Source organism: Protopterus annectens, chromosome 4.part0, assembly GCF_019279795.1.
Source record: "Protopterus annectens isolate FY-2018-M chromosome 4.part0, PAN1.0, whole genome shotgun sequence".
NCBI classification, from domain to species: Eukaryota; Metazoa; Chordata; order Ceratodontiformes; family Protopteridae; genus Protopterus; species Protopterus annectens.
In genome coordinates, this window is record NC_056733.1 from 301,553,942 (window position 1) to 301,698,120 (window position 144,179).

A 144,179-nucleotide genomic window follows, 5' to 3' on the forward strand; every position below is an offset into this window, starting at 1 on the left:
TCATGGCATCTATGGTTCTCATGACATCCCTGGACAGACTCCACATGAGAATGAAGAAATAGTATCCAAAGTCTTAGTCCAAGCATCAACACTCACTATCTTTTCAAATCCCAATTCTAGGATTCTTAGATTGGAAGGGGTCTTCCAAGATTTGATCTGTCTGTAGGGAAGTTCCTCAAGTAGACCTTTTTTGCCTATTCCCTGAACAATCAGCTGGCAAAATTCTGTTCCAGGACTCCATACTAGAAGGCCTTTTCATTTCCTTTGTCAAGAACATTCTTGTATGCTTTTCCACCATTTTCACTGATATCCAGGGTACCACTGAAGATTCAGAGGGAATCACCCAAGATTTTTTTGGTGATTCCCTTCTGGCTCAGGCAATAGTGGTTCAGCCTTCTTTTGGAAACTGCCAGGGTCAATTACCATAAGCTTCCTCACAGAAAGTTTCTACTCACACTAGAACAGGGGTGTTTAATAGACCCCAACCCCAAACAACTTCATCTGACTGCCTGGATGATAGGATTTTAATTCTCTGTAAGCACCCATTTACTGAGGACATGCAGTAGGTACTAATGGAGGCAAGAAAGCCAGCTACTATAAAATCATAAATTAGCAAATGGAAAAGCTTTCCAACTGGAGCCAACAACAGAAACAGCATCCATTCTGGGCTAGTCAAGCTATGTTTTTTTATAATATCTGTGTGAGTTACTGTCCTTTTTTTGTTTCTTACTCTTCCATCAGGGTTCATTTATTAGTCATTTCAGCATGCCTGTCCCTAGATCCTCCTCTTTTAATGCATTCTCATGTGAACATATTTTTGAATTGGATTTTGCATAAGAGACCTCCAAGAAAACCAACGGATTCTCCTTGAGATATAATTTTTTTTAGACAAGCTAACACTTGGTCCATTTTAATTAGCTCATCCGGCTGATTTGAACATGGAAAACAGCTTTATTGATTGCCCTGTCATATGCAAGAAGAGTATCTGCACTGCAAGCTGTTATGGCGAGTCAACCTTATCTCACTTTCTACAGAGACAAGCGTTTCTTTGAGAACTACTCCTTTTATGCCTAAAGGGGTATCCTAGTTTACCTTAAGCCTCTCCTTAACTTTTCTTTTATGCCTAAAGGGGTATTCTAGTTTACCTTAAGCCTCTCCTTAACTCTTCTCTTCTCTTTCCCCTTCTCAAATGTTGTAAGCTAGGGTAATCTACCCATATAGCAAAGGCTACTGCAGCAGTGATCAATATGATGAACATAGTACAGTTGTGTAAGTTCATCTTACTATAACAGTAGATGTTCAGAGGATCACTGCTCCAGTAGCCACTCCGACTCCATCCCTCCATCTCTCTTAGATCTTGAATTTGCCAGTGTGTGTGTGTGTGTGTGTGTGTGTGTGTGTGTGTGTGTGTGTGTGTGTGTGTGTGTGTGTGTGTGTGTGTGTGTGTGTGTGTATACATACACACACACACACACACATATACATATATATATATATATATATATATATATATATATATATATATATATAAATATATATATATTTTTTTTGTTTTTTACTGCTAGCTCTGTCCTGTCACGGCTCAGCATCCCTCTCTTTGTTGGTATGAAAACTCTGAGCAGCTTGGCTCTTAAACTTGAGTTTTTAAACAACTCAGCTCAAGCTGTCTAATGGATCGAGTGTATGGAAGGTGTCCTGAAGCTTTGAAAGCTGGTTGACTATTATATCTTTGGGAGATATAACCCATACATCTAAGGCTACTGCACCAGTGATCATTCAAATATCTACTGTTATGGTAAGTTTACTTGCCCAACTGTACTTTCTTTCTGGTAGTGCTGTCCAGTGGATATTAGCAATCAGGCTCTAAGTGAATGCTTGCATATATAAGTAAATGATTCTATTAATTTAAAAATAAAATATTTGCATGGATTATGCTCATTTTTCAACAATCAGGGTAAAACAAGTGAAGTAAATGTACTCTGATTTTCTTTCTCAGTTTTGATTCCAAGCTGAACAAGAAAATCATGTTATGAATTCAGAGTAACTTCTCCTTATTTATATTATAGACAAGTTTATTTAAAACCACTTCCCGTAACATTTGAGGGACATGGGTTTGTGCTATTGAAGATTATACTACAGTGTGTTATGAATAACTGTTTAATTTCCCTACACTAGCCAAAACTGACATCAGGCCAGGTGTTTCATTATGTTTATCAGTGTATTCGGGAAGTTCAATGTCCAATTATACTTAAATTGTTAATACTTTAACCACATTCCAAAATGTATTGAACATATTTCTGCTACAGAATATCTGTAGTTAATAAAATCAGACAAAATATTGTTTCTTATTATTCAGATATTGCACACTATTTAGTTTAGTATTTTCATGTGAAATATCTGGACATTCTATCAGGTCTGATCGTCAAAAGATGCTCATGACTAAATAGCTGCAGTAGCCATGTGGAAGTGGGGTCTATATTACATTATCGAAAAACCTAGTCAGCGAATGTCTGTTTGCCGACCAATAAACAACGAACTCTCACTTCTTCGAATGGCCACTTTAGTGAATTTTTTCCTAGGGGAAAAAATCTCTTGACCAATCAAAAATGGGATGCTAATTCAAACCCTTCAAAGTGGGGGGCTGTGCCCCCACACCTTCCCTAACGAAATATACCAACTCCAACATCACACTGCAGTGGGAAAGGGCAAATTCCTGACGATGGCCAACTGCTTTTCCCCTAGGAAAAAAAATTGCTGATATGGCCATTTGAAGAAGTCAGTTTTCACAGTTTATTGGTCAGCAAACAAGCATTTACTGACTAGGTTTTTCGACAATGAAATATAGACCCCAGAAGTGTATCTAAACTTACAACAATCTGCTTCTGACAACAAGAATATAAAGAAGCATTTTAGTATACAAATTATGAAGTGTTGTGTATGCTCTATACTCCCAAATTTCTGATATTATTCTACCGTAACTATATAGTTAGTTGCAACAAGTGATAAACAGATCACCTTACACCACCTGCAGAATCACCTGCAGAATCAAGCTTCAGTTTCTCCAGCAGTTTACAAAAAATGCAGTCTAGAAATTAAGATTCCAGTTTTCTATTTAACTGTTGCATGTCAGACTTGTCTACAGCAATCTTCTTCTTCTTTCAGCTTTTCCTGGTTAGGGGTCGCCACAACGGATCACCTGATGATTGGCAGTGGAGTTTTACAGTGTCGAGTTGCCAGCCCGGTGCCCAAACTTCCACAGAAGGCACACACACGCACACACTCATGCCTAGGGCCAATTTAGAGTGTCCAATCCACCTACAGCATGTCTTTGGGATGTGGGAGGAAACCGGAGCACCCAGAGGAAACCCACACAACCACAGGGAGGACATGCAGACTCCGCACAGAAGGCACCCCAGCCAAGAATCAAACCGGAGAACCTCTTGCTGTGAGGTGGCAATGCTAATCACTGCACCACAGCAATATCGTTAAGGTAATCATAGAGTTTTGGTTTGAGTAGTGTAATAGTAGAGTCAGTATATTGGACAGCAGAAATCGATATTCTGTCTTAAATGCATGTTCAGTGTAATAAAATGTACAATACTGCTTTACTTTCATGCTTAAAATACTTGCTTCCCTCAGGTAACTCATTTTGTCCAGAAAATGCAGGAATCTCCTTGAGAGAAGAGGAGTTCCAACAACTGTCAATGTTTTTAATCATAAAAGCAGCCAGTAATGTTGCAGGTAATTTTAATTATGGATTAGCATCTTCAGCAAACCATCATGGCTTTCCCTAATTCTCAATATTATTCAAGTCAACATCTTATTTTCACAGGAAGTATTGAGGCTTGTGAAAATGCAGTGAACCATATATAGATATCCATATCAGTATATACTTATTTGACTATGGAAGTTTGTTGTCTTGTCAAAATCATAGCTTGTCACATCATGTCCTAACTACTACATAACTACCTTCTTCCTGTTACTTGCTGAAACACACTTTGTTCCATGCCAATTTTTTTTTTGTATTTTAATTTATCATGTGCCAAGGTTATTGCCCTGCACATGCATTGACGTGTCAACATTTGTATTGTTGACATTTTGCATTCAGTGTTAGAGACTTCAACATTTTGGTCTTTTGATTATTTTAAGTCAACCCATATTATATGTATGGCAATATACATACACACACACACACACACGCACACACACACATACACATATATATATATATATATATATATATATATATATATATATATATATATATATATATATATATATATATATATATCTCCTTTATAAACGCATTCTATGAACACCTTCAGGAATGCATGGATCATGCGATCCCGAATAAAACCAAGACCCAATCCTCCAAAGGCAGACGTCCTGTCTGGTGGACCCCAGCCATAAACAAACTATACAATAGAAGGAGGAAGCTACTAAATGACAGAGCAAAATCCCAAAAAGGGAAGGCATCACTGATCAGTATTAGCAAAAAACTACGGGCACTCATAAAATTGTCTAAGGCCAGCTTCGAGAGCAAAATTGCACAGGACACTAAGGATAATCACAAGGCTTTCTTTAGTTATGTTAGGAACCTGGGTGGTAATTCCCAGATATGCTCAGAATTAGTCCGAAATGACAAAAAATACACTGAACCCACAGACATTGCCAACATCCTAGCTGACAGGTTCAGCACAAACTTCTCCCACCAAAAGGGCAAATATCTATCCCAGCAGAGTGCTGCCCCCCTGACATCTCAGATGCTCAGGTAAGAGCCGGCCTCTCCAAAGCAAAAAACACAGCATCAATGGGACCAGATGGTGTCCCGGGCTGCATCCTACATGAACTCCAAGAAGAGTTAAACCCAAACATAAAACTACTGTTCAATTTCAACCTTACTACAGGATATGTGCCCAAAGAGTGGCGTACAGCAACAGTGGTCCCTCTCCATAAAGGTGGTGCCTCAACGGATCCTGGAAACTATCGCCCCATAAACCTGACTAGCTTAGTCTGCAAAGCTATGGAAAGGATCATCATGGACCTCATAAATAAAGATATTGGGGACCTACAGACAATGGATCCTACCCAGTTCAGCTTTGTTAAGGGCAGATCCTGCCTTTTAAACCTGGTTGATTTCTTTGAAACAGTCACCAAGGCGATTGACGAGGGGAAGGTGGTCCACACAGCCTACCTGGACTTCGCTAAAGCCTTCGATACAATACCCCACTTGGGCATTATAGATAAGCTCACCAGCTTAAATATAAACCCCTATGTCACTAGATGGATTGCAAACTGGCTCAAGGACAGAACCCACATGGTTAGAATTGCTGGAGCCATGTCAGACTCCAAACCAGTTACAAGTGGTGTCCCACAAGGCTTAGTCCTGGGACCTCTCTTGTTCGGTATATATTTCTCGGAGGTACAGGCCAACACGGAAGGACTGTGGCTGACCAAGTTCGCAGATGACTGCAAACTGGGCGCCATAATCGACTCTCCAGCCGACACAAGCATCCTCCAAAAGGGCCTCATAGAAAGAGACAAGTGGTGCCAGAGCCATGGCCTCAAGCTAAATGCCAAAAAGTGTATAGTCATCCCCTTTGGCAAAAACAAAGTGCCCACAAATTACCACATAGGTGGTAATCCATTAAGTACAGAAGAAGTAATTAGGGACCTGGGGACCCAAGTTGATAGCAATCTCTCATTTGACAACCACGTGGCCAAAGTGGTTAGAAAAACATTTTATATAGCCCACCTAATCATGAAGGGATTCACATCTAGATCAGGGGAGGTCATCGTGCCTCTTTACTCATCCCTCATCAGGCCCATAATTGAGTACAATGCCCCTTTTGGGATGTACCTTACCAGACACCTGCAGCAACTGGAAAGACCCCAAAAGTACCTCACCAAGAGGATCAAAGGGCTCAAACAGATGCCATATGCTGCCCGGTTAAAGAAACTCCAGCTCTACTCAGTGGCATGCCGCCTGTTCAGAGGCAATCTGTGCCTGACGTATAAAGCCACGTCCAACCCGGAATTAATAGACATGCTGCACCTCAGAAAATCCAAATCCCATCGAGCTACACGCTCGAGAGACTTGAACCTCAGCACTGAAATAAATAGGACATGCTGGAGGGACAGATTCATAACCCAGAGGCTCCCTTCACTCTGGAATAAAATCCCAGTCCAGGTTAGGCAGAGTCCCTCATTGACTCTCTTCAGGAGGAATCTTGATGAGTGGATGGGAGATCGTAGGTTTACCCCGGGTATCACTTCTGTGTCACTGTTAGACAGAGGCACAGTATACTAACCTCGAAAAAGGGCATAGCAAAATAAATTTAAAATGGGTGGCGAAAGCCAAACACATTCTGGCTAGGCTTATAAATGCCCTAGGGCAGATAGCCTAGTATGAACCTATGAACCTATATATACATAGACACAGACACATGCACACACACACAGACACACACACACACACACACACGCACACATACACATATATACTCATTTACCCTTGAGCATAAATAACAATGAAAACTGCATAAATATGTATAAAAATCTCCTATATACGAAATAAAAATGAATTATAATGATAAAAAGATTACACAATAATGAAAAAACATGTTTCCTTTTTTTGCAAACTATTTGACAAACTGTTGTTCCCAAATAGTCTGCCATCCAAATAGCATCCATGGCACCATTAATTTAATGTGGCCATAAAATAATGTTAACAAAAACGGTTTAAAATGCGTAGCCACCATTTACATGTTATATCTTAGTTACCCTCAACATCAAAACACAGGCAGTAGAGATGTCACCATTGATGTCAGAGCACTGAGATGCATTCATTAGTATTTGCCAAATTAGTTATTGGCATTCTCATGTATTCTTCCAACTCCCTCCCCTAGGAAAAATGTCAACTTAAAATAAAAATCTTTTTAAATTATCACATTTAGAGGAATGTTTATAAACAATGGGGCATTTTCTTTGTATACAGTGTCACTTTACTACTATTTTTATCTTTATACATTCACTTAAATAGTTATTGTCTGTTTGTATGGGGCCAGTATTTAAACAACTTTTTCTCTACCTAATCAATTTGTTTAGTTACAGTGTCATGTGTAATTACTACACTGTCTGGAAAGTAAAAGGCTGATTTTAACCAAGAGTGCAAGTGTTCAACACAGTCACAAGTAATATTAGCATTGTTTTTGACAAGTGGTTAAATTCCAGATTTAGCATGTATAAATCCCTGCTTTCAGTTCAGGTCTGCACAGTCATTTGTTCTTTAAAAGAACTGATGTCCTTCTATAACTGATAAATATTCTGTGCCAGCTGTTGAATAAGTAATGTTAAAGCCACTTGGGTGTTCTCCCAGGATAGTGAGTTAGGAGATAACATTAGAATATAAGTAACTAAGGTAGCAGCAACTAATGTGTGTAACTCAGCCTGCTGGCATTAACGATGCCATCTCTTTTACTAGTTCCAAAGCTGAAGACAGCTAAATATATGTAGCTAGCAAGTGTCTACATGTTTTAAACCACTTTAGTTAACATTATATTATGATTACATTACCTTAGAGGTGCCTGACCTTCTTTGATTCTGGGAGCTAAGCAGCATTAAGTACGGGTACTGTTCTGATTAGATAGGAGACCATATAGAAATACCAGTTTGTTATATAGCCACAAGTAAAATGTTTGCATACATACTTTTTCATTATCATATAATCTTTTTATTACATCATTTATAAGAGATTTGTAGACACATGTTTTACTGTTATTTATGTGCACTTGTGAATGAGTGTATATATATATATATATATATATATATATATATATATATATATATATATATATATATATGTATATATGTATATATATATATATATATATATATATATATATATATATGTGTATATATATATATATATATATATATATATATATATATATAGTGAGAGAGAGAGAAAGAAGAGTCATCTGTCATGTGATCATTTGAATCCCTTTAAATAGAGCACTTAGTGCTGTTTTTAATGGATTTTGATGAAATCTGATTGATTTAAATTCTGTACAGATGAACATGTTCAATCTAAATAAAATGTGGTATTACTTGGATTATCTTGAAAATCTCATTTTATCAGCATGGTTGTTTTAGCTTTTAGTTCCTGGTTAGCATGCCAAGTAGTGGAATGAACATGTTCATGTTAAAATGAAAGATAAAACCTTTTTATTTGTGCTAGGCAGTACCATAAATCTCAAGCTATAGAGGTTAGTAATGTTCTAAGAATGGTGAAGGTTCACCTCATTGATGGCACTATAAAAAATAAACTTCACTGAAGACTCCACAAAATATTATATATATTTACAGGTCACAGCTTTTCATGAATTATTTCTTACTACTAGTTAGTGAATTACTTTAAAAATGATCCAGAGTGTTTCACAGGGCATGTATGTTGTCCAAAATAATAAATCTTAAGACTCTGAATAAATGGAATAGCAGAAAGACACATCTGTCTTTAGTTTGTATCTGTTAGAAATCAGAAGACAGTTCTTGACATTGGTAGGCAATACAGACATAAGCATTTTATTTATTAGAAAATCTGGCATCTCTCCATCAGCTGTTATGAATTGAAAATCACTCCTAGTTCTCAACTTTCTGTCTCCAAAATGTGGAACACTGCATCTCATAATGTTTATTTATTTATTTATTGACATTTGTTGACCAGGAAAGTCCACTGGGTCAGGAACCCATTTTCAGCGGAGGCCCGGGGAGAAAAGCTCCACTATTAAAAGATGTACATAGTTAAGGGCATTAAACAATTTTAATAAAGCAAATTATACAGGTTAGGTAGTACGAGAAGTGTTAATAAAATTGACAGAGTTATTATATGCATATATATATGTCAACAACTGACAGCGTTGCTATATACATATAATACCTATGCTAGGCACAAAGTGCCAAAAAATATCATAAGATTTATCAAAGGTGTGTCCAGAATAACTTTTGAATTGATAATGTAGATAGGAACAGTTGAATTGTAAAGGTTTGAGAGCAGGATGCGGGAGGTAAAAGTGCGACAGTAAATAGGAAAAAGAAGGTAAGGGATATTAAGGCATTTAGGTATTAGACATCAAAGGTAAGAGGAGGTTAAAAAAATAAAAATAAAAATAAAATGGAAATGTAGTGTGGAAGAAAAAAGCTATATTAGCATAGTGGCCGAGGAGTGAAGAGAGAAAGAGAGCAAGTATATTGTTTAGTGATGAGGTTGGTAAGAAGACAGGGAAAAGAAAAATAGGGGGATAGGAAAGAAAAAGAAACATATATGATAACTTATGGTGGCCTATAATTTTGGGCACAGGAACAGATCTGATTGTTGAAGAAGTATTTCTTCAGATAGTTTGAATGTTTTTAATGAGTCTAGGAGGGTGGTATCTGGGGGAAGGGCATTACATTTCCTAGCAGTGGTATAAGAATAAAGGTTCTGATCAACCCTTTTTGCTAGGTTTGATAATGGTTAAAAGCTGTTTATTAGTGGATCACAGATTACGGGATGGAGAATATGGTTGTAGGATGTGCTGTAAGGCAGGGCAGCTATCTGGTTTGTAAACTATTTTATGAGCTACAGTTAGTTGGATGGAATCTAGGTAGTGTTGGAATTCAAGCCAATTTAATTCTTTAAGGGCTTGATAGTGGTGTGGAAGAAACAACCAAAGTGTGAAACACTGCATCTCATAATGTGGAACAAACAACCAAAATGTGGAACATGTACTAACATTATAAATTAGACACTCATCCCAAGATTAAACTCTGTTATTTCAAGCTTACAAAATTCTATTGATGAATTAATATGACTGAATATTATTTACCATAGATATTTGTGTAAAAAATTCTTAATAGTGAATGTGTGAAAGACCTATTCAATGTGAAACAGCTGGAAACATGGAATTTTTAAGAGACTAAAGGAGGAACATACTTCATAAAGAGGCACAAATGAGATGTATGAGAGAACTTACTAGCTAGAGTATTGCAAATAAAAAGCAGGAAACCAAAGCAATATGTAATCTAGTCAAGCACAGCCTACTCTTCTTAACTTTTATAGTGAGCTAGAATTACATACAACGACGAATCAGTGGCAGGGCTAGCCACCCTGCAGTGTAAACCTCGGCTCTAAATGATTGTCACTGTTGAAGTGACACCCAAACTCCATGAACAAAAATGGGAAAATGGGGTTGTGGATGGATGGATGGATATATAATGATTAGTGTTGATGTCCCTAATAAACACCAATAGGCTTTAAGCTCCTTTACATGAGGATTGTCCAGAATCTTTGTCATGCACTAATTATAGCTTGATGCAGATAGAATCCATGATTGTGTCATGCATGTGGCATTTTTTTTCTTCACCTTGTCATATAACTGTTACAAGGCTGAAATGCCATGCATTTTGAACATAGCACAATCTTGTTCAAGAGTAATTCTATCAATGTAGAGATGCATTCCTTAACGGTACAAAATGTATCAAAAGGAGCGATCTTATGCAACACATTCAGTTACATGTTGAAGAATGCCTACTATTAGCAATATTAACGTGGTTCCTAACTGCAGCAGATTATTCTAGTTAAAAAAGAATATAAAAATCCAATTAAGAGACAGATATAAATGAAAAATGTATATGAGTTAAATAGACTACGAGTGTTTAAACAAGCCTAGTTTTTCATCATTCTTTCTCTTTGATTTGTAAAGCTAGAAATGGAAAGTGGAACATCAAGGCCACAGTGTATTACATTTTATTTTGTAAAATGATTCACTATTATTTTAGAAATACAGTTTTGAATATTTGTTGAAGTTCTTATAGAAATAAATAACAGAATGTACTAGACAGCAAAATATCTTATTACAATACACCATCACATCTACAATCATGAATTTTAGTGATTTTAATCTTTCTGTACTTCTGAAAGCCTGAAACATCATCCACACCTCTCAAATGTCCACATTTTTGCACAATGTCCACATTTTTCCCTCATATTTTTGGTCCGTTCCTCATAAAAGTTTGGTTTTCCGAGAAATTGACAAATTATTGAGAACTGAAGACAGAAAATAATGAGATGCACTTGTGTTTCAAACTTCATACCCTTCAGAAAATTCATGATAATATAAACATTTCATTTTATCAACTATATACGTTTGTAAGAGCAGTATTTAAAAACTGTCCCTGTTTTGAGCCTTTGTCCCCCTGTTATTTGTGGCTTTTTCCAGATTTCTTTCAATAAGAGGTTATGAGGTATGATATCATCACATTCAGAGTAGAAGTGGGGGAAAGGGACATAGACCATAACTTAAAAGCTAAGGGACAATACTTCTATATGACATTATATAGTTAGTATGTTATAAAGTAATAGCCTGTGTTTGAAGGCAATTTATGCTCTTTGAAAATGGTGCAACAGGTTGTAACCATTGTGTGAATGTTTTTGAACTCTGTGCAGTATCTTCCTTTGGATTTAAATAGTTTTGAAATTCAGGAGATAATGCTGTGTGACAAGCTTTATTCCCTGTACATGGGCCTGTTTCTCAACACCTACAGCTCAGCTCAAAACAATTTAAAATGAAACCTTTAATTACATGGTGATATTTTTGGCTCTAGGTGATTTGGTCACATTGACTAATATTGCTGTGCTCTTTATTCCATGCAAAATGGGAAAAGGGAGTTGATGGTGATTTAGCATATTGACATTATTTTGTAGTACTGCAGTTTTCTTTGTACAGTATGGTTTACAGTCTTTTATATTTCATATTCATCACATGCAGTGAATTTACATACAGACATGTGAGGTATTCCAGCATGACGGCTTACCCCAGGATAACAATGTGATAATAACTATAAAGCTGCGCAACAATTTAGCTGAGCACAGTCATGCTCTGAGTGAGATAATTCTTTTCACTTGGACTAAGTTACTGCACAAATAATAAATATTACCACTTAAATGAACAGAATACAATCTTAATATAGGCCTAATGCAGAGATTAAGAACTCACTTGTGATGTGTTTTGCCTATATATGGAGAATCAATAGCATATACCACTGATTCATAAAAAGGAGCATCAGTCTTAAATAAAAAGAACAATAACCATTTTCTATACTGAAATGGCATTTATACATGAACATACAACATATTTGATAAGCATTTCAGAGACTATCAGCAATGGAAATTATGAGAAAACATTTACTATTACTGGATTTTTACAGATATTTTAAACAATGTAAGAAACACAAATCATTTGGTTAAACTTACAGCTTATTTAATTATTAAACTATGATATGAGTGAGGTGAAATTTGACTGGCTGGTTTACACTTGGCTAAACTGCTTCACCATCAACAAGAAGACTTTTTCACCTGTGCAAAATAAACTAATTTGACCATGTCACAATTATCTTTTCAACAGCAGCCACAGAAAAATAAACAGATTCCCTCCAAAAAAATAAAAGAAATGAAAGAAGGAAAATAAACAGATAAATAAATAAAACCATATAAATAATATTAGCTATGCAATCACAAGGACCATAGGATGCCTCCCTTTTCAAGCACTTAATAGTGTCCATCACCAAAACTGAGCAGGACAGTACATGATATCTCTGGTGAAGATTTCCATCCATTCAGAAAAACTAGCCTTAGAAGTTGTCAAGGTAATATCTGTCCTGAACTGATAACTTATTATATAGAGTGGGAATAAACTGAGTTAGAAACCTCTTTCTCCAGTGAGCGTTTATTTGTTGTTGTCAGTTTAGGTCCTTAGAGTGGGTGTTTGTAGAGATGATAGTTTTACAAAGAAATAGGAGGTCAGATAGGACTGGGTCTTTCATGGCTCAAAATGTGACATAAAGGTCAAGTCACTTTGGAGCAAGCTGTAAGCTGCTGAGTATATACAATTTGTGCTAATCTGTTTGGGTAGTGGAAGGATTTAAGACCTTTCATTTTCTTGGTAAGGTATCTATAGGGCCTTTATAGTTGAACAATATGCTTTGATTAATACCTACCATGGGGTCACTGTATTCAATGATGGGAATGATAAGGTTAGATTACAGTAGCAGGATGATGTCCTTGGATCTTGAAGATGGAAATTAACATGGGCAAATAGGAAGATTTCCATACTATATTGGAAGTATGATGACTGAATAAAAAAGATTAGAAACTGCTGATAGACCACCAAGTGATGTCCTGCAAGGCATCCTCTGACCCATTACTGATGTTTTTACTGTATATCAGCAAGTCAAATGACATGAGAAATACTCAGTCTAGGAATCTAAACTTCTTCTGCAACATCAGCTGATTGGTTTGAAGATACAGGTATACCTTGCAGAGGATACTGTTGCTATGGACCAGACTCCTCATCCACATAAAACAAAGTTCATCCCTGTCCATATTCAAGCTTAACTTAGATCTAAGGAGGATGGGAAACGCAAAATGTATCCCAGGACTGTCCCCTGTACTATTAAAGGAAAGATCCAGCTCCTAAATGCTATATCCCATACATAGGTCACTCAGATTATCATTGGCATGATCCCAATTATTCTCATTCGGGGTAATATATATTTGTCGACCATTGGATGAGTAAGGCCAATCTGTACTCAGGAGTGATTGGTTATTATGAGCACAAAAAAAGGAAACTAGATATGCTTAAAACAGCCTAAAAGTGCAGCTATAATAATTGTCAACATATGTAACCAGGTCTCTTATGATCTTGCCTGTGTAAAGAGGAGTACTTTTATAACATATGAGGTGGGAACAGCTTCTTTTATGAATATTACTCTGATGCACTTTTTGTATTTAACTTAAGACCGACTTTAGTACACCTGGTATATGTATATTCTAGCCCTTGCTAGAGCTATTTAATATAACTGGATGAGTGGATAACAGTAGCCAGATTGCAGTCAGCAGCAAACTTGATCAACTACACTTCTGGTATATTGGGCAGGTTGCCTTCAAAATAAATTCAGGGTAGGGTCCAATACTGATCCCTGTGTTACTCCACCGGTTACAATTTTATCTTTAGATAGGTACCAGCAACTTTTATAACACTGAATCTGTTGGATAGCCAATTTGCAATCCAGTAAATAACACAGGGATTTAAATGAAGTTTGTCTATTTTTAACAATCCCACATAACAGTTTCAAACGTATTTGCCAGATCACAGTAAGGAATGTGCATTGTATGACCTCTGTTCACAGCTTCCATAACCTTTTCGAAGAAGCTCACTAGGTTCAGAAGACAGGATCCTGCCCTCCCCCCAAGCCAAACCGAGTGGTATCTAGATCAGTTAAATGGCCTCTGTCTGCATAAATGAGGTATGCTATATGGCTTGTGGCTTTGCATATTATGCTGGTGAGGCTGATGGGCCTTTAATTTCCTGAATCTGTACAGGGACCACCCTTGAGTAGAGGAGTCAAAGTGGTCATTCTCCAGTTTTGGATCATAAACCTTGTGGATGGTCTGAGGATAAAGAGATGAAACATAGATTCAGATATTACATACTGGACAATAAAAAATGTAGTCTGGTGCCATGGAAATACTATTTATTTTTCTTTGTTTCAGAATTATTTCAGGGAAAACTACATTTTCAGGGATACTTGGACAACAATCTGGGTGGGTAGGTGGGATAATGTTTGCATCAACTTTGTCAGCTATGTTACCTATATCCTTGGGATAAAAATACGTGATATTATTATAGATGACCTCACTGCACTGCTGGACATTACTCCTTAATTTTCTGGCACAAATAAAGAGGGAGTTTTGATTTCCATTGATTTCTGCAGAGACTTTAAGCTGATATTCTGTTTTACATTTTATAGTACTCCTTTAAGTTCCTTTATGACATGTTTCAGTGTGGTCCTGAAATAAGGGGATGGGAATTTCTTAAAGCTTTTCAACATTTGTATATTTTTATTGTATAGTTTATTAAGATGGGAGTTTGAAATCGAGGCTTTATTTGTAATTCTGCAATTATCTTAAGGGTGGATGGATTCAGAGTTTTTTTTATTTTTATACAGCTGTCTGGGTACTGGAAAAAGTCAGGGGTGAATGCAGAAGCCCTCTCATTTGGGTCCATTTGCTGATGATTGTTAAGAATTTTGTATATGTCTTCTACAAGTTGAAGTAAGTATCCTCTGGTGAAGTCCTGAAATATAGTGGGGTGGTGCCACTTGACCTAACAGAGAAGATTACTGCCTTGTGACCATATTTAACTAGGGATGACAAGATTAGGGGTGCAGTACAGGCAGTAGATAAATTGGTAAGGACCAGGTCAAGGATTCTTAGAGCTTCTAGACAATCTGTTCTAGAGCATTGACATTAATGTCTTGGAAGAGCTAAGCATATCCAATTTATAGGTGTAAGTGTGCCAGTTAATGCTTTGGGTAATCAAAAACACCTAGCAGTAAAGAATTTTTATTTGATATTTAACTCCACAATAGTGTTAACAAATTGTTTATAATCTTTGGGATTCACTGATGGGGATTTCCGGCTAGCAATAAAGTAATAGTTGGATTTGTTAACAAGGATTTAGATCTCTACTTTAGGCTTGTGGATAATATGACATGAAATTATGGTATTTCTGACAAATACAGATACTCCCCCATAGTTATTAAAAGGCCTGAAGACATGAAAGCAATAATCCCTGGTACAGAGGAAATGCTGGTCCTACACTGAAATTATGTCTCAGTAACAACACAAATATGGCTACATGTGAGTTGCAGGAATGCCTTAAGTTGTTCAAATCTGAATTTGAGTTTGCTATGTAGCAATAACTAGTAGGGGGACTCTGCCTAAAAAGACATTGTTGTGGCAATAAAGGTTTTAGCCAATATGTGTAAGCCCTGGTATGACAAGGTGTATACCATCTCTCATGATACAGGAAATCTCATGTACCATCTCATCACAGGGTGACAAATATCCGATCCCCTTAGATTGGTACAAATTACTAAGCAAACTGGTAAAACCATTTATCTTAATTTGGCATCTAGACATCATTCTTTTTAAATGTAAGATGCAGATACTATTCAGGACTAGTGTCTTTCCTGCTTCTAGTATGTTACTAGTATGTTCAGTCATGTCTCTCTGCATGTCCCTCTGAGTGCAACATCTCAGGTCATTCCCTCCCACATGGGCAACCACAAGGCCATTGTTATATTTGTCTGATTTAAAGACCCACAGGGCCTTTCTGACATCATGGATCTTGGCAAAAAATTAAATTTTAAGAGAAGGACGTGCATATCCATATTTTGCTGATCAAAGCAAAAGTGTTAAGCAAACAACATATGTAAGGAATAATTTTAGTAATAGTTGGCCTATAGCTGCTATTTATTATACACAAGATGTTAATGAGGTTAAAAGTGCTTATATGAAATACTGGGACCTCTTACTAGTTGACCCAACAATTTCAGAGGTAGTAGGAGATATACCTAAATTTATTTATAAGAACAAGTTAAATTTATATAGAATGCTCTGTAGTTCTAATAGAGTTGATTCTACACCACGGATGAGTGATATTATTACTAATACCCGACCATGTGGGAAATGTAACTTTTGTCATATAATAGATCAATCAGCAAGCTTTATACATCCAGTAACACAGCAAGTTTTTAAATTCTATTGTAATGCAACTTGTGAGACCATGCATGTGGTGTATTTAGCAACCTGTCAGTCTTGCCCAGCATTTTATGTGGGCAAGACGGATAGACGGCTAAAGGAAAGGATCAGAGAGCATTATTATAATATTAGGATAGGGTCAGATAAGAATGCATTGGCCAAACACATAATTAATAATTCAATGGAATATAAATTTAAATTTATGGCGATGTATGTTAACATTCCTACGGTTAGGAGAGGACCAATACATAATATAACTGAACAGTATGAGAGTAAATGGATTATTAGGCTGAGGGCCCATCGGGATCCAGGCCTTAATGATAGAATTCCTATAAAACCTATGCTAAGAGCTAGGAATTTAAAAGTCAATAAATATTAAGATTTGTGACCTATATTGATTGTGATATACATATCATGTTATAATAGATGTTTTACATCTAATCATAGGTGTAAGTATATATTTTATTATTATTAAGTACACAAATATATAATACATATTGTTGTTAGGGATTTGTTTGAGTTTTTTAGCTATATTTATTGAATAAGTTATTTATAGTTATACATTGTATATTTATCATATTTATTGCATTCACTATAATTATCATTTTGCATTTTTGATATAATTTATATCAAGTGCACAGATAATTATATTGTATTATCGTGCTTATACACTGCCGTGTATTGAATGAGATTTTTTACATGGCTGAGTATGGAATTGTATTTATTTGATGTAGTAAAATATGAAATGTTTAGTCTTAAACTATATATTTTAAGTTATATTGTTATTATTAGTAGAATGAATTATATATTTTTATACACTGTATAGTGCCTCTAATGAGTGCACAGGTTATTGTTTTTTATATGTATATTTTAATATATGGTTTAGCGCATTTTTTATATGTATTATTATAGGAGAAAGTATATAAAATGTCACATGATGGTTCAAATTATGCATATATAGTAAAATGCATACTTTTGAATGCTGGTATAATAAGGATTTCTTGCTTATTTTATGAAATGTTTTATGATTGTCATGTTATTCAAGCGCTACTTGCTTATAAAGATAGTAATCAACATCAGGAAGTGATGTCATCATTAATAAATGTATCTGAAGGTATATAAGTGATTTAAATGTTTAATTACCTATGGCCTGATGAAGCCTACGGGTGAAAGCGCATGCCGTTTTTCTTGTTTTTGAATAAATTTCAGTTTTATATATTTACGTGGTCGATCCGTTTCTTTATATGAATAGTTGGTGAAGTGAATACTGCCGGAAAGTTGGAATATATGCGTTTCTACATTGAATTTATGCATAACTATCGAGTGGATTTATTGACCACAGCGTGGACTCGAGATATCTGTTAATATACTGAGAGTACCAACTTATCATTTGGTATATAGTAGCTTTTATGTGCTACTTTTACGTACATACTGCATCTATAGTGGATATACTGCCTTACCGCTCTCCCATTTTAATATCTTACAAAAAATAAAATTAGCTTACAGTCACTCTGTTCTTGTCAAGTCTGCTGTGTGTAGAGTCTGTATCACTAACTATAACATCAACTATAACTAATAAATTTCTTTGTGCATAAAGAGATTCAATGGACCTCATGCACTTTGGTCTGCTTTCCTGGTGAATCTTGGATTAGCTGTGTGAATGCTGTAGTTGTGCATGTCTTGTGTGCGGGAGGCTGAGATATTTTACAGTATGCACTAGGAAGTTTTGGAAAAATTTCTTTACAGCTTCAGCATAAGTTATGGGCCTGCTGGTAAATTTTGATTGATGTGTTGTGGTGGATGTATGATGCTTACTAGATGTGTGTTGGTGCAAGTGGTTTGCCTCCATGTTTCTTAAATGTTTACATTTGTTTCTGGTTATACTATCAACTAGCAGAAGCAGTGAACATTCCATAAGCATAAAGCAATGGCTGCCCTACCTTAAAGGCCTAATGTAACCAGAATCACTACAGGTGGAGTGAGAAGAAGCTATTGCATAAACTTTGATTTTTATTACAGTTTGTTTTATTTCAAAATTTTGTGGAGGATAAGAGATCACCACAAAGCTCAATAGATGGAGGAAGAATATAACAACAAAGCCTGGAAATTTATCAGTAAAGTGTTTAGGGTGCTATGTTAAAAGTTAGGTTAGATGGAAACAAATCTGGCAGTACTTTTAAAAACACAGAAATATGTTTGCCATTAATGATGAATAGTGGTGACTGACCTACACACTACTACCCCGATATTAATGCCGGTCTCACCGTAGATGTATACAATTAGGAATCAGTGACCTTTTGTGCCTTTTCTCACCAGAAGCAAAACAATAGCAATACTCCCTCTGTGGATCTAGAGGAGTAGTAGTACTGTCCCAGATGTTAATGGGGTCAGGACACTCGCCATAGGGTATTGACCCCATTTGTATACTTGTCATAGTCTTCTTTTTGTACCTGCCCTATACAGAGCAAATAACAGCTTAGGACAACAAAAAGCCAAGCTGCACAAAGGCCTAAAATTAAATCCCAAACAGCAGCCAGAGCAATCAGGGAAGCCCTGTGCACACTGACCAATCAGAGTTTGTCAGAATCAATATCTTTCTCCTTATCTTCCCAATAACAAAGTAGTAGCATTAGTCTAAATTTGGCTTCTAAGTAGTACTCGTCAGACTTTCTAGTGATTTGTATTCTTCAGGAAGATGTGGAAGGAATGTCCCTCTGTGTTTCCTGTCATTAGGAGTAAAACAGAAGTTGGTTCCTGAGAAATGATTTACGGATGCTCCAGTGATTAGTGGTTTTGTCCCGGATGTTACAGACTGTGTAAATAACATGGAAAAATTGCTAATGTGCTATGTACTGAAGTTTGCATCAGGTGAGTGAAAAGATATGAAATAGGGAATAACTTAAATTTTAACAGTCTAAGGGGATCGTTTTCTCAAATTGATTTTGTAGTGCCCAGTAATATGCACATGTCCTTGCATTCCAGAACATTTTCTGAAAAACAGCTTGAAAAAGCATAGTATAATCAAGGCTTTTCTACTGCAGGACATCCTAGATAACAATCTTACTGACATTTTTATTAATAATCCTTGACCTTTCTAATTCTGCCTATTATAAGCTACTAAGTCACTTAGTTAAAAAGTCATACCAAAGTAAGGGCTGGCCACCATAAGGAGTGATGGATGTTAAATGGACAAATACAAAAAGGGTCTATAGGCTTGAAAGAGTTAAAGTTCGTATAGGCAACTCAAAAGACAATGGGTTTATAAGTACAAGAGGGATTCAATGGGTGGATAGGAAGAATAACAGATAACAGCAGTAGTCTCAGGGCACTTGCAGCTGCCAGTGATTAAACCCTTTCCTAATCTGCTTACCATAAATAAGGCATCCTACTTCTCAGCTACTCCCAAAAATAAATTAACTAGATTTAATTCCTCTGCAGTCACTGAAGGGAAAGTAAACAGTTTCCAGTTGTCCACGGACAATAACATTTAAAAAAACACACACAGACATGCAGACAAAATACTCTTTAAAGTAAAACAAAATTTTGAAGTAAATCAAACTGTAATAAAGATCAAGCAGAGTTTAAGCAATTCACTGAATAGTTGCTTGCCAACTGCACTGAAAGCTTTGGAAGAATTGTGACACAGTACTAATATAAAATGATCATTGTTCAACACACTCTGAGTTAACACAGTAAGCTGGATACAATCTACACTGGAGTTTTACAAACAAAATAACTGTTACTGATGCATATGGTAAGTTATTAAAGGAATATTTTTAAAGGAGTTTTGAAACTAGGAAGAAATGTATAACTGGTCTACAGTTCCTAAGAAAATCATATAATGCCAGTCTTGCTTTGTATGATGGACAAAGCTGAAGCTGACATATGTGTGTATGTGTGTGTCCTCACACCTAACTTCTTTTAACACAAATAGCATATCTTCAAAATCAAGCAAAATACAAATGCACTTAGACAGGAAATAAAATACATTATACAGTAACCCCCCCATTAATATTCCAAAATGTGCACATTGATTGGTCAGCGTGCCCGTTGTAAATCCGACTTATACTAATGGAAAAGGTCCAGTCACCCGGACTTTTTCCATTAGTATAAGTCTTGATTTTTTTGTGTTTTTGATAGCAATGGAGAACGGGAGAGCTCCGTTGCTGTAATCTCGCTATGTTAAACGAGTTTAACATAGCGAGATATCTTAAAAAAAAACAACGAAGATCTTCCTTTCTCTGTTGCTTTTTTTAAAGATATCTCTCTATGCTAAACTTGTTTAACATAGCGAGACAGCTTTAAAAAAGGGAACGGAGATTTTCCTTTCTCCGTTGCTTTTTTTAAAGCTATCTCGCTAAGTTAAACTCTTTTAACATAGCGAGACACCTTTTAAAAAGCAATGGAGATCTTCCTTTCTCGGTTGCTTCCACACACAGCTCTGATGTACTGCATAAGCATACACATGTGCAGTACATCAGAACTGCCACAGAATACTGGACAGCTGTGGAAGGGTAGCACGGAGGCATTATACAATTCCATTATTTAAGAAAAGTATTTTTTTTCTTAAATAATGTCATTGTATAATAGCAATAACCCACTTCTGGGTGTGGGTAATGCTGGATTTACCCATGGTTGTCTTTGTTTGGCCACTTGGGCTTCACCCTCGTGACCCAACCACACCAACTATGGGTAAATCCAGCATTACCCACACCCAAGCATGGGTTATTGCTTAAATAATCAATGTCCTCTTCAGCATTTATCACAGTCTAATTATTTAGCTTCATTATCATTTCCTCTATGAAATCTATTTTAAATGTTGGTCTCCTGCTTTAACAAATACTTATTTTTAATAACTCACACACAGCTTTAATGTTTATATTGTGTGTGTGTGTGTGTGTGTGTGTGTGTGTGTGTGTGTGTGTGTGTGTGTGTGTGTGTGTGTGTGTGTGTGTGTGTGTGTGTGAGTGTGTGTTTGTGTGTTTCTATATGTTGATTTCTCACCTTACCACAAATGTCAACTGCTTTTAACATTGTCTATTTTCTATTCTTATCTGGGCTGACACCATAGCTCTTAAAACTCTTAGCCCAAGAATTCAGGACAAAGTCAGATATTATGGAAGGACAATGGCTCAAATTCAGGGACAGATTTTAAATATTGTTCTTATATACTTCAAAAGTTGCTAGAATAACAGGTGTTGCATTATCATGCATTTTCTGAAAGATGGGATGTCTGGAACTCATGTGTCTATCACTGTTGAGTGACTACAGTCCTTGATCTTCCAGAAATTATGAGGAACAGACCAAACATGTGAGGGAAAAGTCTAGACATTATGCAAACACTAGACAGTTGAGAGTTATGGCTGAGACTGAAGTTGGTCTGCTGTGGTACATGTTGTAATTAGCTAAAAAATTCAGGAAAATATAATAAATTAAAGATATAGACACATGGATATATAGCTATGCATTATAACATGTTAAGTGAAGTTAATGCCTGAAAAGTTATTAGAGAATACTAGACAATTACATATATATTAAATAGCAATGAGGTACTACTTAATGCTCATTAATGGAGAATAAAAAATGTTCACCTATTTAGGAAGGTAGTTCCTCATCTGAAAGCTCAACTAGGGGTGAGCAGGAACTCATATTTACATACTAGAGCCATTGAGGTGACAGCTCAGTCAGAAATAATAATGGAGATGGACTTATAGTCTGAATGAGCCCTATAAACTGAACTTTTGCTTGAAAGTAGCCTATTACTAAAAAGGACTATGTTGATTGTAAATATTTTGTTGGAGGAAAAATCTAAAGCTATTATTTGTTTGCTTTAAATGCCAACTGTTTTCCATGTACCTTTGTAAACTATTCATAAGTATATATATATTAGCCTGACAAGCCTGATCAGCAAGGCCATGGAACGTATCATCATGGAACTCATAAACAAAGACATTGGTAACCTCCAAACTCTGGATACCACCCAGTTTGGGTTTTTGAAAGGCAGATCATGCCGCCTGAACCTGATCGACTTCTTTGAGGCAGTCACCAAAGCCGTGGATGAGGGTAAGGTGGTTCACACAGCCTATCTTGACCTCGCCAAGGCTTTCAACACCATCCCCCATTCTGGAATTATAGCTAAACTCACTAAACTAGGTATAAATCCCTACATCACAAGATGGCTTGCCAACTGGCTCACTGACAGTACCCACACTGTAAAAGTTGCAGACTCCAAATCTGACCTCAAAGCAGTGACAAGTGGAGTACCACAGGGTTCCGTCCTGGGACCTCTCCTGTTTGGTATCTACTTCTCTGAAGTACAGGCTAACACAGAAGGCCTCTTGTTAATGAAGTTTGCAGATGACTGCAAACTAGGAGCCGTAGTCAAGTCCCCAAATGATGTGGACATCCTACAGAAGGGCCTCACTGAGACAGATGCCTGGTGTCAGAGCCATGGCCTCAAGCTCAATGCCAAAAAGTGCAGTGTCATCCCCTTTGGTAAAATCTCTGTACCCATGAACTACCACATACGCAGCAATCTACTTAACACTGAATGCGTGATAAGAGACCTTGGGACCCAGGTGGACAGTAGTCTCTCCTTTGATAGTCACATCACCACAGTAGTCAGGAAGTCCTTCTACATGGCACACCTCATCATAAAAGGGTTCTCATCTAGGAAAAAAGAGGTCATTGTTCCCCTCTACTCATCACTCATTAGACCCATTATAGAGTACAATGCCCCTTTTGAAATGTACCTCACAAGACATCTGCAGCAGCTGGAAAGGCCATAGAAGTACCTCACAAAGAGGATTACTGGCCTTAACAAATGTCCTACACTGACCGCCTCAAAAAACTCCAGCTTTACTCCGTAGCATATCGCCTACTCCGAGGTGATCTCTGCCTAACATATAAAGCAATGTCAAACCCAGAGCTGTTGGACATGCTACATCTAAAGAAATCCCAATCCCTCCGAGCTACATGCTCTAGGGACCTAAACCTTGTCACCACAATAAACAGGACACGCTGGAGGGATAGATTCCTGTCCCAGAGACTTCCTATACTCTGGAACAAGCTACCCATCTATGTCAGGCAAAGTTCTTCATTAGTACTCTTCAAGAAAAATCTTGATGAGTGGATGGGAAATAGGAAATACACCCCGGGGATCACTTCTGGGTCTCTGCTGGACAGTGGCACAGGAAAATATCTTTCTTGGGTGGCGTAAGCTATAGAACCTTGCTGGCTAAGCTTACATAGGCCCTTGGGCCGATAGCCTAGTACCTACCTATGAACCTATATATATATTCACTTCATAAGCTTGAAATACTGAAATCTCGAATTTCAGTATCTCGAGACTATGAAGCTGAAAATCCATAAAGCTGAAACCCCAGAAGCACGAAATCTAAAATCGCGACTTCTATACAAAATATACCACACACACAGACACAAACATACACCTCCCTACACATACACAAACACAAACACATACCCAACATACAAGCAGGGGGGTGAGCCCCCTCTGCACCCCCCACATCCCCCATACTTAAATATACTCTGAGGTCGCACTAAACAGACAAACACACAAAACACGACTACACAAGCTACGTTCCCCTCGTGCATACACATCACACTAACAAAACACATGGACACACACTAAAGCCCCTACCCAAATCCCGTAAAACACAAATACTTACCTACATCTCCAACCATCCACTCACACACCACAACACCAGAACCGCTAATTCAAAATCTCCAAACTTTGGGATTTTGAATTTCGCACTTCTGGGGTTTTGGTATTCTGCACTTTTGCCCTTCTGGTCTTGGGCTACTGAAATTCTGGATTTCAGTAGTTTGAGATTCTGAAGGGAACCTACATATATATATATATATATATATATATATATATATATATATATATATAAAATCTATTTTCTTTTTTTTTTCTATTTGCTGGCTGTACTGTGTAGGAAACTGCAGTACGGTGAGGTGTGGGAATTTGCCCTTTCCCCATGTTGTGTGATCTCAAACATTGTATATATAATTAGCAGGGGTTTGCCACCATTTGTATTTTATTATTTTATTATTCAATCATAACAGATTGGCCTTTTATTTGTTTATTCTTCTGAGCATTTGTTGTTTCATTAGGATATTGCAGATATAGATAGTTAGATAGATGGATGGATAGATATTATATATTCTTGTTAATATGCTGTCTCTGACATTTTGTTTTACTTTATACTGGTGGTGTGTTCATGGGCTGTTGACCTGTTAAACAGGGACTTGTGACTTACTGTTCCTTGTAATACCTCTGCTGCTAAGTGCAATAACCTATTGGGCTTTCATTTCCCATAAATAGTGTTCCTTTCATTCCCCTGAGGTGCTGCTACTGGATTAGTGTGTTTACTACCATTTATTTTTACCTGTATTGCTACCACTACTGGTATAACCCTAACTATGGAGAAGTTGCTGAAAATCTTTCTAGGCTCAACTGCACAAATTATCAGCAAGTGCGACTAAAGAAACAACCACCTGTACTTGCTGCTGTAGCTGCCAACCCTAAAACTGTTTGTTATCAAGAAACTAACCAAGTATGATGATTTACAACCCTCCATAACAGCTCTTTAGTGCTATGTTATCACAAGGAAATGAGGCAGTCAAGGCAAAACTCCTGCCAGCTCAGTTGATAGAAGAGGCACTGAATATGTATATGGACAGAGGAAATGATTACATAGACAATGACAAACTGAAAAAAATTAACTTTTAGCTACTGCTGGGATAACTCCTGAAGTACAAGTAATAACACTTTATAACTTGCCTTTTAATGCTTACAGAACATTAGAACACATAGTCATGACTTAAAGCGCATTTTAAAACTTGGCTAGAAGTTGATAATAATAAACTGAAACTACTAGAACATTAAGCAGTTGCTGTTTAGCAATTTAGTTAAATTAATCTCTTTACGTCCTCAAGAACTTTAACCTTCCAAGCCTGAGTATTAACAACTGTTTCTTTAAGCTTCTGCAAGCAAATATTTGTTAGTCTCCCTCCACCTTAGCCACTGCCACCTTCTTCTTATTTTGACTTCCATCTTTCCTAGCATCAGTGTTCTCTCTAAAAAATAGATCATACAACAGTGGGGAAAAGGACACATTCCCTTGCCTTACTGTTAACCTGATCTTGGCAAAATGCTGTAAGCACCACTCAGCAGTAAGTGAAATGTATGGGCACTTCATTCCCAGTTATGCTGACATCTTGTTGACAGGATGCCCTATCAGTGAAACCTTCGCAGCATAAAACAGATGGATTACAGTCTGACACACTCCAGCCTAACCGAAATACACACACACACACACACACACACACACACACACACACACACACACACGCACACACACTATAAATTAAAGCTATGCATTTATGAAATACCATGCTTTCATATAGATTATCTTTTTGATCTACAGTATTGGATTATTCTATTTTCATTTATATGTATTTATATTTGTTGGTTAAAACTGAAAAAAGTATATTTCAAGCTTTTCATTTCCAGATTATAATCATTTTTGACAAATAAGAATGACACACTTCTCAGTTTGTTTATATTCTCAGCTGAAAGTTTAAAGCATTCCTCTGTCATTTAGTTTTAGATATACGAAAGTGAAGATGGTGCTTGTGTACAGACAGTTTTATTTCTGTTTCAGAGGCTGGCCTCATTTGTTTTACAAACTTCACACTGAACTAAAATTGAATGAAACCATGACAGTCCTCCACAAAGAAGTGACATTTGCTTCTGAATGTCTCACCAGCCTGAGAAAAATGCCTTAAAAGGTTTTCTTAGTGGGTTGGTGGCTAAGCATTTGAGTCACTGCCTGTCACATTCTGCAGTGCACATATCCAGTTAGAGATAACCTACTGTTAGACTGTTTTCTGTGGTCACTACTTGTTCATAAGCCAATTCATTCATTTTTAGATGACCAATAACTGGAATAAGTCATTTCAAATCTACTGAAAATAATTATTTCCATTCAAGTTAATAAATGAATACACAGTGGAACTATACATTTACACCCAAACAGACAGACAGACACAAACATCTGCACCACATCATATATAAAAATATATTCCAAATATTCCAAAAATTCCAAATATATTACCATTTATTCATGGATTCTTATTTAGCCTCAGACACTGTTGCAAGAGAACTAAAATGTACTACAGAATGCAAGATCCTGGTATCCATTCTATCACAGATACACACACATGTACTCAGTCACAGGCTATATGTGTATGTATACATATATCTATAAATAAATAAATTTATATGTGTGGATGTATCTATATCTATACATATATATATATATATATATATATATATATATATATATATATATATATATACACATACATATATTTACATATATATACCACAGGGAAAACTGGTACTCGTGAGCAACAAAACTGGTGGCTGAGAATCCTAAAAAATCAGGAAAAAAGAACATGCACTGTAGACAAGCTCAGTTAACAGTAATCAATTGATTCTAACTTGTTTAGAAATCAAAACTTCTTTATTGAACAACAGATACATGAGTGCTTTTACCCTTAAATTTGCTTTGTCAGATTTAAATCCAATTTGCATAACATGCAGTATTTATCCACTTTAACACAAAGATCATTGTTAAGTCACTCAAGCTGGAGTCATAAGTATATGTCACAGGCTGTTTATCTAAGCTACAATAGGGTAAGTCTCATCTTTCATGCCTGTTCTGCATATCTACTCTTATTGTTCACTAATACGTTATAGCTTATGAGCTGCAGTACTATCCTATGTGGCTATTGTCTAATTGATGCTAACACTTTATATAAAACATGTCCCTGGCTATGTATAACTGTTAGTATATCATTGTAACTGTGATGTGATAAGTAGATGCTATCTGTCATCTTTAGATTGGGCAACAAGTCTTAAAAAATATGTCACAACCAGTCAAATTCAAATCCTAAAATATTATACTGTATTAATTTGAGCATTCTGCATAGACAAGACCATCAATGCCCTAAAGGTAAGGGTTGAATGACATCTATCTATTTAGTTAGTTAGTTAGTTAGTTAGTTAGTTAGTTAGTTAGTTAGTTTTAGTTAGTTAGTTAGTTAGTTACTGACATTTGTTTACCATGAAAGTCTGACTGGGTAGCAAGATTCCATGTTCAGTGGAGGCCTGAGGAGAAAACCTCCAAGTAAAAGAGAAATTAAAAAAAAAATCAAATACAGTACATACGAAACAGTTGAAAATCGTACATTTCAAAATTAATCAATAATATTGTAAGGCATAGAGATATACTAAACATATGTTACAAAGAGACCAAAGACAAGAAGCAAATTAAAACACTATATACAATTTTGGAGAGTGTCCTTTTAGTAATTCACAGCAGTAATAAGTAAAAGTCATGAGTTTAGTTCAATTGTAAATATAAAGATGGAGAGAGATTAGGATAGATTAGCGGTTCAGAGAAATTGCAGGCTGGAGGACCCCTTTATAAAGGAAATATTTTGATGGATCCCTATATTTTGGATTGTGTTTTTAGCTTGATATTAATTAATAATTAATATAAATAAAGCCACATTTGGATTTTAACATTTATAAACAGTATCAGCAGTCCATGTACATGCTGTGTGAGTAGAACCCACAGCCTTCTGCATCAGAGCACAAGCATACTACCTATTATGCTACTAACACTGCTTTAAGGTTGGATGCCACAACAGTGATATTATTTGCTAAACAAAACAGTTGCACATTGTAAACAGACTTAGAATGAGCTGCAGTAAACATCTCTTCCCTTGAAGCTCACAATTCATTTTAAATGCAAGTAAAACTAAATTCCTTGAAAAATGCACCTGAAACTCATTTCCTTGAAAAATGCAACTTGGTAGTTGAGGTGGGATTCATGCTCTTGTTTCCTGTAGCTAAGGTACAGGGTTTGAGCCTAAGAAAATTGCAGCCTCTTAGTGCAAGAAATCTGGACAAAGCCTAAATAAGAATAAGACCACAATAAGCCACAGCAAATAGACTGCAGGATGAAAATTTTAATGCTTCTGGTACCTCAGCTTGATTAAAGTGTAGCTATCATTTCTAAGTTTTTGGATTAAGCACTTGGGCTTCAGACCAGTTGTTTTACATTAGGAAGGTTTGTGGCCTGCACTGTGGTGGCAGGACAGGTAGCTTACATCCTTCTAAGTTGGAAACTGCTGACTGAGAGCTCAGTGTCTGTTATTCTAAAAGTGTATTAGTTCTGGTTTAAGCACTTGGGCTTCAGGCCAGTTATTTTACGTTAAGAAGGATTGCACTGTGGTGGCAGGACAGGTAGCTTACATCCTTCTAAGTTGGAAACTGCTGACTGAGAGCTCAGTGTCTGTTATTCTAAAAGTGTATTAGTTCTGGTTTAAGCACTTGGGCTTCAGGCTAGTTATTTTACGTTAAGAAGGATTGCGGTCTGCACTCTTGTGGGAGGAGAGGCTGGACTCTGCCCTTCTGAGCAGGGAATTTCTGGTTAAAGGCTTATAGTGCCTGCATAACTGTTTCTTACTGAAATTGGTACACCTTGTTTGCTGTAGCATAGACTAGATCCAGGCCTGCTGAATCTAGCTTTGTTTGTATGCTTGTTGTTTGTTTATTTCCCTGAAACGCTAATTCCACCTAAAACGCGGCCTTTTAGCACTTCTGTGGATCCCTAGTGATATCCGCATTGCTTACTGTACTTATTTCCTTGTTTCACTTGAAAGAACAGTCAGGAAATCCTTCTATGTGGCACACCTCATCACGAAGGGCTTTTCATCCAGAAAAAAGGAGGTCATTGTCCCACTGTACTCATCCCTCATTAGACCCATTATAGAATACAACGCCCCATTTAGTATGTACCTCTCAAGACATCTGCAACAACTGGAAAGGCCTCAGAAATACCTCACTAAAAGAATCACAGGCCTAAAGCAGATGCCCTACGCTGACCGCCTTAAAAAACTCCAGCTATACTCTGTCGCATATCGTCTACTCAGAGGCGATCTCTGCTTAACATACAAGGCCATGTCAAATCCAGAGCTGTTGGACATGCTACACTTAAAGAAATCCCAATCCCTCAGAGCTACACGCTCCAGGGATCTAAACCTTGTCATCACAATAAACAATACATGTTGGAGGGATAGGTTCCTGACCCAGAGACTCCCCAGACTCTGGAATAGATTGCCCATACATGTCAAGCAGAGTGCCTCTTTGGACCTCTTCAAGAGGAACCTTGACGATTGGATGGGAGAAAGGAAATTCACCCCAGGGATCACGTCAGTCACCCTGCTAGACAGGGGTCCAGGAAAGTAAATAATGTGGGAAGAAATAGCCAGGAAATTGTTATGGCTAGGCTTGTATAGGCCCTAGGGCTGATAGCCTAGTACCAACCTATGAACCAACCTATGAACCTATAAGAAAGTTACTGTTTGTCGTTTTTGCATTTAAGTTACCTGTAACACATTGCATTTAAGTTACCTGGCACTTGCTCACTAAAGCAATTATATAAGTCAGCTCTAAAAGATTAAAAGCACTACACCCTCACAAACTCCCCTTGAGTACCTTGTTCCACATTGGCCCTTTTTTTCAATTATAAAGGAATTCCCAATACTATTCTAGCATGTCCAAAGGTCAGTTGTCAATCTCCTCTCCGGTCCAGCTGGTGAATCTGGGAATCTTGAGGCAATGTTACAACTGCCTCATGTACACAGACAACCCTCTCCTCCTCCCAACAAATTCCAACACATGTGAGAGATGCAACCATATAGCCAAACTGGAGGCTAAGCTCTCTCAACTTAGTACTGGCGTAACCAGTCAGGAGGAGAAGGAAACCACACTCACTACAATTCCAGTCTCACATAGACCTACCACGACAACAAACCAAACACATAAACAGACAAAAACATACTCGGAGGCTCTAAATAAAAATCTGCCTAAGCAGCAGAGACCTCCAAAGCAGACACCCAAGCAACCGCTACCCCAAAACAAAACACGTGCAACACATAGCTCACAAAGCCAGAGTGCCGAACAGTCACATCCCTTAAGGCTAAACAACACACCTGATACACTTGTAATAGGTGACTCTATCGTCAGGCACACTGACGTCCTGCTCACCAGGCTGAACAAGGAGAAGGTCACGGTGAGCTGCCTGTCGGGCGCTAGGATCCGCCACATAACACAAGCACTCAGGTCACTCCAAGGCAAGTATAAATATGACTCAGTTATTGTCCATGCTGGTGTGAATGACCTGAGACATACCTCCCTGGACTACATGAAAAGAGACATAGAGGAGCTCTCTGAGCATGTAGCCCAGGCCGGTATGACCCTGACCTTGAGTAGCATCTTACCCTCACCAAGAATGATGCCACAATATGAAGACAAGATGATCAATTTCAAAAATTGGCTTAAGTGTTGGTGTCATTCAAAGGGGATCCAATGTCTGTCAGCCTGGGATGGCATGCTCAACAAGCCACGATGCTTCACTAGGGACGGCTTGCACCTGTCACCCCTGGGCTTTCGGATATTGGCAAAGGCTCTTGCTACCCCCATAGTGCCTTTTTTAGGCAAGGCTCAAAAGACAAACCCACCTCCATAGGTATCACAAGGGATAAGAAACTAAGAGTAATGCTACTCAACGCCAGAAGTCTAAACCTCAAGATGCACGCACTCGAAACTCTCCTTAGCATGGAGAACATCGATATCTGTGCAGTAACAGAAACCTGGTTCAAGGCTCCCGAGAGCACCCCAGCACTACCAGGTTATACCTCATACCATGCTTTTCGGCCCCAAAACTTGGACCGAACCACAAACGGAGGGGGAGTATCAATATTCGTCAAAGATACCCACACCTCCAGGTTGGTGGCACAGCACGAAGCATCAGAGACTATCCATGTGCAACTAACTGTGGGTTAAACTGCCTTCCAGTTTTGTTATACTCTGTTAAAAGGCTTATGCCGAGGCGCTGGAGAACATCAATTGTTGGTACTATAAAATAAATTCTTTGGATATACTGGCTGAGTCGTTTCTTGGACTATTTTTCCTTCTTGGTGGTTTAATATGCCTTCCAGTTTATAGCCTGCTACAGACCACCCTCCCAAACACAGGAACCCCACTCGGCCTTCCTGAGAATACTGGAAAATACGAAGGTCTCTCCAAACACCATTATATTGGGTGACTTCAACTACCCAAACATAGACTGGGAGCATTACTCTAGCTCCAACACCCTAGCCCAAAGGTTCCTAGAATTTATAAACTCAAATGCTATGGAACAACTTGTTACCACTCCCACAAGAGGGGAAAACATACTGGACCTGATCATCACCAACATGGGGACACTATGCTCCAGACCAGAAGTGTATCCCTCACTGGTAAGATCAGACCATAAACTAATCTCACTGGATATTCACATCCCGACCCCACCCCCTGCCCAGAAAACCACAGTGAAAAACTTCTCTAAAGCAAATTTCACATGCCTCAAAACCGAGGCGAAATCCTTCAAAGACCCCGGGCCTGTGGAAAATATGGCCCAGACCGCAGAATCCTTTATAAACGCATTCTATGAACACCTTCAGGAATGCATGGATCATGCAATCCCAAATAAAACCAAGACCCAATCCTCCAAAGGCAGACGTCCTGTCTGATGGACCCCAGCCATAAACAAACTACACAATAGAAGGAGGAAGCTACTACGTGATAGAGCAAAATCCCAAAAAGGGAAGGCATCTCTGATCAGTATTAGCAAAAAACTATGGGCACTCATAAAATCGTCTAAGGCCAGCTTCGAGAGAAAAATTGCACAGGACACTAAGGATAATCACAAGGCTTTCTTTAGTTATGTTAGGAACCTGGGTGGGAATTCCCAGATATGCTCAGAATTAGTCCAAAATGACAAAAAATACACCGAGTCCACAGACATTGCCAACATCCTAGCTGACAGGTTCAGTGCAAACTTCTCCCCCCACTCCCCACCAAAAGGGCAAATATCCATCCCAACAGAGTGCTGCCCCCCTGACATCTCAGATGCTCAGGTAAGAGCCACCCTCTCCAAAGCAAAGAACACAGCATCAATGGGACCAGATGGTGTCCCAGGCTGCGTCCTACATGAACTCCAAGAAGAGCTAAACCCAAACATAAAACTACTGTTCAATCTTATCCTTACTACAGGATATGTACCCAAAGAGTGGCGTACAGCAACAGTGGTCACTCTCCACAAAGGTGGTGCCTCAACGGATCCTGGAAACTATCGCCTCATAAGCCTGACTAGCTTGGTCTGCAAAGCTATGGAAAGGATCATCATGGACCTCATAAATAAAGATATTGGGGACCTACAGACACTGGATCCTACCCAGTTTGGCTTTGTTAAGGGCAGATCCTGCCTCTTAAACCTGGTCGATTTCTTTGAAACAGTCACCAAGGTCATTGACGAGGGGAAAGTGGTCCATACAGCCTACCTGGACCTCGCAAAAGCCTTCGATACAATACCCCACTCGGGCATTATAGATAAGCTCACCAGCTTAAATATAAACCCCTATGTCACTAGATGGGTTGCAAACTGGCTCAAGGACAGAACCCACATGGTTAGAATTGCTGGAGCCATGTCAGACTCCAAACCAGTTACAAGTGGCGTCCCACAAGGCTCAGTCCTGGGACCTCTCTTGTTCGGTATATATTTCTCGATGGTACAGGCCAACACGGAAGGACTGTGGCTGACCAAGTTCGCAGATGACTGCAAACTGGGCGCTATAATCAACTCTCCAGCTGACACAAGCATCCTCCAAAAGGGCCTCATAGAAACAGACAACTGGTGCCAGAGCCATGGCCTCAAGCTAAATGCCAAAAAGTGTATAGTCATCCCCTTTGGCAAAAACAAAGTGCCCACAAATTACCACATAGGTGGTAATCCATTAAGTACAGAAGAAGTCATTAGGGACCTGGGGACCCAAGTTGATAGCAATCTCTCATTTGACAACCACATGGCCAAAGTGGTTAGAAAAACATTTTGTATAGCCCACCTAATCATGAAGGGATTCACATCTAGATCAGGGGAGGTCATCGTGCCTCTTTACTCATCCCTCATCAGGCCCATAATTGAGTACAATGCCCCTTTTGGGATGTACCTTACCAGACACCTGCAGCAACTGGAAAGACCCCAAAAGTACCTCACCAAGAGGATCAAAGGGCTCAAACAGATGCCATATGCTGCCCGGTTAAAGAAACACCAGCTCTACTCAGTGGCATACCTCCTGCTCAGAGGCGATCTGTGCCTGACGTATAAAGCCATGTCCAACCCGGAATTAATGGACATGCTGCACCTCAGAAAATCCAAATCCCATCGAGCTATGCGCTCGAGAGACTTGAACCTCAGCACTGAAATAAATAGGACATGCTGGAGGGACAGATTCATAACCCAGAGGCTCCCTTCACTCTGGAATAAAATCCCAGTCCAGGTTAGGCAGAGTCCCACATTGACTCTCTTCAAGAGGAATCTTGATGAGTGGATGGGAGATCGTAGGTTTACCCCGGCTATCACTTCTGTGTCACTGTTAGACAGAGGCACAGTATACTAACCTCAAAAAAAGGCATAGCAAAATTAATTTAAAATGGGTGGCGAAAGCCAAACACACTCTGGCTAGGCTTATAAATGCCCTAGGGCAGATAGCCTAGTATGAACCTATGAATCTATGAGCTAACGCCTTCAAAGAATACTTTACAAATAGAGACAGATTATAAATATTGCTCTCATGAACTCAGAAAATTGCTAGAATAACAGGATTTGTGTTAGTGTGCAATTTTCTAAGGATATGAAGTCTAAAACTCAAATGTCTGACATTATTTAGCAACTTCAATCCTTTTTATGAGGAACAGACAAAAAATGTGGGGCAAAAATCTGAACATTCTTCAAAAACCTGGACAGTCGATGGGTATGTTACCTACCTCTTACACAAACACACACACACACACTGGACCATTGAGAAGATACTGCTTTGGAGGGATTTATTCAAGTCTTGCTTAACAAAAAAAAATAAATAAATAACTTCAGGGTCTTTTCACATTGTGTTTTGTTCTTGCTCCTCAATTGCTGGAACAAAAAATCTTCAGGATCAGCACTACAGGACCAGCTTTGCTATGCAAGGGTGAGGTGCCTACCCTAAAGCCACCACTGTAACTTGCAGTCTGTAAGTGTCTCTGGTAAGCCATGGTGGGAACAGACCAGTTTGTTTAAATTTCCTTCCAAGTTCCAACTACCAGGCAGAAAACACAGGGCAAGCAAGTAACTGCTCAGCCTCAGCCTGAAACGCAGCAGCTATTAGTTCTTCTTCCTTTTTTAACTCAGGGCAAGCAGCTGATTATTCATGAATGCAGAAGTCTCTTTGTTTTTTTGTTTTTTTTTACTGAGGGTGAGTTGGGTAGCCGTAACTGAAAATTATTATTATTGTAGTGGTGCTGCGGTAGCGTTGTTGCCTCACAGTAAGACGTTGTCCTGTTCGATTCTCAGCTAGAGCGTCTTCTGTGTGGAGACATGCATGAATGGGTGTACCTTCGTTGAAGGTTGTGCGTCAGAGCTGGCAACTCGGCACGTAAAAATCTACTGCCAATCATTAGCGGACCGGAGTTCTGCTGTGGCGTCCCCTAACTGGGAAAAGCCGAAAGACACAACAACATTTATTTATTTATTTTACTACAGCAAGGTCAGTCATCAGGATGTGAAATCCAGGTGGATGCAATGACCATGCAGACCCCCTAGAAATTATCATACGGACCCCCAGGGATCCATGGATCAGAGTTTCAGAATCACTGGGATATATTAATATAAATTAGGATGAGGTGATAGGAAAAGGTTGTGTAAAGTGGTAGAGAGGGTAGGATAGCAAGATGAAGATGAGGAAGTGGAGCGGGTAGAGAATCCATACAGACAGGGTTGGAGAAAAGTAGACTAGATTTATGTTCATCCATGGTTATAGCATCAGCAGAGCCATGAGTTTGATAGGTGGCCTTTCAGAAGATGCTTGAAGGAAGGATGATAGGTTACAGTTCTAATAGCCTGCAGGATAGAATTCCATTTTCAGCAACAGAGTAGCAGTAAAGGCTATTTCCAATTGCTTTTTGAAGTTTATAGATGGTGAGAAGTTGGCTATCATTAGAATGAAGGGGTCTCTTTGGGTGATAAGAAGAAAGAATAGAATTTAGTGCGGGGCAGGCATGGGGTTTATAAATGATGTTGTGGGCAGTAGCAAGTGCTACAAAGTCCTGGTAGTGGGGTAGTTCAAGCCAGTTCAGGGACCTTGCAGTGATGTGCATAGTATTCTTTATTGGCAACAAATTTAGCAACTTTGATGTAGCATATTTCATGTGCAAGTTGGTAAGGATAGGAGAACCATATAAGAGGGAGGGAAGGAGGTAAGTGGTTGCTAGGGTGGTTTTAGCAGAATTTGTAAGAAAATGTTTATGCCTATAAAACATGCCACGTTTCTGGTGATTTTTTTAAATATTATTTTGAATGTAGAGTTCAGATCTGAGGTTGTCATCAATTGTCACAATAAGCAGTTTTGTATGGGATATAATTTCTATATCTGTATTGTTAATTGATTTGTCATTCAGGTGTGCTTTGAGGATGAATAATAGTAATTTTTTTGTGGTTGAGTGATAATTGGACATTGTGAAGTTGTCTTCAACAATGGTGAAGGCTTCTTGTGTGACATCAAGAAGGTGCACTAGAGTGTCAGATGAGCATATTAGTGCTGGATCATCAGATTACTGTGTAACTGATGCTTGGCTAGAAGAGATATATTAATGAAAATGTTAAAGAGAAGTAGACGAAGAATTGACCCTTGGGTTACACCAGTGGTAATGCAGAAGTAAGGAGACAAAAGGATGTTGACATCTAATAGTTTGCTGTCCGTCAGATAGTAGCTTTTAAACCACTAAACTGAAGGAGGCAATAGGCCAACATGATGCAGTTGTTGAAGGAGTTTGCTATATGAAAGAGTATCAAAGGCTTTGGACAGATCCATAAATATGACAGAGATAAGTTGCCAGAGTCCCTTTTCTTGTTTATATTATCTAAAAAGGATAATAGTGCAGTAGTTGTATTATGGCTAGGATGGAATCCATGCTGAGTACTAGTTAAGAGCGGCTCTGAGAGGAGACTGTGAAGATGCAGAATGTGAATACATTTTTCTTGGATTTTTGAGATGGGGAGAAAATAACAATGGGACAAAAGTTAGAGACTTAAGTAGAATTTCCTCCCTTGTGAAGTGGGATGACATAAAATCTTTTCCAAGAGGTGGACATAAGATTCATGTATAGATCTATTGATTAAGATTGCTATTGGGTAAGATATGGCTTCTGCTGCCATCTTGAGGTATTCAAGTGGGAGGCTGTTGGCAGCTCTTGAGCAAGGATTAAGTTTAAGTAGCAGTTTTTGTATAAGATATTGTTACATTTTTTAAGGTAAAGTTAGCATTTGTAGCTAAGAATTGCTTGTATTCATATTTTTCAGAAGTTAATGTGGCAGTGGTAGGTGTTGGTTGGTTATATGTTATGGGTTTGTGTAGGTGGTGATGTGCTGTTGGTGAGGGCAGCAATGCTCTCTATAAAATATTTATTAAAAGTAGTCACTGTTTTGAGGGGATAACAGAATTGAGAGAGATATGGCTCTTTTTTAAGCTAGGATTGGATAGTATCTAAATAGAGGACCAGTGGGTTTTTTTTTTATATTTTTTATGATTAAGTTGCAACTGGTCATAGTATTGCTTCTTCTCTTTGTATATTTGTTTTTAGCTTGATTATAATATTCTATGCATCACAGAACATTTTTTCTTATTATTTTTTTAGCCACATCCTCCAAGCCTTGTCTCTGATATGCATAATGTTTTTGGTAAGGCTGGATCACCAGAGGAATTGTTTTACTTTTATTATTTTTATACATAGAGGATGAGGTTATTTAGGGTGTTTAAAAATATAATAAAAGTTCTAACTATGTCATCTAGTTGGAGAGGTTTTAGTATCAGCAAATTGAAGTACCTTATCGTACTGTTAAATAAATATTTGTCAAATTTTGTGAGATTCCTGGTTGGTTTTGGTTGGTGGGTATCGGGGAGATGAGTGGTAAGTCTGTGTGTGTATACAGGGATATCTTCTCTTAGGGAGTTAAGACAAGTTCCACTGATAGTATATTTACTCTAGTCTGAGACTAAAATCCAATCAAGAAGTGTGCACTTATTACTTTTTGTTGTATCTTGTAGGTGCTTTGATTAATTGAGTCAGACAAAATAGAATTATGAAGGTTGAGGGACTGTCATTTTGCCAGTCAATATTGACATCACCTAGAATGATTTTTTTTTCAAAAGTAATAGTACTAGATACCTAAGAAAGATAAATTTTTCATGTATGGGTATATTGTTATCAGGGGGGATATAAATTATAATAATGCAAAGTGTTTTTTTAGAGTTTAGCTTTAAAAGTATTATCAGTATTTTGACTGAGTAAAATTGTGGGATGAAGTTGGAATGGGAGTAGATGTTATAGCAGTTGGGATACAGTAGGGTGATTCCTCCTACTTTTTTGTGTTTTAGGTCAATCCTCATAATATTCTAGCTTGGAAGTAGTATTCCTGTATCATTCTTATTTGATTTAAGCCATGTTTCAGTAATGGCTAGGATATCTGGGGAATAGAGTGATATCCAGGCAAGTAGATCTTTCATTTTGTTGCGAATAGTATGAAGATTTAATGTTATCAGGCATAGTTTTTTTGGCTGGACGTGTGCTTGATGGAATGGGAGATTAGTATGCCTGTAACTGGGAAATAGATTGGGTAGAAAATATCTCTGTATAAGAAGTAAAGAATGCATTAGAGAAGGGATCACTTGTAACTGAAGGAAGGAGTTATTTGGGCTGTTATGTTGCTTGCATGAACAGGTGGTATTGAGATTTATGTTTTGATTAGTAGGGCCAGGGTTTGGGCGCATGTCACCTGAATCTCTGAGATCCAAAGCAAAATTTGGAATGACTCTTAAGGGTAGGTATTAGTGGATGTTTTGTTTTGAATGAGGGGTGATCACAGTGAAGTATTCTGTATTTAGGATAGACAGCAGTGGAGAGTTTGAAGAGACAAGGTGATAGAATAGTTATTATAATTGTCTAGGTTAAGTAGGAGGCTGGAATTCCGGGTTATGAAAGTGTAGTTTATGTGAAAGTGATAGTATGTTAGGTGGGAGGTCAGTACTAAAATATGAGGGAATAATATAAGAAGCATAATTTTGTATACAGGGGTTACTAATTGGGGAGAGGTAGTAGAGGGCTCAAATTTAGAAAAAAGTCTTTTAGATGGAAAAGTAGATGGAAATGTGAAGGATTGGGATAATGTAAAAGGAAGGTTGTTGTCTGGGTTATACGGAAAGAGGATGAGATGATTCTGAGATTAGTTAATATATTGTGAGGAGGAGTTTTTAACTTTCTTGCCACTGAGTGGTCAAACCGGGTAGGGTTTGGATAGCATGGATCTGAGAAAAGCTGAGAAGATTAAGAGATTAGGTAATTATATTGTGGGGGAGAGTTTTGAACTATCCTAATGCTGACTAGTAAAATCTGTTAGGGGTAGCGTATGGTGCAGAATAATTATAGAGTAAGGAGGAGGGTGGGAATTGGGGGTAGGGGAGGGGAGTGGAGTGAACTCAAGTGAAGCATGGGTGAATGGAGCAGGATACACCTGCGGAGAATGTTTGCAGATCCCAAAAATAAACAATCAGTGGATTATACTCATAGCAGGTCAGAACTTCAACCCAGCTATTGTACAAAGCTATAATGATATAAAATATATAAGATTTGAAAGCAAAACAGATTGAAAGGGTATAGTGAATAATACTGTAGTGTAATATTCTTAGCTAGTGTTTTTTCCTTTGAGTTAAGGATGTTGAACTTTCCCTTTGAGTGTAATGTGTAAGGCAGATGGTGAGGGGGACTTAACGATCAAATGGCAGTGATTAAAATGTGTGGTGCTTAACAGTATTGTATAATATTGGTAGCCAGAGTTTGTTCCTTTGAGTTAAGGATGTTTAAACTATCCCTTTGAATGTGAGGGGAAAGACAGAGGGAGTGGGGAAAAAGCTGAAAGATCAAATGGCAGCTATTTAAACTTTATTTAGCAATTACAGGTTATTATTCTTATGCTACATTAGGGTGAATGATTAGTGGTACATTAATACAACACTACTGGACAGGCCTTTATGGGATAATAGGTAGAGCAATTCTGGCTGTGTCTTCTGTACATTTACATTCCATTTACATTTAAGAAGACGCATATATATATATATATATATATATATATATATATATATATATATACAATTGTGTATCTGGTAATAGTGCCTAAGCATCTATTTTAGTAATAACATACTCAGCCAGATAGTGTAGGCTGTCCTTGCCTAGTTTCTGTCAGGAAATCCCTGTGGTCATACTGTTAGTTAGCAGGTGTGTGCTGAGTTCAAAGATGCAGTTATGTAGGTCTGGAAAAGTGACACTAGGGATGAGTTCATAAACAGAGATGTTGTCAGGGCGAGGTCTCCATCAATATATCACAGTTTTACCTTCTCTGGTGTACACACTGTATTGAGGACATGACAGGGAGGCAAGTCTAACTACTCAGCATTGAAAAAAGTTATCAGACATCTCACTAAAAGATCTTAATCCACTAACCAGACATGATCTACATTGCAGAAACTTCGAGAAATGTGTTTTCCACATAGTGGAGAGCGTAACAACTAGCCCACTTGAAGGCAACTCAGAAGCTGTACTTGAGAAAAAGGAATTAGAGCGGCAAATTCTCTTAAAAGCTTACTGGCACCCAGGACTAAAAACAAACTGCTACATCAATTCTGCACTTGAACTTAGAAAACTGGACCATAATAGTCTTTGCTAACAGTTAGATACTGTATTATTCCTTTGTTGTATTTTTAATTAGCATTATATTTACATTGGTTGACTACTTCAGGACCACATAGGAACAAATTAGGTAAGTTAACATCATAGGCTTAGAAGCACTTTTATATTTGTATGTAACACTGCCTTCTAAAACAGAGATCTCTTTGAAATTTCAGTGCATTTGTCAGGAATAGTAATACTAATATGCATTACGTGCTAAAACTTTCCTGCATTAAGCTATGCAAGATTTTAAACTAAATCTGTTTTTGTTTTTCTGCTCTGTCATGTATACATATTTACTATTTAGTGGAGTTAACCATATGAATGCACTTAATGCCATTGTACTGTACTACACTGATCTGATGTAGCCTCACCTACTTATTGGTAGTTAGGCAGAAGTGCTTTAGACACCTGAGTTTATTATTTTGTTCTTTTTCCTTAATTGCATTACTTTCAATATCTGCAGTAAACTGATGTTTCTCAAGGCCAAAATATACCTTTTACTTCATCTCAGCATAGTCATCCTACCATAATCGTATCTCTAACTTTATGTAATAAACCTCCACACCCTGAGTTTATGTGGCCTGAGGCAATGGTGCCTTCCTGCCTACCCTGATTATATTCACCACTTCCTATTAATTACCTCTAACTTCACATATTTAGTTTAAGTCTCTTTTCAACAAAGATTCACACATTTGTGATATCCTTCCCCATCATAGACTCACCTTGTGCTAGTTTACAAACAGCAACATCTGCACTGTTTTAGTATGTAAGACTATTGGCAGTGGACATATCTTTACATTATACCTAATGTTTCTTTGCATTGTATTAATCATCTATGAATTATTTTCTACTTGTTTCAATTATAGGTGGATTAATATCTTATTTATATTTAATTATCAAGTAAATTCAGTATACTATCAAGGACTAGACAGTCTGGATAGTTACATATTTTTCCACTCTCCCCTTTACATCCCTGCAAAGGATTATTACAACAGGCACTGGTACAAGACACACTTACTGGAGGCTCACTAATTCCCATTGTAGGGACTACATTTCACTGTTTTATAGGGATTACTACTGTGGCAACTAGGGCTGATAACATTTTATAATGCACCTGTTTTGAGATGGAACAAATTAGAAATAGAAATCGGTAATCTCTATCTTCATTTAACCATGTTTGGTTCAACTATCATAGAATGCTATAGTTTATCTTAGACCTAGCACATTCAGAGTCCTTGCTTTTCTCTCTGAACAGACTTATAATTGATATTTCACTAGAAAGTTGAATTAATTCTAGTATGGAAAGGATGCTATACTACTGACATAAAGATACAACATAGGTACTCCCATTCACAGGTTCAGCCAGATTATCCTGACTAGCTGCAGTTACTATATGCAATGCTATATATAATTACTATAGTATAATACTTTAGGATTTTAATTTGACTGATTGTCACATATATTTTAGTACTTGATGTCACATATAAACATGACAAATGGCACTACATATCATATTACATGACATACTAATAGTTATACATAGCCAGGAACAAGTTTTATATAAAGTGTTTGTATCAATTAGGCACTAGCCATATAGGATAGGAATACAGCACATAAGCTGTAGCCAGATAGCTACCAATAGGAGTAGATATGCAGAACAGGTATGAAATATGAGACTTATCCCATTGCAGCTTCTATGAACAGCCTATGACGCATTTTTGATCCCAGCTCGACTTAATTAGCAATGATCTTTGTGTTAAAGCTGATAAATGCTGCATGTCATGTAAACTGGATTTAGAGTTGATGAAGCTCATTTAAGTGTGAAAGTACTCATCTATGTGTTTTTCAATAAAGAAGTTTTGATTTCTAAACAAGTTGCTTGATTACTCCGAAGTCTCAGCTGAGCTTGTCTACAGTGCATGGTTCTTTTTTCTTGATTTTTAGGATTCTCAGCCAGCAGCTTTGTTGCTCATGTCACTTGTCTTGTGTATATTCAATAAAATGATGAGGCTGCATGTTCATTTAAGTAGTTTATTACAAACACATCAGGATGGAGAAGAGTAACATTAAACTTAAAAGAACTGACAGACTACTACACACATGCATGCGTGCACCTTGGTTGTTCACTACAAAATTGCACTGTTGCTTGCACATGCTCAGTACTTTTATACACATGCTCACTGATTGGAATAGCAAATAATAGTGAAAGAGGGAGGATGTAGAGCTTAAAGGAACATAAGCACTCTAATCTACATCCTCCCTCTTTCACTAGTTTGTCATGCAAATAAACAATGACAGTCATATGAGCATGCAAATTATACAGATATATGCAAATAATCATGTCCAGTTGCCATGTATTTGAGACTAGGTCTTGTGATACAACCTCACCTCATAATATAATAACTAAAACTGGGTTTAGCAACAGTGACAGTCACTGGGGAATGTTCTTCTTGAGGATTTTCAGGGATAGTTTCAGGAACAGGCAATGAAATATTCTCTGGAATAGGAACATTGGACAAATCACACTGAGAATTAGAGTAGTTGTTATAAGCAAAATGTAGCAAGTGGCTCAGACACCAGTAATAAATGTTTCCAATACCACCTGAATTCCATGCCTTGCAACTCAATGATGTACGATCTTGGTTCTTCACACAAATGATTCACAAGTCCTATTTAGTCAAATCCTTTTGCTGTCTGCATCCTCACTCTCTCTACTTCTTTCAATGGATTCAGAAGCTTGCTGGTTTATCACAGTAGGACTTTTGGGACAAATGCTTCTTTAGGAGTTGAGCTTTTGCTGCTTTGTTGTTCTTAGCACTTGGAACCAACAAACTCTAACTGATTGGCAGTGTGGTTTTGGTTTGTCTCAACATTAACCTCTGGGCAGGTAAACCAAGAAGACTGCCAAGAGGTATGTCTCTGAGATTAAGCAGAATTAGAAGAACATCAGTATCATCACATTTAGCCTTTTCCAACAGCTGTTTTGCACTTTGTACTGCATGTTCTGCCAAGCCATTTGATTTTGGGTAATCAGGACTACTCATAACATGAAGAAATTCCCACATTTCAGCAAATCTTTTGAACTGCTGACTTGTAAACTGTGCACCATTGCCAGAAATTACTATGTGCAGACTACCATAGACATAAAAATGTCTCCTCAACTTAGTAATGACAGTACTGGACCTTTCATGATGATACCATCTTCCATCAAAATCTCGTCTCTATAAGGAAAATACTGCTGCACATCTGGTGGTAAACAAGATTGCTTTTGCTTTGATGGCCATCCTCAGCTGATAAAGTGGTTGAGCTTCTGGAGAATTGGATTTGAAGCTGTGTGAGTTCTAAGCTCATCAAGACATGCGGAAGAAAAATTTCTCACTTCCATGACTTCAAAATCAGGTTTCTCATTTTCATGCTATTCAATGTTTTTTCTGGATGCTCCAGATAAATTATTAGGAAGATAAAGAAGATGGTGTTTTGCGTGAATCAAGTGAAAATTATACTTTTACAAGTTTAACATCATGCTTTGCAATATTGCAGGAGCTGTGTGTGTAGGCTTTTTCAAAATAGTGAACAAAGGCTGGTGGTCTTTTTCAATTTGAATAAGTCGGCCATAAACATAATCATGGAACATTGAACATGCAAATACAATTGACAAGAGCTCTTTCTCTATTTGAGCATACTGCATCTCAGTCTTGGTTGGGGTTCTGGACACATAGGCTACTAGTCTACCCTCTTGAAGAATGACTGTATGAAGACCAAACTTTGAAGCATCACAGAAAAGAGTTACAGGATTGTGAAAATCATAACATCTTAAGGTGGGCAGACAGGCAATTCTCTGTTTCAGGATGTCAAATGCTCTTTGGTGTTGTTCTGACCAGGATCAAGTCAAATATTTACATATCCGCTCTCTAAGCAGTGCTAAAAGCTTACTCAGATCTGGAATGAACTTGCTCAAATAGTTGACGTTGACCATGCCAAGAAAACTTTGTAAGGAGGTTACATTGTCTGGCATCTCAAGAATTGCAGATTGTTCGGAAGGAACTGGTTGTAAGCCTAAACTAGTAAACACATGACCAACATAAGTAACTTCTTGTAGCCTGAATTTGCATTTCTGAGGATTCAGCTTAAGACTCACCTCATGAGCACGTTCCAAAACTTTCCTGAGGTTTCTATCATGTTTGACTTCACCATTGCCTCCTACAAGAATATCATCTACTATAATAACACACGAATAGCCAGAAAAAAAATTGTTCCAACTTACACTGAAAGACTTCACTGGCAGAATTTATCCCAAATGGCATTCTCAAAAATCTGTAGCTCCCAAATAGTGTACTGAAAGTGGTTAACAATGGAGGTTTTCAGTCAAGCAAAATTTTCCAAAATGAACTTTTCAGATCTAAAATAGAAAAAAAAACCCAGCATTTGGCATAATAGCAGCAACTTCTTCAACTGTACATAATGGATGATGATGTCATTTTAGTGCTTTGCTCAAGTCTCTTGGATCAATACATATTCTAATATCATCTGAGCTTTTCTTATGAGCAGCCACCATAGAGGATACCCATTCAGTTAGTTATTCTACTGGACAAATTACTCCTAAATGCACCATTCTGTCTAGCTCAGCTTTAACTTTGCCTTGCAAGACTACTGGAAGTTTCTGTGCTGGTCTGATAACTGGGCTTGCTTCATGCTCTAACTTCATGGATTGCACAACTGGGAGTTTGCCTAACTTGTCTTCGAAAGGATCAGCATAGTCAGAAAAAATAGTCTGTGTGAAATTTACGTTGTTACATGTGCTTACATGGTGGACTTCTGCGTTAAATGAAAGGAGTCCCATCTTCAAACTCTCTTTGAGGCCTAACAATGACTGTATGTGCCTCTTGACTACATAAAATTGCAAGTCATAGCTATTCCCAGCAGAATAACATGAAAGCACTACAGAGCCTTTAGTTTGAATGTCTTCACCACCATAAGCAACAAGCATTGCACAATTTTCCAGATCAAGCTTCTCACCAGCACTTACTTTGCCAAACATTTCTGCTGACATAACATTGCACTTTAAACCAATATCAACTTTGAGTTCTACAGGTCTCCCATTAATCAGAACAGTACAAAATACTTCATTCTTTGCCCACAAACCTACTGCACTGACTGTTTCACCAAGCAATGACACACAATCAACATAAAAAGTAGGGTCGCAGCTTTCTAGCTGATCAACTTGCCTCTTTGAATGTTCTCTTTTAATAAAAGAATGTGCCCCTTTTGATTTGCAGAACCTTTTAAAATGAGTCTACCTTTTACATATGTTGCACTGCTGACCAAAAGCTAAGCACTTTTATCTTTTGGGCTCATGGCTACCTCCACAATTATGATAGTTGACTATGAGGCTTGCCACAGGTTTTGCTGACTCACTCCTCTGCTTCACTGAGCATGGTCTACATTTTACTGGAGCTGTCCTGGAACTTGCTAGAAAGGCTCAGGTTTTCACTGAAGCAGCCACAGATTTTGCTAGAGAGACCCAGGGTATGGGCACACCCATAGGCCTGTATCTTTTAAACACATGCTGCATACTATCAGCATTAGCACACATTTCTCATTTGTAAGCATATTCATGTGCTTTTCTATGAGCTCATATATTTGACAAATCTCTATGGCCTTATTCAAAGTCAACTCACTGTCTTCAAGCAAAATGTTTCTCACTGCATCATCTTTAATACCACACACAAGCATATCTTTTATCAGCTCATCTCTTAAATCACCAGATCTGCATGTTTTTCTCAAGTCAGTTATATATGTCGCAAAAGTTTCACTAGGCTTTTGATCTCTTGTGTAAAATATGTGCCTTAACATTGTAATAATTCATTTTGGGGTTACACATTTCTCTAAATTTACATTTTAAGCACTCAGGATCTTTCTGGGTTTCAGCTGGTACAACTATATGGCGGTCTTTCCCCTCCCCTGCATACACAGCTTGGGCATACACAAATTAATGCTCTCTTTCAATGGCTTCTGAACCAGCTAAATTAAGTAGAGTAAATGCCTTTGTACATGCAACTTTGTCAGAAAATGCATCCCGTATGAAAATATCTTACTCTTGCTCAAACACTCTCCAATTTTCAGCCACATTATTATCAAACACAAGTGGAGCTGGTCTGTGAAATCCTTCTGCCTTGCCAACAAATTGCTCTTGTAATTATAGTCAAATACACACACACACACACACACACACACACACACACACACACACACACACACACACACACACACACACACACACACATATATATATATATATATATATATATATATATATATATATATATATATATATCTACCAGGTACTTGAAAAAAAATTCAACTATACCATAAACTGTTTGAAATGACTGTATTTTGTGAAATAACTGTACTCTAATACTGCACAAGCTTGCAAACACTTTGTACACCTTGGATACCTTTAGTTAATATGAAAAAGAAGCACATAGTTAAAAATACAGTCTTTTCTTCGTTTTTTATACATTTTATGCAATTTGGAAGTTTATTCAAGCCCTTTCATAAGCATTTTGAGTATTTGTATCAACATATCATAGTTTTGAACAGTTTGTTTAATTAGAAAATCATTTTGAATGGTTTTAATGCTTCATTTTATATTCATTGAGTAAATCATTTAAATGAGTTTTAGTACCTGGATTTGTCTTTCTGACCTGTTTGCAAGTTATTTGAACATAGGATGATCCACTCCTGTATATTCCTTCAACCATAACTGCTTGCCTCATGGTGTTGAAGAAGTTTTACTTTGCATCCCATTCTGACACCATGCCACTTGTCTTGTATATATTCAATAAGACAATGAGGATGGCTGTTCCTTTAAGTAGTTTATTGCACACAAACACATCAGAATGGAGAACGTAACATTAAACTTAAACAAACTAACTGACTGACTACTACACACATGCATGTTTACACCTCATAACTTATATGCACATGCTCACTGACTGGAATAGCTCATAAACGAACATACACACTCTGATCTAAAGCTCATAAACATCAATTTTTCTTGTGGTCTGTTGTTTTTCTTATGGGAGGAATACATCTTACCCCCCCCCCCTCCCCCCCAAGGCTGAAAAACTATTGTGTCTCAACACAAGGATCTGGGCTATATTGATAGATAGATAGATAGATAGATAGATAGATAGATAGATAGATAGATAGATAGATAGATAGATAGATATGTGTGTGTGTATGTGTAGTGACTAAGATCAAAACATCCACATACTGATGTCAATCACACTGACCACAAACAGTCTGCAATGCAATCATTGACAGTACAGCATGCACGCATGAGGAAAATCCTTTCCATATGCAAAGCAATAGCTAGAAAAGGACACAAAAACACTCCCTGCTAATTATATAGACACTAACTCCAAGATCTCACAGTCCCCATGGAAGGGGCATATTCCCCAACCTCAGGGACTATCAATCATCTGCTTGTCAACCAGTTTGTCAAGAAAATAAGTGTCAACATTTGGGAGTTTTGACCAAAGTCAATTCCTGTATTTTAAAACTATCTATCTATCTATCTATCTATCTATCTATCTATCTATCTATCTATGTATCTATCTATCATATGTATTTTGCAATGGAAGAAAACCTGAAGGCACACAATGAAACCTGAAGTGGACATAAGGATAACTTCCATACAGATAGATAGATAAATATATGCTATGTAGATGTACATTTTATATATATATATATATATATATATATATATATATATATATATATATATGTATATATCGGTTCGTCATGTTCTGTTGAATGCCATTTCTTTGACAAGGTGTGGTTTAATGTCGATGGTAGGGATAGCCAAGTGGTGGAATTGTCGATGGTGTATACTGGGAAGTGGGGTTGGATGGGTGAGAGTGTTTGTGCATGTGTATGTGAGTTAGAGTTAGGGTCAATGGTGAATGAAGGATAGGTATTGTATGTCTGTGTGCGACATTGTGTATTTTAGGGTTAGAATCTAGGTTAGGTTAGGAGATAGATATAGTATTGTTTGTGTGTGTTTGTACACCCCACCTTCTTTAATAATGGGTGCTAACTCTAACCCTAATACTGTCCCTTCCCTCAACCCTAACCCACACCTTACATTCATAAACCCCCTCTCATAACACTGCCACTATTTAGACAAATTTGAGGCTAGTGTTACGGGGGGGGGGGGGATTAATATCAGGTGAGTAGTTTTCCTTTCTTGATATTATTTAATCCGATATTTGTTGTTTTCGGTGTTGTGTATGTTTGAATTTTTTTGTTGATGCTTTCATTTCAACATTAAAGTAGCTTGATCATACGCAACAGAACCCTACACAAACACATTTATATATATATATATATATATATATATATATATATATATATATATATATATATATATATGGATCCCTATCAAATGATAGAAAACTCATTTGATGGAAAATCATTTGGCTGAAACCAAAACATAGACAGCTCAAAACACTGAAAACACATTTGACTGAAACTCAAAACACTGAAAATGCTATATGCCCTTTTCTCCACGGTAGTGCGATCCTGGAGTTAGTATATATAGTTGGGGGGTGTGGGGGGCACAGCCCCTTACAATGGGGGGTGTGGGGGGCGTAGCCCCCCACATACTTCATCCTTTTTAAACCCTACACATGGATACTTATAACTACAATGAATAACTGTTTGGAGAAAACAGGATTTACATAAACTATGTGGGGGGCTATGCCCCCCACACCCCCAATTGTGGGGGGGCAGTGCCCACCCCCCAACTATATATACTAACTCCAGGATTGCACTACCATGGATCTACACTCTTGGATCAGCCTGGAAGGAAGTGCCATATCTGACACATAGTTTAGGATTTATGTGTACTATCTGATAAGGTCAGTCATAATGTAGTTTCTGGATTAGTTGGCTAGGTTATATCCCATTTCCATATATTTATAAAGATTTTTTGAATACATTAAGATAATTACTTCTCCTAATCTCTAGAGGTGACCTCACCCCACAATATAAAAATGAGGGATATGTGGCACAATGAAGGGGAGAGTTAGGGAGAGACATGGAGGAACATTGGCGACCAGAACTTGAGCTAGAGAAATACATAGGCTGGTGGCCTGTTAAAAGATGTGTACCGCTGGGAAGAGAGAAACAGAGACTAAAACTCTTGGAAAGAGTCATATACAGAGATAAAATGTAAGTAGAAAACCTTGTATTTAGATAAAAATACTGTTGACTAGAGATACATTTATTTTCTTTTAATGGCACAGATTGTCCTGAGGAGACTAAGCTGAACCTATGAGAGTCTGAATACTAAAATATTATTTTTTTCAGAATAGACTGTGCTGGACTTTGCTTATGCATAAGTTGAGGCATAATAATAATGTATGTTACTAAAAGCTAAAGTAGGAATTACTGTCTTATTTTACAAGTATAATCTCTGTGTATTATGACTTTGGGAAATGTATCACAAAGGCTTGAGACACTGAGTTAGAATGGCGCTTGGAGAGAGAAGCATGCCTTCTGAATGTGCTAATAATTTCCCATTTTGCTAATTATATATGTGTTTGTGTGTGTGTGTGTGTGTGTGTGTGTGTGTGTGTGTGTGTGTGTGTGTGTGTGTGTGTGTGTGTGTGTGTGTTTGTGTGTATGTGTATTTATATCTATCTATATATATACATATATATATATATATATATATATATATATATATATATATATATATATATATATATATATATATATATCTAGAGAGAGAGAGAGAGATATTATAAATGTATGGTACAGTCTGGAAAGTCAAACAGCAGGGTGGGGATTTTAGAAAGTAGAACATTGGGATTAGGGGATTTTAAATGATCACCTTACAATCTTATGATATCATGTGTGAAACGGCTGCAATATTCATTCAGTTGCACATCATTGTTGAGTGGTTATGTTAAAAGAAGTAGGCACAAAGCACATTTGCAGACCAGTTTTTTCAAGGCATGCCTAAAGGTGATGCTTGGTTGCCCATTCCAATTCACAACCCTTTTCCATGGCATTTCTGGCATATGTATTATGATATCCTAGGAAAGAGACCACTTAAGTTAACATTACCACAGCAAGTACCAGAGCAAATGTAAATAATTTTTGTAAGTATATAATGATCTATGTGAAACCAGTAAAGTTCAGTTCATTAAAAATAATATAGCAAGATATGGTTATATAGAACTACATGTTATAAAAAAGTCACAAAAAGCAAATGCTTAGTTTACATATATGCAAAGCAACAAATGTCATCGTTTGTAACTTTCACAGAGGACTGTAACACAAAATTTAATTTTAATGCCATGCAATATCAAATGCAAACCAGGGGGCACAGACTTTTGGATGAATCAGCAAAGATTTTATTTAATTTCTGCAACAATAACTAAAACAAAAGGCTTTCCTCAGCAGAGTATAAAATGAAGTTTTACTGTTCACTGTGCTTTCTTCAGATTTAAGCAGAATTTACATTTTCTTACAAGTCTCTAAATAAAAAAAAAGTTTTACTGCATTGTCTCCTTGTACTAACAAGTCTTAGAAAAGTAGGGGAACTGCTTGCCTTCAATAATTCAGAAATGCCAATGCTGGCTGTTTGCCTTATTTCTCAAGTTTAAGAACACGGAGATCCAAAACTGTTTTTTGTAACTTCAAAATTATGATATTATGGCCACACTCATATATTTCAAGCTGTTACTGTCATAAATCTATACAGCACATCACCTCATTCCTTACCTCAAAAAGACAGCCATCTACTTCAATCCCTTCTGATGTCAGATTGGGATAAAAGTGAACAAACAAAATGCCACAGAGACTTATTTCAGCTTGACACTGACTATCTACATAGTATGCCCCCTGATCACATCCACAAAAGATAAAATGAAAAAAAAAAAATATTCCCTGGATTCAATAAACTCCATGTAGGTTCCACCCAGATTCGATACAGAATGTTTTCACTTACACAATTCTGCCCATCATGTGGCATTGTGCTATGCATATTAATGATGCGTGGCGCACTTAAACAAGGATTCATGGCTTGCACCAGTGTTGTTGGTTGTGAAACCTGTAATATGAATGCGGATCATATCTTCCAACTTGTTAGTGCAAGAAATCTGGAAAAAGACTAAAATAATGGGTGGACAAAGGGCCAAAACTAGGAACAGATTTACCATATTGTTCCTATAAATGTAAGAAAGTAGGTAGAATAATGGGATTAGTGCTAGCATGCATTTTCTGAAGAATATGAAGTACAAAACTGAAACGTATGTTATTATGGATTGACTTCAATCTTCAGTAAAGTTTACAAGGAACAGCCCAAAATATGATGCTAACATCTGGACATTCTATAAAATTCTAGACTGTTAGGAGGTATGATGCAGATACCATTTCCATGTAAGGTTGCTGGCCATGAAAGTGGATTGTAGGACAGCATGGCAATTGCTTTTTACTTACTTGAGGTTTCTTCATTAAAATTTGTTTGTTTGTGGTACTGCCATAGATTGTTTGACTTTAGTTTAACTATGTCTGCAATTCTTTTTTTTTTTTTTTTTTTTTGAGAACAATGTGTGCCCAATGCACCACTTAGCACAAATGTGTTTGGCTGTGCTCACCTGGTTTGCATGAAGTGCAGCAATGTACAAAATGTAGGAATGGACCACCCAGGTTGGAGACAGGACCCAGATAGCCACAAATATAAACTGGATGCATTAAATTAATACTACTGGCCAGTGCACAGACATGGTAAGCTCCATTGCACTGCAATTAACAGCGAGAAGTTTACAATGAATACTAAGATAGGACATATCATGTCACTAATGTTGTGGTAGCTGATGTTAAGTGCAGGGATGGAATGCAGATTGTGCGGTGCCGGTGTTCTAGTACAGGGTGTGCAAATTTTTCTTTTACTGTTGTGAGATTGCAGATTATTGTAATGAAGTGCAACATACAAAACTGTTTTCTCAACCTTCTTGTGGCAATAGCTATAAGTGTAGAAGAACTATAGGCATGGTCCATTTGACTAGCACATTTACACAAGTGCTTGTATACCAAATAATCATGAAATTGCAATGCTTGCCATTGTTGCACATTGTTATGGTGTTTAGCAGTGCGTATCCTTGCCTACCATGTTTGCGCAATGGTAAGCAATACATAACATTTCAAATAATGCAAGACCAAAATGTGCTCAATCTCAGTACATGTGAGCTGTGCAACTGGTGGGAAAACATCAGCATACAAAATATAGTTGGTGGGAAATGCACATTCTGCATTGAGCTTGAACTATGGTAGACATGCTTGGTGTTGCTGGTGAAGGAGTGCACTTTCGGGTGCAGGGGTGGGATGTTCAGTAGTTCAAGGTCTTTACTGGACTCTTACTTAAGCAGCATGGTCCCTGGTTGCTGCAGCTGGACTATTCAGGCTCAGAATACAAATATGAAGCCTGAAATAGTACTGCCAGGGCTTTGACCAGTGCTACAGGTGTCCCCCGAACTGGGAGCAATGCAGATATCACTTTGATGACCTCCAGAGAAGGAAGAGGGATACCCTTGATCATTGGATCAGGGAATTTAGTACAGGGGACACCACACAGATGATGAAGCATCCATTTCAGTGAGTAATTGTAAGAGTTAAAAGCTGAATATAGTCAAGACTGGAATTCATAATGGTATGCTGTTCTTTTCTCTTTTTTCCTCAGCTGCCATGGAGCAAGTCTGAAATGTCAGGTCCCATGCCATGAGCTTGTTACGGATATGAAAAGTATGTGGTATGTGGTATGTATGCATCAGAACAGTACTTTTCTAAATAAGGATTTAATAATAATAATAATAATAATAATAAGTTTTATAGCAATTTAGTAGCATTAAAAGTTAAGGACAGCTTAGTTGGTATTTAATGGAACTTACTTGTTCTGGTATAAGATCCAGCCCTCCATTGCCCTGTGCTTTGCTTGGGCTCACTCTGCTCCCCTACCCTACTACCATTCCCACCCATCATCTCTTCCAATATATTTATACTTCCTGTAGACCCTCCCCGTAATCTAAATCAACCACTGCACTTCCTCATAGCAGTAACATATCCTCCCCTGTTCCCTCCTCTTATTTCCTCTAAATCCAAATCAACCACTAACCTCCCACAAAACAGTAACATTATCCTCCCCTGCTCCCTCCTACTTTTCCTCAACATACTAGAACCTTCCACCACTTGCCCAATCCCTGAGTAACACCTAACTCCTACCTCTTATCTCAATATCTCCTCAATACATAATATGACCTATACCATACAGCTTATATTCCTCTTAATTTCCCTTACTGCCCCTCTGCTCATATTAACCATTGCCACCTCCCTCCACACTTTCTTAGCCATATCTCCAAAATCTCCAACCCTATGTCATCACAATTACTCTGACATCTCATCCTCCTTATTTAAATGCAGCAACATATACCTAAATAAAGCAAAACACTCCCCTGCTAATTCCAAACTTAAGTTAACTCCATTTATTCTATTTAGATCTCCTTGAAAAGCTCACCTCCTACTTCAGACTTCAAAATTTATTTACAGAACAACACAGAAATCAAACTAGTGAAGACAGCAAAATTATTAGGTATAACTATTGATGACAAACACCTTTGAGCAACATATTCTCAATACAAAAAAAAAACACTTCAAGCTTGGCAAACTTTATAGACATAAACTATATTTGTATAAGCCAATCAAAATAAAATCTGCAAACATTCTACTTATCCCTTCCCTCCTCCATGGAAGTCCCATCTTCACCAACCTTCACACATCTTTCATTAATAAACTGCAATCATGCTATACTATAAAATAACAAGATTTGCCTCTGGGATGTCAAACCGGACACACTATTGCCAGGCCATTTCATAATTGAATTAGTTTGAATTTCCCCACTACCTACACTATACTCAACTTGCCCACAAACTGATATATAAACCTAACGACTGCCCTCCACTTCATTCTATCCTACATTCATATATCCCAAACCGGAATATTCGGTCAACTAAAAACAACTTTTAAGCATAATCAAACCCAACAAAAGAGCTGGACAAAACCTATATTCCTATACTATTGCCATATTATGAAATGCCCTGCCTTTCTCTATCACTCAGCTAGACTGATTAAAACCTTTCAAATATGTATTACAATGCCTCTACCTCAATAATCATATCTGTTCATGTGCACAAAAGTGTAAGCCACCCTAATTAAATACAATTTTCCTTATCCATTCTTTTTCCTTGCTTCCATTAAGTATCTCCTTTCAACCTGCATAAGAACTTTCTCCATATCCACTAACATATTCTAATCTCTCTATCTTCTCCCAGGCAATGGCTAGGACCTCCTAAGTAGTTAAAGAGCTGTTTACCTTGAAGCAAACTACAATCTTTATTTGAAGACTTTTTTATTCTTAAAGTACTGTATGTAATTGTTACAAAACCTATGTTTATTGTCATTTTACAAAGCCTATATTCATTGTCTATTTTATCTTTAAAAAGCACTCTATGTTGAGCTTTTTTCCTTGGACCTCCACTGAAAATGGATTTCTGACCCAGTGGACTTTCCAGGTCAACAAATGTCAATCAATAAATAAATAATGCAGTTGTGTGAAATTGAGCATGCATATCTCAAATGTAAAACAACGTATGCATGCCTTAGTCTGTAGCACAGAACAACAGTTCCATATTCTCAAATAATAGTGAGCATGCATCTCTAAACTGTAAAAGAAAAGTATGCATGCAGTAGTCTGTAGGACAAAATAACAGAACAGTATTAGAGAGTATTCAGCAGTTGTGGGTTCAAAAACTACACTTTCCAAATTTACAATATTGTTAGGTTTTCATCCTTATTGCAATGTAACTTCAGACCTCTATAGCTGAGACACAAATAGCCTTCTGTAAACTGTAATCAGTATAAATGGAGCACACATATGTGCAATATATGCACACATATCAAGGATTGGTGGCTGCAATCTGTACTATAGTGTGCCTCTGTTATGAACTGAGCAGTCTTAAAAGTAATGAAGAAATTTGTTAGGAGTTTGTAGTGTCAAAAGTGAAGGTAAAAGAATAGAGTCAAATAACTGTATAAATGCTTTGTATGTCACATATGAAGTTACTAATGTTTTCCCCCTTTTTCTCTCACCCCAACCTTATCTTCTCTCTTTTTTTGTGAAACAACAGGAAAAAACCAACCAGCGTAGACAAAAGAAGTAGGCAAACCAAAAAAAACTCCAGTTGCAAAGAAAGGTTAACGTATATTTAATAATAACGTTTTCGCTCCTAGAAAACCAAGAGCTTCTTCAGACATTAAAAAAAGGCGCCAAATGACTTTTATATACAAAAACACATGATGTCATTTCCTGTACAATTCCGAATAAAACATTCTTTCTTTAACCCAATTTTTTAAAAATATATATAATAAAAAAATATATATATATATATCATATGTATATTTGTATTAAAAAGAAATGTTTTGTTTACCATGTTGGTTAAACATATGGTCTAATCCCTAAAAAAAAATTAAGGGAAACCAATTGTTTAATATTTTAATTTTAGTTTTACCTCCACATGGTACCTTAATTAAATATTAAGACATAACAGTACCAGGTACTCGATTCCTTAACAAATAAACTAAAGTAATTCTTTATACCCCATTTGGTTGTTTCTTATGGGTAAACCAATACGCATCCAATCAATTTAGTTAAGCCTGCACGCAAAACACTTAAAGGAAAATACCAAAAGTAAAAAATATATATTCAATAAAGGGTAGTCACAAGTATTTAACATACATCCAAAATTACCCATTTTTCCAAAAGTGGATAAAAAAGTGGTATCAATTCCTAAGGTAACTTTTATATTTAAGAATAATAGATATGTTACATAAGTCATTTAGACCAGGTGGAGAAAAGGCATTCAGTAACAACTGCCATTCTAATTCTTTTAATTCAAGGAGTAGTGGTTGAGGGCCCCCTCTAATCCCTACTTTCACACCATCAATCCCCATAAAGGAAAAACTATGTCCCATATTGTCTAGAACATGTTTAGAAAGAGCGTTGTCCGTTTTTTTATTTTTTATTGCATAATTGTGTTGGTACACACGGTCCCGTAATCTACGGTCCGTTTTTCCAACATAAAATGCCGGACAACAGTTACACAAAGCAATGTAAATAATGGACCTAGACTCACAGAAAAACTTCTGTCTGATGTAAAATTTTTCATCCCTAATCGTAAATGAATTCCCTGTTCTTAAAAGCCTGCACCAATTGCAGAACCCACACTGAAATGTGCCAGTCTGTCTGGACACTTCACCGGGTTTATTTTCATTCTGTAAAAGTTCCTTCAGGTTCTTACCTCTTTTAAATATGAACCCAGGGAAATCACCTAAGATGTCAAAAAGGTGACTGTTGTTTGCAATAAACTCCCAGTTTTTCTTAACTATACTGCATATATTATGGGTATGTTTATTATAGGTTAAAATAAACCTGTTTTTAAAGTCCACCTCTGGGGAACTAGACCCATGAACTACAAAAGAACGTTCAGTCAGAGGGGGATTTTCTACATCTTCACCCAAGTCCACCACAAGCACCATCGAACTCTGATGACTACTTCGTATGGCACCCTGTAAAAGGGGTTGGTAAAACCCTGTGTTTCTTTTGAATGAAACCTCATCAATAAGGTTATCCAAGAAATCAATGGGGTACCCCCGATTTAGGAACATATTCCTAAGGGTGTTACATTCCTCTTCAAAGTCAGTAAGAGTGCTACACATTCGTGTCGCTCTCACTAATTGGCCTTTGAAGATGGACTTTTTCTGGTTCAAGGGGTGGTTACTCGAGAAGTGAAGAAAGGCATTGCAATAGGTATTTTTCCTAAAAATCTTAGAACAAAAGCAGTTGTTATGTAAATCTTTAACCAGTTTCACATCCAAATATTCAACTTCACTCGTTGAAAAATTATGGGTGAATGTCAAAAAAGAACATGACTCATTCATGTAATTCACCAAATTAGTAGCCGTGTCAGAGTTCCCATCAAGGAGGACAAATGCATCATCTAAGAACCTAGTGTAGAATATAGAAGCCTCCTTAAAGAGAGGGTGTTCAAAAAGAAATTTCTTTTCCCAGTATGCTACCACTAGGTTCGCCACACTTCCCCCACATGGTGATCCCATAGCTATACCCCTTTTCTGGATGTAGTATTCATTGTTAAAGATGAAAAAATTTGATGACAAGATAATATCAAGTAACGTAGTGACCACATGTATCTCATCCTTTGGGGCTTTCATATCAATAAGCATAAGTTCCACCCATTCTACCGCTTCAAGATGTGGAATAGAGGTATACAAATCAACCACATCAATGGTGAGGAAGCTGTAGGAAGGACAGAACGAAATAGTGTTGATAGCATTTAAGAAAGACCACGAGTCTTTACAAATTTGAGGAATGTTCTTGAGATATTTACGTAAAATGTGGTCAACTACTTTGGCACTGGGATGGGTTATACAACATCTCCCATCTACTAGTGCACGCATAGGGGGATCCTCTAAATTTTTATGTATCTTGGGGATACCAAACATGATGGGAACTCTGGGGAAAGCTATTGTTACCAAGTTGCGTCTGAGATGTGCTGGGCCTTGGTGCCATAGCCAGTGGAGTGGGCCAGGTGGATCCTTTGAGGCAGGCCTACCCCGCTGTGCTGTGGGAAAAAAACAAAAAAAATAAATAAAAAAAAAAAGACAAAAGAGAAGATAAGGGCTGGGGTGAGAGAAAAACAAGGGAAAACATTAGCAACTTCATATGTGACATACAATCCATTGATACAATTATTTGACTTTACTATGTTACCTTTACTTTTAAGACTACTAACTCTTAACAAATACCTTTTATACTGTTAAGACTATCCAACTTCTAACAGATGCACACTATACTACAGACTGCAGCAAGCAATCCTTGATGTGTGCGTATATTGCCCATATGTGTGCTCCAACTACTGTTCAAAGAACTTTAAATAGCAGGTACTGTTCCAAGGACTTTAAATAACAGGTAAATGCTGCTTTATTCACTAAAGTGAATATTGTCATTTCCTATCTGTACTTTTAGATCAGTAACCTGTCTGGCAATTAGAATAGAACGTACTGCAACCTCTGACTGATACAAGCAACTCTGTTTCTGTATAATACCACTGTTGTTATTCCTGACTTTTATTAGAGAATGCATAATTCTGTGCAGCGTCTTAGTAGTTCCTGTTTCTTTTCATACCCTTTATAACAATACATACTAGTGTAGTGTATGTTATAATAGCTTGGTATCATTCACTTTTTTTTTCTCTGCTTTCCTTGCATTTGTGTTGCTCAAAGAATTGTGCTGTTTCTTACAAGGTATGCTGCCTCTCCCCTGCATCCTCATATCTTAGTTACTTGGTAATCTGAGTGTTTTAAAACTGCAGACATAATATTTATGTACTTTTCCTTTTTATTTCCAGTCCCCTCAGCAAATGTTTTATCTGTGTCCCGGTCAATCTCCAATAAACCAAAGGCCATCTGGTTGCCCTGCACTGTGATACCCTGCCTCTCTGGAATGCTAAACTGCTTTCAGCTAAACTAGTGTATGTTATTTAATCTGTCCTCTAAACTGAAGACATTTTTGCTATAGCCTTTTACTGTAAGTGTGCACATTTGACTGATTTTCTGCACTTTGAATTTCTAGTACTTCGGCATTTTACAGTATAGGCTACTAGAGTCAGACTTGCTGAATCTAGACTGTTTAGTATCATTTGAGCACTAATACCAGTCATCCTATATTAAGAAGGTCCCCTATGCACCCTTGTGGCAGAAGTGTGCAGCCAAGGACCTATATGAGTTGGGGATTGCTGGAATAAAGCTCAGCATTGGTCTTTCTCCTTGTTTACTTTTCTAAAATTGTTTAATTTCACTTGTATTTCAGTGTCGTGTTTGGGTGGGTTTGGCTCAGTTTATTGGAGCTGCTCAGAGATTGCACAGCTGCCCTGCAAGCAACTCAGTTGTGCATTGTGAAGCACTGACATAGTTTTCAACCTCTAGCCCTCCATAGAATAGCTGCTGTATATACCTGCCATAGTGGACAGACAGCTTCCCACCATTTATCCAGCCAGTCTGATTGACATGGGCATCCTGAAGAAATGTAGCAGTTGCGTCATGTATACTGATGACCAGTTACTTCTAAGACAAAGAAATACAGCATGTGAGAGCTGTATCTATACTATGAATTTGGAATCAATTCTCTCACATAACAATAAACTAGATATCAAACAGGTTGTCAGCACACACACTTCACCATTTGCACATACAAGCTCACAACACATAAACCCACATATGCAGAGGTACTAAATAGAAGCCTACCTAAAGATCAGAGACCTCCAAAGTGTAAACCTACTGCATGCACTGCAGACCCAACAAACCCACTACACATAATAATACACACAATGGTGTATCAGCTTATAAGCCCCTAAAGGAAAACATCTCAAAACCAAATGTCTTGATCATAGGCAACTTCATAGTGGGAAACACAGATGTCCCCCTCACCAGGCTGGACAAGGAGAAGGTCATGGCCTGCTGTCTGTCAGGTGCCAGGATCCATGAGATCATGCATGCATGCAAGTCTCTGAACAACAAGTAGCGTTATGACTCTGTCATAGCGCATGTTGGAGTGAATGACTTGAGACGTACCTCAGTGGACTATATGAAAAGAGACATGACTGAGCTCTCACATTATGTGTCCCAAGCAGGTATGTCCCTAGCCCTAAGCAGCATTCTACCTTCATTCAGAATGATGCCTCAATATCAACAAAAAATGATTGACTTCAACAATTGGCTTAGCTTCTGGTGTCAGTCCAGGGGGATCCAGTATCTGTCAACCTGGGAAGATATGGTTGACAGACCACGCTGCTTTGCCAGAGATGGTCTTCATCTGTTGCCTCTTGGCTTTCAGTTACTGGCAAAGGTACTTGCCTCCCCCATGGTGCCTTTTTAGGCAATGTCATAACAACTAAATTCCCAATGTAACAAAAATCCACTAGAGACAAACTCAGTGTTATGCTACTTAATGCAAGGAGTCTAAATCAGAAACCGCACTCACTGGAAACACTCCTTACCATGAAGATGCTGATGTATGTGCAGTCACAGAGACATGTTCAAGGCCACAGGGAGCCCCCCAGCCATGCAAGGCTACAATGCCTTCCACATGTTCAGACCTCAAAATGAGTGTGAAAGAACTAAAGGCAGAGGTGTATATATGTTCATTAATGGCAAATACACAAGACTTCAAACAGTAAGACTCCCTAGAGATACTCCAAGTCCAGCTTACTGTAGGTAAAACCCCCTTTCATATCATTGTTAGCTATAGGTCCCCCACCATGAACTAGAAGAACCACTCTGCCTATGTAGACCTACTTGAGTCACTCACTATACAGCCAAACACCTTGGTCATGTGTGATTTCAATTATCCTTCCATCGACTGGGAGTCATATATGAGCAAAAACACACTCGAACAAAGGTTCCTGGACTTTGTTAATACAAATGCTCTGGAACAGATAGTCTGCACACCCACAAGTGGCTGAAATGTCCTAGACTTAGTACTCACCATCATTGAAATTCTCTATACTACCCCCTGTGTATCGCCTGCCCTGGTAAGGTCTGATCCTAATTCAGTCTTGTTCAAATGAACAATCATACCTGACTTCCCCTCAAGAGGAAAAAGGGTGAACATTTTCTCCAAAGCAAACTATAGCCTCCTAAGTGATGCAATAAATAGTTGAAACCCCCCTGCTTCTACAGTCAACTATGACTTCTATACACAAATGCCCTGTATAAACACCTGCACAAATGTATAGACTTGGCTGTTCCTGATCGGATCAAAACAAGGTCCTCACAAAAAAAAAAACAAGCCACCCTGGTGGACATCAAGCATAAACAGTTTATACAACAAGTGGAAAAAAATAATGTATAAGAACAATTAGGAACTGACTCAGGAGTAGAAAGATAGCCTCCCCAGCTTGAACAAGCAAATTAGATATCTTGTAAAGTTCCCTAAAGGCAATTACAAAGCTAAGTTAGCATCCCTAGCTAAAGATAATCATGAGGCATTCTTTAGCTATGTCAGAAATCTAAAAGGGAAGGCCCAGCTTTGTGCCAAACTAGTAGTGGATGGTACTACTCATACTGACCCTGAGGACATCACTAACCTGCTAGCAGACAGATTTGGCATAAACTTCACCCCTCTGTCCCCACCAGACATACCCCAAAGTATACCTGTCACCACTCCTCTACCTGGCATCTCCAAAAAGCAGGTCATGCCCACAATCTCCATGGCTAAAAACACAGCCTGTATGGGACTAGATAACATCCCAGGCTGCCTAATAAATCATTTAAAATAGGACCTAGCAGAACCATTTGGCAGTCTCTTCAACCACAGTCTAAGTAATGGCTTTGTCCCAGCAGAGTGGAAAACAGCAACAGTATTCCTTTGCACAAAGGAGGTCCATCAACTGACCCTGGGACCCATAAGCCTAACCAGCCATATCTGTAAGGCCATGGGGAAAATCATCATGGACCTTTTCAGCAAAGACATTGGTGACCATAAAAATTCTTAACCCAACCCAGTTTGGCTTTGTTAAAAGTAGATCATGCTTATTAAACCTGGCGGACTTGTCCGAGAATGTCACAAAAGGCCTGTATGAAGGCAAAACAGTACATACAGCCTATCTTGACTTAGCTAAGGCTTTTGACATAATCCCCCACTCAGGTATCATTGAGAAACTCACTCAGCTGAGAATTGTTCTACATCAAATGGGATCACCCATTATCACCAGTTGAAAAGATAGATGTGAGGAAAACCAAATATAGTGTTCCATGAAAAGAAAAGAAATGTAGCATTGACCATTAAAATTGCTACACCCAGCAACTACAGTGTCTTGCTTACAGAGAGACATGAAGTCATAAAATATCAGGATTTGCAGGCAGAAATGAGAGCAATGTGGAAGAAAGATACCCAGACAGTTCCAATAGTAGTAGGAGCAATGGGGTCTTCTAACAAAGAATCTACACTTGTATTTGGATATGTTACCAATATATGTAACTCCATATGAATTTCAGAAGGAGTCATTACTACTTTAGGAATAGGGCAACTAGGCAGCCACCTGGGCCGCCACTTTAGCAAGGACACTTTTTCAGTAATCTGGATTGTGTAGGTAGACCAGGATGGGGGCACTGAGTGGTGTGGGGGTGCTGTGGAGCCCTTTTGCCTAGGGCACCAGCTGGCAAAGGCCTGCCATAATTACTGGGCATATTGTAGGTGCTGTGAAGAACACTTATGGCTGACATCAAAGATTGAAGCAATACTAATTTCATGATATTAAAAATCTGTCTTGGAGAAATTAAAATAAACTGGGAATTAACCCATATGTCACTAGATGGGTAGCCAACTGGCTCACTGACAGAATGCATACAGTCGAAGTTGGGAATTAAATCTCTACCAGCAGATGAGTTACCACTAATGTACCACAAGGATCTGTGCTGGGCCCCCTACTGTTTGGAATCTATTTTTCAGAAGTCCAGGTGAAAATAGACTGCCTATGGCTTACCAATTTCACAGATGACTGCAAACATGATGCAATCATTGAGTCCCCCAGTGATATTGACAAACTACAAAAAGGGCTTACACGGGCAAGTGATTGCAGTCAAAACCACAGACTTAATTCATTCCCTCTGGTACAACTCTTTTGAGTGTGTGCCTTTAACTCCCAGTCGGCATGGCTTAAGCCTTTAAAAAATGAAGTTATCACCTTACAGTTCTAAAAAATACTCATTGAGAGAGATCAAATATCAATACAGTTGTGTTTGCCATCACATATGCTTCAAGACAAAATATCCTGGTACCTTGTATGTAACATGGTTTTGGAATTATTAATGCAAATATGAACAATCAATATTTGATGCCTAGAGGAGCAGTAGGAGTTAACTGCAGAAGATGCCTGGAGGAGCACTTGGCTGTAATGAGTTAAACTAAAAGCAAAAAGAATGCATTATCACCCTTTCAGCAGAAGGGAAGTCCCTGCAAATTACAATAATAACAGTATCCCCCTTAGCTCATACCCTGTGGTGACCGACTTGGGAACGCAGGTTGATAGAAACCTTAACTTCACTCATCATGTGTCCACAGTGTTAAGGAAGGACTTCTATGTTGCACATATCATATTTAAGGGCATCACATCCAGAGCTAAGTATGTTATAACTCCGTTGTACTCATCCCTCATCAGACCACTAATAGAATACAATGCTTCCTTCTGTATGTACCTCACCAGACACCTACAGCAGCTGGAGAGATCCCAGAGGTTTCTCACCAAGAAAATTCAGGGCCTTCAACACATGACCGCCATGGACAGACTGAAGGTCCTGTTACTGCACTCTGTATCTTATAGGCTGCTGACGTGACTTATGCCTGTCCTACAGAGCAGTCTCAAACCCTTCTCTAATGAAAATGCTGCACATCTGCAAGTTACATGGGACAAGATTAACTCGCTCTAGGGATCTTAACCTAGCCTGTGACATTAACGAGGCATGCTGGAGATAGAAATATGTCTCCCAGTGATTGCCACTCTATAGGAGACTGTATATTTACTCTGGGGGTGTTACTTATGCCCCTCTTGGGTAAAGGCAATCAGTGCTGATCATAGACTTGCCCTGCAAATATAGACCATGCAACTTGGTCAGTAAGGGAACAAGTTATAACATAGCTAGTCTTATAAAGACCCTAGGGCCAGTAGTCTAGTAACCTCCTATGAACATATGAACTGAAGGTGATATCTGCCTGGGCTCCAGGTATGTGTCTGATTATGCCCTTGTGTGATGACTGCATATGCAATAATCTGATATAGCCGATGATATCAGCACTGTCTGTTGAGCATATGGAAAAAAACAGTGTCCCACATGCTGGTGTAAAATGCTCTCTATAATGTCAAGTAACAGATATCACACATACATCCCCAGTTGACTGCAGTAAGAATAGAACCCCCACCTATCTAAGTACACAGACTACAAAACACAGTACTTTATGCAAGTTCCATGGCACAAGTCTGACTTTTATATGGCTGCAGGTCAACTTATAGATGGATGACATCAGCAGGCCAGGTGGGAGACGAGTTTGGGAGAGCTGCCTGAAATGGATCTCTAGACTTGTGCAAGTATCAAAATACTGGCAAGCCATGTAATTGAAGAAGTAATGGTAGGATAGCATGTCTTCTCTGCTGAGTAGAGATACACACACCCCCAGCTGACTGCAGTGAGAAGAGAACCCTACCTAAGTGCATAGCCTATAGAATACAGTATTCTATGCAAGCGCCATGGCACAAGTCTGACATTTGCATGGCTGCAGGTCAATTTATAGTGGATAAAATCAGCAGTGCATGCTGGAGAGAAGAAGGTGGGAGATCTGCCTGAAATGGATGTGTAGGCAGGTCTAAGTACCAAAGTACTGTCAATTTATTGGATTTAGGTTGGTAACTGTAGGATACATGCTTGCTCTTCTGGATACAAAAACAGTTTACTGCAGTGAGAAGACAATCCCTGTTTATCTAAATATACCGACTACAGAACTCAGTACTTTACTCAAGCACCACAGCACAAGTCTGACTTTTTCATGGTTGCAGGTGAACTTATAGTAGATGACATCAGCAGGCCATGTAGGGGACAACAGATTGGGAGGCCTGCATAGGCACATAGATTCATAGGTACATATGGGGCCAATAGCCTAACAGCACTAGGGTGTGTAGAAGCCTAGCTGTGTAAAAACACATGTAGCCTTATTGAGCATAGTTGGATGTTTAAGTTTAGCAGAGTAAGCTTGACAGCACCACCAAACTGACCCTGTCCATGAGGGAACACAGAAAATTATATATTACACCTTGTAGTGTGGTTGATATATATGTGTAAAAAATACTGTGCCCCCAGGGTTGTACTGCTTGAGGGGGCAACGCATGTATGTATTGAGAATATATGACGTATACATAGAATGCATCCTCCCTTTGCCATGTTTCCACATGTAGCTTTATGTCATACAAAGGAAACAGACAATAAACACCAATAAGAAAGCATGATATATAGAGTTCCATATCTCAGTAAGCAGCAGGTTTGCACAATAGTTAACAAAATGCACACACATGCAAGTTGCGCCTGTTTGTGAGCAGATAAGCAGTGCACAAACGTGAGATGCATTGTTAATGTCTGCCAAGCAGAATTCAACAATGGCAAGAAATTACATGTATAGGCCATTGTGTATGAGTTTTTCACAAAAGTAAAAGCCACTCCAGTCCAGATAGCAGGAATGCATTTACAGGGCTATAGTACACAGTATACCCACACATACATTTGGTCATAAATTAAATAATACATAGATTGCTCTATCTGTAAAGGTAATACTATATAGAATATGCTGCATTCAAACCCAAGACCATGTGTATAGCAGTACTATACTTACAGCTGTTGCCACAAGACTGTTGAGGAAACACTTGTCTATGTTGCACTTCATTGCTGTAACATGCAATGTTACAGCAGTAAAGCAAATGTTGCACACTCTGTACAAGAACCCAGTGTCATCTGTACTCCAGGCTGGGTTTTCACATTGGCCAAGGGCATTAATTGAATGTATCCAGTTTCTATTTTTGGCTGTCTGCTTGCTAGGTGGTCCACCTTGCTTCGTGCAAACCAGAAAAACACATCCATTCCCCGCTTCCACTGCTTGCGCTATATGGCGCATCACGCAAAAAGTGCAGTTAAAAATGAGAAGAAAAAAAACTAGTATTGGACACATATAAGTAAAATAAGCATCTGCTGCCACACGTTAAGGTACCTTCTGCACAAATCCGCCACTATTTACTTCATTACTGCACCAAGTTAAGAAATATAAGGACATGCCATAATATTAAAGAATACATTCTAGGTAGAGGACTTCCCTTGTAAATGCAGCAATTGAAATAATTTTATTTCAGGCCTAGAATTTCCCTGTCTGTACTCCCATGGTATTGAAGTATGCAGGAAAAAAATAGAATGTAGGCTACATGGATGCTTTATAGGTTATTGAAGAGCTTTACCATACTGAAAATCACCTGCTTATGCTGCAATTAGCACCTATGAAAAACATCTGTAGCTTTACTGAATATATCGAGTCCACTGGTGTTCATTAGTGGGCAATGCGCCCATATGCACCACTGAGTGCAGTGATGCTGAAGTCAGGTAAACACAGGTGATCTTGTAATTACTTTTCTCTTTTTCCGTGATACTGAGCTAACATACAGCTCAAAAAGTGTAGTAAAGGCTACAGACCCTGTACTAGAATCTAGGACTTTCTATACCGTAGCCCTACACATGCAAATGCTGCCACAGGAATAGTTATGTGACAAGCACCAAGAAACCTGCCATTCATTCCTCCATTTCCAGTGGTTGCTCTAAGCACAAATAATAATGAAAATTAAAAAAAAATTGAACTTAAAGCAGACAGAGATGATACATTTTAACAAACAATAAAGAGGATGAAATAGAACCTGTGAATTGTGCACTGCTTAGCTGCACTTTAACACTTCTCAGACCTAGATGTAGACTTCTCTAAGTGTAACCTGACATACCACCCTGATGCAATCATTCACAGTTGCCATGCATTCAACATGAATACTGTCAAAGTGCCTACTCAAAGTCGACATCCCTACACGGTTACAATTTTTGGGGATTCAGTAATTCTAATGAGTTTTGACCTCATTTGCATATGCACTGTGCAGATAACCCTGAATCTATATGGTCGGTGACCATGTAGGCAGGGAAATCGAAGGGAAGCCCAATGATGTACATTCAAAGGAGTATATATATCTGCACAGAGGAATGCAGGATTTGATACAATTTTACTGTATTCCATGAGATACATACTCCATGTGCTTACATAATAGTATGAATAGTATGTTTCATGGGGTTTACACTTCTAGCTGTCTACATTATTTACCAGTACATTTTTTATTTGAGGGTGGGGGAGCAAAGCTGCATTTATGTCATGGCACTTAAAAAGGAATTGTTGGTATTGTTAATGTAATTTTCTAGCATCTGCCATATCTGATAATGTCATAATGTGTGTGGGGTTACTTCTACTTGGTCTTGTTTCCATGTAGACTCCTTGCCATGGTTGTATTCAGAAAACTTTCGGATACATGGCCAACATGACCATGGAGTCTATGTGGCTGCTTTACAGCTTGTTGAATCATGCCACCATGTTCATTAGCTTCATTAGCATACAGTTCAGCTACTTTTGCTATAATTTGCATGGCACAAAAGTATCCATGTTTGCACGTAAGTGCACACCACTGTGCAGAGTTTACTGAATCTCAAGTATTTGCGATGTGCACATGGTCAAAGATGATTGCGTAGGCTTTTTTGAATCCCCCTCCCAATGATTGCAGAAATGCTGTACAATACTTTGTTTCAAAACAGTTCACTGCCTCCAGACAACTCTCATGATATAAGCAAACTTCTGAGATCTGATTGTGATGAAATTTAAAGAAATAATACACTGTAGCAACCTTCTCTGCACATCTCTGAGTAGGCCAATTTTAGAAGGGTTATGCGTGTGTCCCCCAATATTATGCATATCCACAGATAAAACTGGTAGAATTATTTTTCCTGACACAAATATGCACACACTTTAGTACTTCTGAAAATCCAGTTCTAGCACTGGATGCATATGCATGTGCACACACCTCCACACACACATGCATCAATTAAAGCACTTGTATGATAGCGGAGGCATTAACTGTGTACTTGTGAGCAAAAAGTAAAATAAATAAACTCATAAACAATGACAGAGAATTGTATTTCAGTTCACTGCTGTAAAACAATATATTGCAACCCCTTTAGTTCTCTGAGCTTATAAGGTTAAGAATCAGGGTCAAAAACCCCAAATTGGGCACAGATTTTAAATACTGTCCTTATATAGTCAAAAAGTATCTAGAATATCAGATTTGACATTTGCAACCATTCTGTGAAGGATGAGACATCTGTAACTCACATGTTTGTCATTGATTAGTGACTACAATCTACAACAATTTTCAACAAATTTTACCAAAAAACAGACCAAACACAAGGCAAGACTGGGGACATTTGAGAAAAATGCCTCCTGCACAAATATGATATCTCTCTCTCTCTCTGCCACTCTCTCTAAAACACACACACACACACACACACACACACACACACACACACACACACACACACACACACACACACACACATCAATTGTACCTTCTTGTACAACTGCATGAACCTCAGATATCTGCTTGTGAGCAAATGAGTGCATAGATGCATAAATAATGGTGAAACAATTATTTCAGCTCACTGCTTCCAGAACCATATGGAGTAGTCTATTCCCTGCCCCCTTCCCCTTTAAAACTCTTAGCCTAAAAATCAGGGACCAAAAACTAATGAAATGGGGGAACTAAAGAAAAAAATCGGAACAGATTTTAAATACTGCACATAGAAAGTTGCTAGAAAAGGGAGGTTTAAGGTTTTATCCAATGAAGACTTGCTTGGTTAGGTCTTTCTTGCAGATTTTAATTGTAATAACATATTTTTCAAGCACCGTGTATCATAGGTAGTTAAAAGAAACTCATGAAAAACTAGGTACATTATACAATGAAGAAAAAACTGTTTTGCTGACATAACCAGAACACATATTACCCTCCTTTCTTACTGCCACCTCTCCTCTATGCTGCCACAATCTTCATTAATCTTCAAGGCTCACTACTGTCCAAACTTGAGCAATGTTGTTATAAAACAGTCAAATCTGCAGTAAACTATAACAAAAGGACACATCACTGCCTACATATCTCTCAACCTCATACATAAAAATGTGGATAAAGCCTAAAATAATGTGGCACAAAGGCCCAAAAAATAAGGACAGATTTTAAGTATTGCTCCTATAAACTTGGAAAGTTGCTAGAACAACAGGTGACACTCTTTATTCAAACAGTGCAGCTAAACTATGGCGCCATATCCCACTACAACTAAAATCCATTCAGAATGCAAACTCATTTAAAACACAACTAAACATTCACCAATCAAATAAATGGTTTAGTCTTCATCAATACCTGAATAGTTATACTAGTATCTCCCAGCTATATATACTGTTATGTGATGCTGCTCACCCCTCACCTCTATAATTTTCAGAAAGACCTTATATATATATATATATATATATATATATATATATATATATATATATATATATATATTATATATATATACATATATACATATACATATGTGAGTGTATCATATAGTTGCCCCTCAACCTACTTTGCACCACACCTCTTAACTACAGTATTAATATATGTCCTATCTAGCTCCATCTCTCACCTTCATTTCTTTGTATTTCACTAACCACGGAATCTATTATCTACCTGACAACTTCACACACATACTTCTTCAAGTGCTTAATGCTCGACACCTGCTAACTTATAAGTAGCTTTTAAACTGTAGTAGTTACCTTTATTTTCATATTAATGCAATTTGACAACTGCATGTCTAACTGTTAATGTATACTATTTAATATCTGTTCATGTATATTACTAAATGTCTGTTTGAAATGTAATCTTTGGAGCTCTTCCCACGTTGCCACTGAAAATGATTTTTTGAGTAAACCCAGATGAACAAACCCAGTGAACAAAAGTAAAAGATAAAGAAAATGAAAGTGTTTCCTCTAGGATATGAAGTCTGAAACTTAAATATGTCATTACATAGTGAATGAAGCACCTGAAGATTTGCCAGGAAAGAAATATGAGAAACAGACCAAAAATAAAACGTAAAAATTGGGGGCATTTTTTGAAATCAGTGACGGTTAAGAAGAATGTGTCTGGCATATAAGGCATCATCTTACCCATTATTGATGGATTTACTGCACATCATCAAGTGAAATGGCATCAGAAATAGTCATTCTAGGGATCTAAACCTCTTTTGCAACATCAACAGAATGGTTTGGAGTGACAGGTATATCTCACAGAGGATACTGCTCCTGTGGAACAGACTCCCTGTCCACATAAAACAAAGTTCATTCCTGTCCATATTCAAGCACAACTTAGATTCATGGATGTGAAACCGAAAATGTACCCCAAGACTGCCCCCGCTGTTACTAATGGACAGAGACATTTCTTAAATGCTTTATTCCATGCATGGGTCCCCTCAAAATTTTCATTGGAGTAATATAGAATTATCAACCATGGGACAGGTAATGTCAAGGTTTAAGATGGCCCAGAAGGGCAGCTAGGCCTAGTACATTTTTATGAACCTATGTCAACAGCCAGCTGTATTTATTGCTATCTATTTACTATGGTTGCAATACAGAAGATATAAGCTCCTGGTACAGCATATTAGTCATCAGACAAAATATTAAACATAACTATATGTTTCTCATGTATGGGGATTTTCACTGTGCTTTAGACTCTCAAATAGGATACAAAATGACAAACTTAGATTGTTTAAAGCCACAAAGACATTTAACACAGGATTAGAAGAGTTATTTTCACATGACACATGGCACACATTCTATAATACAACAACATCATTTATCTGTATAGCTGCATCTCATGGTACAGCCAGTCTTCTGGACTATTGGATGATTACAAGTAACCCTTTATTTCAGGTAGTTAATGCATACATCTCACCAGCCCCTTTGTCAGATCAAATCATTCTGTCTAACTCTGCACAATAGTCATATTAGAGGCAATACTATAAAATGGACATTTGACACACATGTTAAAATGTACAGACAGGAAAACTAGGAGACCTTCCTGGATGAATCATTTCTGGAAGAATAGTGAACTATCAGAACAGACCTCAGCTGCCACATGGTAATTTTTCAAGTCTGAGTTCAGTGGCTTACTAAAGATATTCAGAAACATTTAAAAAATAAATAAAGATGCCCCCAGTAAATCTTTTTTCGTATATCAGTCCATCAACATGTTTTTTTCTGTCAATGTAGGATGTAAGAATTATCATTTGCATGCTTATTTCAAGGGTTTCAAAGCAGAATTAGACTGTATTAAGTACAATTACATATACAATAAATAGGAAAGGCTAAAACTCTATTACTGGGTTAGAGATTTGACTTCCACAAAAACTCCGGATTATAACTGAAGGAAAGGAAACAGAAAATCAATCTGTGATGACAATGATGATGATAATAAGAATTCTGTTAAAATGAATACGATCCTTATGTAAAAATATAAGAAAATAGCATGCATTTGTCCAGCATACAATCCAAATAAGGTGCATTCCTTTTTTTGAATGAATTCACATTCTCAAAGTTAAATATGGGGACACAAGAAAATGAACAGCGCCTATAACAAAAGTGGAAATTATAAATGTTATTAGATCTTTGTCATCTGAAAAAGAACCAGGCCCTGACAGGCTAACTTGATTATTTTGTAAGTTTTCACTACTCAAATGACAAAGCCACTCTTAAGCTTATATAATTATGCAGAGTATAGCAGTATTTTCTCATGCTCCTGAAGAATTGTGGTAGCATTCTGTTTCTGAAGCCATGTGGAAAAAGTAGTTATTAGTAACTGTAGATGCACTTCTTTGCAGAGATATATATGTTAAGGTGATAGTAAGAGGAGACAGACATAGTGCCCCTTATCTACAGCCTCCAAAACAACAAAGATTTGTGCAGAGCCACAGGCCCTGATCTAATAAGATTGTAGCAAAAATAGGACATATCACTCCAAAAGCCCCTGCGCAGCCATATGCCTCAGTTGTCAGAATTTTTGATGTTATATTGGTGGTCATTTTAAAAATCAGCATAGTATTGTTTCTTAATAAGGTTGATTTGTTTTTCGGTAAGGTTAATTTTTTTTTTTAAAGTTCAGTAGATTTTGTGGAGTTTTAAGTTTCTGCCACTCTTTCCATGCCATGTGTCCATTTTGCATAAGACTTCTACTCTGATCAGTAAATCAATGGGCAACAATAGATATTATGTACTTTCTCTGTAGTGGTGCAAGGCTGTTTAGGATGCTTAAAAAGTTGAACTGAACCTTCTTATTGCCTTATCTAGTGGCAAAGGCTTTTAGAATAGTCCTGTTAAATGAGTTTAAAGCAGCTAAAATGATTCACTGTTAAAGTCTGAAAGATTACAAGCATTTGTGTTATACTTGCTATTGACGTGGTGAGTAATACGTCTGACAGCATATGTTGGACAACGATTAGTAAGCGATTCAGGAAGGGTTCCTGATGTGATGTAGCTGCAAGGATGAGAGGCCAAAATCAAATCAAGAATGGGACTCGTCTCCTGAGATTTGTTATATCAAGTATGATAAATAATATGCGGTCTGAAGCCATGAATGTAGATGCAGGAAGAAGGATATTTAAAAATTAAAGCATTCCAGTTAATACTGACATCATCTAGGACAACTATTTCATTCATAATATTGTCTGAGATTCAGTAAAGGATGGCTTCAAGGGTCGATATATTGTTTCTTGAGGGGATTTCTAGAATAATTATGCAAACGAGTTGGTGGTCATTTTATTTTATGTGGGAGATAAATAGCTCTGTATTATTGAATTTGGGTAGACTTTTATAAGAAGAGCGACCTCATATGTGTTAGGGTAGAAGATAGCTACTCAACCACCTTTTTTGTTTAGCCTGTCAATCCTAATGATGCTATATCCTGGGGAAAGAATTTCTGAGTCTTTTATATGAGGTTTTAGCCATGTTTCAGTAAGGCCAGCAATAATTTGAATATAATGAAAGATTCAGGCATGGAGTTGAGTGATTTTGTTACAAGTGTTACATATATTTATTGAGTTAAATTTTAGTTGTTTGAAGTTTTTAGAAGTGACCATAGATTATGTGGGTGAGTGGGTGAAGGAGTTCCTAGGTTAAGGTGTACATCACTGCATAATTTAATTGTTTAACAATGTTGGTGAGAGTTAAGTAGCTTTACTATGGCAATTTTATATTTTGCTTTGTTCTGGGGTGGTTGAGCAGAGAGATAATTTTGTATTTACAGTATGTGAGCTTCTAAACAGATTTCAGGGAATTTTCTTGAAAAAAAATGGGTTGAATGATTTAAATGGAGCCTTATGGTAGGTGAAAATTTGAAAAGAAGTAGGACGTTTTAGGTGTAAGAGCAATTTAGTAGTCTGTGAAGAGAGCAAGTTGTTGAAGCAGTAGAGTAGCTAAGCTAGAGAATTAGCATATTTCATGTAATGGGATGGAGAACCAAATAAGTTATAAAGTTAGGCGCAAATATATTTAGGGTTAGAGTGATGCTATGGCTAGTTAAGATTGATAATAATAGTACGTTTGTTGAATAAGATGGGAGATAGAGCTGGGAATGAAAGGAATTTGCAGGACTAAATATGAATAAGAATAATGTGGTAAGATAGAAAGGGAGGAGGAGTTGTGCGAAGTCATGAATAAAAGTGATTTTGATTTAGTAAGGTTGTGTAGAATAGCTGTTAGGTGGGTTGGAAAAGGAAGAGGTGGGTTTTTATACTGGATGGGGAGGGGGTGCAATAGTGCAAAGAAAAGATAGGATGGCTATTTACTGGCAGACATTGTGTGACTCTGGGAAAGAGAAAGTCAGAGGTACTGTGGTGGATATTGTAGTTACAGGCAGACACTGATTAAGTTATGGAGTAAGTGAGTAAGTGGGGGAGAGAATATTAATAGTATTGTCATGGATAATATGAGATGGGTGAATTTTTAGAAATTGCTCTGATATGTTGTTGTGTCATTAAACAAGTTTGTAATGTCATTAATAAGTGGGAGGTAAGCACTGGGAATAAATTTGTGGGGTGGTGGTAGGGTAATTGGGATTGAAAGGGCAGACAAGTGCCCCCCCCCCCCAATGTTAGTAAGAGACAATCAGCCCAAGTCTGCTCAAATCAAGTGATTCTATACTTTGGGTCCAACAAAGGTAAACAAATTGCTTGAGGCAGTTTTGTTGTTGCTGTTAAAGACAGAAAGTGAAGGTACATGACCATAAACTAGTAATAAGGCAAAATCTGCAGAATGGAGAAGTATGACTACAATTAGATATTGCTGGGTGCTCAAGGATGCTTAAACATGAAAGCAGCACACACAGGGGGTGATTACGGCAATAAACACACAGGTAAGCAATGCATGCCCTCTGTACATGCAGCTTTGGCTGTGGCAATGTCCTTAATAATCAAGCTCTGTAATAGCATACAAAAATGACAGCTACAACAATTACCTAAAGGATTTAGAGGAATAAAGAGGCATAGAGTGGTAAATTGCAGGTGCCTCTGAATGTTGCTGTATATACATTTTTCCTTTGCAGTTAGAAGCATATCACACTTTAAAGCAACTTCTCCCCTGTACCCGAATTCCTCCCATTTAGTAGTATTATGTTTGGCACCTATTACAAGAATAATAAAAGGTTTATTTTCATTATGCTGTCCTAACTATGAATCCCTGTTCCGAACATTTCTTTAAAGATGTGAGTTTGTTCAGAAGCCCTACTCCAAAATCTGTCACACTCTTTATCACGCAATAAGGCAGTATGTAATTGAATGTTTATACAGGCAAATGCCACCCATCAAGGGAATCTAAAAACTTTAAGTGAAATGAAGAACCCAGAGAACCATTGTAAAGAACTACATTATCTTCAGAGCTAAAACACAGAGAAAAGAAACAACGAAAGAAAAAAACACAATGCTAGCTCAGTCCATCTTTAAACTTAATACTGCAAGGCAGGGCTGTCAGAAATAAAAGCACGCATTTACAGTTATTCTGTACTGTTACATAACCTTTATACTTTGTATTCGTAAGATGATGTTTTCTTTGTTTCTATGTCTCTGATGCAAATATTGTCTCCTTCACTTATTTTGCTAAATGTGCACATCATTAGAAAATAGTATAGAAGTACTGATATACATACTGATTGTTTTGTTAAATTCAAAGTGAAATTAAGTTAAAAGAAGAACAATGCACCCAAAGAAGTAAACAAATATTAACAGTAGATTCAGAAGTTTGTATTGATTATGTGATGTTAATATATCAGACTGCATGAGCAATTTGTGTGGCCGATTTTGAAGTCGGCATTCACCATCAGTGAAGGAAGTGCATTTACACAGGCTGCTGGAGCGGTTAAAGACTTCAAGTAGTCTTCTGTCAAGAGTCTGAAAAAAAGAAAACTGTATGGATGATGTTTTGTCTGAACTCAGCTCTATTTTAGTCTTAGGAAATACAAAAAATGTTTTTCTGATATGTCAGCAAGATTTGTACAATCTTGTTGACATAAAAGTATTTTACAGAAAGCATCAGTGTTAATGATCATAGCTGCATTTTAAATACCATAGTCTGTCTACTCAATCTACATGTCTGTAGACTCCAGACAAGAAAAAAACTGTAGATTAATGACACAGCAGTCAGGTGTTTCATCTCATCTGTCAGCAGTCTCCCTTATTTCATTAATAAAGATTAGTTTTGTCAGTTCTCCTTCCCAAGAAAATAAAATCTGTTCAGAACTGTGCTGTTCCATAAACAGCATTATTTCCCTAACAGCATCAGAGATTTGTTACAATATCAAAGAATAGCAGAAATTAGACTACACTGACTTAATTTTTAAAAACAGAATAGACCAACTTAAGGAACAGCTTAATAAATCTAATAAAATGCATAAAACAAACTGAATATCAGTCTGTAAGTTTTGCTTATATTATTGCAGATAGGGCTTTTGTCATCAGTATCTTGGCTTTCTTATTATATGCCATTAACAAAATAAGACTGAATTATTTTCTTGAAAGGTGGTAGTTCTGTTTTTTTTTTTTTTTTTTTTTTTTTTTTTTGCAGTCTAAAAGCTGTTGATATTAATAACCCTTGTTCATGGAAAATCATAGAAAATCAATGTTCTGGTTTTAAGTTATATGTTTTATAACCAGAATAACTTGGTTCATATTAAATGTTTAGCTTTCTCAAATAATCCTGCATCATTCAATTAATATTCACAGCTCAGGGCATTAAACATGCATTATAGCTTGATCATCATATGCTTAGCTATAACAGATAAAAGGCAGAGTAGCAAATTGAAGGGTGTATTAAGTTTAATTAAAGCTACTCAGTTCAAACATATGGGATGATATGCTCACTCCACGCACATGCAGCACATTGTGGATATCAGTGAATATAAAACAGGAAGACACCAGAAATGGCTGCATTTTCAATACTTGAAATACGTTGCACATATATTCCTAAAAAGTGCTTCTAACTTTAAGATAGAAAATGGTTGTAAAAATAAGGGCAAAGATGAAGAGAGCATTAGTAGACCAGCTAATGAGAAGGTACAGATAGTAGAAACTGCATCAGTAGGTGACAGAATGGTCTTCTGACTGCAGTTGACTACTTCATTTGTAGATCTTGCTTTATGGACATTAGTTCGTTCCCTAACAAACTGCGTAAATATTAGTAGCAATCTAGACAATAATATTTATTTATTGATTGCATTCAGTATTTACTAAGGGAAACATGCATGGCTGCATTTAAGTTGTACTTTTGAAACTAGATGGGTAAAATATGAATGAGGGTGGAAGAAAACAGAAAGATTCACAAAGGCAGCAGATGCAGTAATTCTAACTTCTGTAATGATTATTCAGTAGTATACATATGCCACGATTCTAAACCATGTAAAAGCTACAGTGGCACTGAAATGGCAGTGCTAATGTTACAGGTGTATAGAGTCCATGCATATAGAGTCATCCATCCCATTAACAGCTTTCATCTGCAGAGGGTAGATATGTGTAGAGGTGCACCACCAAGAGTGTTGAATTATAGGCAATGGCTTGCAGCTGATCACTTTAAATACTTTATTGGTAATGATTCATTATTAGCCTATAAATTTAAACAGATTAGGAGACTTCTTACAAGGACAGAAAGGGCACATTTGTATCCTGTCCACAATAACTGCACAAACTATATAGCAAAGCTGTACTCTATGAGTGGTCAAAAGGCTTAAATGGCTTAAATGTTGCAAGGTTACACATCTAGCTAGTCTTTATTGAATGCCACCTTAAATCTGTGCTACAGTTCCAGGAGGCTACCCTAAAATAATATTTTTTCTAGTATGTCATTATCTGTACACTAACATCAATAAATGTTTGTTGAAATTTGCAGGGTCATAAACACAATGAAGGTCTTCAAACTTTGTGTAAGAGGAATTCAAACAAAATAAAAAATAGAGATGTGCTACAGCAGGAGAGTCTTGAAGATTATGTAATTACAACCATTTTGCTCATGTAATATTGTATCCTGAATTATGCTGTCTGCATGAGAAAATGACAAGGTCAACATGAACAACTGGAGAACTCACCCTAGTAAAGAATGAGAAAAAAAAAGAACAGTACTGGATAAGGGAAATCGATGGGGGAAGTCATCCGTATTTAGGGGAACTCTTGCAAGCATAAGGATAGCCCACTAAAGGGCAGGGTTGTAAACTGTTAACACAGTGGAAGATAATTACTTTAACTAAAGAACTAAATAGAATCTGCTGAATAAACAAGATTCATAGCAGCAGAGGATTTGTGTTATTTCAGGTTTAAGAGAAATGATTCATGTGGGTGCCTTTAAATAACAGATATGACCTGCCGTCCAGAAATAAAAAGAAGTGCATAAAACATGAGGAAAGTGAGAACAGTGACTGGAAAAGGAAGCAAGCCTGCGGGCAGGAGAAGAAAGGAGAAACCTGACAAGTACTGAGGACAGGCTAGGATATGCTCACAGGAAGTTTAGAGGGACAGGAATAAAGTGTGAGAAGACAGAATCTGAATGTTGGTGCAAGTCAATGTCCATGTCAGCTATGCTCAAAGAAAACACTCTGTATTATAAAGCATCATGCAGGTTTAGTGCATGTGTTTCCAGTATAATAATAGAAAACAGGCCCGATTAAGCTCAAGTGGAAGAATGGGAAAACTGGCAGTTTCTGTTTCTAGTGAGTGTTTTATTAATCTTTTCTCTGTTCACTTCATAGACTGCATTTTTTCATCCAGTGATGTTAATATAAACTCTAACCACCTCACAACTCTGGCACTAGAGAACAAAGGAAAAAAAAATGTACTGTTAAAGAATGTACTGTTCATTCAAGTACTGAAAAGGAGGCTCCTCCTTCAGAGTATATGAGGTTCTGACTGCAAAACTCTAAATAGCTTGCGGGAATGTTGTGTTTGTTTCCTGATATGATAAGACCTATTACTAAATAGGGGATCACAATGTTTGTCAATTATATGCTACAAATAAATGGACCTCTTAGATCATTATACTCACTGGTTGCAATGATGATCACAACCGGAACATACTATAGGAAAGTGGGTCAATCTTTTCTGCAGGGGTATCAGTCAGGAATACAGTGTAAATATACTTAGGCTAATGTGATAACTGGTATGTCAGTTACATATGTGGAATGCCCTGATCAGGGACAGAACACAGAAAAAAAAAAACAAAAAAAAAAAAACAAACATACACTGATGCTTGCCCTTGCTAATGTTTCACTGAGCTAGACATACATTTCTTTCCTTGAATTGTATATAGCAAGCCACAAATGAAAAAGACAGCTAATTTGTGCCAGAAATATAGACACGCCATTTACCTTGTGTTGTACCATGCCTGTCTAACCTCTTATCATCTGTACTGCTCCATCTTCAGTATTTCTTTTTAATCAGCATTCATCTTCTTTTCTCTTGTAAATGTCTTTCCTTCTGTTTCCTGAAATGAAGCACATCTCTCTCTCTGTCTGACTAGAATCCTCTTAAAATAACAACAATCTTTACTTTCTGTATTAATGTTTATTGATGAAGTTTAAAGTGGTTGACACTACCCTCTCTCTTTTATTTTTAATTTATATACTGCGACACTTTTATAAATTAAAGGACTGCTCATTTTCAACACTGGGAACAGGACCAGAGGAGAGTACTAGCTCACATATCAGGAAAAAAAAATAAAGGAATGAAATCCTTCACAGTGCAGGCCATTGGCACTGGAGATAGTCTTCTGGTTCTCTGCCAAGTGTGGCCTTTGATAAAGGCCATTGCAAGCTCCATTAAAAGTCATAATCAGAGTTAACACCTGGGAGCACTCTCAATTTAAGTTTGTCTTTTTATTGTCTCTATGCAGATGAATGTCTGACTATTGTTATACTCCTACATTCAGTGTGTGCATGCAAGCATGAGATACGTTATGTACTTCATACTGCGGCAGTCCTACAGTAGGCAAATTTACAGCTTGTCTGGCATTCAGAAAATTATGATATTTTTTAAAGACCCAACACTGCCTCAAGCTTTTCTGGGGATCTCTTTGCATTATACCTATCCACTGTCTGACATCACAAATGTTACAGGGACAAATAAAATCATTGCACTCTGTTCTGTAGCAGTTTCTAATGTTAGCATATAATCTAGTAATGTTTTATCATGTTTTTCCATAGGCGTATTCTGGAATCGTCTTGCCACAGATCACACAAGATCTGATGCCACAACATTATTTTACCTTTTAGAACTTAAAGCAGCATTTATTGTTCAGAGTAGACTGTAGTAGGGATAGGAAGCTGAGTACAGATGTAGGGTTGAGTTATCTCTTTCTAACTGATACAATCATAAGACAGGTCATGCCAAAGCCTGAAGATGAAGCCTTCATACTTCTTTAGGGAAGGATTTTTTTCTTATAAATAGGATCGGTAAAGTGAAGGATAGACACCAGGTATATTGTTAAATCTATAAATATACAGTGTGCAGTTTTGTTTCTAATTTCATTTAAAACTCTGGATAGAATAAAGTTGGAAGAAGTGTTAGTAAGTGAAGTATTTCTGCTCTTTCAAGGTGTGTGCCTTTAGACCTTGGTTGTGTAACTGTAGAATATATATAGGTAAGTAAGGGTGTGGATACAGATGGTCCATATCCATGCAAAAAAACTATGGATGGTACAGATATATAGTTTGTGTTCTTTGAGAGTTGTAGATGTCACAGTTATCCCATGAAGATCATGGATTCAGGTACAACAGATTCACTGTTTCGGTGAGACTCCTTTATTTAAATGTTGTGGTAAGCATGCTATCTGTCTTTTTAGCAGAGCACAAATGTATGCTGGGGCCTATGATATTTAAAATGCTGATTACTCCACTGATAGTGGCAACAGTGTAAGCCATCTTCACTAGTTGCCTACTTAGTGGTATTAGTATTTACTGGATAACTTGCGAACACCATCTGTTTTATTCTATCTTTCATCCTACAAATTGCTATAGATGCAAGCTATGTTAAAGAATTCTGGAGATCTAACAGTAGACAGAAATCTGTTATTGATTCCACTGGTGGTATTAAATTACAAACACCTGACCATGTATAAGAAGCCCCATTATGCATTTTATTTGTGGACTTGCTGACCCTGTTGCATTTTTTTGGATAACGTAATTATGGTTTTGCATATACCATACTCTAAATGCATGTGTTTGATTTTTGACAAAGGTAGACAGAATATGGTGACACATTTGCATCCCTCATGTGTTAAATGTAAGCAGACATCACAATTTAAATATGCTGCACACAGTTCTTTAAACATTAGTGAAATGGAACAAATCCGAATATAACTTTCTCATCACTGCTATATTAAAATTACCGTCTTAGTCTTGTTTAGACTGCTTTGCTGATATAAAGGCATAAAGCCCTGACTATGATCCAGGTAACTCAAGTTTGTTCAGCATCTCAGGCTTGAGCTCGTTGAGCATAGGGGAGGAGAGGAATGATGAGGCATAGCCTGCTTGTCTGTTGTCAGGGACAGTGTGTGGGATCCTGTGTCCCAGTGGAAACTGGGAATTGCACAGAGTTGCAGCTTAAAAGGGGGGCTTTGAATTCATTGCACATGGAGGTGTGGGCATCAAGCACAATGCTTCCTTCACATCAACACCTTGAGCATCTTCAGGCATGAGCAGAGGAAGGTTAACAATTACAGTACAAACCCTGTTCTTACAAAGTACATTGATAATGGCTCAGCCTTGCAACTAGCCTGATCCTCATCCAAGGGATTAAATAGGTCATAGGGCTCTCACCTAGGAAGAATGAATAAATCCATGAAGTACCACGAAGGGCTATGGCTCAGGGGTGGGTGCTGAGAAAATAAACAAAAAATTGTTTTAGGCTTATTCCTTTAAGTCAAATTCTTCACTAAGTAAATGACATATTGGTCTGAATGTATTTGTCAATCACCCTTCTGATTTTTTTAGGCGGGTGGAATAATAGAGCAGCAATTGACGCTGAGTTTTGAAACATGGATTTTCTTTAGGTTTCTACCAAATTACTTTCCTAATAGCTTCAGTTTAGCTTCTTGGACTCCTACTTGGAGAATAATTTAGTCATGGGGGGGCTGGACCATATTGTTCACTGAAAACCCTGTGCCAATGATATTTGGAGGGGAATTGTGTCACTCACACATGATTCTTTGGGGAATGTGTAGATATTAAACCTGGCAGAGCAACATTAGTAGCCTTAAATATAACTATGTCGCTGGCTCATAAATCTATTACCAGGAAATGGAGGACAAATCTCTTCCCAATAATAAGGATTTAAGCATATTATTTTAGAACTGAGAGAGGTGGAATTTACTTTTGACAAGGCATAATCTAGGGACAAAATTAAAGTTAAGGTTGTATTTATAGTCAGTATTGCAAATGTGTTTGAGAATATGAGATGATGCGCAGACAGGCACAGCTAACGATTACACCAATTTGTGGTGTCCACAAATGTAGGTAGGCAAATGAGGAGGTAATGAGATAGTAAGGACAAGTGACATAAATGTTCTTATGCTAATTAAGACTGCTTTATGCCAATTGCAATTTATAGTCAGTTTTTACCGCTTTCCCGTGGTTATCTCAGATGGCATATAAAAAGGGAAGACTCACCAAAAGTATCAGCTTTGCAGTTGGTAAAAATGCCATCTTAGACAGGCCAAAACTGCATGTTTCCAGTAATGTTTGCCCACCAAGAAGGCAGAAATATAGGCAAAGGATTACTCATTACAACTTTGATAATCAGGAAATCCTTAATAGGTTTAGAGTGCAAAAGACTTTATAAGGGGCTTAGTGGGAATGTTTGCGCCTCATAGGGGCAGTGGAGGAATGCATAGACTTTCTATTCTTGTGGACATCAAAGTATGTATAGCCCTCACTATACTTTCTATGGGGACCTTCTAGCGACAGTCTAGGGATACCTTGGGGATCTCACAGGCTTCTGCTTCAAGGATACTGAGGGATTTCCTGGATGTAATCTTGGCACATGTGGATCAGTACATCAAATTCCCAGTGTCATCTCCGGACCAAGCTCAGACTATGGAAGCCTTTTATGGGATGGCACATTTCCCTGATGTACTCAGTGTGACAGATTGCACCCATGTCACAATAAGGGCCTCTCCTGGTCCATAGAGTAACCATACCTCTCAACCTCTAAAAGCAAGAAATCTGGACAAAGCCACAAATAATGGTGGGACAAAGGCTCACAAATAGGACAGTTTTTAAATACTGCTTTTACAGACTTAGAAATTTGATAGACTATAACAGGATTAGCATGATTTTTTGAAGGATATGACCTCTGAAAATCAGATGTCTGCCATTATTTTCTGACTTCAGTCCTCAATGATTTGCCAGAAAACTTCAATTTTGTGAGAAACAGACCAAAAATATGAGTAAAAAAGCTGGACATTCTGTGAAAATCTGGACAATTGAGAGCTATGCAGGGTAACTGGTAGTACAATAGAAAGGGCTTCTGAAGGGCGTGACCAAGGATGAACACAGGATAGCAGCAGATTTCTTCAGCTCCACCAATTTCATTACACTGACAGGAATTAATTACTTAAAAAATTAATTTTTGAAGTAATTTTCTTTCTAAATATGTTTGTTTTATATAGTTCTTGAACTATATCTAAAAAAGAAAGGAAATTTTAACAATATTCCTGTCAGAAATCACTTTGGAAATTTTCCTGTCAGTTTATCAGTCTGAAATGAGTTCCAGTAAGACAAATTCTCAAGACTCCAGCATCAAGAAAGAACTTCGGTCTCTGATAACTATAATCCAGCAACTTACTGCTAAGATGGATAAAATGGATACTAAAATAGATACCTTCATAGAAAAAACTACAAAACAAATAGACTTGTTACATATAGACCTGCAACAACAGAAGATCCAGATGACAGACATAGAAGAAGCTGTGAATGACATGGAAAATAGAATCCAAGAAGAGGAAATCAACATTGAGTTTTTGCTGAAACAAAATACACATTTACAAACAAAGCTGGATGACCTGGAAAATAGATCTAGGCGCAATAACATTAGGATTTTTGGACTGCCAGAAAATATTGAAGGTAACAATATTACTTCTTTTGTAACAACATGGCTCCCTAAAACTTTAGACTTACCAGAAGCATTCTCTTTTGGTATCGAAAGAGCACATAGATCTATAGCTAATACTAACTCTAACAAAAACTATCCTAGATCAGTTATAGTTAGATTTCTATCATCTTTTGATAAAGAGATGGTTCTTAAATCTGCTTGGGCTAAAGCTCCTGTTAAGATTAATGAGACAACTGTGCATTTTGACAATGACTATTCTTCCTTGGTAATAGCTAAAAGAAAAGTTTTTCTGCCACTAATAAGGGAGCTTAAAAAAGCACAGTTTAAAACATACCTTCTGTTTCCTGACAAGCTAAAAATCTTCCTTCCTGATGGTCCTAAAATTTTTGATGACTTAGACTCTGCTTTACTTTTTATCAAAAAAAATAAGATTTTGGATAAAATAGAGGAAATGGAATGGGCTAGTCCTTCATTAAAGAGACTGGCAACTGAAACTTCGTGGAAGACTTCAGAGAAGAAGAAGAGACTAAAAAACAAATGATTTGTTCAATGTTTTTTTTTTCTTTTTTTCTCTCATCATTTTACTTCATTATTAATCTTTTTAAATATAGTTCCTGCATTTCCAGAAAGCCACAAATATTCTGAAAAAGATTTAATCAAAGTTATTCTCTGTGTGCAAAGAAATGTTTTGTTTCATAACCAGTCAAAATATCTGAGGAACTAATAACAAGCTATTATTCAATTTGTTTCTCTTTCTGAAAAAGAGAAGTAAGGTCAGTAATTTGATACATTTTTTTCTTTTTTTTCTCCTTTTCTTCTTTTCTTTGTTTAAACAATGACATTCTATTTAGATTATGTAGTGGGTAAAGGGTGGGGAGGGCAGGAGAGAAGAGTAATGAAAATATGATAAATGGAATAATAACATATTTATTCCTTGTAAAAAGTTTATATGTTCTTCAAATGCTATTCCTAATTATACTTTCTTGATTATACTGCTTATGCTTGTTTGTAAATAATCTGTCATGCTTTAACTAATAATAATTAGAACTAAATAATAGTAAACAATATGTTTTATTTTTAACTCTATTAATATAAACAGTAAGTAATATTCCATTGTATATACTTCTTATAGCTTTCTCTTACATTTTTTATTTCTGCTTTACACTCTTTTATTTTCTACTCTCTTTTCTTTTCTTTATTCTTTCTCTTTATTTTTTTATATTAATATATAGAAATGCTTTTGATCATATAGACACAGTAAATAATAAGATTTGCATAAAAATTGAGTTGGGACAAAAATATTGAGTTTTATTACTTATTAATAACTTTGGGCTTAATTTCACTTACATAGAGGCTGTAATAACCTGTAAAATACATCGCAAAGGTTTTGTCATGTTTAGATGCATTTACACTGCTAAATGAATGTTTGTCACTAGTTTTTAACAAGTTTCCCATCAAAATGTTAAGGGAGACAATCTGGGATGTGGGCTACCTCATGAACAGTGTCCTCGAGTTGTTTTAAAAGCTTCAACTCTCAGAATTCTCACAGAGAAGCTGAAAGCAGTCAATTTGACCTTTGACCCAGATATCACACTGACACATCGCAGATTCAGGAAGAACACTCTACCAGGAAGTAGAACTGATGCAAATGCGACTATGTGAAGGAAAATGAACTCTTTAACATTTAAATGTGAGTTATTTTATATAATTACTTAAATATCTATGTTATAATTCATAAAATATGTCAGTTATAATGATTTTAAATGATGCAGTTTCTTGTAGTAAGTAAATATCTTATTTTAGAAGGCATAGAAAATGAAACATTTATTCAAGTGTTTTTGAAAATCTACTTGACTGCAGCATACTAATCTGTGTTAAAAATTTATGTTCCAAACATATACATTACTATAACTCATTTAATTCATCTGATTGACAAGCATAAATAACTTTATAACTCTATTCTGGAAGAAATTGTCATGTGATATATTTTAAAGCAGTAGTATAGACATACAAAATACAGATGGCTTTTTTACAATAATGCAAGTGTTTCTGAGAATTTGCATAACTATGCAGTATGATTTATAACAATTTCTATAAATATAATATTTTATTCTCTTGACAATAATGAGTATAAGTAAAATGCTCATATACAAGCAATTCAAGTTTTTTTTTGGAAGCTGTTGACTGCATTTACATGACAGAAAATAGATGCATCTTAATATATGTAATGTCTGAACCATATTAGCCAAAGTTTTTGATTTAAATGAATGTTAGAACTTATTTTTACATACTTTGAATAAATTAATATGTAAATATGCCTTCTTTTTTTTTTTCTCTCTCTCTCTTTCTTTCACTCTCTCTCCCTCTTTCACGTCTTTTATTTCTCTCTCTCCTCTTGGCTCCTAATATCAAGATTATTTGAATGCTATTTGAATACAAGTGTATTATATTACATGGATGTATATAGTAGTATGAATAGTTTTTTAAAAAAAGTTTATTTTAGTTTATATGATGCTGTTTTATCAAATGTGTAGTCTTGTCTTGCTAGATAATTGAATTGAAAGCTGTTAATTTAAGTTAAATATAACCAGTATTAAATTGATAAGGTGGTAGCTGAGGTACTGCTGCTTAGGGTAGGGGGTTAACTTGAGTGGTAAATACTACTCTAAGTTGGAGTTTTTAACTCCAGGCTGGATGCAAGGTTTAATCCTTACATTATTTTCACTTGTTCATTGTTATATGTATATAGTTTTGACATCCACAATATATTTTGTACACTCATTGTCACTACAAACAAAATTGAATCCTATACAAAATCCCATAAGAGATTCAATAAATGCAGCTATATTTAAAGGTACACCTAAAGGAGGAGATGTAACATTACTTATGTTGTTAATTGTTGTTTTGATCATAAGATTCTTAAGTTTTAAAAATGCCAAATGACATCTTTAAAAGGAATTTCTTTAAACATTAATGGATTGAATAATCCGTGTAAAAGGGCAAGCCTAATAAGATACATTAATTTACATAAGGCCAACTTAGTCTTCCTGCAAGAAACCCATCTCTTGCAAAAAGATATTGATAAACTAGCCACAAACAAATATACAGTATTGGTTAGTTCAGAGCACACTCAGAAAAAAGAGGAGTAGCTATTTTATGGAATAAAAGTATGCCCATTCCTAAAACCATTAAGTCTTATCAGGATGACAAAGGAATGTTTTGTATGGTTACAATACAAATTAATGGGAAGACTTACACTTTAATTAATGTATATTGGATACCTGGAAATGGTATTAATACAGTGAAACATCATCTTGATAAGATCATATCATTCTCTATAGGAGATATTATTTTAGCTGGTGACTTTAATTGTATACTACATGAAAGTGATACTACCACTATAGGAAAAAGAAGAATTACATCTAATGCAAAACATTTAAATGATTTTGCTAATTCTTATCATTTGAATGATATTAATAATCAGATAGATTCAAAATCATTACCATACACCTTTTTTCTAACAGATACAAAACTTATTCAAAAATAGATAGGGTCTTTATTTCTAACCAGATGGTAACAGATTTAATTAATTCCAAAATCATTTCATGTCCTATATCTGATCATAATTCAATTGTTTTGAATTCATGATAAAAATACTCATAATGTTCAGATCAAAAGGATACCAGCATACTTAACTCAACTAAAAGACTATAAAGAATATATACTTTCAGAAGTAAAACATTTTTTAGACATAAATAATACTCCTGAAGTCTCCATTGTCTATGTTTGGGATGCCTTAAAATCATATCTATATGGACAAAGTATCAGATGGTATAATAATAAAAGGAAATCTTGGGATAAGGAATTGTTAGATATTCAAAGTAAATTAGACTCTTATAAACATAATAATAAAGAAAATATTATGGACAAGAAAGGTATTGAAGAAATAAACAAACTAAATGAGAAATACAAAGAAATTTTAACTCATAAAGTTAAAATAACTTTAGAGAAATACAAGTTTTTGTCTTATTCAATAAGCCCCAAATACTTACATAGACTTAAAAATAAAACAAAAAGGTTGAATAAACAAAATCATATCAAATAAATCTTTTCTCTAAGGAAAAAGAAGAATGTTTCTAGTATACCAGAAATACTAGATGAATTTAGAAATCACTTTTACAAAATTAACCATAATAACATTAACATGGAACCTAAAGATAAAATAAAGGAGTTTATAACCACAAACATGAATAAAAAGCTTAATAAACAACAGATTAAACTATTGGACAAAAGTATTTCATACAGAGGTTATTACACAAATAAATAAGCTTAAATCAAACAAAGCACTGGGTAATGATGGTATTATACCAGAGATATATAAAATCCTTTCTAAAAGTACATATTCATTAATACATAAGGTTTTTATTTTGGCCCAAACTGAGTTAATAACCCCCCCCCCATCTTGGCAATATACATTTATTTCGCCAATTTTAAAACCTAATAAAGATCCAACTAGATGCACTTCATATCGGCCCATCTCATTATTTAATGTTGATTATAAAATGTTTATGAGTATTTTTGCTGATAGATTGAAGACAATCATCCCCGGCATTATAGATATAGATCAGACAGGCTTCATTGTAAATAGAAATACTTTTGATAATATAAGAAGAACTTTAACATTAATTGATTTTGCAAATAGGAAAAAGAAAGATTTAACACTTATTAGCCTTGATATAAGTTCAGCATTTGATTCAGTAAGTTGGGACTATCTGTTTACCTTACTGAAGTGCACAAACTTCTCAGATGCATTTGTAAATCTAATTGAGCATTTATACAAAGGAACACTGGCTTATATTAAGGTAGGAACATATGTTTTACAAAAAATACCCATTTTTAAAGGTACAAAACAAGGATGTCCACTTTCTCCACTATTATTCACTTTAGTAATGGAGCCTTGGGCTAATTTGATCAGAAGCAGTACTGACATAGAGGGTTTTGAAATAGACGAAAATACAACATCCAAAATTCAACTTTTTGCAGATGATGTTCTAATTACATCAGCAGGATCTAATTCTTCTATGCAGTCTCTATTTGATAAAATGATGAATTTTAAAAGTATTTCTGGTTTAATATTCAATGAAGAAAAAACTAAAATACTACCTATATATACACGAAAAAATATTCTCATTAGTGATTTTACTAAATATGTACCCAATTCAGGTCAGATAACTTATTTAGGTATAATATTATCTAAAGATATTAAATCTATTATATATAACGAACAAGCCAAATATAAAGACAGAGAGGTAACCAAAGCTGCTCAATAATCCATTCATAAAGTACCTGTAACTGCAACTGGGATATTCTCCAAGAACCAAGCTTAGATTTAAAAGCAAAAGAATTTATTTGATAAAATTGTTGTTGGTAAGCGCTTTCACATTTGCTTCCTCAGACCGTTAACATTCAAAAAATCAGTCTGCTCCTTTTATAGTAGTCATGTGTTTCATCTTATAGAGCTTTAAAGTGATACAAACCAGATTATTGAAAGCATCATTAAAAAGGTTTAATTAAAAGAGTTCAGTGTCTTAACACTTCTATGCTAAACAAAATAAATTCACATCTATTAAGAATTTACAAAGTACACATCATTCAATGCTTACTAAGAACTTACTGATATATAATGCTTGTTGCTAAAAAGACATATCTTAATAATAGTAACTGCAGCCATTAGAAAAGGCATCAACTGTTGTATAAAGCTCAAAAAATGAAAATTTCTCAATCAGTATGTGCTATATATGCATTAAACTGTGTTAAACTGTGTATATCATTTATGTAAAGAACTATCAAAAACATTGTAAGTATGCTAATCATACAAAACAATATTCACAAAACTGATAGAAGTCACTAATCGTTAAAATCACAAGTTGAGAAGTCACTAATTAAAAAATGCATGCATTTATAACTGATATCTTTAAAAACATTTCCTAAGGCATTTTCAAAAGCCTATCATTATATATTTACACTAAAAAACTATCTAAACATAGAATTACAAGTTGTTAATATTATAAATAGCTTATTTAAGGTCTGGCTCTTAACACTGGTCGAATAGAAGCTCGTTCATTAAGGCCACTGCCTTTGTCTGCTCTAAGCGGATCATCCAGTTAACTTCTACTCTCTCAGTAGTATTACGAATATTCCCTCGTCTTAATATTGGCAGGACACTATCTATAGCCATGAAAATAAAGCTGTGTTGGTTACCATACTGACCTACATGCTTAGCCAGTGCATTATTATTATGTCCAATCCTAATAGCATATAAGTGTTCTCTAATCCTAGTTTTAAATGCCCTATTAGTCTTACCAACATAGAAAGCTTGGCATTCTTGGCATCTAGCCAGGTATACCAAGTTAGCTGTATTACATGTGGCATCAACTCTAAAGGTAAATGTCTGGCCAGTATCTGGGTGCTCAAATGTATTCGCTTCACATATATACTTACAATATTGACATTGTTTACAAGGATGGGTTCCCATCAAAGCCATTTTGTCTCACCCATCATGGCGATGACAGAGTAACATCTTAAGGTTGTTCCTATTTTTATACTGAAACTTAGGGGTAATGCCCACTAATGACCCAATCTCCTGATTGCTGGTAAGAATCGGCCAGTGCTTATGGATAATGTCGATAATGTCCTTTCTATCATTAGTGTAGTACATTTGTATTTTTATTTGCTCATTGTCTACTTGTCCAATTATAGGCTCATGTATATGATCAGAGAAGTTGGGTGCCGCTCTATTTGATCTTAATCTATGTATGTCTTCTATAGTTCTTTCAACTTCATGTAATTTGTAACCCCTTTGAGCAAGTCTCAATTTAAATGTATCTAGTTCATTCAGATAACCCTGTTGTGTGGCATTAAGCCTAGAAATTCTCATACCCTGGCCTTTAATAATATTCTGAAATATATAACGTGGGTGCATACTTGTCCTATGTAGGAGGGCATTCCTATAGCATTTCTTCCTATACACACCAGTATTCACTTTTTCTCCTAGCACCCTCTCCACATAAACATCCAAGAAGTCTATATGATGTGAAGAGTACTGATGTGTAAATTTCAAATAGGGGGTCAACCCATTGACCAAGGTCATGTATCTATCAAGTTCAACTTGATTACCTTGCCAAACAAGAAACACATCGTCCACAAAACGATGATAAAAGCATACGTGGGAGGCATGTAAACCACAAGGAAACAATACATCCTCTTCCCGCATAGCTAAAAACATGTTGGCGTAGCTGTTGGCATAGGAAGTGCCCATAGCCATGCCATCACGCTGGATATATGCATTTGTTCCATATATTCATATATAAAAATAATTGTTTTCCATATACCTGAACTATATTAGTATGAATACATATTATGTGACAACCCTCATAGAAGACATTATGGTATTCTTAGACACATAGCCATTCATAACAAATTGTTCTAATTCTTGATTTACATGTTTGGAGAAAACAAGTCATCTATCTATAATTCCTATCTACAATTACCAAAATATATACTAAAACTAGAAATACCCTCTCAATGCTCCAAGGGGATGTAACAATAGAACACTATTATAGGGGATGCCATGTATACTTTATATTCATGGGGTACTCATGTATTTATATATTTTACAATAGGTATTTCCATAAATGGTACTTTTCAAAAAATTGATAAATATATATCTATAATTTGCTCAAGTACTCTAAAGCTTGTTACATGCATAGTCTCTGAATATGTAATGTCCAATCTAACTTATTAAAAAAATCCATCACTTAGTCTAAACCATCCTATATTACGTACCTATGTAAATTATTATTTAATCTGTCATAAGCCATCTTAATGCCTGCTTCTGTTGGATCTCTGCTTCTGTCCTATTTTATGCCTATGTTCTACTTGAACAATATGTATAATACAATTAAAGACAACATCTTCTACACCTATTATATATAGACTTTATTTTCAGAATCATTTGCACAACATTATAACAGGATTATTTTCTGGGTGATGAATTATTACAATTTTCATTATTCACCAATTATCACAATGCTCATTATATTATAGCTGGTATCTATAAGTTACATTTTCTAAACCTTCATTTCTACTAAATAGTTCATAAATGGTAAACCTTTATTATTCTAATAAATGTCATACTGATGTTTGTTTAGACCTGAAATATTCCATCCTAGGTCAGTGTTCATTTGTTTCCACATTTTCTTGAGTGTCTGTCCTTGTTTCTTTTTTGCAGACTCGTCTGTTCTTGTCCCCCAGTTTTTCTTTCTAGACTCAGTTTATGCCCTTTCTACACTGTCGTCCCCTCCCCAAAGATATGGTTCTTAGTGATTGAAGGGAAAGATTTTCTTGTGGTTTCTTATGTCTTACAGCAACTACCTCTTAGTGGTCTTACTATGCCTACAGGAACCAGCTGGGACCCTTTATGGCTGTGTCCATCTTTACTACTAAATGCTAAAACCAGACTTTTATGTGAATATGGTCCTGTAACACTGGAGGACCCTGGTAACCAGAATGTGGTAGAGTCTGGTATTGGTGATGATTGGTATTGTATAGTGTACGGTGTTTACTGTTATTTTGCTGTTATTGTATATTTTGTATTTTAGTTCAAGTCATTGTGCATGTGGGATCTACAGACCAAAGTAAACACATGAGATGACTGATCATCTAATCCCATACAGTCCTGTTGTCTTTCTCTTCCCATGATTCATAATTCAGTTTTAGACCAAGATGCCATCTACATGCTATAATCTCTCTAGTCTTGATAATTTACTGGATATTTGAATTGGTTTAAATATTGTTTTGTTTAATCATGTTCTTCTTCTTTATCTTCTATGTTCAAAATTTCATTCAATCAACTGATGCTGTTCTTACTATATAGCAGATTGTACTTCTAACAGGAAAATCTTAGATATAAGTGGTACATCTTCAGTAAGTACTATATTCTCTTTAGTATATTCTTTACTTGCTTTTTTTTTTTAGATGCAGTCTTTTCAAAAACCGTTTCAGTTTAAGCATATCAGCCTCCAAATTATCAACTGTTGTTTAATGTCTGTTCTATCCTGTTGTTCTTCTGTTCAGAGCTTTTTATAATACATTTCTTGTCATTACATCATCATTACATTCATGGATTGTCAAACTATTTATTTAAGTCTTCCTTTACTTCTATTTTAATTATTCCCTTCTTGGCAATATCAAAACTTTTTGTTTGTTGTTTGTTGTTTTTAATGTTCTTGCTTCGCTTGTTTCAAATGTTTTGTCTGTGGCTGTTCATTGTGTCAAAATCTGGTCTCTGGTCCATAATCCAATCTTCAATATCTTGTATTGTTCCATAAATGAATGCGTGGATAGCATTAACACAAAATAATAACCAAAATCTAAAAAAGTTCTTAAATCAAACAATAAGAAAAGAAACAATAAAAACAATAAAGACAGATAAAGAAATAAAGCTAACCAAAGCCATTCATAAATCCATTGTAACTGCAACTGGGATATTCTCCACTGCAAGCCAAGAGAAAACCAAGAAAAAGCAAAATTTAAAAAAAAAAGAAATTATTTGATAAAATTGTTGCTCACTTTCACAACTGTTAACATTCAAAAATCAAAAAAAAAATCAGTCTGCTCCTTAGTCAGTAGTCATGTGTTTCATCTTATTAAATCTTAAGTGATACAAAAAACCAAAAGCAAAAAATCATTAAACAAAAAGTCAAAAAAAGTTCAGTGTCTTACTATAACAAAATAAAAATAAATTAACATAATATATATATAAAAGTACACATTCATTTCACATCAATAAGAACTTAGAATATAATGAATGCTTGTTAAAAAAAGACACATCTTAATAATAAAATATGCCCATTAGAAAAAAGGCATCAACTGTTGTATAAAGCTCAAAAATGAAAATTTCTCCAATGCTATGTATATATATATATGCATGTGTATATGTATATATCATTTATAAGAACTATCAAAACATTGTAAGTATGCTAATCATACAAAACAATATTCACAAAACTGATAGAAGTCACTAATCATTAAAATCACAAGTTGAGAAGTCACTAATTAAAAAATGCATGCATTTATAACTGATATCTTTAAAAACATTTCCTAAGGCATTTTATAGTATGAAGTACATGCAGCTTCTTTTAGACTTTTTTAAACCTATAGAAGATGAACTAAAACAGTCAGTTATGATTCAACAATATGATATTAGCACCAAATATCCAGAGACTTTAGCTGATAGAGCAGTTTCCAATATGCTGGATGGCATCATGGTCTATGAAAGAGGACTTATACATCAAAAGAAGGACAAAATAGACAGGGATGTACGAGATTATCGCACATCTCATGTGTTTACTTGGCCTAGAGTCCAGCACAATCCGACTAACACTATGACTTCAAATAACAGCACGCCCCTACCAAATAAAGAGAGCCATATACAATGTAACACTGTACCAGACCAATCATCATGCTTACAAGCCTCTGTTACATCTACTAATCTTCACCCAGGGTCCTCCAGTGTTACAGGACCACACTCACATAAAAGTCTGGTTACAGCTGAAGTACATAAAGATGGAGGTAGTGTGAGCGTACAGCCAATAGAGGGTCCTGTAGTACGCTCTAAGACCACTAAGAACATTGCTCTGGGTTCTTCACAATTACCACAAGAAAAAAATTTTCCCCAGTTTCCCCTTCCCATATCTTTGGGGAGGGGGGACAGACGAGACTGGTCTGCCAGTCGGGGAAGGCAGAAACGCAAACTGTCCGGGGAAAGGACACAAGGACAGACACTCAAGAAAATGTGGAACAAATGAACACTGACCTAGTATGGAATATTTCGCATCGACCTTTGGATCCATATGAACTTGAACTATTAAATAAAGGTTTAACATTTATTCCCAGTGTAAATAGTAGAATTAGTGATGTACTCACAGACTTGAAACTGTTTAGTAGAAATGTAATGCTTAGATACCAGCTTGGTAATAATGTTAATTGTGTGCAACCATCATTGAGAAAATTGAGTGAATATGTACCCCAAAATCACCCCCTGTTAGAGGCCTTCTATAAGGTTGTAGAAGATGAAGTCTATCAGTTATTTGCTACTCAAACACATAGTTCACATAGGTCATATAACTTGACTTTCCAACAGAAGCAGGCATTAAATAGGCTTAGAGCAGATAAAAACGTAATTTTTAGACCAGCAGATAAAGGAGGCCCTTTGGTGGTGATGGATTTTTTACATTATCATAATAACATGTTGGACATGTTAGCAGATGATAGGTACTATAAGACTATATCTGAACAACAGCTTCAGAGTACCATTTATAAAATGATAGATATAGTTCATGATTTGGAAGTTAGTCAGTGCATTGACCAGGAATTGGCAAAATATTTATTTGTGGAGTACCCTATGATACCAAGTATACATGGCATCCCCAAAATACATAAACATGGCACAAACCCCCCCATGAGGCCTATTGTTTCAGGAGGCGGTTGGAGCACTGAGCCTTTCTCTTTATATGTAGAGAAATATTTAAGACCTGTTGTTGAACGAAACGAGTACATTCTCAGGGATACCAAACAATTTCTAGTAGAATTATATAAGTTCTTTAAGAATACTAATATGTCTCAGAATATGTATTTTGTCACTATGGATGTCCAATCGTTATTTACCATCATACCTAATAGAGAGGGGGTAGAGGCCATAAAAAAGTATTTGATGCTACACAGTGAATATACAGAAAAACATATTGACTTGATTTCTATGTTTATGGAAGTCATTTTAGAGAGCAATTTGTTTATATATGGAACAGATGCATATATCCAGCGTGATGGCGTGGCTATGGGCACTTCCTGTGCCAACAGCTACGCCAACATGTTTTTAGCTATGTGGGAAGAGGATGTATTGTTTCCTTGTGGTTTACATGCCTCCCACGTATGTTTTTATCGTCGTTTTGTGGACGATGTGTTTCTTGTTTGGCAAGGTAATCAAGTTGAACTTGATAGATACATGACCTTGGTCAATGGGTTGACCCCCTATTTGAAATTTACACATCAGTACTCTTCACATCGTATAGACTTCTTGGATGTTTATGTGGAGAGGGTGCTAGGAGAAAAAGTTTATACTGGTGTGTATAGGAAGAAATGCTATAGGAATGCCCTCCTACATAGGACAAGTATGCACCCGCGTTATATATTTCAGAATATTATTAAAGGCCAGGGTATGAGAATTTCTAGGCTTAATGCCACACAAGAGGGTTATCTGAATGAACTAGATACATTTAAATTGAGACTTGCTCAAAGGGGTTACAAATTACATGAAGTCAAAAGAACTATAGAAGACATACATAGATTAAGATCAAATAGAGTGGCACCCTACTTCTCTGATCATATACATGAGCCTATAATTGGACAAGTAGACAATGAGCAAATAAAAATACAAATGTACTACACTAATGATAGAAAGGACATTATAGACATTATCCATAAGCACTGGCCGATTCTTACCAGCAATCAGGAGATTGGGTCATTAGTGGGCATTACCCCTAAGTTTCAGTATAAAAATAGGAACAACCTTAAGATGTTACTCTGTCATCACCATGATGGGCGAGACAAAATGGCTTTGATGGGAACCCATCCTTGTAAACAATGTCAATATTGTAAGTATATATGTGAAGCGAATACATTTGAGCACCCAGATACTGGCCAGACATTTACCTTTAGAGTTGATGCCACATGTAATACAGCTAACTTGGTATACCTGGCTAGATGCCAAGAATGCCAAGCTTTCTATGTTGGTAAGACTAATAGGGCATTTAAAACTAGGATTAGAGAACACTTATATGCTATTAGGATTGGACATAATAATAATGCACTGGCTAAGCATGTAGGTCAGTATGGTAACCAACACAGCTTTATTTTCATGGCTATAGATAGTGTCCTGCCAATATTAAGACGAGGGAATATTCGTAATACTACTGAGAGAGTAGAAGTTAACTGGATGATCCGGCTTAGAGCAGACAAAGGCAGTGGCCTTAATGAACGAGCTTCTATTCGACCAGTGTTAAGAGCCAGACGCCTTAAATAAGCGCTATTTATAATATTAACAACTTGTAATTCTATGTTTAGATAGTTTTTTAGTGTAAATATATAATGATAGGCTTTTGAAAACGCCTTAGGAAATGTTTTTAAAGATATCAGTTATAAATGCATGCATTTTTTAATTAGTGACTTCTCAACTTGTGATTTTAACGATTAGTGACTTCTATCAGTTTTGTGAATATTGTTTTGTATGATTAGCATACTTACAATGTTTTTGATAGTTCTTTACATAAATGATATACACAGTTTAACACAGTTTAATGCATATATAGCACATACTGATTGAGAAATTTTCATTTTTTGAGCTTTATACAACAGTTGATGCCTTTTCTAATGGCTGCAGTTACTATTATTAAGATATGTCTTTTTTAGCAACACGCATTATATATCAGTAAGTTCTTAGTAAGCATTGAATGATGTGTACTTTGTAAATTCTTAATAGATGTGAATTTATTTTGTTTAGCATAGAAGTGTTAAGACACTGAACTCTTTTAATGAAACTTTTTTAATGATGCTTTCAATAACCTGGTTTGTATCACTTTAAAGCTCTATAAGATGAAACACATGACTACTATAAAAGGAGCAGACTGATTTTTTGAATGTTAACGGTCTGAGGAAGCAAATGTGAAAGCGCTTACCGACAACAATTTTATCAAATAAATTCTTTTGCTTTTAAATCTAAGCTTGGTTCTTGGAGAATATCCCAGTTGCAGTTACAGGCACTTTATGAATGGATTATTGAGCAGCTTTGGTTACCTCTCTGTCTTTATATTTGGCTTGTTCTTTATTGTTTGGTTTCTGAACAGAGGGGGATTTACACCGTTGGATAAGAACTTTTGGTTACGATTATATATAACAATTATAATACCTGTTTTCTTAATATACAAAATCTTTTTAATACCTGGAATAATATGTTTTTTACTATGGAGGAGAGATTTACAATTATTAAAATGATAATATTCCCCAAGATTTTATACTTAATACAATCAATAATACTTCCACCTACAAAAATAATTATCAAGAAACTGAATACACTAATGTTAAATTTCCTATGGGCACCTAATAGACCTAGGATTGCATTAAAGAAACATACTAATAGCTGGTCTCAAGGGGGTATTTCTTTTCCAGACTTTAATTTATATACTATCCCTTCTATTGTAAAAGTTATTACTTTATTAATAGTCATATGTCGCAAAATGGAAAGATTATTGGGAGCTAATTAGTATGCACTTCATGAAAATCTCCTTAACACATAAAAATATGATTGTAAATAACTCCATGTTATGGTTACTAAAGGAATTTTGTACTTCACCTATTACACCTAAACATATGGTTTGTTACCCATTAAATATTATTATTAGCTATCGTAACTTTATATTCATGCACCCTAAATATAGGGAATGGAATTTTATTATATTCCCTATAATGTATACTCAGGGTATGCTTTTGTCATCTACTTCTGAAGGAACTCATTTAGCTATAGATAATGATCTAAAGTACTGGTATCAGTTGATATCTGATAATAAAGTTAAAAATCTAGATTTCTTAAAACAAGAATTTGATCTAAGAGAAACTTGCTGGTTAGAGGTTCAGACCTTTAGACAACATCTCATTGATAAAATAGATCTAATGTCTATAACAGTTAAAGAATCTATTCCAACACTGATTGATTACTTGATATTAAATTTACAACATAAAGTTTCTGATAAAGATAAACTTTCATACATACATAAAATTATCAGACAAGAAACTTTTTACAGTGTAGATACATACTGGAATTATTTCACTTCTATTAATGGGGACCCACCAAATCAATCTGCCTATAGAACTACGTCTTCCATTGTCTGGAGACTTTATACATGGAAATTTTTACATAGATCTTTTTATACACCTTTGATGATGAATAAAATAAATAATAAAGATAATCTATGTAAGAGATGTAATGTAGAAATTAATGCTGACTGGGCTCATATGTTTTATGACTGTATAAAATTGAAAGAATACTGGAAGTCAATTAATGAATTTTTGCAGGCTCTTTTTACAGATAATTTCATTATTTCTAAATCTCTTATATTATTCAACACACCTGTACCTCAAAGTGTAAAAAGGTTAAGCTTCCCTTGTTATGGTCTATTCTAGCAGTGGCTAGGAAAATAATAACCAGAAATTGGATTTCAGATACACCTCCTTCATTCAATGAATTTAAAAATGTTATGAATATAGTGTGCCATATGGAAATAAACACAATTAGGTCAAGAACAACTAGAAAAACATCTTATTATATTGTATGGGATAATTTACAAAATTTGTTAAAAAAATCCTAATTTCAATAGCATGGTATTTTAGTTTAATTAATTGATCTGATTGTAGTGGATGTCTTTGTAAATACTTTAGTTGTTTTGTTGAATGTTATAATCATATCTATTTTTAATTACTTGTATAAAATTGTTATGATATTTCTCTTGTATGTTAAAACAATAAACCTGTTTTGAAAAAAAAAAAAGAAAGGGCTTCCATTCCAGTTGCCAGTGTGTGATGCAGGGGGCGCATCACCAATGTCTCTACCCAGCATCCTGGCAGTGCACATGATTCCCATATCTGGCACACTAACCCACTTTACTGCCTGTTCCTGCATGGTAGGATACCCAGTGGTTATTTTGTTGATAAGTGGAAATTTCTTTCTTTTTTTTTTTTTATATAAGTACATATTTATTAATGTTAAGGTAATTGCTGTATATTGATCTGTATTTTCTTGTTTTGCTTTCCTTCCCCTTTCTCTCTTTTCTTCTTTTGTTGTTTGTGTTTTTTAAGAGGATGCTGGATATCCACTGGAGTCTTGGTTCATGACTCTGTTAAGAAATCCATCTGGAGCTGCAGAACAGAAAGATAACACATGCCTGTTCCAAATCTGTATTGTGAATGAGAGGGTGTTTGGCCTCCTGAAGAGCTGTTTCAGGTGCCAGGATGTGTCTGGGGTGCCCCTTCAATATCACCCAGCTACTCCATGTAGGATGTTCACTGCCTGTTGCATTCTACATAATATGATTATACGAGTTCATATTAAAACCACAAAAGTTTACTTACCCGAACACCTAAACGCCGACACATATTCCGCAAACTGCAAATACACCGAACGCCTTAAACCGCAAAATTCAAAAACTCGAAATGTTATACTTGTCCCATCCTACCGCCAGCTACATACTACCTACACAAACAAACTAAATAAACCACATACATACACTTACCAAAGCCCTACTTCTAACCCTAAACTAAACCCTACTTCTAACCCTACACTAAATCTTGCATATACCACCATGTATGCACTTAACTTAACCCGCACCCTAACCCTAAGGTCCGTAACTATCGCACACTTACCTTAAAAAGCTATACCCAAACAAACTAAATAATCCACACACATACACTTAATAAAACCCTACCTCTAACCCTACACTAAATCTAACATACATTACCATCTATGCACTTACCTTAACCCACACCCTAACCCTAAGGTCTGTAGCTATCACACACTTACCATACGGAGCTAGACCACAGAAGGGCCAACCATGACGATTCAAAGTTTCGGATTTTGCGCTTCAGGATGATCGATGTTTTTGCGGTTCGATGAAGACGTGTTGGCGTTTAGGTGTTCGGGTAAGTAAACATTCGTGTCTTTAATATAAACCCGATTATACCCAAGTCTGGTGTTGAAGTAAGCCATGCTGTCACTGCAGCTGCCAGTTCTAGTCCCACTATGACTAATGGTGACCAGTCGGCAGCAGTAGTAAGGGACCCCATGCGATAGGTTCACGCATGGAATGCGGCTGCACAAGTTAAGAGGCAGTGTTGTTATTATGTTATGGACAAGGACATTCAGGTTAGTTTTTTTTTTTAACAAGTAGAGTTTAATTGATACATGCAGTGATACCTGTGGGCTATGTGGTGTGGTGCATGATCTACTGTCACTGTTCATCTGACATTCTCTCTCACCTTAAAATTTTTTTTTTTTGTTACTAGCTATTTGCCTGAGTACTCACTGATTCCTGTGCAGTGATGCCAGAAAAGAAGCAAGCCAATAAATGAGTCAACAGTTGCAATTCCTGTATTTAATAGCTGTTTTTTATTATTTATTTAGAATTCAAAATAAACGTACTATCAGCAGTGAGAAATGAAATTTTCATTTTCAGTTTATAGATAAAGAATTATGTCACACTGCACATCACATCTTTCTTTCTGTCATGCAAAATATTGATGAGGTCAGAACCTCTCTTCATTTGTGCAGTAATGAGGTATACATGTACTTAACATATATACATAGACTTCCATATTCTGTCCTCCCTGCAACACAATTGCACGTAATCACAAATGTACATGACAATATGGTGAAAGTAATAGCAGGAAAGGAAACAACTTGGCATATATGTCCACCCGTCCAAACACCAACTAATCCTTAAGTTTCATTATGCAAACATACTTATAAAGAAATGTTAAATCACAGTAGCTCTATATCAGAGGAGTAATACACATCTCCTATGGATAAGTCTGGTGATGGTGCAGCAGATGTGGAGGATGGGCTACCATGAGAAGTGTAAGGTGAGTTAGATGGTTTTATCCAAAGGAGGAAGGTGTTCCTCCTGTCTGTGTTCTGACAGTGCTTCATGAGTGTGAACTTGACCTGGAGCATGAGGTTGTCATAAATGTAGATGACCATGAACCTGGCCTGCTAGGAATGTATTGTGATTGTTTACTGTGAGTGCTGACATAACTGTCTTCTGAGTCAATTATACTATCATGTGATCTTACCCCATGTGTCTGTACTGCACCCCGTCAGCTTCCCCTGGTTACACTAAGTCTGGCTTGATTCTGTTACATCCAAACCAATGTAACAAATGGAGTCTGTAACTGATGTCTGGTGTGCCACCATGCTACACTTCAATGAAACCAAGGCCTTATCCTAACTCTGTGCCAATTCAAAATTTTGTTGTTTTTCTTTTGGCTTTTTCCAGTTAGGGGTTTCCACAGCGGAACTCCAGTCCGCTAATGATTGGCAGTCGATTTTTATGGTGCCGAGGTGCCAGCCCGATGTCCAACCTTCAACAAAGGCACGCCCATTCACGCATGTCTTTCGAACGCCACTTGACCGCGGGGAGGACATGCAGATTCCACACAGAAGTCGCTCCAGCCGAGAATTGAATGGAAAAACCTCTTGCTGTGAGGCAACAACGCTACCGCTGCACCACCGCGGCTTACTCTGCCAATTCAAAGTACTGTTTGAAATATTCCTGCATATCCTGTAGGAATCTAACAATTTCTAGCTGGCTCTCTTTTGCACTGGTTTGAGCCCTAACTATGTCATGACACATTTTCTGTTGTGCTACCAATACTTTACTTGTTTTCTTGAGTAGCTCAAAGTAGTTTCTGTGCCTAGCACCTTTTTGTAATGTTGTCACTGTGGGCAAAGTGGCCACAGACTGCCTGCCTTCATCCTGACAGTGTTCTGCTGCCTATGGAGACACTGGTGTAGAAGTGCATGTTTGCTCCTCATGTACAAGTGTGAGTGGAATGTCAGCCTGTGTTTGACTTTGTGATGGAGTCACTTTCTGTAGAGTTGCTAACCTGTTGTGAGATGAGAGAGCCTTTCATTACATTGAGAGACTGCCTGCCACTTCCCTGAGGGCGCCTCATAAATACAACTTCATTATCATCATCATCATCATCAATAACATCCATTCTACTGCTGACTTTATCCATATTTATTGGTACAGTTAAACTGTTTGTTTCTGATGCTGACTCAGTAAAAGAAATCATTGCAAAACATTAATAATACTGCAACAGCATACAGTATACATGCATACGGGGGTGGGCACTTGCCATGAAATATGTCCTTGCCTTTATTAGCTGCTGATGTACAAGACTGACCTAATAATAATAAAGTGTGATGTGTTTATCGACATCAGTGTTTGTCACCATTCAGTGTTAAACATTTACAAGTTGTATACTTTAAACCAACCTTTAGAAGTGGATAAATGCAGATGCGGCTGCAGATTTGGCTTGATGGAACAGTGCCCACTCCAGCTCTAATTATTCCATTGTATCCATCTTCTGTATCATAGTCATCCCCACAGATGGGCAGAAGGAATTCATCATCTGATGTTAATTTAATAAAATTTGCAGCCCCCCCCACCTCTCGTCCTGGAAATTGCATTCTACCTGGCGTTGCTTCCAGCATATCCTACCATATTATTTGCCATTTTCTTGCACTGTGCCAGAGAATTGATTCTGGCTCCAACTGCATTGATTTCAACAACTGGGGTGCCTTCTGTGTGGAGTTTGCATGTTCTCCCTGTGTTCGCGTGGGTTTCCTCCGGGTACTCCGGTTTCCTCCCACATTCCAAAGACATGCATCTGGAGTGTTTCTCCCCGGGCCTCCACTGAAAACAGGCTCTGTGGAACCTAGTCGGACATTCCCGGTCAACAAATGTTAAATAAATAAAAAAAAAAAAAAACTGCTTAACTGTATGTGTTGTTCTTCTCAGCTTGTCTCAACCCCTGTTTACCAAACAGCAGTTTTGCATACGTCCTAAGTGCTGCCATGAGTACATGATTTTCCTCATAGCTAAAGTTATCATGTCTATGCCTGGATCCCTTATTGTCCATCTGTACTATACAGGGAAAAAAAGGGGGGGGGCTACTGTCAGACCTTTGCCATAGTACTGTCTGTATGACATCAGTAGATAAAGTGTAATCCACTGGTCTGTTATTCCTGCCACCAACACAACTGCACAAAAACAATGTAACACAACTGTGATTTCAAAGACCACAACTTCAAAATTTTCAATACAAAAATGCATACTGTCTTCGACTGGCAGGTATTCTCTCACTGACATTACTGAAACTACAGGCTCATTACACATCTGTATTTCTGCCTTATGCACACTAAGCAGTGACAAGTTCGATAAGGTATAAATTACATGAAGAAAAACAATGATGTCTTGTTCCATTATTACATTGTCACTGTAAAGAAGCACATGTCGAACACACTGCAACCAGTTCCCAATACTTAAACAGTCACGGAATATAAAAACACAATACAATTCAGAATGCATTGTAACTGACCCTTAAAACACTATGTCAAGAACTGAAAATTGCCTTGTTAAATAAATATTACTTATTTAATAAAGTTTTTCTTACTTTTGGATGTCTGAGGTATCCTAAGCAATTTGCTGCCTATGTTGGCTATTCACATACCAATATAATGCAGCTCAGCCTTGTGGTATAAAGTCAGACCAATTTACATGTTTAGTATGCAATTTAGGTTAATGTATAGACATATCTATGAAACATTATATAACGCAAACATGTTATGAAGTACATTGGTGTATTCCAGATTTTTGCCCAATTGTGAATGCATGTAACACATTACATGAACAAGTCTGAAAAGACATGAATACACTGTGGAGAGCTGCGAACTTCCAAGCAATGCCAAGCTGTTTGTGGACACTTTATGCTTGGGCAAAAATAGCTAATATACAGATGTACTGGTGAAATTCAAAATGGAGTCATCTGAATATCGGGTTACAATGAATGTGAATGGTAATCACTGGCCATCCAGGTGTGTATATCACACCCTAATAAGTAGTACTTATACAAAAGTCCTAGAAAAATGTCTCACTTTAGTACTGACATTTCTTTCTCCACTGCCTATTAATAGAAGAAAGGAAAAAAAATAAAGAAAAAATGAAAGGTCATACTTGAATGCATGTTACCAAATGCAGACATAAGAAAAAAGGTGAAAATGTTATGAATAAATATTACTGGCAACACCTACTTATTTCAGATGAACACAGAAATTATCTATTAGTAATTGTCTACTATGGAAAGTGTGTGCCTTGAAGAAACAACAGGGTGTGACACCGCATTTATGGTTACACCATCAAAACCTGGCCTAATGAGTTTACAAGTAAAAAAAAGATTTGGTCAAGGTGATGTCATACCCAACAGGGGGTGGTTCTAACCCTGGTTAATACAGCCCTCACCATACTTTCCTCATTCTGGTTCTAGCACTTTGAACAATGGCAACACCTGTAAAGGCATAAGACTGCTCTCCTGGCTGGTCTGAGAAAGAGACCCTAATCATGCTCTACCTTCTGCATGACTCATATCTGGGAAGATACAGGCATGCACATGTACCAGCACTGGTAAGAAAATCAATATCTGGCAAGAGCTGAAGAGCTGGGTTACCACCAGTCAACCCTTTCAGGTATAACTTGCTTCGGTTAGCAGTGGAAAATCACAGTGCCAACCAGTTGGCCGAGTGGGTTGATTGGAAAGGTCAGAGTTCTACAGTAAGTGCAATTTTTAATCCCTATATAAAGCTGACTGTATATATATATATATATATATATATATATATATATATATATGTGTATGTATATATATATATATATATATATATATATATATGTATATATATATATATATATATATATATATATATATATATATATATATATATATGGTTCCACTTCACAAGAACAAAAGACCACATTACCGAAGAAGAGAAAGCCGAGAAGAGAACTCCAAAACTTCATTTGAATGAGTGACCACATAGCTGACACATTTCCAATAGTATGAAACCAGTTGGTCAACAAGGGAAAATTTACCCTTTTCCCCACTGTAGTGCAATCCTGGAGTTGGTATATTTAGTTATGGGGTGTGGGGGGCACAGCCCCCACATTGAGGGTTGTGGGGGCATAGCACCCCACCTGGGTGGGCTGGAGATGGTGTGGTGTATTTTCCATCAGTTATTGGCCCAGTGGTTAATTGCCATTGGAAATGTGTCAGCTATGTGGTCATTCGTTCATATGAAGTTTTGGACTTCTCATCTCAGCCTTCTCATCTTCAGTAATGTGGTCTTTCGTTCTTGTGAAGTAGACTCATATATATACTGTATATATATATATATATATATATATATATATATATATATATATATATATGGGTCTACTGATTTTAGTCGAATTTCATTTGGTTGAAAACGATTTCAGGCAGCTCACTTCACTAAAACCTCATTTGGCTGAAAGCACATTTGGTCGAATTACATTTGGTCGAAAATGGTATAAAGCCCCTGCCCCAATGCAGTGCAACCCTGGAGTGAGAATATATAGTTGGGGGGGGTGAGGGCCACAGCCCCCCCCCACATTGGGTGGGGTGGTGGGTGTAGCCCCCCACATTTTGCAACACATGTTTATTTATGTTATATGTTTTAATGTATTTTTAATGGATAAACATGTATATACTAGTGCATAAACTGCAATTATGTGGGGGGCTACATCCCCACACGCCCCTATGTGGGGGGCTGTGCACCCCACCCCCCTAACTTTATATTCTCACTCCAGGGTCGCACTGCAGTGGGGCAGGGGCTTTATACCATTTTCGACCAAATGTAATTCGACCAAATGTGCTTTCATCCAAATGAGGTTTCAGTGAAGTGGGCTGCCTGAAATCATTTTTGAACAAATGAAATTCGACCATATATATATATATATATATATATATATATATATATATATATATATATATATATATATATATATATAAAGAGAGAGGTGTGTGTGTGTGTGTGTGTGTGTGTGTGTGTGTGTGTGTGTGTGTGTGTGTGTGTGTGTGTGTATAAAGTACAATGGGGGTTGAAAACATTGTACAATTACATGTAAATCAACAGTCAAATATCTTATGCTTCAAATAAGTACTTGAGGTGACATTCTGAAATGCATTAAGAAAAAATAAATACCATTTCATGTAGTCAGCCATCCATCCATTCATGACAGACAGAATATACTGCTGTTACCTATTAAGAGTTTGCAGTCATAAATAAAAATGACAGTACAGAATATAAAATTAGTAATGTGTCCAGCTAAGTCTGTAAACATATCAGTTACATTCAATTATTAGTAAGGATGACTGCATGCAATACAGTTAGAAATAAAACTTGCAGTTACAGATGTAAAGAGTTGTGTAGCAGTGCATTGAAAAAGCTGTAAGGCCTTTTTCATTTGTTCTAAGAACACAGTGTTTGTGAGAGGAAAGTAAATATAACTAAAAATAATTGATGTATTTAGTTGCTTGTTCATCAACTATTTCTTGTTGCACATACAACATGGCTGAAATGACATTCCTCACACCCTAGTCAGACTTACTGTTGGGGGAGGGGAGTGGGGGTTACTTTGCTTTAATAATGACCTGCAACTACTTACTCTTTCAGAGAACAAGCTGCTATACCTGTGTACTGTACATTAGACATAATTCTGCAGAAAAGGAAATTCACAATTCCATGAACTGTTCCATAGGTTCACAGGACGATACTAGGCTATTGGCCTGGAGGCCCTTATAAGTCTAGCCAATAATTTTGTCCATGTTCCCACAAAGTCAGCACCTGTTTCCCCTGTCCAGCAGAGACACAGGTGGGATCCCAGGGTGTATTTTCTGTTTCCCATTCAGTTGTCCAGGTTCATCTTAAAGAGGGCTAGTGAGGTACTCTGCTTGACATGGATAGGGCGTCTATTTCACAGATGGGGGAGTCTTTGGGACACAAATCTATCCCGCCAACAAGTTCTATTGATGTCACCGACCAAGTTGAAGCCTTGCATGCAGGTTGCATGAGTGGAGTTTGACTTACAGAAATGCAGCAGCTCTATCAAGGCTGGGTCTGAGACGGCCTTGTATGGCAGTCACAAGGTCACCTCTGAGCAGTCTGTACATGACTGAGTAAAGGGCCAGGACTTTTAGCCTATCTGCATAGGATAGGTGTTAGAGACCCTGGATTTTCCTGGTCAGGAACCTCTGTGGTCTCTCCAGCTGCTGCATGTGCTTGGCAAGGTGTATGCTGAAGGAGGCATTGTACTCGATAATGGGTCTGATAAAGGAGAAGTACAAGGATGTTATGACCTCCTTGTTCCTGGATGAAACTCCCTTACTTATGAGGTGGGCCATGTAGAAATCCTTCAATACAGCGGAGGCAACGTGGTGGTCAAACGTCAGGTTGCTATCAACCTGAGTTTCCAAGTCCCTCACAACTGACTGCATGCTTAATATGTTGTTATTAATGTGATAATTAGTGGGGGAGCCATTTTCCCCAAAGAGGATACTGATGCATTTTTTTGCATTCAGTTTGAGGCCATGATTCTGGCACCAGTCATTATTTTGGGTAAGGCCCTCTTGGAGGATGTTCAGATCACTAGGGGAATTTAAGTCATCTGCAGACTTGGTCAGCCACAGACCACTGGTTTTGGCTTGCACTTCATAAAAGTATATCCCAAACATTAGAGGCCCCAAGACTGATCCTTGGGGTATGCCAATCATTACGGGTCTACTACTAGAGGTGGCTTCCCTTATTTTAACTGAGTGGGTTCCATCAGTGACCCAGTTAGCTACCCATCTGGTAAAAAACAGGTTGATGCCTAGCTGGGAGAGTTTATCTTTTATGCCTGATTGGGGAATAGTGTCAAAAGTTTTGGCTAGGTCAAGGTAGGAGGTGTGTCCCATCTCTCCCTTGTCCATGGCTTTGGTGACTGTTTTGAAAAAGTCGCCCAAGTTTAACAAGATCTTCCTTTGACAAAACCAAACTGTGTGAGGTCAAGCATTTGGAGGTGTTGCCAATGTCCTTGTTTATAAGGTCCATGATAATGGCCTTGCAGATTAGGCTAGTTAGGCTGATGGGCCTATAACTGTCTGGATTGGTGGATGCTCCACCTTTGTGTAGAGGGATGACAGTGGCTGCCCTCCATTCAGCTTGGCTGAAGCCAGTGCTCAGGCTTTGATTGAACAGGGTGCCTAATGGTGCAGAGAGCTCATGCCTGAGTTCATGTAGGACACAACCGGGGACATTGTCGGGTCCCATGGAGGCTGTATTTTTTGCCTTTGAGAGGGCATTAAAGACCTGCTCCCTGGTGATGAGCCTTTGCAGTTCAGGTTTTCCATAGAGTGATACAAGCATTTTCTAAAACAGAAGACACACCTGCATTCATAATTCATCACTACCCTACACAATGCAGAAGAATATTTCACTACTGAATTGTAATAATACACACATATATGCATTCAACAGTTACAATCTGACAGGATAATATATAAATGAAAATGAACAAAAGGGAATTTAAGACATACTTGTATTTGTGGAATACAGTCAAATACAGATAAACAAAATAATCCTTCCCTCTTTTATGTGTAGCTGAGGAAGAAATCCAATACAATTCTCAACAACAAAATAGACGAGTCATGAGGCTGGTGAAATCTTCTAGTAAGTGCAGCAGGTGTCCATAATATTACGATAGCAGACATTATTACACATAATTCAGGGTAGCATAAACAGTAATACAGCAATGCTTTTAAAACTGATTTCAGTGGTAATCCTGCAAACAATTGTTGTTATACCTCTGCAGCTGAAAGGAATTTAAAGGAAGTTGGGAAAAGTTGAAAGAAAATGCACTATTCTGTTTTTAAGAGTGATTAACTGCAGTAGTTAGTGATATTTTAAATGTTCAATAAATGTGTACTGTAAAATATGTTTGAAAAGTATGAAATTGAAACACAAAACAATGTCAAATGATCATAAGTATGTACAAGCTCTACTCTTAAAAATTTTCCCAAGTTACATAAGCACTTCCCCAATCACTGTTCCCAAGGGTACACAAAAGCACTTCCCATACACAACTGAACTTCAACAAAGATATTTCTCTGAATAGTTTATTGACTTGATACTTTGCATTACAACAGTATTGTGTGGACTAATTGTTTTTTCTGTTTTGTCTCTCCCTATCTTTTTTTCTCTTTTATTTACTTCTTTGCTGCTGTGTTTCTTTTTACTTTGTTGGTCTGCTTCTTTCTCATTTCATTTTTCTTTTATACAGGTTCAGATTCCTCAGGAGCAGTCCAAGCATGTACCTCCCAGGATAGGAAGAGATCATGCTCTCCCATTCCAAGGCTGTCCTTGCAAGGTCGGAGTGGAGACACTGGTCCTGCAGGCGCTCCGGCACATGGTAGCCTATAAAGCTTTAGAGAGGGCATACTGGAAGAGGTAATAGAAGAATTATGCCAGTGAAGGCTCTCTTCAGTGTGTAGAAAAACTATTCACCCAGTTAGTGCCAACCACAGTGACAGTGTCAATACAGACCCCTACTCCCTCAACATCAGGGACTTCCACTGCGACATCTGTCAGTGGACATGTTTGAGGCTCTCTGGAATGGTTACATAGTTGAGACTTCCTCAGCCCTTGTTCCATTACCATTTCTCCTACACTCTCTTCCCTATTTCATATCCACACTACTCTCTACAAAAACAAAAAAAAAATTAAAATTCTGAAAATAGTTGGGGGTCTATCCTCCAACAAAAAAAATAGTGTCCTTCCTCTCTCACCTCTTCCAACTCAAAGCCTCTTGATGTTTACCTTATGTCTTCCCCTTTTTGTTTGCCTACCTTTTTTCAGTCTATCTTATCATCCCTTTCTATGCTTTATAATGAAACCGTCAGAGTATACACAAAAGGATACCCTGTGTGAAGCTGCTCTAACACCTTTAAATGTTTAGAAAAACAATTTTAGCTACTGCACAGTCCTCAGGTTTCCTGTAATGCTTTCCGCATGACTGCAGTAAGCCGCACTTGCCCATGATATGTCAATGTGCATCCCATTTATGATACTGCAAAATAGTTCACACATATGAAAAGATGATCTCTACACAATTTACACATTTAAAAAACAAAGGCTTGATTACAGAAATATGCTTTGCACTTCCATATTCAATGCAACTATGTTATGCTGAGATCTGAATATCCATGTAGTGCTGCTATTCTCAGATGCAAACTTGCTCAGGTACGCACTATGAATATCACCTTTAAAAGGCAATTATTGAATGACTGGATACTGGCTTTGAATGTTTTAATTCCTTTTATTTTTTTTCTCTTCTTTGTTTTATGTTAAGACTGTATTATATGATGTTATCCCCAGATGTTCATTTTTTCCTTGATGGAATCAGGTGTTTGTTTTATCTTATTTGTTTGTTCACAAGTGTTCATTTTTTTCTGAAAAAAAAAATATAAAAACAATATATGGTTAAGAAATGGCATACCATGATATATAGTTTTCAGGTAAATAATTTAGCATAGTTAAAATTTCCCATGAATGTGGTATTGAGTTGAATGGTGAGTGTCTCCAGTAAGGTCAGGCATGAGTTATGAGTTTCCTGGGAGATAGGGGAAGACCTATAGTTTATAAAGTTATGGTATTGACTTTGCCTACAGTATTTTGGGCATGGATATGCTAAAACTTCAAATGGGATGTCTGCAGAAAAATTATTATGACAGACTTTTAATGTTCACAGTCTGAAGCAGTATTTTTTAGTAAAACAGCTGATACCAGATCTTATGTAATCCATGTAAGAGATATAACATTTTCTAGAAGAAGGGAAGAAGCCAAGGCAGCTAAGAAAACAAATATGTCTAAGGTCGCAACAATTGTGTTGCTTAGACAGCATTAGAATTCAAACATGTGCAAATCACTTTGTACAACAACACACTTGTGTGCAGACCACAGGTCATATTCATTCACAGACTAGAACCATGGGACAGTCAGCATTTTTATAGCACTGAATTCTTTGCTCACAAGAGTGCTATAGCACATTTTTAGTTTAATCTTTTTTGGGATTTTATCAGTGTTTCATTTCTGTGTTTCCTTTTGTCATTTTTGATAGCACTTTTGGATGAGAGTTGGTTTGAGCCATTGAAAATTTGTTGGCCTTGGTTTTCCTTAAGTGAATATGATGTGCATTTGTAAGGCTGAATTAAAACAGCATGCAGATGTTTTACTGGCCCATGATGCTATAGTTTGCATGTATGCATGAATACAAAATTCAGCTGCACAAAAGCTAGCATTATGGAACAGTCAAGGTGTTCCATTTGAGTACCTTTTACACAATCTGTACTAGCTGTGTGGTTTGCGTCAGAATACATAAGTATTAATGGTGTGTGTGTGTGTGTGTGTGTGTGTGTGTGTGTGTGTGTGTGCGTGTGTGTGCTCATGCATCTATAATTGTGCTCATGTTTGCGAGAAGGTAAATGCATCTGATTTTATTTTCACTTTTCTATGGCAAGGTATATCTTCTCACTGACATTTTTTTCATGTGAGATACACACACACACACACACACACACACACACACACATATATATATATATATATATATATATATATATATATATATATATATGTGTTCATTATTATTTTTTCATTTACATACTTTCCTGTTCCATCAAATCACCTATGTAAGCAGTGCATTGCACATTCACCTACTTGCAAGCCAACACAGAAAATATTAATAAAAGGTCAAGACTGGGCTGCCAGAACGTGTTTAACATTGACTACTGGGAATATTTCATAACTAATTCAGTTATATTTAGCTGATAGTTATAGCATCAGTAGAAAATGCACTGCAAATGATCAGCAACGTATTCCAAAGCAATTCATAAGGGTTTTCTTTATATTTTTTAATTGTATGAATTAAAATGATTTATTGCATTAGAACATCAGTAAATATCAACTTTTTATATAATTCATGCTTAAGATTAAACAACCATTAACACTATTTACACTATATAAAATATATTAAATGCATACTATATAATTAAATAGTAACCAACTGCAAGATGTATTGGAGTAATCAAAATGCAAGTTGCCTAAAGTTATTCATCATACAAGTTCTTAGTTTACAGTAACTAGTGAATGTTGACCCAACGGTTGGAGAAAATTGTTGATAACATTCTTTGTTTTTTGATTTCATATTCTTTAGGAGACTGTTTTTAACAAAGTGATAAATTCTTCAAATTGTGGAGAAACTGAAGACATACATTTTTTGTAATGGTCTTTCTGGCAACTGCTAAAACAGATTACAAAGGACACTGCTGAACTCTTGTCAAAAATGTGGGATTGGAGAGTTTAAAAGAATGAAATCCTTTGAAAATTAAATTTTATATGACCATATGGCTTGGAGAAAAATATTAACTTTTTGCCAAAAAGGTAAACCAGGACAGTCATGAAGAATATGTCACCAATCTGCTTTAGTCTCTTAATTAAATCTCCAACAACTAGATTTATTATGTTTACATAGTTTTGCAAAAATGTGTGGTATATGAAAAAGATCTGTTAAGACACCTCTAACAAGCTATAATATACTGATTTCAGCATTAATAATTTATCATCACAGGGTATAGAATTAATTCTACTTTTTAATAGATATTCTCATAGACTATCAGTTATTTCTCTTTTTATATTGTACTAAAATCTTATGAAAGTCAGAAAGAATAGAAGAATATGAATTATTTTTGCAAACAATTTGACATAAATAATTAGATTAGGAACATTACTATGGCAACATTTTAAAATCCTCCCAAAATTATCTAAAGCAAAAGATCTTAAAGCTTGAATCTGAAACAATTCATTTTGATCCAAGCAAAGTTCAGAAAGAATGTCTGTTGCAGACTTTAAAATCGATTATCAAAATAATTAAATGATCCAGTGAAGCCTTAAGCTTCCCATCTCTTTAACTCTGTCCTACTAAAATATATTAATAATCCTAAAGAAATTCAAAAATTGAGTTTATAAATTAAAATCATTGTTTAATATCTATATTGGATAGCATAATCTGTTTTTGGATATGTTAACACAGAATTAACCTATGTTTTAATGAAGTAAACATGATATTGTACTTAATTATAGAAGGCATACCATAAAAAATTCCCCTTACATTATCTGGATAAATAAGAGTTTTTTTTTTGGGGGGGGGGGGTTTGGTTTTTTTTTTGTTTTGTTTTTTTGTATTGGAAAGTGATTGGATGTAATGCATTCCAAAAGGACTGATATTTTTATCAAACCAGTATACTAGTAATTTTAAAGAAACAACTTTAGCATAGGTTTCCAAATCTAGAAATTCAATATCTCTCAGATCCCAATCCCTAGTGTGATACTTGTAGGCAACTATTGGCTTCTTTGAATATCATAAGAATTTTAATGCAGTACTATTACTCTGACTTGTAAGGTGATAGAGCAATATTGTGGATAACTAAGATTATTTTTGGTAGTAGTACCATTTTGCTAAGTTGAAGCCTTTCTTCAAAATTATTAATCTGTTTACTCTAGATCTATATTAGCTTATTATTTTCTATTAATATTTTATCAAAATGTGTATATCTAATTAATTCACGATTTCCATAAAACAATAACAATATATTCCGTTTTCACAGAGTTTTTACTTAGAGTGTTTCCATAACTGCGATAGAAGCAGGATTATTATTAATTAATAAAAATAATCTTATTACTATTAAAATGAAGACTTAAAACTTTAAAATGTGTTCAGTAACTTTAACTAATTTGGGATGGTTGTACCCAGGTTGGAAACTGTTAATAACGTCATCAGCAAATAATACTATTTTAGATGAATAGTATATTTCTGCATACAATTTATTAATACTGTTGCTAGATCTTATTGCTATAGCCAGCATTTCAATTCTTAGAATGAACAGAATAGGAGAAAGAAAATATTGTTTTGTGCTTTTCAGTATGTCAAATTAATTAGCTGTATTTCCTATGTAAATATTCCTAATTTTTCCCAAATTATCAAAAATGAAGTTTCTTCTACATTGTCCATGCAGGTGAAATTATTTTAATCGATTTAGACCCTTATAGTAAGATCTAAATTCAAGAAAAAAATCCTTTAATCTTGGTCTTAGATTTATTATCCTTAGTGTTTAGAATATTTGTAATATGTGACTTTCTTGAATGTACATTAGATCTTCTTATAATAATATGCATGCCTGTTGGAGACATAGTATAGGCAGATAAGCTTCTATAACATGTTTTATGTGTAAGAATGGTTTGATATTCATTATTATGAGTTTAATTTGAGTTAATAAAGACATTGTTTTTTTTGAAAACCTTTCCTAAGTTTCTGGATTTCTTCTTGAGTTACTATTAAATCATTATCCCATTGTTTCCTTTTTTACTTTACCTTGGCGTTATACTACTGTATTAATAGGCCTTGAAAACATCCCAAGCCATTCAAAATCTGTTCTTTCTTTAAGATTAGTATTCAAGAAGAAATGAATTGAATTTATAAGCAAGGATTTAAAGTCATCTAATTTGGTTATATAAGCTGGGATTCTACAAGAATATGCAAGTTTTTATAGTTTACTTTCAAGTTCGTAATGAGGACTTTATGATTAAAATAGGGCAATGTATTATTTTATAATTTGAAATTCTCAGTCTTAGTTCTTGAAATGTAAACATTTTGTCAATTCTAGAATGTGTACCAAAGACATGTGAATAATGAATGAAATTTAGTAAATCCGAATTCCTCAAAGAAAAGGAATCAATCATGTTTAAGCATTCTAACCAATTTTGTAGTATTTTTGCCAACAATTAAATTCTTGTATATCTAGAAACACTGGTTTCAGATTTCCCCATAATTCAACTAAAATCTCTTCCTATACTAATACTAACTGTCAGACTTTAGCACTGCAGCTCACATTTGAGCACTGCTTAGCTACGCTCAAACATGTGTATCTTGCATACGTATACACTTTTTCTACTGTCACATAAACCCGCTGCTCGCTGTCATATGGAATAGTAAATATTATTATGTATTACTGCTGTTTACTGTCCATTTTCTGTCTATGACATGAAACTACAGGTGAAAACATTACAAACCGAAGTCCCTGTCTAACAATATATAACATATTTACAATACAGTCATGTGTCGCCACCCTTCCAAACACTGTAACCCTGGTGTCTCAGTACTTTTTTCCACACATATATAACCTACACTGCAGAATGCAATATCAAATGTTTTGTGATATGCAATGCACATCTATCTGGTAACATACAGAACTAGAACTATTGACTCATAAGCCTAAAAAGCCTTATTATCTACAAGGCTAGGGAAGGAGTTAGTTTGGACCTTATCGACAGGGGTGTAGGTGACCTTCAACAAACTTGACCTGACCCATTAGGTGTTATATCATGGGTAAATCTTGGTTATTGACCCTTGTGGATTTCTTTGATATTGACCCCAAAGACCCAGATGAGGGAAAACAGAACATACCACCTATGTTGAGTTAGCCAAGGCCTTTGACACTATCCCCCATTCATGTCTCATAGTGAAGGTCTCCCATCTGGGAATTAGACCATGCACATTTATAATATAAACAATGCTTTAAGCATGAATGCACTTGCTAGATATGTCATACAGAGTGGTTCTATGCATAACTTTAGATTTATGGTAGTTGAAGCTATTCATCAGTCTGAAAGGGGGGGGGTGATGTAAGGAATAGAACAGAAACATCTGAACCAAACTGGATTATCATGATGTAAGCCATTAAAGGGAAAGGGCTGTTATGCTACCCTAAACTCACTGTTTCCCTGCCTAACAGTCCTTCGACTATTGGTACACATCCATGTCTCAAGTGCAATTATTGTGTTTATTTAGACACTACTAGTAAGTTTATACATCCAGATACCCATAGATGCCTACAGTTTAATGTGTATGTTGATTGCAATTCATCCCATGTGGTGTACCTCACTTACTGCCATGTATGTCTATCTTTTTATATTGGTAAGACCAATAGGAGATTAAGAGATCGAATAAGGGAACACATTTATAATATAAACAATGCTATAAGCATGAATGCACTTGCTAGACATGTCATACACAGTGGTTCTACGCATAATTTTAGATTTATGGTAGTTGAAGCTATTCATCAGTCTGAATGGGGGGTGATGTAAGGAATAGAACAGAGACATCTGATCTAAACTGGATTATAAGGATGCAAGCCACTAGGGGGAGACGATTGAATGATAAAATCTCCATTATGCCTGCATTACAGGCTAGATAAATGTTTAGATAGATGATATATATATATATATATATATATATATATATATATATATATATATATATATATATATATAGTATGTGTTTTTTAATATATTTTATATTATTAGTTTTAATTTCACTAGTTGTGCCCCTTTTTGTAATTCATCACCTGTGGTATATATTCTATACACACACATATGTATATTTAATTTTGATATTAGTATTGTTTTAAGGTGCCTTAATTGGGTATTTAAATGTTTAATGAACTCTGTCATTTTATTGGTTGTTTGGTGTTTAAATATAGTGAGATTGTTATGTGATTATGTCTGATGAAGCAGCTCATGTGGCTGCAAAAGCGCTCACAATAAAATAAAGATTTTATGCTGTTGTTCCTGGTCATGGTTTTGTTCTCCACCTTTTATTACCTGGATTTTATTTGACTTTTTGTGTGGAACCATTCATCCTAACCACTGTGACTGGTTTGTTTTTAGATCATTTACATAGCTTCAGTACGGAATGCCAGGAATGGGATATCACAATACTCTGCACTGTAGATACACTGTCCTGTACTATGTTTGGACCATATACTCTGCATGCGTACCTCTAAACTGTTCAGATATTCCCAGGTTGTCCAGATGTGCTCCTTATCAAATTTGTGGCTTTCTGCCATATCACTGGGATGATCTCAGGACTGATGTGTGTCAATATTATGTACATTTGAGTTCAAATGTATCAACTGCCTTGATTTGTGCAGAATGTCCAGTTTTGTCTCATATTTTTGATCTTTTCTTCATAACATTTTTTTTTCTGGCAAATCATTGGCATATCATTGTGAATTGAAGTCAGAAACTGATGGTAGACATTTAACTTTCAGAATTCATGCTCGTTAGAGAAATCATGCTACTGTACAACCTATTATTCTATCAACTTTCTAATTTTGAAGGAGCAGCATTAGAATCTGTCCCTATTTTGGGCCCTTTGTCTCCGCATTATTTAAGGCTTTGTCCAGATTTCTTGCTCTAAGAGGTTGAGAGGTATGTTTGAGCTACATTCTACCACATTCCTCTGTGACATCTATGTCATATATGTCCCTATTTACAGTTAAATGTCCACACATTATGTTGGCCTTGTCCATGTATGTCTTGCACTAACTTATTGACAGCTATCCGTGAAGCCCTGGTGATTGTTGTGGTATTCTGCACAAATTCATAGACCATAGGTACTCTGCTTTAAATAGAATTGCTATATGCATTCACTTACATGGTTTTCTGGTAAGCAACACTGTTGCCGGCCATGAAAAAACACTTAGACACATTGTGCAGCACTAATATGGAATGCGCAGTGGTGCATGTTTTTACTTGTCATCCACTGCCGCGCACAAATGTAAACTCCATGTAGACTTCAGGCAGAGCCTAGAAGGAGTTTATTGAATCCAAAGGATTCTCTCTCTGTGATTGTACTTACTGGCCAATGTGGTTTGGTCAGTTAGCAAGATGGAGGGAATCTCTGATTCAGAGTAAAGTCATCAAAACACTTCATTAGCAGCTTATTATCATGTCTCTAAGTGGAATACTGCACTGTCTAACCTGACTACATACTTCAGTAGCATAGGCACCCTCCAGCACACACTCACACATACACACACACACACACACACACACACACACACACACACACACACACACACACACACACACACACACACACACACACACACACACACACACACACACACACACACACACACACACACACACACACACACAGAGTCAGCTTCCCATAATTTCCCATTGCAGGAACACCACTTTAATAAACACACACACATCCACTCATTCAGCCTCTTTCATGCTCCCACTTATACCAACACACACATGCCCACACACACACACACACACACACACACACACACACACACACACACACACACACACACACACACACACACAAACTCGTGCCATTCTTAACTGTAGCTAAGTTACAAGCCACAACTACTCTCATAGGAGTGAATAGGTGAATATTATGAAAAGATATCATTCAGTTTTTCTTCCTAGAAAAAAAAAAATAACTCAAAAGACACATTTCTCTGACCAGCTCTATAGTACTAGTCCTGAACTACTGCCACTTTTGGTGGAAAGCACATTGATTTAGCTCCCCGCTGTGACTGCGGCATTAGCATAAGACTTCCCCATTGAGGCCAGTTTCTCTGCTGCAGCCCTCAACAAGAGAAAACTAGAGTAGGAGAGTGGTATCTGAATTGGAAATGTTTATTGTGATACAGAAACCATTTGAGAGAAGAGTTTGCTTTTCAGTAGGCCTTTCTGACTCTTGTCAATTTATTTAGTTACTTACTTACTTAGTTATTTGTTTATTTGGTCTGAATTATATAGTACTGGTTTTGACTCAATCAATGGATGGAAAATGGTTCAGTTACTGTTGTAGTACTAAACTCATTCCTTCCAATCCATACAGCTACAGCAACAGAAATCTTTACATGTGAACTTTGATTCAGAACTAACATCCCACAACTTAGCACAGCAATCAATTATAGTGAACAAAATGTTTGTGCACATATATTACTACAGTGTTAAAATCAATCACACAATACTTGCACTACACAACGTTAGCCTTACTTCTTTCTACAACTTTGTATAAGCCACTTGCAGGAAAATAAAATAATACTAAAATATTTTATTTTTTTTATCACATTACCATTCTGGTTCATTCTACTTGTTAACAACTACAACACTAGAAATGTTTGTGTGGCAGTATTTCACTACATTGCATAGCAAATAATTCCAATTACCTAGCACTACTCTACAAAAATACTAAAGCATTTGTACGTATACATTAATAGCATTTTATACTAAATTCCTATTTATGACCATATAACACTTAAATATAAAGAGTGTACTGGTTATGCCCAGACATTCAGGAAAAAGACATCCTTCTTATGCACCTCTATAACATCAAAGAGTTGCATAACTAGTTTTGTTACACACTTTTCAGAGCTGTCTGGCACTAAAGCATATGCACAGCATCCACCATGGTGCAGCACCAGGTAATGTTAATAGCTTAAAAAGCTGTAAAAGACTTCACACTGACACACAAAATGACACACTGAAGTGTTTATTAACTGTTAAAGCTGTCAGTCCATCAGAGGTACACTGTATCAATCTGCTGTCTGTGTGCCAGCCCTAATATCCTTCAAAGTTGTAAAAGACATTACATTTCTGAACTTATTTCCAGTTGCTAGAAGTGTATCAGAGCAGCTGAAGCTCCATGTACTACAAATATTTATGATCTGGCTTCACTGATCATGAATGTCAAGCTTCACATCTTGAGCTTCATTTAGCTCTACTTTTGAGGTGACGTTCTTGATATCCATATCTAAATCACTTTGTTATGATAAGAAACCCGATTGCAATCCTCTGACTTGCATATTATAGCAATAACCCACGCCTGGGTGTGGGTAATGCTGGATTTACCCACGGTTGGCATGGTTTCGTCATGAGGGCGAAGCCCGAGGAACCAAACAAAGCCAACCGTGGGTAAATCCAGCATTACCCACACCCAGAAGTGTGTTATTGCTATTATACAATGACATTATTTAAGAAAAAAAAAAATTAATTTTCTTAAATAATGGCATTGTATAATGCCTCCTTGCTGCCCTTCCGCAGCTGTCTGGTATTCTGAGGCAGTTCTGATGTATTGCATATGCCTACGCAGTATATCAGAGCTGTGTTTGCAAAAGCAATGGAGAAAGCAAGATCTCCGTTGCTTTTTACTGTTTCGCTATGTTAAATGGGTTTAACATAGCGAGACAGCTTTAAAATAAGCAACGGAGAATCTCCGTTGCTTATTTTAAAGCTGTCTCGCTATGTTAAACCCATTTAACATAGCAATTGAAAAAACAACGGAGAAAGCAAGATCCCCGTTGCTTTTTACAAACTGTTTCGCTATGTTAAATGGGTTTAACATAGAGACAGCTTTAAAAAAAGCAATGGAGATCTCCATTACTTTTTTTTAAACCTGTCTCACTATGTTAAACTCCTTTAACATAGGGAGACAGTGTTTTAAAAAAGACTTATACTAATGGAAAAAGTCCGGGCGACCGGACCTTTTTCCATTAGTATAAGTCGATTTACAACGTGCACGCTGAACAATCAGCGTGCACGTTTTGGAATATTAATGGGGGGGGGGGTCATGGTATAATTTCAATCCACCCCTCTTTTTGTAATTCAACACTGCAACCAGTTTTGAAAACAAATTTCATTAGTGATAGTTTTACAAATGCAGTTGATAAGTGACGTTTAATGTACTTAACACTGACTTTATATGAGTTAATAAAGTTTTCCATAAAAATGCACAAAATGGAATAATAAAAATAATGAAATGCAACACTGCTACCTTTCACCTGCCTTTAGATATTAAAGGATCAAAAAAGTCCACACACCACAATAGAATACCTCAGGAATAAAATAAAAAACCCACCTTTATGCATTATAATAAATAAAAAGGATTCTGTCTCTTACCACTTGCTGTTTTTGAGCAATGCCCTTCCACTTCATAGTGAGTGAATAATGTAGCACTTGCACCAGACATACTTGGACTCTACTGCCATTTAACTAGGCACTCTTTTCTTGACAGGGTCACACAGCACAGTAAAAACATGCAAAAATGCAACATACTACAGGAAGGTAAAATAAATAGGCTCTCTGTTTCTTATCTCTCAGAAACTCTCTGGGCATTTTCTTTCCTTGTCACTGAAATCCTCCGTGAATAAAAAACATTCACAAATTCGAAAGAACTGGCTCTATCACACCCTGAGACAACATGCACTGAAGGACAAGGGGAAACTGAGAAGTCTGGTCTCATGGATGACGAATTATGCCCTGGAAAGTCAGAATTTCCTCCCACTGCTATCTATAACCTTGATGAATTATCTCCATAACTTATTTGACTGAAACTACCTGTGACCAAAGAGAGGAGAGACTCAGACTTTATGTAAGGGGAAAAGGGACTGTCAGGGTGGGATGGAGGAACAAGGTTCCTTAAACAGTCATTCTGACTTGGACTATCCTTGTTTTTTTTGGGGGGGTCCTGTATTCTTTCTGAACCCCCCATGCCAGTTCATTTAAAATGTATGTTTACCAGTATTTTGCTGAAATGTTTATTTTGTTTTTTGCCAAACTTGGACGAGGGGTTAATGAATCGCTTGGAAAATCTGAAAGAGAGTGGCCAAAACATCTGAGAAATTATGTGAAACAGTTTAACCTTCTCATCACATTTTTTGAAAACTTGTGCAGCACAGGGTCCAAAAAGACAACTCTATGTTCAAAGCCGAATTTAATATCCAGTTTTTTGCACATCTTCTGGAAGGTTCTGAGAGTGTAGCCAGGCAAACCTCCTCAAAACAGTAACAGTGGTCCTAGCCTTGGAAGAAGTATCAACAGAGTCATAAACAATGAGTTGTGACCCCTGAAATGAAAGAAACTAAACCTTTTAGCAGATTTTTCCTCACAAGAAGAAACTGAAGGCAAAATATTCCTCATGAAATCAAAATTAACCAGAATAAACTAAGGGAGATGGAGGGAAGGACGGTGGACTGCAACAGTGATCAGCTGAACATCTACTGTTATGGTAAGCTTACTTACACAACTGTACCCTGTTCATCATATTGATCACTGCTTCTGTAGCCTAAGTTATATGGGTAGATTACTCTAGCTAACAATACTTGGGAAGTGGAAGGGGTCCAAGTTGCTGCTTCTAGAATATTTCTAGACACCAACCCTTTCCCAAAAGCAATAGAAGCAGCAAAGGCCCCAGTAGAGTAATCCTTGATCCTGCCTGAAATAGTTTTGTTGTGGTGAGAACAGCAAGAGGTAATAGTCAAGACAAACATTTGGAAATAGTCTGCTTACACATGGGTGGCCTTTTCTTACCTTCACAAGAAAAGAGCAACTAATATGAATATATGAAAGATTTTGTTCTCTCAAGATACTATCCAAATTCTCTGTGGACATCCAAGGTTTGGAGTTTCCTTTCTCCCTTATTTTTGGGTTCAGGAAAGAAAATAGAGAAAGGGGTAGTTTGGCTTTAAGTAAACTCTGATACCACTTTAGGCATAAATGAAGGATTAATTCTCAAATGAACCCTGTATCTGTATAAAATGACACAGGGCTGGTTCACTATAACAGCTTTCAACTCAGAAACTCTTCTTGCAGAGGTCAGGGCAATCAGTAAACCAGTTTTCCATGTTAAGAATCTCAAGTCAGCCTAATGATCTGATTCAAATGGAGCAAGTATTAGCTTCTGTAACATAAAATTAATATTTCAAGGAGAAACCACCAGTTTTCTTGGAGGTCTCTTAACCATAACCCCTTTCAAAAATATTTTATATGTTCATAGGTGTTTACTAGGCTAATGACCACAAGTTCCTTTTTAAACCTAGCCATGCATTCCAAATCTCTGACAAGTTCTGATACCCATGATAAGTGTAAGCATGGGCCTGGGAGATGAATCATTTACAGGTTATCTGTTTGCATTAGAGACATAGGTGACAAACCAGGGATGAATTTCCGGTTTCCCATTCAGTTGTCCAAGTTGCACTTGAATTGGGTTAGGGAGGAACTCTGCTTCATGTTGATGGGGAGCCTGTTCCATAGATGGGGTAGCCTCTGGGATACATACCCACCTCTCCAGAAGGTCCTATTTATATCACAGGCAAGGTTTAAGTCTGTAGAATCGGTAGTTCTGGTACTGTTTGTTTTGTGGATATGCAGGAGGTCCATCAGAGTAGGGTCTGGCAATGCCCTGTATGCCAGGCATAGATCTCCCCTCAAAAGCCTGTAGACAGAATACAGGGATAGGGCCTTGAGGCAATCTGCATAGGACATATTACTTACACCCTGTATTCTTTTAGTGAGAAACCTCTGTAGACATTCACGTTGTTGGATATGCCTGGTTAGGTACATTCCAAAGGGTGCATTGTACTCAATGATAGGTCTGATGAATGCTGAATACAGTGGAACAATGACTTCCTTGGACTTAGATGCCATATCTTTCTTTATAAGTTGCGCAACATAGAATGATTTCCTCACCACTGTAGACACTTGATGATTAAAGGCTAGATTACTATCTATGTGTGTCCCTAAATCCCTGACTGCTAGGTCAGCTCTAAGGGGTATGTTGTCAATATGATAGTTACCATGGATGGATGACGTCCCAAAGGATGCTATTATGCATTTATTGGCATTTAGTTTTAATCCATGGCTCTGACACCAGTTATTTATCTGTGTCAGCCCTTCCTGTAGAACATTTATGTCAGTGTGAGATTCAATGACAGCTCCTAATTTGCAATCATCTGCAAATTTAGTCAGCCAGAGACCACTGACATTGGTATTTCACATGAGAATGCATTGAAAGAGGAGAATCTATGGATAAACATGCGGAAATAGCATACTGGTAAAACTTATGAAGGATTAAGAAAGGCCACAGGATAGTAACTCCCACAAATATTTTAAAACCAGAGAAACACTAGCCCTGAATGGGTGCTGATTATGTCGTTGGCACTGTCTACAAAATCATTTCCATTTACTAATATATGATTTTCTTGAAGTAGAAAAAATCTTGAGTAAGTTCCAGACTCTTTCTGATTGGGGGGGCACCTCTTGGATGACTCTTTGATTGTCAGAAAAAATAAGTTAATAGTAAGAGGTTCCTGTCAATGCATATCCAAAAGGGGGTTCTTCCGGCTCCAAACCCATCGGGTCCAGAGACTATTGTTAGTACTATCCCACCTTTACTGACTCCTTCTCTGATCCAACCATTGGTTTCAGAGCTGTCAGATCCAAAGATTCCTGAGCCATTAGTATCAGATCTGGTGATTATGACATCTTCAACTCTGGCAGCATCTCTTAGTGGACCTGCACAAAACACCTCGGAGCCAGATGACCCTCAGAGATGTAGAGTTGGCACTGGATCTGAGGTGTTGGAGTTGACGCTGAAACTGTCAGATCCACCTCTCCCCGTTGGAGCTTTGGTGTTAGATAGCTGGGCTGCAACTCCTTCCTCAAGTATTCTACCTTCAAGGCGGAGAGAGCCTACAGTCCATAAGCATGCCTTTTTAGAGCCATCGGTTTCTCTTTCTCTGAGGCTTTCTGGTTTTGAGGTAAGAGAAAGAGTGTTCTCTGTGCCCAGAGTTTAGATCTCTTCCTTCTTTGGCTCCAACTACCCAACCCCATTTGCCTATGCATCTACAGCCCCAACCAACTGCACCAGGCATTAGCTGATTCTTGCTTTAAATTACACACTCCAGTTATGCTCCCATCTGGGCTTTTCAGTCAATTGCAACAAATCTCATCTGGAACCAACACAGACATGTGAATTCATCAGTGACTTGCTCAATATGATCACCCAAACAGCATACCCCCCCTCCCCACCAAGAGGTCAGACTATTCAGCTCCAGATCAGACAGATCATTCAGAGCTCTTCTCTCTCAGCTCTACTGATACTTCAAGCTTTGGGATCAATGTCAGCAGCAATCATCCTTGTACCGCTGTCAAGGTAGCATATGAAGATTCTTCAATGGACATTGGAAACTCAATGGTCCATTCTTTACCACCCCTTGTCCAGTCAGATCAAAATAACTCAGGCATGAAAAAATGATCTCCTATGGTGGATACACTCCAGTAAAGTACAAGAAGGCTGGCCCCTTCTTCACCCCCCCCAAATAAAAGCCCTAGTGACCATGGACGTCTCCCAGATTGAGGGGCACATCTTGGGAAAGGCAGTCCAAGGCACATGGTCCCCTGAAGAGGCCAACATGCATATTAATGTCCTGGAAATCAGAGTGATCCTCTTAGGGTTGCAAGCCTTCCAAGACACTCTCCAAACCAGGACTACTGCAATCCAGATGCACATTATGTCAGTAGTCTGATACATCAACAAACTAGGGGGAACCAAATCTTACCACCTGTGTCAAGATGCTATGATAGTTTGGCAGTGGATCATCTCATCCAATCAATTTCTGATAGCAACACACAATGTGAGGAAAACCAACATGACTGCAGACAAGTTAAGCATCTCCATTTTAATGCCTGATGAGTGGTCCCTCAATTAGAAGGTTGTGGAAAGGATTTTCCATTGATGGGGGCAACTATGCTGCAATCTCCTCTCAACAACAAATGCCCATGGGGGAGACACCAAGGGATGCTCTACTTTATGACTAGCCTCCCTAGTCTCCTTTATGCCTATCCATGATTACCTCTCATCCCCAAATTTCTTCAGAAAGCCTCTGGATTGAACAGCAAAGTTATCCTTCTTGCCCCTTACTGGCCTTGTCAGATTTGGATTTCCTTTCTTTGGCCTCATCTACTTTGTCCCTCATGGATTCTGGATCCAACTCCAGACCTATTGTCTCACCCAACAGACATGAGTCATCCAGACATTCCTAGCCTAAAACTGACCGCATGATTTCTCCACTTCCATTAATTGCTAGGCAGCCCAGGCTCTCCTCCCTATTTTTCAGATTCTCCTATCATCTCACAAAGCTTCCACTAGGAAACTTTACAGAGGTAAATGGGAAAGATTTGCCATTTGGGTGCAAAAGAAGAATTTAGATCCCTTTTCAGCACCAATCCCTAAAGTTCTTGAATTTTCCGCTACAATTCTCAATGAAGTTTCTAGCACTTCTACTGTAAAAGTACAACTAGCTGCCATTTCCTATTTTCATATAAGTGTAAACAACTCATCTTAAGCATCCTACAAACTTTGTAAAGCTTTTCTAACAGGCACTTTGCTACTTAGATCTCCATTAAAAGAACCCATTCCTCCTTGGGATTTAAACATTGTTTTACAAACCTTAACACTATCACCGTTTGAACCATCAACTACGTCTGAGCTAAAATTCTTGATGTGGAAACCTATATTTTTAGTAGCCATCACTTCTTCTAGAAAAGTATCAGAATTACAGGCCCTGTCATCCAAATCTCTTTATATGATTTTTCATAAGGACAGAGTATCCTTATGGACCAATCCTTCCTTTCTTCCTGAGGTACAGGGTTTTGTCTGCCCCAAAGTCAGACTTCTTGAGGAAGACGTTGGAGTTGAGCTATCTAACACCAAAGCTCTGAGGGGCAAAGATGACTTCAACAGCTTTGGAGTCAACTCCAACAACCCAAATCTGACACCATGCTACAATTTTGAGAGTCATCCAGCTCTGAGGTGCTTGGCGCTGATCCACTCAAGAGATGCCAATGGAGTTGAAGTTACCATAATATTTAAATTTGATGTGGAAGACTCCAGCATCTTTGGATGTCATGACTCCAAATCCAATGGTCAGATTGGAGAAGAAGCCAGTAAAGGTGGGATAGTACAAACAATGGTCTCTGGACCCAATGGTTTCATAGCCAGAAGAACCTCCATTTGGATCTGCTTTGAGAGGAACTTCCTCATCATCCTGTTCGTGACGACTTCAGTTAGACTTCTGGAAGTTTGTGTGGAAGATGCTGTCAATGATGGTCTGAGGTGATGTTGCTTCGGATACCACTCCAAAAATGGGGATGGTAGACAAGAGGATGCTGGATCTAGGGTCAACTAAGGTGATTGTATTCTAGGAGACTTTTCAGTTCAAGACTTCAGATCAGAGGAGGTCGGATCTGAAGATTCAGAGATTTTTGCAAGGAAGTTCAGACCCTGGAGAAGAAGATGTGGTGAGATCCAGGGAACACTTTCCTGAATCCTTTTTATCCAATTTATGGGGGGTTTGAGCCCCAGATGATGCTAATGATGATTTGGAAGGAAGTAAACCTCTATATCAACCAACACCTTTTTTGGGGACTGATGAGCGTCAGCATTGACTGCCTTAACCCAGCATTCAGTTCATCCCACAGCACCAGTCCTGCATACCAAAAGTGGCCCACTAGGTTCTTGCATTCCACTCCTGATTCCAAGCCAGTGAGTTAGGCTTCTTACCCATTTAAAGTTTGAGAATTGGTTGAGGTCATTTTGGCCCCAAGGTCTCTAATCATTCCCTTTACCAGATAAAACTACATCTGCCAAGCACCAGCTGTTCTGAGGGAAACTTCAGAGGGAACCATCTACTTGATCATACGATTAGACTTTCACCCCTATACCCAGGTTGGATGAACAATTTGCATGTCAGAACTGCTACAGACCTCCACCAGCATTTCCTTTCACTTTGCCCTGCACAGGTTTAGTTCACCATCTTTCGGGTCCCACCAGGTATGGTCACACTCCACCTCCCCAATAGGACCAGTGAGATAAGCCAGAAGAATGCCACCTATGCCAGCATGCACTGGCCTTCACTTTCATTGCACTGTAGGGTCTCCTTCCCATCCTCAGCCTCACACACCTGTGAGTCTCCTTGGTCCATGTTACCCTATCCTAATGCTTCTAGGAAGATAGCCTTGCTTTTTCAAAGCAACTGTAAAAGTATTAGAAAAAGTCTGTTTATTACGATTTTGTTAATTTTTAAAAATTTAAAAGTGCAAAAGAATTCTACCATTTCAGTGGAAAAAATAAATTCTAGTTTGTTACAGTAACACTGTAATATACTCTATTACAAAGATCTCAGACTATAATACACTTTTATTTGCTTCATGTGTTTGAAAACTTAAGAACAAACAAGTATATTTTTCATCTGACTATGATAATATTATTTAAATATTCCTTCTAGACCCTTAAACTACATGAATGTTGAACTTTCTTTAAAAGGATTGCATATCTCATATATTCTTAAATGCACTATTCAGTGGTGGCTTTTCTACATTACCCTTTACAAAAGTTATATTTTTCACTCTTGCTCACACTGCTGTAGTCCTAATTGTTTATTTATTTATTTAACATTTGTTTACGAGGATGGTCTAGCTGGACAGCTAGTGTCCATTTTCAGTTGAGTCCTTGGGAGAAACACTCCAGAAAAATATTACATAATAATATGAGCAATGTATACAATGTCAATCAAGTTACAGTTATAGAGAGGTTAACAAGCTAGTTATACAGAGATAAATTCAAGTACTAAGTATGGAAAGCTTAACTTGCTAATAATATAGAGATACATCATGTCTTTACAGACAGATAAAAATTTTAGTATAGTATAGGCATGCAGACTATATTACAGTATGTACAAAGAGAGAGGGTGTAATACAGTAAACGCAAGGAGAGTACCCTCTTTCAGGTGGATGGATTTTCAGGGAGGTCCTTTGCAGGCACATAAATAGTTGGTATCTAGGGAGGCTTTTAATTAGGTTTTGAAGGTGGTTGCACGTTTTTGTAGCCTGAGGTCAGGAGGCAGGATATTCCATATTTTCCCGACTTGGTTAGTGAGGAGAAATTCAACTGAGCTATTTTTACATTGGTTATTTTCTATTTGAGCTTTGTTTGTAGATTGCAACTACCTATTAGTATTGTGGAAGGTTATGAGGCAGATTAGGGCAGGAGTTTTTTCAGGATAGTATAGGATGCGATGTGCCAGACTGAGTTAGCGGTATTGTAGTAAATTTGGGAATTCTTACCAGTGTAGTTTTATTTAGGGATTGGCAGTGGTGGGAGTGTGATCTGGCATTGGCAGTGAATCTGGTGATTTTATTATAGCAGGTGGAGAGTTTATTAAGGTTGGTTTTATTTAGGTTTGTCAGTACTGGACATGCATATAGTATAGTGGCTAGTAGATGGGTTCTGGCTATGGTGATTCTAGTTTCAGAAGTTATGTATCATTTACATCTATAGAGGGTCCCTAGTTTTTTGTGGACTTTAGAGACAGTGAGGGATATATGTTTGCTGTATTTTAGTTGTTGGTCAATGGTGAATCCTAATAGCTTAGCTTCTGGGATTAGTGTGATAAGAGTCTTGTGAACTGACAATATGGAGAAGGTAGTGTCTTGTGTTTTTTTGGGTGGAACAACAGAAGTTGTGCTTTCTTTGGGTTTAATATTAACTGGGAATTGTTTAGCCAATATTCTATTTCAGTAAAGGATTGTTGCTTTTTTTGTTGGAAAAGCTGTGTGCTGTCAGAGTAGTATTGTCGGTGTATTGGACTAGTTTGTCAGTTGTAGTTGTGGAGTGGAGTTGATTTGTAAAGAGGTTGAACAGGAGGGGGCCAAGGATGGACCCCTGGGGTACGCCTACTGTGACTGGGAGTGGGGGGTTAGGGAGTCAAGCCATTTGACTGATTGAAGGCGGTTGTCTCGGTAGCTTTTAAATGAGTGCCGGCTGGGGCTGTCAAGATTGAGATCTGAGAGGCAGGTTAGGAGATTTTTGTGGGAAACTGTAACAAAAGCTTTGGATAAGTCTAAAAAGGTGGCAGAGACAAGATTACCTTGGTTCCTGTATGTGTTTATGATACTGGTGAAGTTGATTAGGGCTGTTGTGGTGCTATGGGATGGGTGGAAGCCATGTTGTGAGTTGAATAGAAGGTTGTTAGAGATGAGGTTGGTGAGGGGTTGCTTGTGAATGTATCTTTCTAGGATTTTGGATAGTGTTGAGAGGATGGCGATGGGTCGGTAGTTGTGAGAGATCGGTGGATGGTCAGTCTTTGTGGAGGGAGATAAAAGAGGTTTTCCACAATGTTGGGATGGTTTGTTCAGTGATAGATCTATTTATTAGTAGTGTGATAGGGTAGGATATGGCTCTAGATGCTAGTTGGAGGTATTTGGCGAGAAAATTGTCGGCATCAAGGGTGGTCGGTTTAAGTTTTGCAAAGTGTTTTTGGATGGTATATGCTGGTACTGGTTTAAATGAGAAAGGGGTAGGGCAAGTCTGGTGTTTAGGAAGTTGAAGGAAGTTATTAGGGTTTGTATTGTTTAGTAGTTTGAGTATAGAAGAAGCAAAGCAGTCATTGAAGCTGGAGGCTATGTGTATGTTTAAACCATCTATATTAGGTAGGAGAGTTGTTGTTTTACCAGGTTTGAGGATGTTGTTCACAGCAGACCAGAATTTTTGAGGGTAGTTACTATGCCTCCTTTGTAGGGTGGTATAGTGATTCTGCTTGTTAGTCTTAACCTGTTTCTTAGCTTTGTTTCTAAGTTTGAGGTATGCTTGCTTAGTTGTGAGTGTTTTGTGTTGATGCCAGGCTTTCCAAGCTTTATCCCTTTCTTTTAGTAAAGGCATTGTGGTGCTTTGTAGCCATGGGGCAGGGTTGCTGCATATTCTAATTGTTTTGATTGGGGCTAGCTGATTTAGGATGTCTAGAAATGTGGAGTTGAAGCATCGTACGGCATTTTCAAGTGGGAGAGTTTTTATGGGAGACAAGTTGCAGGATTCTAAGGCTGTTAGGACATGGTCTGTGGGGATGTTTTTACTGGCACGGGTTTGTAGTAGGGAGGGGGAGTTATCAGATTTTAGTTTATGCCTGAGGATAAAAGTAGGATTGGGGTCACTCAGAGAGTTAGGCAGTGTTCCACAATGAGGGGCAATGTTGGGCTGATTAGTGAGGATCCAGTTTAGTAGGATTCCCTTTTTGAGGACTTATCAATCCATGTATGTAATTGAATGAGTTGAGTAAAGGTATATAGGTTTATGCGATTGGTGGGAGTTGGGGAGTGAATAGTGTTCCAGTTGATATTAACACCGCCTAGGACTATGTTTTCTTGGGAGAGGGAGTGGGAGGCCCAGTGGAGTATTGATTCCAATGTGGTTAGGTTGTCACCTGGGGGTATATAGATCCTGAGTATATTTAGGTGTTTGTGCTGGTTTAAGAGGAGCTTGGCACATAATGTTTCAGAGTTTTTGGAGTTAGGTGGTTCTTTTTGGAGTAGCAGAAGTTTTTAAACTAGGGCTATACCTCCACATGTTGTGGAGTCTGTCTGCTGTTAAGATCTTATATCCGGGAGGGGTCATGGTGCTATCCTTGATATGTGGTTTTAGCCAAGTCTCAATTATGACTATTATGTCAGGGTTGTATAGGGTGATGGCTGAGGTAAACTCATGTATTTTGTTCATAATACTGTGACTGTTTAAGTTGAGTATTAGGAGGTTGGTGGGTTTGGGCTTAAGTGGAATTTAGTTGTTGTTTGTAATTGTTTTTGGGCTAGGATTGGGGCGAATATCTCCTCTGAGTAGTAGTTGGGCTGCTCTGATGGTAATACTTCTAAGATATATCATCATCTGGTTGTGGAATCTGAGAATGTGGTGTGATAATGCATTGGGGAGGTGATTTGGAATATGACTGTAGCTGAATGGGGCTGTGATTGCTGGTTTGCAGGGAATTGAAGTGGTAAGGGGTAGGGTGGGGGACTTTGGGTAATGTGTGATGGGTGAGTGGAGGTATGAGGTGATAATGGTTATTGTGGAGAGGCATATGAATAGGAATAGTAGTAGCAATGGTGTAATGTATGAGTGGAAGTAAGGTGTATATGACATATTAACAGTGGAGTGGGTTGAAGCTTGGCGGGGTGTGCTTGTGTGGGTAGTTTGATATTGTGTATAGTGTTAGAGTTGTGAGGACTGGGTGTAGGAGTGGGTGTGGAGTGGAGGAGGGAGTTTGTGTATTTTGTTGTTTGAATGTGGGGTGGAATGAAAGTCAGAGTGTGGAGAAGCTGTGTGTTTGAGTGGAAGTGGCTGGTGGGTGTGGTTGAGGGGGTCAGCTGATGTGGGGATGAGAATAAATGTCTGCGTAGTGGGGGTGGGAAATGGGGGTAGGGTAGGGTAGGGGAGCGGAGTGAGCCCTGAGTGTTAGCGAGGGGGCAAACGAACTGGGATGCACCAGTTGTGCAGGTAAGTGGACTCAGAAAAAAAACAATCAGTGTGTTGGGCCAGAAGCTGTGTGAAGTGTTGTCACAGCAGTAGAAGTGCTTGTAGTGTCTGCTGTAGATGAAGCTTGCAAGTATAGGAAGGTTTGAGTGGGAAGAAGGTCTGTTAGGTTTGCTAGGGTGGAGGGGGGGGTTGGGGAGAGACTCTGCTGGAGGATGGATGAGGACCAAAGAGGGGCCCACAGTGTTTGGAGTAGTATGCCTAGCTGGGGGGGGGGGCTGGTTGTTTGGGGCTCACATGCTTAGGGGGTTAAGGTTTAAACAAATGTAGTAAATTATAGGCTAGTAAACACTTTCCACTGCCAACCCAGTTGCTGTGCTTACAGGAACATAAGTAGATAATAATCTTGAGTGGTGACTATTAGTTTGGGAGCCTGGGTAGCTTTCTAACTCTTTTTGGAGTTAGGCAGATGGTGCCCATTGGTCCGTTGTTTGTGGGAGAGTGCTGGGCTGCTGTTCAGTTTTGCCCTTCACAATTTTTTACTTTTTCCTCACATTTCTGTTACTTTCTTATGCACAATAGTTTTTGAAAGCAGACCGTGTAACAAAACTGCATGCCACTGACTGTAGCTTCAGAAACATATGTGCACCCAGATTGCCATGCCACTAACATTCCAGTGCTCTATACATTGGTCAAAAAGTGGGGCAGTAACACACAGAGCCTTAGTATGTTTATCTAGCACCTGGTATTATTTCCCTATATGGCACACCCTCAATAAAAATGAAGAGCAAATAATTACACAAATGCACAAACTAACAAATAAAACAGACAAATAAATAATTAAAAATGCAAACGCCTCAGTCTTGCACTCCTTAACTCCAGCTTCATTAGCAAGGTTTGGTCACCCCAGTCTGTACCCTTCAAATCTAAGCTAAGGAGTAGAGGAGCAAAAAGGTTTTTCCAGCTGAGGACAAAACATAAATATACACATATATACATGTATACATAAATGAAGGTTTGCTACTTTAAACTGCAACAAACTGCTTGCTGTTAATACAAGTGTACACTGTAGCAAGTTGTAGCAAACAGTTTGGTACATTTACAATACCACCCCATAACTGATTTAACCTTTATAGTAATCACAGTATTGACATTCATTTCTGAATGTGGTAACTGCAATGAAGCCCCATCTGCAACTGCCAGTTGAGTTCCCCAATACCTTCTGTCAGGGGAGGCTGCCACCTTCTCCCTGCCCTAGCATTGTTTAAGGAAGTACCATAAAGATTCCGTCCAGTATTTTGTACAATGACATTCTTACATTGCACTTAATTCTGTTACATCATCTATAAAACCTTATAATTATCTGAATTTTACTAGCAACATCTCAACTACGAGATAATATGTGCTGCATACTTGTAGCACTAGAAATATTTATGCACGCATTTCAATGCAGTGCTAACATTCTCCTTCTTTGCACAGCAGTCCATTACAATTAATTTCTGCCACATTGTTTAAAAGAAATGAAGTTTAGAATAGACCATTTTGTCCAGGGACATCTTCAAGGTGGGGGGTTAGTTAGAGTTGCAGGATTTGGCAGGATAGGGGTAGGATAGGGTTAAATAGAAATGGATGAGGTTTGGGAGGAAGTGAGGCAGGGGTAGGGAGGGGCTTTAAGGATGTTAGGCAAGTGTAACTGGATTAGGAGTCACATTTTGGCGTGAACTTGGTACAGAGCAGGATTACGTCCAAGATGACCTGTAGAAATTTTGGTGGTCAGATAGGCCTTGGGGTTGATAGGGATAGGAAGAATAAGGTGAGTATGGTAGGATAATATTTCCTTTCTTTCACTAATGGTGATATTGGTATTGGTATGTTGGGTTTTAAGTCTACTACAGTTAATGCCAGGAGGGGTGTTCACTGGTGTAGGTTACGTAAACTAAAGTCTTAATTTAATTTAAACATTAATACATTGTGAAAGTGAACTTTGTAGGGTCAAACGAGGGGAGGCATTGTTCTAGTGTACGGGGATAAACAGGTAGTTATTATTTCAGATCTTTCAATTACCCCTTTCCTCTGTCAATTTCTGTTTCCTTTACTACTTCAGATGTGAGTGAAGGCATGTCAGGGGCATACCTCTCAATGGTTTAGCTCCTGGGCGTGGTGGTTCCTTCGGATTGCGGGTTTGAAGTCTGTGGTGTTTGTTGTCATGATGTACATTGTTTGTGAAATTTTATTACTTTTATGTGGGCGGGTAATGTTTTTCTGAATGAACTAGTTACTTTTTTCAGTTTGCAGAAATAATTATAATTCTAAATGGTAGGTGCAACTACACCCATTAAAGCCAAATAGCTGGTATACATTGCTGACTACTATAGCTTGTTTCTCCTTTTAAAGTACATCTAATCATGGAATATCTTGGAAAGTGCCATTGAACAGAAAAGGGTGACTGGTAAAGAGTTCTGATTGCTGTTTTTCCCGTTATTTTATACTTTAAAATTAGTCGTAATGGCGGCATACAAGCAGAATAATCTTACAGCATTATGTTGTTATTTTTTTAGTCAGGTAAGACCAATTAAACATAAACCGTCTCATTTGAAGGGAGACTTTTGCTCTAGTTAAGTGACTTATGAGCCACAACATATGCAAATTAATTTATTCCATGTCAAATGATACGATACATGCATCAAATAGCTTTAGTACCTCATGTTATATTGTTAAATGCCATACAGATGCAACGGTTGGGCAGGTGTCATTGCATGCGTTTGGTATTTCCTCCATTGGGTAATGGTTTCAGTTGGTTGTGGGGTGTTGGTTCTTGTCTGGTGCCGCTCGCTTGGGTTGGAGTTCTTGATTGCTGTGCAAGGGTGTGCTGTTTTTGGGTTGCTTTGGCACATATTTGTGTGGCCTGCCTTTTGAGGTGTGGGGATGTGGTGATGGATTACACTGCTTGGCGCAGTTGCTGTGCTGGGGCGTACATTGGTTTGATTCTTCTTTTCATGGGTTTGGCGAACACTGTTGTCTCCGTGGTTTTGCTGTTTAGTGTTGGTTGGGGAGGATACGGAATGTCCAGTTTGCCTTGTACATTTGGTGTGTTTCCATTGGCCCAGTAGGCACTTTCAGTTGAGACTTGCTGAGGCCACGGATGATTTTCCTGGGCTTTGGGTGAGTCGGTCTGACTGTGGTTGCCACGCATGCACGTTGGCAGGGTCTGGTGATCGTGGCCATATTCTCTTGGCAGCACAGATGGTTTGAATTATACAGGGAGAATATCTAATGTGAGATGCATGTTAAAAATGTGAGTTAGGGATTTGACAATTGCTTTGAATGTGAACCCATTCAAAAAAAAAAGTTTCACTACAACAACCTGCTGTTACTCCACAGCAATATATGGATGGACATGAATGCAGGCACATTGAATTCTAATTACCGAGTCAACCATGCTGTGTTGTACAGTGCAGACTCCTAGGAAAATTAGTTAAATGAAAGGCTTTCTGCTAGGAACTACACACTATGCAGACCAAATCATAACACTGCTACTTCATTTTGAAGAAAAACACTATAAAGAAACCTCTAGAGAGCGATCTTTTTTTTTTTTTACGTACTTAGATGTAACCTAGTTGAGCCCACAGAAAATAGCATGTCCAAAATAAATGCAAATAACTGATTAAAGTATCACTTAATTCTCAGGGTCTCCATGCTGTTATGCAGAATAATATACTGACAAAAGACAGTAAAATTATAAATATATATTTTTCCATCAAAGGACTATCAAAGCTAAATATAAACGGTAGCATGTGTAGATTTACATCAGAAATCACTCTCAACTGTACAGATTATTTTCACAGGATGTCCATATTTTTGCCTCATATTTTGGTGTGTTCCTCCTAAAACGTATTTTTCTGGCAAATAGGGTTGAAGTAATTAAATAATGACAGACATTTGAGTTTGAGACTCCACATTCTTCAGGGGATTCAGGCTAATGCAAAACCTGCTGTTCGGTCAATTTTCTGAGTTTCTTGGGGCAATATTTAAATCTGTCCCTATTTGTCCCCACATCATTTTAGCTATAGGTATAAAAGGACAAAGGCAACCACAGCATAGCAGCTGGAAAGGAATGAAAATTCTAACAAGTGAAAATTTTTGAATATGCAGGCATTCTTAGAAGGATGGTATTAGCAAAAAAAAAAAAAGATCACTGTAAACTCACAGCTGTCCCCCTTTTACTCCTATGGGAGTATTTATAGTGCATGTAGGTTAAGCAAAGATGTGGGGTGTGGATGTATTAATGTGAGATTGTGTGTGGACAGGTATGTGCATGTCTGCAGTGGTATGAGTGAGGCTTCATGCATTTGTGTGCACATGAATGTGTGTCTCTGCCTTGGGTTATTGAAAGAATATAATTTCTGGATGTGTGGGTGTGTGTACCATTCTGAATATCCATGCTACCACAAGCTGTTCTATTAACCTTTTAAGTTTGTAAGAAGAATATTTAAAATACTATCTGATTGTATTTTGTAAGCTGCTAGTCAGCTATTATTAGGTTTGTGGCATTGTGTTAATTTGTTCTATATTAGGTTGGTTAGTGTGCCTCATTTGGAGATGGAAGGTTAAGAGCTAAACTGATGGTTTTACAATATAAGTTAGCTTGGCTTATACAGGGTGCTAATTGATGTGGTCTGAAATCGCAATGTTACCCTGGTTGTGGATACTGATAGGTCCCTTCATGGGGGTTAGTTTTAACATACTCGACTGGTGGTTAAATTTATCTAGGGTATTTGATAGGGTCATTGGAAGCATAGCTTCAGTTATGGCTACTTTGTCATAGATGTGAGTGGCGGTGGTACATTCCTTCCTGGGTTGGCTGGATAGGTTGTCCTTGAAGATGTCTTGGAATGTGTGTTATGTATCTTGGATGATTTACATGCCTTTTTCTTTATTGCAGATGCAGTCTTGGAATGCTGTGGCTATAATTTGGAATAGATGGGTATTAGATGGAGCCTTCTTTTTACATATTAGAGGGTTTAAATTTTTCCTTTTCTTTTTGATGGTTGTGTGCCGAGTACCAGTTGTGGCGATACACAGTGAATTCACAGATGATGGAAGAAGTGGCGATCGAGGAGGTTACACATGGGGAGCACAGGTGGTCAACAGTTACTGACGAAATTGCAGAGCTATATAATCAAGTGAGCGTGATTGGTGATCGGAGGGAAGGTGACTCGGAGGTGTTGGAGCCATTTCAATGGATGCCACTGATGCTTGGGTGTGCATAGAAAGGCCAGAGATGGGCATGTGCTGAGTGACCAGTGGTCAGCACCATGATTAAATGCCTTTGAAAGGTAATGGATGCTTTATGTGAATTTTGATGGCTGGACTAGTGTATAATGGGATTGTGGATTTTGCTACTGGCGTGGTGTATAGGGGGTTATGTAAGGAGATATGTTTGGGTCAAGGTAAGGTAGGACTAGGGGTGTGATGGTGCAGGTACCAGTGGCTGTTGCCATTGATGTAATGGTGCATAAATGTGCTTGATTGGGGTGTAATGTAAACAGTTGCTTTCCTGCAGGAAGTAGTTAAAGGTAGCTGATGTTGAGGGGCTGGATGTTCCGGTTGTTGGAGTTGTGTACAAAGGGGTCACAGGGAATTTTATTTTATTCGCTGTTTAGCAAGATATGTCTAACTTCGTGCAGTTTGAGTAGTGTATCAAAAAGTACAGGAGTATGTTGGGGGCTGGGTAAAGCAGTGTTGCGGATCTATTATGGGGGGTTCTGGAGGGTTTCACAGGTGGGATGGATGCGCAGTAATTAAAGGCATAGGAAGTCACTAGGTTACTGGTGCTAGGGCCCTTAAAGTCAGTTTATCTATATTCGTTTTATTTTGGGGGTAGTTACTAGGAGGTGGTTATTTTGTTTTATTTATGGTTATTATGCACTTGTGTTTGGAGGTAAGGTATTCTGCTGGGGGAGGATGGGTTGATGTCTGGTAGATGGTGTGTTAATAAGTGTTTGTTTTGCACTCATTAAGGGATTTCAAGGTTGGTGCAGCTGGATAGTGTAAGGCCAAGGGAGGATAAGGTATGTTGAGGGCAAGTTATAGCAGGGTTTGATATTTGCTTAGCGGTAGCTTTGGGTTCTTACTGGTGTGAGGTTAATGGCTCTAAGGTTTTGATGAACTAGACACCATCAGGTAAGTAAGATTCCTTAATCCAGAGTGCATTCCATGTTGCTCTTAGTCAAGAGGGACATGGGTGATTGTTGCCCATGTCCAAAAGGAATATAGATCTGTGTGGGGGCGGATTTACACTTCAGGTTTGTTAATAGTATATAACAGCACGGCTATGGTTGTTTTTTTTTCTTTGCCTTAATTATGGTTAACAATGTTGTTGCTAACTAATTGCTTGGGAAAAGAGTGGTATATTTATAGAATAGGTCCCTTTGTAATGTAATAATTTGTTTATTTTGCATGGATATTAGTTGTATTGTGAATCTGTCAGGTGTGGAGGAAATCTTACAGGTATTTTTGTTAACGCATCTTAAGTTTCATTGGTGTTTTGTATGCGATAGTAAATGCATTTTAAGCTGTTGATGAAGGAGATACGCCAGTAGTGGTGCATACTGTCATTAAGAAGTTGTGATTATGTGTGGATGAAGTATTTACAGTTTTTTCTTTTACATGTAGGTGGAAGGAAGGTAGCTTTGACAGCCAAGAGAGGGTGTCGAGGTTGATGTCGGTTGATGGAGTGGTATGAAAAGAGGTCATGGTCTTCCAGCAAGGCAGTCACATATGGAATTGTTATATTTTCTTCCCAATAGTTACAACATAATGGTTTGTTTGTTTGTTTTAGGTGGAGAGCATCAGGAGTGAAAGAAGAAGAAGAAGAAAAAAAGAGGATATTGTACCTACTTTAACAAGATCTCATTGGTATGATGGTATGCAGTGGGGTTTAATAACGAAATAGTATGGCTTGTTTTGTTGAGTTCCTAGAATGCCATGATGACTGTTGAGCTGTTTTATTGCCTATGAGGGATAGTTAGTGTGATGACGGGATTGCTAGACATTGCTTTAATGCACTGAAATTTTATTAAGTCTATGTTCCCACATGCCCCTAACAGCAGCTGTAGTGCCAGAAGCATATTTACGCACACAGATTAATGTGGCACTGCCATTACATAGCTATGGTCATTAATCAGACCAGTCAGTACAGTCCAGTTTCCCCTCATCCATTGACTGCAGGGCTATACTCATCTGTGCTGGGCAATCTATAACACTCTTCACACCCAACAGTGGCACCACATAAATAATATACTGAACCCTGATCATTGAACCCTGCCATATGACACGACAAATTCAATTAGTGTGGTGCAAATATCTCTTTAATTTCATCCAATTCCTTGCTCAATGACACTGTTAATTGTACCTGTCACTGTCAGATCTAATAGAAGTTTTAGTCAATTTGTTTTCTAATTAATACTGTATTAAGCAATTTGTTGCACCCATATTATTTATATCTAATATTTGGAAGAATAACACTGTGGTATTGCACTTATCTCTGTTAAAATGTTTAAAAAGAGTTCACCATTTGCACATTATTCACAGCATTTACATTGTTGTTAGGCAACACACTGTATGCTCATCATTCAGCTGTACAAAATGACAGCAATCCGCTCAGTGCTATTGATTTTATCCACTACATTGCACAAGCTATTATACATTATTTAAAATTATGTAAAATTAATACACATATAAAAAAAGGTACAATGACACTATTAGGTAGGCCTAACTCCATCAGAAGATGCATTAAAAATTTTGGTGAAGCCCCATATTCATAATGAGACATCATGTTGAACTTTTTTTAGTATGAATTTTGGCAGAAAAATGGAAAATGCCTCAAAAATGTAAGTCAGGTAAAAACAGACACCTGGTTTTATAGTTAAAGGCATCAAAAGGCACACATTATATGCTGTATGACATGCCAACACAAGGAAATTCTATATCTGAAAAAAAAGATGAACAGGCTAATTAGAAAGGCAACCAAAGAGCTACACTCCACTAAAAACACTTTTAAGCCTTAAAACTCATAGCATCAAATGACTGTATGCAGCTATCAAACAGCTAATTTTGCGTTAGATATGTACTGCACCATGCACTTTCATTAGGATAGTGAATATCTCCCACTTATTTAATCCACATTCTTTGGTGTCCAGTGTTACTTGGTGAACTGCACCTTCTAACTTAAAGAAATAGATAGATAAATAAAACAGCAAGATGCCAAGGATAGACCAAAATGGCACTACATATGATACACCAGTCCATTTCATGATCCTATTTATGGGTATTGTATATTTTTTCAAGTATTTCTCTTTTGTAAGAAATGTTTCTATTCTACTCATTTTATGATCCACTCTCCACAATCATACTAGGTTTCAATTGTTTCCTTTTTTAACAATATACAAAACTATTTTAAACAATGACCAATCTATTTAGAACTGAATTCAGTTTCTTCATCTGAACCACCTCCATCATCAGCATTTCAAGAATAGTCGTTGATGGACTCTAATGAAAGTCTCTCTCACTGCAACTGTAGGGTCTTATGACTGTTTACTATAATTTGTAAACTAATTTAAATCTGAACCAGGCTGAACTTCAGTGTAAAATTCTTTAATTCTACATTTCTTAGGATCCTAAATAGTCTTGCCCCACTCCGATTAAAAAGGAGCAAGTCAACACATGCAATTTGACTTACAAAGTCCACAAAGCAAGTTATGTCCTCTCGGGACAAAGCCTGGAAAGTCTGGCAAAAAAACAAAACATTGTCTAACCTCAATCAATATAAACAACTTCGCAATCAGGCTAAACACCTAGTTATCAAAAACAAAAAAGAATACTTCCAGACTATGCAAGACCAACATAAACTAAATCCCAATCACTTTTGGGGAGCAATCAACTCCCTACTCCACCCTGGAACTAACAACAATCCATGTCCAAACCCAGAAAAAACACCCAGTGAGAAAGCCTCCCTCTTTAACACTTACTGCATCGACACCATAAAAAAACTTCCCAACACCTTCCCACCTATTAAGGCTGACTCACCAAGTACTCCACCTTTGCACTCCTCTACATATCCTCTACCTTCTTTCATACTAACACCCATACCCACCTCCACTATCAAAAATCTTCTTCACAAACTCAAACCCTGTACCAATACCCCTGATAACTTACCCGCAGAATGCTTACAACTCTCATGTCCATTCAAGAATCCTGCATACATGATATCTGGAAAAAAGCATTTCTCCTACTTCATAAAGGCAGAAATAACTCTGACATCTGAAATTTCCATCCCATTGCCATTCTCTCCCCAATCTCCAAAATTCTAGAAAAATGTATTCACACTCAGCTCCTCGGTCACCTGATACAACACCATATCCTTTCTCCCACACAACATGGCTTTAGGCCTGGACATAGTATTAACAGTGCCCTCATTTCCTTCCTCAACACAGCAAACAGAGCTCAAGATGCTGGTTCCTTAGTCTCAGCATTATTGATAGATCTATCAAAGGCATTAGACACTATATCACACTCCCTCCTGATTACCAAGCTCACTAATCTCGGGCTATCTCCCCCTACCCGACAATGGTTTACTAACTATCTCAGTAACAGGCAGCAATTTACTAAATGGCAACATTCTTCCTCCCGTTCAAAACTACAAATACAGGTATCCCCCAAGGTTCAATACTGGGACCCCCCTTTATTCACTATATTTGCCAATAACTTTCATTCCTCTCTCATCCACAATACTGTCATCCAATATGCAGATGACTCAACTATCATCTGCTCTGCTAAATCTGTCCCCACTCTACAGCATCTCACCCAAGAAGCATTTACTTCCACCAAAACCTGGATATCCCAGAAACATGTTGCTCTTAACCTCAATAAAACAAAACTTTGAATATTTACCCCCATCAAAAAAAAACATCAAAAACTTGGTGTCCTGTATAGGCACAACTATTTTCTTAGTCTCATCACAAAAAAAACTCTGGCCTCATCCTTCCTGTTTCCAACAATTCTATATGGCGCAACTATCCTCACCAATCTACACTCTTCATTGAGAGCAAAACTAGACTCTTGCTTCAACAGAGTCACTAAATTTGCTACAGACGCTAAATATTGTACCCATTACTGTTCCTCTCTGCATCAACTAAATTGGCTAGAATCCCCACACCGTTACACATTTTTACAATTAACTACAGCCCACAAGCTCATCTACCACCCAGAAACCTACCCTTCCTTCTCTTCCATACTGACCATGTACTATCCGAACTGACACCTTAGGTCCAAAAACAAAATGTTACTATCCATAGAGAAACCCAAGCTCTCAGACGGTCAAATGTATTCCTATAATGTCTCTAAGGCATGGAATAAGCTCCCCCCTTCACTCAAAACAATCAGCAAGTCGGCCTCCTTTAAAAAATCCCTCAAACTGCATCTCTCCTCAAAATGGTTATGCTCCTGCTCCCCAACACATAACCCCAACTCCTGATTTCTCCCCCCAGTGCTATACCTCTGATTATCACATTATTTCTTTCACTCTGCCTACTTACTGCTTCTCTGTCACTTTAACCTGTCATTTCCATCCTCTGCCCTTCTATCTCCTACTATACTAACACTGTACTTAATCGCCTCACAGCTATGCACCTGCAGATATATTACTTTCATGTGTTACTTGAATACACTCTATACACCTTGTAAATATATTTCACTAACATGTCACTGAAATATATGCCATTTATTACTTCTATATGTCAATGATTGTAGACATTTCACTGTTGTTTCTGTTACCAGTTTCATTCAATACAATAGTACTGTACAATTTTTTTTCTGTTTATGTGATTATATTTTTCTTTGTATGCAATTTTTTGGAGCTTTTCTCCCCGGGCCTCCACTGAAAATGGACTCATTCCAAGTCCAGTGGACTTTCCTGGTTAACAAGTGCAATCAACCAATCAATCAATAAATAAATAAAATACTACATCACTGGCTGGAATTAAAATGCATCGTCATTATAATGTGGTAGTGGACAAATGGTCCCAGATCATTTAAGCTTCACTTAAAACCGTTATACCATTAGCAAATACCATAATAAGACTATAACCTCAAATGTAACCCATGTTACTCCCCTGTAGTTTCAGGATATTTATTTCACTGTCTTCCATCTTCCTCACTTCTCAGCTCTACACTGCAATGTCAAAATCTTTTCCAGCTGATTACACATATTTTCACCACCCTCTATCAAAGTATTTTACTCTCTTTTTAATAGTGCTTCCTTAAC